Genomic DNA, 138,749 nt, shown 5'->3' on the forward strand with positions numbered 1-138,749 from the left:
GCAGAAAGAAGCATGAGATGTGCAGAAAGAAGAGTGAGATGCTGAAAGAGGCAAGAGAGATGCAGAAAGGTGCAAGAGAGGTACAGCAAGAGGCAAGAGAGGTGCCGAAAGAGGAAGAACGGTACAGAAAGAGGCAAGTGAAGTACAGAAACAGGCAAGAGGAGAGCAAAAGGAGGCAAGGAAGGTGCACACAGAGGTAAGAGAGGTACAGAAAGAGGCAAGAGGTGCAAAAATAGGATAGAGAGGTGCACAAAGAGGCAATAGAGGTGCAGAAAGAAGAAGAAAGATACAGAAAGAGGCAAGAGAGGTGCAGAAAGAGGCAAAACAGGTGCAGAAAGAAAAGTGAGTTGCAGAAAGAGGCAAGCGAGGTGCAGAAAGAGGCAAGTGAGGCACAGAAAGAGGCAAGAGAGGTGCAGAAAGAAGCAAGAGAGGTACAGAAAGAAGAGAGTGAGCTGCAGAAAGAAGCAAGAGGTGCAGAAAGTGTCAAGAGAGCTTCAGAAAAAGGCAAGAGTGGTACAGAAAGAAGAGAGTGAGCTGCAGAAAGAAGCAAGAGGTGCAGAAAGTGTCAAGAGAGCTTCAGAAAGAAGAGGGTGATCAGCAGAAAGGGGGAAGAGAGGTGCAGAAAGAGGCAAGAGATGTGCAGAAAGAGGCAAGAGAGTTGCAAATATAGGTAAGAGGTGTAGAACGAGGAAGAAAGGTGCAGAAAGAAGCAGGAGAAGCGCAGAAAGAAGCAAGAGAGGTATATAAAGAAGAGTGAGGTGCATAAAGAGGCAAGAGAGGTTCAGAATGAGGCAAGAGAATTGCAGAAAAAGGCTGAAAGGTGCAGAAAGAGGCAATGGCAAGAGAAATGCAGATAAAGGAAGAAAGGCACCGAAAGAAGCAAGAGAAGCGCAGAAAGAAGCAAGAGAGGTATAAAAAGAAGGAAGAGAGGTGCAGAAAGAAAAGAGTGAGGTCTAGAAAGAGGCAAGAGATGTTCAGAAATAGGTAAGAGAGGTGCAGAAAGAGGCAGGAGTTGAGTAGAAAGTCAAGAGAGGTACAGATAGGCAAGGGAGGTGCAGAAAGAGGCAAGAGAGGTGCAGAAAGAGGCAAGAGAGCTGCAGAAAGAAGCAAGAGAATTACAGACAGAGGCAAGAGGGGTGCAGAAAGAGGCAAGCAAGGTGAAGAAAGAGGCAAGAGAAGTGCAGAAAGAGGTAGGAAGGTGCAGAAAGAGGCAATAGCAAGAGAAATGCAGAAAAGGGAAGGAAGGCGCAGAACGGAGCTAGAGAAGCGCAGAAAGAAGCAAGAGAGGTGAAGAAAGAAGCAAAATAGGTGCAGAAAGAAAAGAGGTGCAGAAAGATGCAAGAGAGGTGTAGAAAGAGGCAATAGACATGCAGAAAGAGGCAAGAAAGGTGCAGAAATAGGCAAGAGCGGTGCAGAAAGAGGCAAGGAAGGTACAGAAAGAGGCAAGAGCAGTGCAGAAGGAGGCAAGAGAGGTACAGAAAGAAAGAGGCAATAGAGATGGAGAAAGAAGAGAGGTGCAGAAAGAGGCAAGAGAGGTACAGAAAGATGTAAGGGAGGTACAGAAAGGTGCAAGAGAGGTGCTGACAGAAGAGAGTGACCTGCAGAAAGAGGGAAGAGAGGTGCAGAAAGAGGCAAGAGAGGTGCAGAAAGAAGAGCGTGAGCTGCAGAAAGAGGCACGAGAGATGCAGAAAGAGGCAAGAGAGGTACAGAAAGGCAAGAGAGGTATAGAAAGAAGAGTGAGCTACAGAAAGAAGCAAGAGAGTTGCAGTAAGAGGCAAGAGAGGTACAGAAAGAAGAGTGAGCAGCTGAAAGAACCATTAGCAGTGCAGAAAGAGGCAAGAAAGGTACAGCAAGAGGCAAGCAAGGTGCAGAAAGAGGGAAGAGAGGTACAGAAAGAAGCAAGAGAGGTACAGAAAAAGGCAAGAGAGGTACAGAGAGAAGAGAGTGGTGCAGAAAGAGTCTAGAGAGGAGCAGCCGGATGCAAGAGAGTTGCAGAAAGAGGCAAGAAAGGTGCTGATACAAGAGAGTGAGCTGTAGAAAGTGGCAAGCGAGGTGCAGAAAGAGGCAAGAGAGGTGCATAAAGATGGAAGAGAGGTGCAGAAAGAAGAGTGAGCTGCAGTAAAGGAGAGGAGATGTGCAGAAAGAAGCATGAGATGTGCAGAAAGAAGAGTGAGATGCTGAAAGAGGCAAGAGAGATGCAGAAAGGTGCAAGAGAGGTGCAGCAAGAGGCAAGAGAGGTGCCGAAAGAGGAAGAACGGTACAGAAAGAGGCAAGTGAAGTACAGAAACAGGCAAGAGGAGAGCAAAAGGAGGCAAGGAAGGTGCACACAGAGGTAAGAGAGGTACAGAAAGAGGCAAGAGGTGCAGAAATTGGATAGTGAGGTGCACAAAGAGGCAAGAGAGGTGCAGAAAGAAGAAGAAAGATACAGAAAGAGGCAAGAGAGGTGCAGAAAGAGGCAAAACAGGTGCAGAAAGAAAAGTGAGTTGCAGAAAGAGGCAAGCGAGGTGCAGAAAGAGGCAAGTGAGGCACAGAAAGAGGCAAGAGAGGTGCAGAAAGAAGCAAGAGAGGTACAGAAAGAAGAGAGTGAGCTGCAGAAAGAAGCAAGAGTTGCAGAAAGTGTCAAGAGAGCTTCAGAAAAAGGCAAGAGTGGTACAGAAAGAAGAGAGTGAGCTGCAGAAAGAAGCAAGAGGTGCAGAAAGTGTCGAGAGAGCTTCAGAAAGAAGAGGGTGATCAGCAGAAAGGGGGAAGAGAGGTGCAGAAAGAGGCAAGAGATGTGCAGAAAGAGGCAAGAGAGATGCAAATAAAGGTAAGAGGTGTAGAACGAGGAATAAAGGTGCAGAAAGAAGCAAGAGAAGCGCAGAAAGAAGCAAGAGAGGTATATAAAGAAGAGTGAGGTGCATAAAGAGGCAAGAGAGGTTCAGAATGAGGCAAGAGAATTGCAGAAAATGGTTGAAAGGTGCAGAAAGAGGCAATGGCAAGAGAAATGCAGATAAAGGAAGAAAGGCACCGAAAGAAGCAAGAGAAGCGCAGAAAGAAGCAATAGAGGTATAAAAAGAAGGAAGAGAGGTGCAGAAAGAAAAGAGTGAGGTCTAGAAAGAGGCAAGAGAGGTGCAGAAAGAGCCAATAGATGTTCAGAAATAGGCAAGAGAGGTGCAGAAAGAGGCAAAAGAAGTGCAGAATGAGGCAAGAGAGGTGCAGAAAGAAGCAGGAGTTGAGTAGAAAGTCAAGAGAGGTACAGATAGGCAAGGGAGGTACAGAAAGAGGCAAGAGAGGTGCAGAAAGAGGCAAGAGAGCTGCAGAAAGAAGCAAGATAAGTACAGACAGAGGCGAGAGGGGTGCAGAAAGAGGCAAGCAAGGTGAAGAAAGAGGCAAGAGAAGTGCAGAAAGAGGTAGGAAGGTGCAGAAAGAGGCAATAGCAAGAGAAATGCAGAAAAAGGAAGGAAGGCGCAGAACGGAGCTAGAGAAGCGCAGAAAGAAGCAAGAGAGGTGTAGAAAGAAGCAAAGTAGGTGCAGAAAGAAAAGAGGTGCAGAAAGAGGCAAGAGAGGTGTAGAAAGAGGCAATAGACATGCAGAAAGAGGCAAGAAAGGTGCAGAAAGAGGCAAGAGCGGTGCAGAAAGAGGCAAGGAAGGTACAGAAAGAGGCAAGAGCAGTGCAGAAGGAGGCAAGAGAGGTACAGAAAGAGGCAATAGAGGTGGAGAAAGAAGAGAGTTGCAGAAAGAGGCAAGAGAGGTACAGAAAGATATAAGGGAGGTACAGAAAGGTGCAAGAGAGGTGCTGACAGAAGAGAGTGACCTGCAGAAAGAGGGAAGAGAGGTGCAGAAAGAGGCAAGAGAGGTGCAGAAAGAAGAGCGTGAGCTGCAGAAAGAGGCACGAGAGATGCAGAAAGAGGCAAGAGAGGTACAGAAAGGCAAGAGAGGTATGGAAAGAAGAGTGAGCTGCAGAAAGAAGCAAGAGAGTTGCAGTAAGAGGCAAGATAGGTACAGAAAGAAGAGAGTGAGCAGCTGAAAGAACCATTAATAGTGCAGAAAGGGGCAAGAAAGGTACAGAAAGAGGCAAGCAAGGTGCAGAAAGAGGGAAGAGAGGTACAGAAAGAAGCAAGAGAGGTGCATAAAAAGGCAAGAGAGGTACAGATAGAAGAGAGTGGTGCAGAAAGAGTCTAGAGAGGAGCAGAAAGATGCAAGAGAGTTGCAGAAAGAGGCAAGAGAGGTGCTGATACAAGAGAGTGAGCTGTAGAAAGTGGCAAGCGAGGTGCAGAAAGAGGCAAGAGAGGTGCATAAAGATGGAAGAGAGGTGCAGAAAGAAGAGTGAGCTGCAGTAAAGGAGAGGAGATGTGCAGAAAGAAGCATGAGATGTGCAGAAAGAAGAGTGAGATGCTGAAAGAGGCAAGAGAGATGCAGAAAGGTGCAAGAGAGGTGCAGCAAGAGGCAAGAGAGGTGCCGAAAGAGGAAGAACAGTACAGAAAGAGGCAAGTGAAGTACAGAAACAGGCAAGAGGAGAGCAAAAGGAGGCAAGGAAGGTGCAGACAGAGGTAAGAGAGGTACAGAAAGAGGCAAGAGGTGCAGAAATAGGATAGAGAGGTGCACAAAGAGGCAAGAGAGGTGCAGAAAGAAGAAGAAAGATACAGAAAGAGGCAAGAGAGGTACAGAAAGAGGCAAAACAGGTGCAGAAAGAAAAGTGAGTTGCAGAAAGAGGCAAGCGAGGTGCAGAAAGAGCCAAGTGAGGCACAGAAAGAGGCAAGAGAGGTGCAGAAAGAAGCAAGAGAGGTACAGAAAAATGAAAGAGAGGTACAGAAAGAAGAGAGTGAGCTGCAGAAAGAAGCAAGAGATGCAGAAAGTGTCAAGAGAGCTTCAGAAAAAGGCAAGAGTGGTACAGAAAGAAGAGCGTGAGCTGCAGAAAGAAGCAAGAGGTGCAGAAAGTGTCAAGAGAGCTTCAGAAAGAAGAGGGTGATCAGCAGAAAGGGGGAAGAGAGGTGCAGAAAGAGGCAAGAGCTGTGCAGAAAGAGGCAAGAGAGTTGCAAATATAGGTAAGAGGTGTAGAACGAGGAAGAAAGGTGCAGAAAGAAGCAAGAGAAGTGCAGAAAGAAGCAAGAGACGTATATAAAGAAGAGAGTGAGGTGCAGAAAAAGGCAAGAGAGGTGCATAATGAGGCAAGAGAAGTGCAGAAAGAGGTTGAAAGGTGCAGAAAGAGGCAATAGCAAGAGAAATGCAGAAAAAGGAGGAAAGGCACCGAAAGAAGCAAGAGAAGCATAGAAAGAAGCAAGAGAGGTGTAGAAAGAAGGAAGAGGGGTGCAGAAAGAAAAGAGTGAGGTCCAGAAAGAGGCAAGATAGGTGCAGGAAGAGGCAATAGACGTGCAGAAATAGGCAAGAGAGGTGCAAAAAGAGGCAAAAGAAGTGCAGAATGAGGCAAGAGAGGTGCAGAAAGAGGCAGGAGTTGAGAAGAAAGGCAAGAGAGGTGCAGATAGGCAAGAGAGGTGCAGACAGAGGCAAGAGAGGTACAGACAGAGGCAAAAGGTGCAGAAAGAGGCAAGAGTGGTGCAGAAAGAGTCTAGAGAGGTGCATAAATATACAAGAGAGTTGCAGAAAGAGGCAAGAGAGGTGCTGATACAAGAGAGTGAGCTGTAGAAAGTGGCAAGCAAGGTGCAGAAAGAGGCAAGAGAGGTGCATAAAGATGGAAGAGAGGTGCAGAAAGAAGAGTCAGCTGCAGTAAGGAAGAGGAGAGGTGCAGAAAAAAGCATGAGATGTGCAGAAAGAAGAGTGAGCTGCTGAAAGAGGAAGAGAGATGCAGAAAGGTGCAAGAGAGGTGCAGCAAGAGGCAAGAGAGGTGCCGAAAGAGGAAGAAAGGTACAGAAAGAGGCAAGTGAAGTGCAGAAACAGGCACAAGGAGAGCAGAAGGAGGCAAGAGAGGTGCAGAAAAAGGCAAGAGGTGCAGAAAGAATATATTTTCAGAAAGAGTCTAGAGAGATACAGAAAGAAGGGAGTGAGCTGCAGAAATAGGCAAGAGAGGTGCAGAACGAGGTAAGAGAGGTACAGAAAGAGGCAAGAGAGGTGCAGAAAGAGGCAAGAGAGGTGCAGAAATAGGCTAGAGAGCTGCAGGAAGAAGCAAGAGAAGCGCAGCCAGAGGCCAGAGAGGTGCAGAAAGAGGCAACAGAGGTGTAGAAAGAGGCAAGTGAGGTAGAGAAAGAGGCAAGAGAGGTACAGAAAGAAGAGAGTGAGCAGCTGAAAGATCCAAGAGAACTTCAGAAAGCGGCAAGAAAGGTGCAGAAAGAGGCAAGAAAGGTGCAGAAAGAAGAGAGTGAGCTGCAGAAAGAGGCACGAGAGATGCAGAAAGATGGAAGAGAGGTACATAAAAAGGCAAGAGAGGTGCAAAGAGAGGAAGAAAGGCAGAGAAGGAGGCAAGTGAACAAAAAGGCAAGAGGAGAGCCGAAAGAGGCAAGAGAGGTGTAGAAAGAGGCAAGACAGGTGCAGAAAGAAGAGAGTGAGCTGCAGAAAGAGGCAAGAGAGGTACAGAAAGAGGCAAGCGAGATACAGAAAGAGGCAAGAGAGGTGCAGAAAGAAGAGTGAGCTGCAGAAAGAAGCAAGGTGCAGAAAGAGGCAAGAGGTGCAGAAAGAGGCAAGAGGTGCAGAAAAAGTGAGATGCAGAAAGAGCAAGAGAAGTGCACAAAGAGACAAGAGAGCTATAGAAAGAAGCAAGAGAGGTGCAGAAAGAAGCAAGAGAGGTGCAGAAAGGGGCAAGAGAGCTTCAGAAAGAAGAGTGTGAGACGCAGAAAGAACCAAGAGAGGTGCAAAAAGAGGCAAGAGAGGTACAGAAAGAGGCAAGATAGGTGCTGACAGAAGAGCGTGAGCTGCATAAAGAGGGAAGAGAGGTGCAGAAAGAGGCAAGAGAGGTGCAGAAAGAAGAGAGTGAGCTGCAGAAAGAGGCAAGAGAGATGCAGAAAGAGGTAAGTGAGGTACAAAAAGGCAAGAGAGGTACAGAAAGAAGAGTGAGCTGCAGAAAGGAGTAAGAGAGGTACAGAAAGAGGCAAGAGAGGTACAGAAAGAAGAGAGTGAGCAGCTGAAAGAACCAGGAGAAGTGCAGAAAGAGGCAAGAAAGGTGCAGAAAGAGGCAAGTGAGCTGCAGAAAGAGGCAAGCGAGGTACAGAAAGAGGCAAGGGAGGTGTAGAAAGAAGTAAAAGAGGTACAGAAAAAGGTAAGAGAGGTACAGATAGAAGAGAGTGAGCCACCGAAAGAACCAAGAGAGGTGCAGAAAGAGACAAGAGAGGTGCAGAAAGAAGAGAGTGAGCAGTAGAAAGGGGGAAGAGAGGTGCAGAAAGAGGCAAGAGATGTGCAGAAAGAAGCAAGAGAGTTGCAGATAGAGGTAAGAGGTGTAGGAAGAGGAATAAAGGTGCAGAAAGAAGCAAGAGAAGCACAGAAAGAAGGAAGAGAGGTATATAAAGGAGAGTGAGGTGCAGAAAGAGGGAAGAGAGGTGCAGAATGAGGCAAGTGAAGTGGAGAAAGAGGTTGAAAGGTGCAGAAAGAGGCAATAGCAAGAGAAATGCAGAAAAAGGAAGAAAGGCACTGAAAGAAGCCAGAGAAGCGCAGAAAGAAGCAAGAGAGGTGTAGAAAGAAGGAAGAGAGGTGCAGAAAGAAAAGAGTGAGGTCCAGAAAGAGGCAAGAGAGGTGCAGAAAGAGGCAATAGACATCGGAAATAGGCAAGATAGGTGCAGAAAGAGGCAAGAGAAGTGCAGAATGAGGCAAGTGAGGTGCAGAAAGAGGCAGGAGTTGAGTAGAAAGGCAAGAGAGGTGCAGATATGAGGAAATATGAATTTTTATGATCAATTGTGTCCCCTATCTAGACCCCAACGGCTCCATGTACATGCTACAAGTACATGTATGTTCCCTCCACTTCAAGCTATGAAGACGCAAATACAATTGTGTCCAACGTTAATATGTCCTCTTTCAGATTTGCCATGAATGGGTCAGATATTCCGTTCCTAAGTATGCCTTGCCACCGTCTTTATATGGTATACTTTTCACGTTTTCCAGCTCTGGCAAGGTAGGCCCTGAATTCTGCCATCGAGCTTTTCCTGCTTCTGCCTCTGAATGCTCCAGCCTGGACCTGTATCTGTATCCATGAACTTTGTCTTACTTCCTGCGCGGCTAACGGTGCCTAGCCCAGCCTGTTGCCTGCCAAAACTATATTCAGCCTTCAAGTTATCTGCTCCGCTTCTCGAGAAATACATTCCTGTCTAGTAGCTTAGGTAAACATCCCTCCAGCTGCAGAGCAAAGGGCCCGGCCTTACTGTCTCCGTGCAAGTAATTCATGACTTTCGTTACCATGGTAGGCCCATGCCCCCTCGCATCTCATGTAGACACCTAGACGCAGTCAGTATAGAATAGACTTTGTCCGAAAAGACCTTTCCTTCTAGATAATATAGTTCCTTAAACACAAGATATTAGATATGATTTGGGATTAGGTTGACCTGACATCCCAGACTTCTGTCTCCTCATGTAGGGCTAAATGTCAAGTTCCCTTCACCCTCTAGTTACACGTCAATCACACGTCATGCGGCTGCGCGCGCATCTCTGCCATGTATTTTTGCTGACTTTGCAGGATTCTTTTATGGATCCACCCACTTGTGTCATCATCATAATGACATTTCTAGTATACGCCTTTTTGCACGCCTATTGTAACGCCTTTTTCATTACGTATGTGTATTCTTATCTTTCTTCTCAGCTGTAACGCCTTCTGCATATGTCTTTACTGTAATACATTTTGCTATAAATATGATAACCTGTCAATAATGTATTGCTGATCCCTTCCTGAACCTTCGTGGTGACGGAACTCGATTGCCTGGTTCGAACCATAATTCCTTCGTAAGGAATAAATTCCCTTTTATAACCTCAAATACCACGGATTCTGCCTCTTATTTTTACTGAGTTATTCTTATTGAATTTTACCGCATAAATTAAGTCTAGGTAATTTAAACTTACCACATAATTGGCGCCCGAACAGGGACACCTCTCACACCCCACGCGCCGGAGGTGCGTTGCAGACCCGGTCTCCTGCCACAGCCGGACGGACAATTACGCGTACCCACAGGATTTCCTGTATCTCCCTCAGGCCAACGGGGGCGACTGAGGCTGCGATCAACACCCAGACGAGGCGGTGAGGAGTGCGGAGAATCCCGACCAGAGCCTAGCTGAGAGAGCAAGATCCGAGGTATACAGAGGCCCACCAGATTCCGAAGTTCCGAAGTATCTATGTCACGAGTCGAGTCCAGTCCGATCCAGTCCAGTCCAGTTTCCGAGGCCTTCCGTTCCGTGCTTCCCGGTGAGTACCGTTGCTGGGGACGCATCTAGACGTGCACATTAGTTTGTGCCGGTCAAGACGGGTTTGGGTACACAGACCTGGTCTGCACTGTTTTAGCAGTGTATCTGTACTGTTTAGCAGTACATCCAGTATATTTATTATTATACAGTTAACTAGTTTTATTTTAATTATTATTGAACGTTCTAAAATATTTTTGATATGTTTTAAATGTCGTGGTATGAGTGATTGTTCAATTTTCATTACTGTGTTTATTGTATTAATTGTGTTCAAGTCCAAGTGTTAAAATTCAAATAAGAATCAAGTAGCAAGGTTCAAGATGCCGTTCTTCTCAAAATTAAGACAGATAAAAACTAGAAAAGGAATACTCGAGGAAGCTGTTCCCATTCCACCTAGGGACACTCCAGGGTACTTTATGTACCATAAACATGGCCTAGATGCCGTATTATATCTTGATCTATGGGTGGACTACACCAAGGATTTAGCAGAGAGTCAGAGATGGCCCGTTGCTGGAACATGGGATGCAGATTGCATCATGAGAGTAGAAGAAGTATTATGGAAAAAGAAAGCCAGACAGTCACAGAAAGATGCCATTGAACTATGGCGTAAAGAATCGCATAGGCGCACAGAGAAAGCGCTCCGAAAAGAAGAGAAAAGTAGGGAAGATTCAGAAAGAGCCCGAGAAAACATATTAATTGACGAAGGTATCCGAGTAAAAACAGAACAAGTAGACAGACAACGAAACACTCTTATGAATGGTATGTATCCTTTTCTGGCCGAGGGTTTGCCTAAGGCCACCCTGGAGGTACCAAAAGATCTGCCACTTCCATTACTCCCGATTAAAGTACATCCCAAGACCGCAAAGGACATTTTCCTTTCTTCCTATTTAGATGATGCAGCCCCCGAATATGCTAATGGTGCGCAGCAACGCACACCACCTGTTAACGACGCTCAACCCCAAGAACAGCTGCACCCACCTCCGCAGCAACAAACTCCTCCTCACGTTCGAAACGTTCCACCTGTTTCTACAGTCCGTCCTGCATCTACACTCTCTACCCTACACCCAACAAATCCTTTTGGACTTGGCACCTCAGGAGGTGCGACAGGAGGTTTTTCCACGCCACCGCCAGCAACTAGATTGAATTATAGGGATTTAGCACACCAACGTACACCTCAAAGAGCTAATGACAATATATTAAATGAGCCTCTTACAGATTGTAGATATGACCCAGTGCCAGGTAAACACGACAGAATGTTGCTATCTTCAGTACGTTTACGACGAGTCGCAAACTATTTAATGACATTACCAGGAATGGTTGAACATCTAGACAAAATATATCGCTTTGTCCAAACAGGGCAAGGTCCTGAAAGTATTGGCGAGGCCATGGAATACCAGAAGGTGGACATGCAAAAATTATTGTTACGCTTTTTCATAAACTGCTTAATCAGAAACAGAGATAGGCCTGAGGTAGATCAGGAGGAAATGCAAGTACTTACCAGATGGGGTCAGAATATAGCAGACGGAAAACATGATAAACAGAAGAATATAGAAGTCATGCACCGAAAGATCAGAAAAGAAGTAGAACGAATACATGAAAGAAGATTAGAAGCAGATAAAACTGAATCAGAGGAAGAGGAGGAGGAACAGTCAGAAATAAACACAGGACAATTAGAATTACCAGCTAGACAAACGATAGCTTATGTAGGAAAAGGAAGATCTTTTAATAAAACAATACGTCCGATACGTCCAGAATGTAACAGAATTTTTCAAACAGTTATCTCAAATCCAAGGACTCCTGAACACTTATTCCAGGCTACTGATAAATTACTTCAAGAACGAAGGGGGTACCATGTGCTCGATTCTATGGATGAACAAGAATTAGCCAGGTCAGCAATACAATGGGCTGACAGTTCTGAAAAATACAGTGATGATGCGCTAGCACACACGTTTCTGAATCTCACACCAGACGAACAGCGTTTAGCTGGTATATACATGATACAACACCTCCTTATATTGTATAAAAACGAACACTCCGATCCTGGTCCCCTACCTGATATACTGATAGAACTACTCCTGAATAAATGGAGAGGTCTAGGTACCGATCTAATTAAAGTAATTCTAGAATACCGACATAGATATAGTGCCTTTTTGTGTCCAGAACATGATCCAGCTCCTCCCATGGAAAGAAAAACGTATTACATAGACAGACAGAATCCCTTACGCGAAGTACACCCAGTTAGAAATGATGATAATACGTTTAGACGCGTGTTTGTGTACACGCCCATAACTAAAATAGAACTATTGGAGATGAAAAAATTAGTGCCCAGCCATGACAAAGATCCAGCAGGTTTTCACCGTGAACTAAAGGACATGTTACTCATGGGTGATTATACCTATCCTGACATTATGAAAATATTGAAAGTATTATTGCCTGCCGGTATTTACGAGAAACTCAAAGAAAAAGAGTGGGAAGTGGGAGACCAAAAGATTGATTGGACAGTATTAGAAAACGAAGAAAATGCCCGAACTGCAGGCGTAGGGCTTGGGGACAAAACTAAAGCATTACCAGGATTATTAGTACAAGTATTGCCACGTTTATTAACTACGAAAAAGGAAGACTGGGGAGCAATCTCAGCTTGTAAACAGAAACCCGATGAAGACACTAGTGATTTTTATTCCCGATTTGAAAAATGTTTTGGTATTAATAGCGGCCTGAAAGCAAGTAGCGATTCATATCCACATCTTTTTGTAACAAAACTAGTCGAGAATTCCCTGCCACAGGTTAAAAACAGAGTATTGAAAGTTGAGAGCACTTGCCAAGCTAACACTCCTTCACAAATGTTACAAATGTTACAGTATCACCAGAATAGAATTAGAGAAGAACAAGAACACGAACAAAGACGTATGAAAGACACGAAAATGAAAATGCTCGTCGCTCAGTCAGTTCCAGCTGACGGTCATAAAAAGGGTGCGACACAGTCCAGTAATTCAGCGGTTCCCGTTAAAGGGACATGCAACTATTGTAAACAGCCAGGTCATATAAACGATTGTGCAGTTCTGAAACATAATATCTCTACGGGTAAAACCAAGGAGAGACCACGTCCGCCTAGACAGGACCAGATCCAACAACAAGCACCTCAACATGTACAGTCTATGCCGGTTCCACAACAGACCGTAGTGGTACCACAGCCACAGCCCATTGCCGCAACGCAAAACACGACACAACAGATGTACCAGTATGCACAAAATGACTATCCAGAATATCAGCGATACACATGAAATAGCCTAGAGAGGGAAGTTGGCTTACCCCTTATTGAGGTTCCTGTAGATCAAGAGGGTCCTTATGTACAGAGTCAAGTATTAGGGAAAGACAGAAAGTTTCTACTTGATACAGGGGCAAGCAGAACAACTATAAGTCACGACGAAGTCCCAGGGGCACCCCTCTCAGGCTCACAAAATATTTCCCTTGGTTTCTCAGGAAAGCCTACTATTAACGAAGTATCGCAACCGCTTGCATTTACAGTTGGTCCATTGACACGGACTACAGATCTATTGCTTACAAAATCTTGCCCAGAAAACTTGTTAGGTATAAAAACATTGAAAGCTCTAGGAGCTATAATATGTTGTTCTCCGGACGGAGTACGACTATTTTTGCGTGACTTTAAAGGTCACTACGTGTCGAGAGACATGGATCACTGGTTACAGAATCTACCTGCACATTTATGGGCACAAGGCCCCACTGATGTAGGGTGTATGCACATTACACCATATCGAGTCACACTCAAAACAGGAGTGGTATTACCACGAATGCGACAATACAAGTTACCTCCAGATGCTGTAGTGGCTTTACTGCAAATCATTGACGAGCTCATTGCACAAGGAGTGGTTGTAGAAACCGACTCCAATATTTGTAATTCTCCGATCATTCCAATTCTTAAATGAACTGATCCAAAAGCACCGCCAGTATATCGATTAGTTATTGATCTGCGCGAATTGAATAAATGCATTGTACCACAATATCCCGTGGTCCCAGATATCTCTTCATTACTGACAGCTATTGATTCAGAAGCAACGTTCTTTACTGTGATTGACCTCAAGAACGCCTTCTTTAGCGTCCCAATCGATCCGGAAAGCCAATATTTGTTCGGATTTAGTTTAAATGGACGAAGTTTTAAATTCGCACGCGCACCTCAAGGATTTACAGAAAGTCCTAGCATCTACAGCCAAGCACTGAAAAGACAACTTGACAGTATCCACATGCCAGTTAACACTGCACTGCTTCAGTATGTCGATGATCTGCTGATCACCGCCCGAAGCGAACCCGAATGTGAAAAAGCATCACTGACGGTTTTACATTTTTTGGCCGACAAGGGGCACAAGGTGTCCCCTTCGAAGCTGCAATTCTGTGCCCAGCAAGTTGTGTACCTAGGGCACTTGCTGTCCAAGGGGGGGAGACAGCTCACACCTGACCGCATCCAGTTAATTGTAAACATGTCAACACCCAAGACACAAAAGGAGGTACGGGCCTTCATAGGCCTCACTTCGTACTGTAGGCAGTGGATTCCCCAGTACGCATTTCTAGCAAAACCACTCATTCAGTTGACAACGCAGGAGGCAGCGACATCGACTGTCCTCCCTTGGACTCCAGAACATACACAAGCTTTTGAAGACTTAAAGAAAGCTTTATGCCAAGCACCTGTTTTAGCGACACCATGTTACAGTAAGCCTTTTACACTCTTTGTTACAGAACGTGAAGGTACTGCCTTGTCAGTACTCACTCAGGAACAAGCAGGATCACACAAGCCATGTGCTTACTTTTCTAGCATGTTAGATCCCGTAGCTCAAGCTCTTCCTGCGTGCCTGAAATCAGTCGCAGCGACAGCTCTAGCGATCAGACAAAGCGATTCCATAGTATTAGGACATCAATTGACAGTACAAGTACCACACGCAGTAGAGGTTCTCTTGAACCGGACACAAACACAACACTTGACTATAGCACGACTGACAGGTTACGAACTAACATTGTTTCAACCACACATAGAAATCAGACGTTGTAGTACATTAAATCCTGCCACACTTTTGCCATTAAGTGGAACAGACCCATTGGCACATGATTGTATTGAAGTCATTACTATTACAACGAAACCCAGACAAGACTTGACAGATGTCCCATTACCAGACCCAGACCTGACACTTTATGTGGATGGTTCATGTATGAGAACAAGTACAGGAGAGTTAGTGGCCGCTTATGCAGTCACGACAGACACCGAAGTCATTGAAACAAATTGTATTGACACATTATCAGCTCAAGCAGCAGAGCTCATTGCTCTGACACAAGCCTGTATTCAAGCCAAGAATAGAAAAGTTAACATATACACAGATTCACGTTATGCATTCGGAGTTGTACACGACTTCGGAGTCCTTTGGCGAGAGAGAGGTTATTTGACTTCTCACGGTGCCAACATTCAACACGGTCCCCTCATTCAAGCTCTGTTAGATGCAATACATCTACCTACTTCAATATCTATCTTGAAGTGCAAAGCCCATACAAAAGTTACCGATATTATTTCCCAGGATAACGACCTAGCAGACCGAACAGCTAAGCAAACAGCACAGAATAGGAATCACGCAACTGACTTGACACAGACAATAGTTCCGACGCCGACACACTGCATGACAGTTAGGGATCCCGCCCTTGATGTAATTGACATACAGACACATGCTACACCAGAGGAAATAAAGAAATGGACTGAATTAGGAGGGATCCAAACAGATCAGGGATGGATGACGAAGGGAAAATCTATATGGTTTCTCCCCGACTCAATGGTTCAAGTTATCATTAACACAATACATAGTCCAGCACATCTAGGAGAAAAAGCTATGTTAGACAGTATTCAACACATTTGGTTCAACAAACACTTACGAGCTGCAGCCAAACAGAAAGTCCGAACTTGTATGATTTGTTGTCAGTTCAATCCAGGTAAAGGCGTACCTGTAGAGCAGGGTGGATTTCAACCTCCCGATCACCCTTTTGAAGTCCTCCAGATGGATTATATCCAGATGGAACGATGTCGAGGATTCAAATATGTCCTCGTAGTTGTATGCGCTCTTTCCCGTTGGACAGAGGCATATCCCGTCTCAGATTACACTGCCCCGACTACTGCCAAGCAGTTAGTTTGTGAATTCTTCCCACGGTATGGTTTGCCCCGTATCGTGTACTCAGATAATGGCCAGCCGTTCTCATCCGAGCTAATGAAACACATTTCACTCTTGTTAGGCTATCAATGGAAATTTCACTGTGTCCGACATCCCGAGGCAGCGGGTCTCGTGGAACGTCATAATCAGACCCTGAAAATACGACTTTCTAAAATCTGTAGAGAGAAAGGTGTCGACTGGATAGTAGCCTTACCAGTTGCACTCTTTTACATGAGAATGGTAGCACATTCTCGCACAGGGCTATCCCCATACGAGGTGGTCTTCGGTAGGCCACCAAATATGTGGGGGACGCCTATACCTCATAAAATAACTGATGTTGATTGTAATATGCTGACAGATTACCTTGCTTCCTTGATGTCTGCACTACAATCTTGCCGTTCACAGGTAGCTGCAGCCTTTCCCGACAACACCGAGGTAAAGCCCCATGAAGTGGTTCCTGGAGACCTTGTCGTCATAAGAAACTTCGACAGGAGGAGCCCGTTGGAGCCTCGTTGGCAAACACCAAAGCTGGTACTTCTAACCACGAGGACAGCAGTGAAGGTCGAGGGTCGCAAGGGTTGGTTACACTCGAGCCATATCAAGAAATTTCATGGACTACCATCTGATTTGAACTCTCAGCCCTGCCCCCTTCCACAGACTGATTCAAAACTCCCCCTGGTTGAAAAGACCGAATCACAGGAATACAAACTGAAACTAAGGTCTAGCAAGTCAGACAATTCGATTGTTTAAGTCCTCTCCAAGGTGAATCGGTTGAATAAGTCTCTGACATGTATCCTCTAGACCGAATTAGAGAGAGAAATAGATAGAAACAGCTCGAGAAACCTGCATATTGTAAATCACTTCATAGTCACTGTATAGTGACATTGTTGATTATGTTTTTTCTAAGTCTTATTATTATTGCTGCAAGTATACTGTTGCACATGTACTATCCTATTTTCAAGCGTGCTCATTCTGCTTACAATGTTACTGCCGAACATTCTTTTAGTGAACTACCTCCACATGAGTTGTCCTATAGATTTGCGCTGCGCAACAACACATTCATTAGTATGTTACATCATTCTCATCAGACCAGCAATGCTACAAATTGTTGGATATGTGGCCGACTCCCTCCCTATCAGAAATACAAAGGAGTTCTGCCTCTCTTCCCGTACCCGTTCACACACAATGGTTCCTGTGGAGCATGGTTTAGTTTGATTAACTCTTTAGATTCAAACACTGTAGTTTACCAGAGCAACTGGGTATGGGGAAACCTGAACTTAGTTTTGCTTAAAGCCTGTTATCCTAACAAGGAGGGACTTCCCAAAAGAACAGGAACTGACCTAGAAAATGAAGTATATGGATTAGGTAATTTTACACTTAACCTCATGATTCTGAATGTTGAATCTGAAGCTACACTAGTCTTGCCTGCTATGTCAGTATTACCAGTCAAAGGTGAATTATGTGTAAGAAAGAATGGTTCAGTACACCTGGGTCATAGTAAATGTACTACTGTGATCGAATTCAGTGATAAAGGCAAGTCTACATTTAGAGCTTCCCGTCATTCCTACTTCATATGTGGTCATACCGCATATATACGTTTACCTCTAGATTGGGATGGTACCTGTTACATTGCATTCCTTCTGCCACCTGTTTTTCTAGCCCCTCCTGATTATCATAGAAATACCAATCTAGTACACCATAGACCCCAGAGAGATATCCCGATTGTTGACTACACTGAAACAGCATGGGAACAATATAAAGACTTCAATAAAGGTCTCTTTCCTTACATAGGTGTTGCCTCAAATAGTAAACTGATACGTAGATTAACCAGAACCCTTGAAGCAGTAGTGAATGAAATTACCTCCACCCTAGGCAACTTAACAGAGGAGCAGTCTGCGATGCGGATTGTTGTTCTCCAAAATCGTCTTGTCCTTGACGTCATCCTAGCCGATAGGGGCGGAGCCTGTAGGGTCATCGGATCAAGTTGCTGTGTTTTCATTCCAGAAAACGCGCCATCCGTATATAAGGCCATAACTCGTCTTCACAAGATTGCAAACCAGATACATCAGAATCCAGGCACCTGGACATGGTCCGGTTGGTTCTGGAGCGTGTTGTCAGCCTGGGGATGGAAAGTCCTATCCTTCCTAGGTATTGGCCTTCTAATAGTATTCAGTTGTTGCCTGTGTCTACAATGTGGACCAGCGATTTGCGGCCTGTGTGCCACATCATGTATTCCACGTTCAAGTTCTCATTCAAAATTCCGGAAGAAGAAAGAAGAGCAAATGATGTTACATGAACAGATTGATGGATTCCTGAAGATCGATATTTCATGAAGGGTCCGTAGGGGACAAGGAGGGAATGAGGAAATATGAATTTTTATGATCAATTGTGTCCCCTATCTAGACCCCAACGGCTCCATGTACATGCTACAAGTACATGTATGTTCCCTCCACTTCAAGCTATGAAGACGCAAATACAATTGTGTCCAACGTTAATATGTCCTCTTTCAGATCTGCCATGAATGGGTCAGATATTCCGTTCCTAAGTATGCCTTGCCACCGTCTTTATATGGTATACTTTTCACGTTTTCCAGCTCTGGCAAGGTAGGCCCTGAATTCTGCCATCGAGCTTTTCCTGCTTCTGCCTCTGAATGCTCCAGCCTGGACCTGTATCTGTATCCATGAACTTTGTCTTACTTCCTGCGCGGCTAACGGTGCCTAGCCCAGCCTGTTGCCTGCCAAAACTATATTCAGCCTTCAAGTTATCTGCTCCGCTTCTCGAGAAATACATTCCTGTCTAGTAGCTTAGGTAAACATCCCTCCAGCTGCAGAGCAAAGAGCCCGGCCTTACTGTCTCCGTGCAAGTAATTCATGACTTTCGTTACCATGGTAGGCCCATGCCCCCTCGCATCTCATGTAGACACCTAGACGCTTGTACACGCACTAGCAGTCAGTATAGAATAGACTTTGTCCGAAAAGACCTTTCCTTCTAGATAATATAGTTCCTTAAACACAAGATATTAGATATGATTTGGGATTAGGTTGACCTGACATCCCAGACTTCTGTCTCCTCATGTAGGGCTAAATGTCAAGTTCCCTTCACCCTCTAGTTACACGTCAATCACACGTCATGCGGCTGCGCGCGCATCTCTGCCATGTATTTTTGCTGACTTTGCAGGATTCTTTTATGGATCCACCCACTTGTGTCATCATCATAATGACGTTTCTAGTATACGCCTTTTTGCACGCCTATTGTAACGCCTTTTTCATTACGTATGTGTATTCTTATCTTTCTTCTCAGCTGTAACGCCTTCTGCATATGTCTTTACTGTAATACATTTTGCTATAAATATGATAACCTGTCAATAATGTATTGCTGATCCCTTCCTGAACCTTCGTGGTGACGGAACTCGATTGCCTGGTTCGAACCATAATTCCTTCGTAAGGAATAAATTCCCTTTTATAACCTCAAATACCACGGATTCTGCCTCTTATTTTTACTGAGTTATTCTTATTGAATTTTACCGCATAAATTAAGTCTAGGTAATTTAAATTTACCACAGATAGGCAAGGGAGGCGCAGACAGAGGCAAGAGAGATACAGAAAAAGGCAAGAGAGGTACAGATAGAAGAGAGTGAGTCATAGAAAGAACCAAGAGAGGTGCAGAAAGAGGCAAGAGAGGTGCAGAAAGAGGGTAGAGAGGTGCGGAAAGAGGCAAGAGATTTGCAAATAGAGGTAAGAGGTGTAGAAAGAGGATGAAAGGTGCAGAAAGAAGCATGAGAAGTGCAGAAAGAAGGAAGAGAGGTATATAAAGTAGAGTGAGGTGCAGAAAGAGGCAAGAGAGGTGCAGAATGAGGCAAGAGAAGTGCAGAAAAGGTTGAAAGGTGCAGAAAGAGGCAATAGCAAGAGAAATGCAGAAAAAGGAAGAAAGGCAGTGAAAGAAGCAAGAGAAGCACAGAAAGAAGCAGGAGAGGTGTAGAAAGAAAGAAGAGAGGTGCAGAAAGAAAAGAGTGAGGTCCAGAAAGAGGCAACAGAGGTGCAAAAAGAGGCAATAGAAGTGCAGAAAAAGGCAAGAGAGGTACAGAAAGAGGCAAAATAAGTGCAGAATGAGACAAGAGAGGTGCAGAAAGAGGCAGGAGTTGAGTAGAAAGGCAAGAGAGGTACAGGTAGGCAAGGGAGGTGCAGAAAGAGGCAAGAGAGGTGCAGAAAGAGGCACGAGAGCTACAGAAAGAAGCAAGAGAAGTGCAGACAGAGGCAAGAGAAATGAAGAAAGAGGCAATAGAGGCGCAGAAAGAAGAGTGAGCAGTAGAAAGGGGGAAGAGAGGTGCAGAAAGAGGCAAGAGAGGTGCAGAAAGAAGAGTGAGCAGTAGAAAGGGGGAAGAGAGGTGCAGAAAGAGGCAAGAGAGTTGCAAATAGAGGTAAGAGGTGTAGAAAGAGGAAGAAAGGTGCAGAAAGAAGCAAGAGAAGCGCAGAAAGAAGCAAGAGAGGTATATAAAGAAGAGTGAGGTGCAGAAAGAGGCAAGAGAGGTGCAGAATGAGGTTGAAAGGTGCAGAAAGCGGCAATAGCAAGAGAAATGCAGATAAAGGAAGAAAGGCACCGAAAGAAGCAAGAGAAGCGCAGAAAGAAGCAAGAGAGGTGTAGAAAGAAGGAAGAGAGGTGCAGAAATAGGCAAGAGAGGTGCAGAAAGAGGCAAAAGAAGTGCAGAATGAGGCAAGAGAGGTGCAGAAAGAGGCAACAGAGGTGTAGAAAGAGGCAAGTGAGGTAGAGAAAGAGGCAAGAGAGGTACATAAAGAAGAGAGTGAGCAGCTGAAAGAACCAACAGAACTTCAGAAAGCGGCAAGAAAGGTGCAGAAAGAGGCAAGAAAGGTGCAGAAAGAAGAGAGTGAGCTGCAGAAAGAGGCACGAGATATGCAGAAAGATGGAAGAGAGGTACATACAAAGGCAAGAGAGGTGCAAAGAGAGGAAGAAAGGCAGAGAAGGAGGCAAGTGAAAAAAGAGGCAAGAGGAGAGCCGAAAGAGGTAAGAGAGGTGTAGAAAGAGGCAAGACAGGTGCAGAAAGAAGAGAGTGAGCTGCAGAAAGAGGCAAGAGAGGTGCAGAAAGAGGCAAGTGAGATACAGAAAGAGGCAAGAGAGGTGCAGAAAGATGAGTGAGCTGCAGAAAGAAGCAAGGTGCAGAAAGAGGCAAGAGGTGCAGAAAGAGGCAAGAGGTACAGAAAAAGTGAGCTGCAGAAAGAGCAAGATAAGTGCACAAAGAGACAAGAGAGCTATAGAAAGAAGCAAGAGAGGTGCAGAAAGAAGCAAGAGAGGTGCAGAAAGGGGCAAGAGAGCTTCAGAAAGAAGAGTGTGAGACGCAGAAAGAACCAAGAGAGGTGCAAAAAGAGGCAAGAGAGGTACAGAAAGAGGCAAGATAGGTGCTGACAGAAGAGCGTGAGCTGCATAAGGAGTGAAGAGAGGTGCAGAAAGAGGCAAGAGAGGTGCAGAAAGAAGAGAGTGAGCTGCAGAAAGAGGCAAGAGAGATGCAGAAAGAGGTAAGTGAGGTACAAAAAGGCAAGAGAGGTACAGAAAGAAGAGTGAGCTGCAGAAAGGAGTAAGAGAGGTACAGAAAGAGGCAAGAGAGGTACAGAAAGAAGAGAGTGAGCAGCTGAAAGAACCAGGAGAAGTGCAGAAAGAGGCAAGAAAGGTGCAGAAAGAGGCAAGTGAGCTGCAGAAAGAGGCAAGCGAGGTACAGAAAGAGGCAAGAGAGGTGTAGAAAGAAGTAAGAGAGGTACAGAAAAAGGTAAGAGAGGTACAGATAGAAGAGAGTGAGCCACCGAAAGAACCAAGAGAGGTGCAGAAAGAGACAAGAGAGGTGCAGAAAGAAGAGAGTGAGCAGCAGAAAGGGGGAAGAGAGGTACAGAAAGAGGCAAGAGATGTTCAGAAAGAGGCAAGAGAGTTGCAGATAGAGGTAAGAGGTGTAGGGAGGGGAATAAAGGTGCAGAAAGAAGCAAGAGAAGCACAAAAAGAAGGAAGAGAGGTATATAAAGGAGAGTGAGGTGCAGAAAGAGGGAAGAGAGGTGCAGAATGAGGCAAGTGAAGTGGAGAAAGAGGTTGAAAGGTGCAGAAAGAGGCAATAGCAAGAGAAATGCAGAAAAAGGAAGAAAGGCACTGAAAGAAGCAAGAGAAGCGCAGAAAGAAGCCAGAGAGGTGTAGAAAGAAGGAAGAGAGGTGCAGAAAGAAAAGAGTGAGGTCCAGAAAGAGGCAAGAGAGGTGCAGAAAGAGGCAATAGACGTGCAGAAATAGGCAAGAGAGGTACAGAAAGAGGCAAAAGAAGTGCAGAATGAGGCAAGAGAGTTGCAGAAAGAGCCAGGAGTTGGGTAGAAAGGCAAGAGAGGTGCAGATAGGCAAGGGAGGTGCAGACAGAGGCAAGAGAGATACAGAAAAAGGCAAGAGAGGTACAGATAGAAGAGAGTGAGTCATAGAAAGAACCAAGAGAGGTGCAGAAAGAGGCAAGAGAGGTGCAGAAAGAGGGTAGAGAGGTGCGGAAAGAGGCAAGAGATTTGCAAATAGAGGTAAGAGGTGTAGAAAGAGGATGAAAGGTGCAGAAAGAAGCATGAGAAGTGCAGAAAGAAGGAAGAGAGGTATATAAAGAAGAGTGAGGTGCAGAAGGAGGCAAGAGAGGTGCAGAATGAGGCAAGAGAAGTGCAGAAAGAGGTTGAAAGGTGCAGAAAGAGGCAATAGCAAGAGAAATGCAGAAAAAGGAAGAAAGGCAGTGAAAGAAGCAAGAGAAGCACAGAAAGAAGCAGGAGAGGTGTAGAAAGAAAGAAGAGAGGTGCAGAAAGAAAAGAGTGAGGTCCAGAAAGAGGCAACAGAGGTGCAAAAAGAGGTAATAGAAGTGCAGAAAAAGGCAAGAGAGGTACAGAAAGAGGCAAAATAAGTGCAGAATGAGGCAAGAGAGGTGCAGAAAGAGGCAGGAGTTGAGTAGAAAGGCAAGAGAGGTACAGGTAGGCAAGGGAGGTGCAGAAAGAGGCAAGAGAGGTGCAGAAAGAGGCACGAGAGCTACAGAAAGAAGCAAGAGAAGTGCAGACAGAGGCAAGAGAAGTGAAGGAAGAGGCAATAGAGATACAGAAAGAGGGAAGAGAGGTGCAGAAAGAGGCAAGAGAGGTGCAGAAAGAAGAGTGAGCAGTAGAAAGGGGGAAGAGAGGTGCAGAAAGAGGCAAGAGAGTTGCAAATAGAGGTAAGAGGTGTAGAAAGAGGAAGAAAGGTGCAGAAAGAAGCAAGAGAAGCACAGAAAGAAGCAAGAGAGGTATATAAAGAAGAGTGAGGTGCAGAAAGAGGCAAGAGAGGTGCAGAATGAGGTTGAAAGGTGCAGAAAGAGGCCATAGCAAGAGAAATGCAGATAAAGGAAGAAAGGCACCGAAAGAAGCAAGAGAAGCGCAGAAAAAAGCAAGAGAGGTGTAGAAATAAGGAAGAGAGGTGCAGAAAGAAAAGAGTGAGGTCTACAAAGAGGCAAGAGAGGTGCAGAAAGAGGCAATAGATGTGCAGAAATAGGCAAGAGAGGTGCAGAAAGAGGCACAAGAAGTGCAGAATGATGCAAGAGAGGTGCAAAAAGAGGCAGGAGTTGAGTAGAAAGGCAAGAGTGGTGCAGATAGGCAAGGGAGGTGCAGACAGAGGCAAAAGAGGTACAGAAAGACACAAGAGGTGCAGAAAGAGGCAAGAGAGGTGCAGAAAGAGGCACAAGAGCTACAGAAAGAAGCAAGAGAAGTGCAGACAGAGGCAAGAGAAGTGAAGAACGAGGCAATAGAGGTACAGAAAGAGGGAAGAGAGGTGCAGAAAGAGGCAAGAGAGGTGCAGAAAGAAGAGTGAGCAGTAGAAAGGGGGAAGAGAGGTGCAGAAAGAGGCAAGAGAGTTGCAAATAGAGGTGTTTTGACTCCTGTTCCTACGCTCCACGCCTGTTTGTGACCTGCACACTGAGGAGGGCGGGACTGCGAGGACCAGCTTCCCCACCGCCCGGAGCCCAATCGGCGCAGCTGGGTCCTCTTCCCAGCCACTCCCCTTGACCAGCGCAGCTAAGCAGCGACTCGCGCCCCCCGCTTCGCGGGTGCCGCTCGATGATATAAATTGCTGCTGACATTTGGATCTTGTGTGTTTTGACTCCTGTTCCTACGCTCCATGCCTGTTTGTGACCTGCACACTGAGGAGGGCAGGACTGCGAGGACCAGCTTCCCCAGCGCCCTGAGCACCATCGGCGCAGCTGGGTCCTCTTCCCAGCCACTCCCCTTGACCAGCGCAGCTAAGCAGCGACTCGCGGCCCCCGCTTCGCGGGAGCCGCTCGATGATATAAATTGCTGCTGACATTTGGATCTTGTGTGTTTTGACTCCTGTTCCTACGCTCCACGCCTGTTTGTGACCTGCACACTGAGGAGGGCGGGACTGCGAGGACCAGCTTCCCCAGCGCCCGGAGCACCATCGGCGCAGCTGGGTCCTCTTCCCAGCCACTCCCCTTAGTTACCTTGTTTTACGTATACCGCAGCAACATTCGCGCTAGCGGAACGCGCGCGGAACGAAGAGCGGAGCGAAGACCGGGCAAAGAGCGGGCCGTTTGAGGCCGTTCGAGGACACCCGAGGTAAGGCCAAGGTCTTACTTTATCACAAATTCCAGTACTCAGTATCAGAAGATTTATTTGAGAATGTCGGCCAGAGAAACTAGAAGCAGATCCACCCGGGCTGCAGGAGCGGCTAAAGGTACTCTAGACACTTACTTTGCTAAAACTGGTTCACTAATAATTGATGAAATATCCATTCTTGAAAGGCGAATATCTCAAGAGATTGACTGGGTTAGAAGATCTTCATTGGGTCCCCTTGCACTTGCTATCACGCCCGAACAAATTGGTGCCCCTAAAATGGTAGATTCTGGGGGGATAAACGTTACTCCTGAATTAGCCGACCTGCGCAGTCCTACTTCAAATACTATTGACTGCGAGATGTCCGCTATTACGGAGCTAAGCATTTTACCTCTCCCCTGCACCAGGCCGCCATCACTTCCCTCGAATGCTACTCAAACCCTCCCTATTGGTGCTGCAATTACCGAGTGCCCCATTTTTAATCTAGATCCATCACGGAGGACGAGGGAAGGAGCAATTCCCAAAAGGAAAATTACAAAAAAAGCTGGCTCAATTGGAGGACGCAAGGTGAATGCTCTCATACGCAATTCTCAGAATGAGTTGACTCACAAGTCTTCCAAAACCAAGACACCGAGCCAATCCGGGAAAAATAGGTTACCTCCCGCTCCAAATACGTCTGAGCTACCCCCCAGCCCTAACTGTCCAGCAGGGAACAAGCCACCCACTCTCTTGGACATTCGAGTCCTTCTAAGGGAAGTTCTTAATCCCTTGAAGGATCGCATTTCCAAGATAGAAGCACTCTTATTGAAAATTCACACGGGTCTTTTATGCACAGTGGAGAGGAAGGAGATATCTAGTGCTAAGACTAGCAAGGAGAGGGAGAATAAATCCGAGCCCCCCTCCAAAAAAGGCCCATTTCCATCTCAGCCCATTCTAATACAAGAATCCTCTGTACGTGCATCAGAGAATCCATCATTATCTAATCCAACCTGTGTAAACATAATTCCCGAAGAAGCCTCGGTTGCACCGCCTGCAGAGGCGCCAATGATGGATCCTCAGCACAAGATAGTTAACCTTCCACCCCAGGCCAACCCTTATGTGGTGATTCTGGCAGGTATTCCTGAATTAATCCCTCCAGCCAGAGAACCAGTGGGTGCACTAAAAAACAAGATTATTCACTGGCTGTCCATTAATAGACCCCTGCCCGAGGGCACACTTAGTGAGGTCCTTATGGTGAGAAGAGTCCCCTGGGTAGGCACCACTAGGAAGTCTATCCAGGGTGACTGTGTTGTGATCAAATTCAGGGACCCTGCCACTGTCAAGTATATCTGTAGCTGGCCCCGGAATATGCACGGTTCGCCCATTCAGACCCTCCCTCTGTCTTTTTTTATCCCTTGGTGGGGCACGAGGGGGAGGGAGAGGGATGGGAACTCGTGCCTAGTAGTAGGGATCGGAGATGGAGACCCAATGTAAATAAAATTTACCCTAACCCTAGAATTATGGCGGATAATTATTTTCCCACATACAACAGGTTCAGTAACCTAGATAGGGTGGACTGACTGGGTAGGCAAAGCCTAGGTGAGGCTCTGGACCGTAAAAGGCCCTCATTATATGATGTACAGTTAGATACTTCTATACAGAACAACGGACCCCACCAGACACTAACCAACTTGGAATCCTGTGTGGTGGCTCCCACTCTATCTAAAGGTGCAGCATTGGGGAGCCTAGCACAGGATGAACCGTCCGCTAATTTGAAGGTCCATCCTATGGCCACTGTACAGACATTTCCTAACCCTGTGAGGACCTTAGCACCCCTTCTAAATATTTTATCTTGGAATGTGGCGGGCTTGTCCAACAAACTAAACTGCCCGGATTGGAACATTTTCATAGAAAACAAGAATATATGTCTGTTCCAAGAAACCTGGATGAGGGAAGATCTTACCCGCACTGGCTTCGCCGTTTTCTGTAAGAATGCTAAATGGAGTGGCAAAGGCCGCCCTTCTGGCGGTCTTGCAATCTGGATAGCCTCAGAATTAGGCTGTAGGGCTGCTCCCTTGTTAGTAAATTCAGAGGATATTTTGGCTGTATTATTGGAGTGGCCAGGTTCGTACCGCCTTTTGGTAATAAATGTCTACTCGAGGCCAGTTAGTATGTCGAAAGACTCTTGTACTATTGATGAGCTCGATCTTGCCCTTAACACAATTCCTGAGGGCACCCCTTATATAATAGGTGGAGATCTGAATTGTCATTTCGAGCCACTCATGGGGCCATTGGATGGCTTGACCAAGGAGGAGGATCTTGCCTGGTCCATACCACCCTCCCAGCTACCGGCCCCAAGAGTGTGGTCCCCTCTGGCGGTGCAAATCACATCTCTTACTCTTAAACACGGACTCAGGGCCTGTAATGGAAGGTTACCATCAGATATTCCTCCAAAATGTACCTTCCATAGAGAGGGCAAAACATCAAGTCTTGATTATATTTTGGTCCCACTGGCCCAGTGGTCACAATTAAGTGATTTTCGCATACTGCCAAGAGAAGATAGTGACCATCATGCTTTGGAGCTTGAGCTATACTGTTCCGGTCTGGAACCTAGGGAAAAGAATAGGGAGCCTCCTGATGTGGGGCTATCTCTCTCAAATAATAGACGCAAAATAAAATGGGAGAACTTAGTAGTTAAACAAGGGTTGTTACCTAAGCTATATGCTCTACTTACTCCCTTGTTAGAGAAGGCCCAAGTCCTAAATACCCAACCCAACATGCTGGGATTATTTACTAAGTTGGGCCAGCTGCATGCAGATCTTATTACATCTATATCAGGAATTTTAACTAGCAAATCCAAAAAGGACTGTGGGTTTACTCCTGGTCCCTCCTGGTATAATTCTGCATGTAGGAAGGCTAAAAGCGATCTTCTCTCTGCAATTAAGACAGGACAAGGCCGGATAGAAATTAGCGAGCGAAGACTGGCATACAAATCCCTAACCAGGAATGCAAAACTTGAATGGGAACACGAAAAATGGGAGAAACTAACAAAATTCTTGGCATGCAAATTCTGGCGTTGTGTAAACACAGGCTCAGATGAGTTGGTCTCCGCGGTCGAACCTAATATCTCAGCCAAGACCTGGCAGGACCATTTCCAGTCCCTATATATGTCACCTGACGGGACTGGAGTGGATCCTGTCCAGGTAGAAATAGACATACCATCGGGGTTGTCTCTCTCTTTTTCACTCAAAGAAGTTAAAATAGCTATCATGGGTCTGGCATCAGGAAAGGCACCGGGTTTGGATGGCCTGCCGGGAGACCTATTCAAACAGGAATCCGAAGCCTGGGCACCCTATCTTATGCTTTTATTTAATTCTATCCTAAAGGGAATGGAGCTGTCTGACACTTGGCTGGGCACAGAGATTGTCCCAATTTTCAAAAAGGGATCGCCTCTGCTACCAGCCAATTACAGACCAATCAGTCTTATTGATGTCTCCCAAAAATTATTTGGCAGACTCATTCTTAACCACTTACAAGACTGGATCGAGGAATCAAACATTATGAGCACATACCAGGCTGGCTTTAGAAGGAAAGTCTCTACCATTGACCAGATTTTATGTTTAAACTGCATTCACTGGAAGACCGTTTTAATAGAGGGCGGCACTCTATGTACGATTTTTGTTGATCTACGCGCCGCGTTTGATTTAGTGCCCAGGGATAAATTGTGGGTCGTCTTGGACGATCTTGGTGTCCCAAATGATATATTAGGTATTTTAAGAAGATTGCATTTGGGGAATTTCGCAAGGGTGAGGTTCGGAAGGGGGGGCACCCTTACTGATCGTTTCCCCGTTGACAGGGGGGTTAGACAGGGTTGTGTGCTGGCACCGACCCTTTTCTGCCTTTTTGTCAACGGGGTGATCAGCCATTTGAATGCACTGGAAAACATTGATGCTCCCAGGCTTGGAGGCACGGGGGTACCTGCTATTCTTTTTGCAGATGATACCCTGTTGCTCTCCAAGTCCCCGATGGGCATCCAATGGATCCTTGATGGATTCGCAAATTTCTGCGCGATCCGGGGGCTGGAGATCAATGCTTCCGAAACCAAGTATATGATCTTCAACCCCCCCCCCGAAAATACGCGCCAATCCTACTCTTGGGCCCTCTAGGCTGGAGAGGGTCTTTACATTTGAGTACCTAGGGATAACATTAAATGAGTCTATGACCTGGGATTCGCATCGCACCAGGGCAAGACTTAAATTAACTCAAATGACAGGAGGACTGGCAAGGATGTCCCGTGGACTGTCTTACCAGCCGTTTTCCCCTCGCTTACAAATGTATAGAATGCAGGCAAAAGGGGCAGTGACCTATGGAGCTGAATTATGGGGGCATTCTGCCACCCAGACCATGCAGGTCACTGAGAATAATTTTATTAGGCAATTAACAGGCCTTCCGTCTAGTACCCCACTCTTACCACTGAGGTTGGATTTAGGCCTTAGACCAATTACAGAAGAATTGGGCCTTAAACCCCTATTGTATTGGCGAAAATTGTGGTCGGTACCAGAACTGTCTAATTATAGATCTGAGCTCCAGGAAATCATGAGACTATGTAATCCTGCATGGTTCCCCTGGCTCAGATATATTAAACAAACATGTGAGGCGATAGGCAGACAGAATCTATGGTCTGATCCAGAAAATACCTGCCCTAGAACTTCACGACAGTCCCTATCAAAATCCTACTATGAATATCATTTGTGCACTCACATCAATAACACAGAGGAGAGGTCCCTAACGGGCAAATTCTTGGGGACAAAAGACTCATATCTCCAGGAGACTGTATACGACAACATTGGCCCCCCGCTTACTAGGAAGCTTTTTATGCAATGGCGGTATGGCACCCTTCCTCTCAAAGTGCACACTGCTCGCTGGACAAGTTCTGAGACTTCATTACAATGTCCAGCTTGCGCCTACTCGAGGGAGTGTGATTTGCACATAATATTCTTCTGCCCAGCATACTGGCTGGTTCCAATACTCCAAAACCTGGGTTTTAGGCGCTATCTTCCCGCTTATAGGATTCTGAAAAGAGATTTATCGGCCCCAATTGTATTTGCAGTTGCAAAATTTTTAACATCAATGTGGCACAGCCGTAATCAATGCATTAAGTCATCATCAAACGAATGATTGTTTTATATTCTGGTCAATTGATTGTAAATTACAAATGTATTTTATTTTCATGAGTTGTTTTATGTTGCAACCCTTTTATGGTCCGTGAGACCGAAATAAAGAATAAATGAATAGAGGTAAGAGGTGTAGAAAGAGGAAGAAAGGTGCAGAAAGAAGCAAGAGAAGCGCAGAAAGAAGCAAGAGAGGTATATAAAGAAGAGTGAGGTGCAGAAAGAGGCAAGAGAGGTGCAGAAAGAGGCAATAGCAAGAGAAATGCAGATAAAGGAAGAAAGGCACCGAAAGAAGCAAGAGAAGCGCAGAAAGAAGCAAGAGAGGTGTAGAAAGAAGGAAGAGAGGTGCAGAAAGAAAAGAGTGAGGTCTACAAATAGGCAAGAGAGGTGCAGAAAGAGGCAATAGATGTGCAGAAATAGGCAAGAGAGGTGCAGGAAGAGGCAAAAGAAGTGCAGAATGAGGCAAGAGAGGTGCAAAAAGAGGCAGGAGTTGAGTAGAAAGGCAAGAGAGGTGCAGATAGGCAAGGGAGGTGCAGACAGAGGCCAGAGAGGTACAGAAAGACACAAGAGGTGCAGAAAGAGGCAAGAGAGGTACAGAAAGAAGAGTGAGCAGCAGAAAGGGGGTAGAGAGGTGCGGAAAGAGGCAAGAGATTTGCAAATAGAGGTAAGAGGTGTAGAAAGAGGATGAAAGGTGCAGAAAGAAGCATGAGAAGTGCAGAAAGAAGAAAGAGAGGTATATAAAGAAGAGGGAGGTGCAGAAGGAGGCAAGAGAGGTGCAGAATGAGGCAAGAGAAGTGCAGAAAGAGGTTGAAAGGTGCAGAAAGAGGCAATAGCAAGAGAAATGCAGAAAAGGAAAAAAGGCACCGAAAGAAGCAAGAGAAGCGTAGAAAGAAGCAAGAGAGGTGTAGAAAGAAGGAAGAGAAGTTCAGAAAGAAAAGAGTGCGGTCCAGAAAGAGGCACGAGAAGTGCACAAAGAGACACGAGAGCTATAGAAAGAAGCAAGAGAGGTGCAGAAAGAAGCAAGAGAGGTGCAGAAAGGGGCAAGAGAGCTTCAGAAAGAAGAGTGTGAGACGCAGAAAGAACCAAGAGAGGTGCAAAAAGAGGCAAGAGAGGTACAGAAAGAGGCAAGATAGGTGCTGACAGAAGAGCGTGAGCTGCATAAAGAGGGAAGAGAGGTGCAGAAAGAGGCAAGAGAGGTACAGAAAGAAGAGAGTGAGCTGCAGAAAGAGGCAAGAGAGATGCAGAAAGAGGTAAGGGAGGTACAAAAAGGCAAGAGAGGTACAGAAAGAAGAGTGAGCTGCAGAAAGGAGCAAGAGAGGTACAGAAAGAGGCAAGAGAGGTACAGAAAGAAGACAGTGAGCAGCTGAAAGAACCAGGAGAAGTGCAGAAAGAGGCAAGAAAGGTGCAGAAAGAGGCAAGTGAGCTGCAGAAAGAGGCAAGCGAGGTACAGAAAGAGGCAAGAGAGGTGTAGAAAGAAGTAAGAGAGGTACACAAAAAGGTAAGAGAGGTACAGATAGAAGAGAGTGAGCCACAGAAAGAACCAAGAGAGGTGCAGAAAGAGGCAAGAGATGTGCAGAAAGAGGCAAGAGAGTTGCAGATAGAGGTAAGAGGTGTAGAAAGGGGAATAAAGGTGCAGAAAGAAGCAAGAGAAGCACAGAAAGAAGGAAGAGAGGTATATAAAGGAGAGTGAGGTGCAGAAAGAGGCAAGAGAGGTACAGAATGAGGCAAGTGAAGTGGAGAAAGAGGTTGAAAGGTGCAGAAAGAGGCAATAGCAAGAGAAATGCAGAAAAAGGAAGAAAGGCACCGAAAGAAGCAAGAGAAGCGCAGAAAGAAGCAAGAGAGGTGTAGAAAGAAGGAAGAGAGGTGCAGAAAGAAAAGAGTGAGGTCCAGAAAGAGGCAAGAGAGGTGCAGAAAGAGGCAATAGATGTGCAGAAATAGGCAAGAGAGGTGCAGAAAGAGGCAAAAGAAGTGCAGAATGAGGCAAGAGAGGTGCAGAAAGAGGCAGGAGTTGAGTAGAAAGGCAAGAGGGGTGCAGATAGGCAAGGGAGGTGCAGACAGAGGCAAGAGAGATACAGAAAAAGGCAAGAGAGGTACAGATAGAAGAGAGTGAGCTATAGAAAGAACCAAGAGAGGTGCAGAAAGAGGCAATAGAGGTGCAGAAAGAGGGTAGAGAGGTGCGGAAAGAGGCAAGAGATTTGCAAATAGAGGTAAGAGGTGTAGAAAGAGGATGAAAGGTGCAGAAAGAAGCATGAGAAGTGCAGAAAGAAGGAAGAGAGGTATATAAAGAAGAGTGAGGTGCAGAAAGCGGCAAGAGAGGTGCAGAATGAGGCAAGAGAGGTGCAGAAAGAGGCACAAGAGCTACAGAAAGAAGCAAGAGAAGTGCAGACAGAGGCAAGAGAAGTGAAGAAAGAGGCAATAGAGGTACAGAAAGAGGGAAGAGAGGTGCAGAAAGAGGCAATAGACGTGCAGAAATAGGCAAGAGAGGTGCAGAAAGAGGCAAAAGAAGTGCAGAATGAGGCAAGAGAGGTGCAGAAAGAGGCAGGAGTTGAGTAGAAAGGCAAGAGAGGTGCAGATAGGCAAGGGAGGTGCAGACAGAGGCAAGAGAGATACATAAAAAGGCAAGAGAGGTACAGATAGAAGAGAGTGAGCCATAGAAAGAAACAAGAGAGGTGCAGAAAGAGGCAAGAGAAGTGCAGAAAGAGGGTAGAGAGGTGCGGAAAGAGGCAAGAGATTTGCAAATAGAGGTAAGAGGTGTAGAAAGAGGATGAAAGGTGCAGAAAGAAGCATGAGAAGTGCAGAAAGAAGGAAGAGAGGTATTTAAAGAAGAGTGAGGTGCAGAAAGAATCAAGAGAGGTGCAGAATGAGGCAAGAGAAGTGCAGAAAGAGGTTGAAGGGTGCAGAAAGAGGCAATAGCAAGAGAAATGCAGAAAAAGGAAGAAAGGCAGTGAAAGAAGCAAGAGAAGCACAGAAAGAAGCAGGAGAGGTGTAGAAAGAAGGAAGAGAGGTGCAGACAGAAAAGAGTGAAGTCCAGAAAGAGGCAACAGAGGTGCAAAAAGAGGCAATAGAAGTGCAGAAAAAGGCAAGAGAGGTACAGAAAGAGGCAAAATAAGTGCAGAATGTGGCAAGAGAGGTGCAGAAAGAGGCAGGAGTTGAGTAGAAAGGCAAGAGAGGTACAGGTAGGCAAGGGAGGTGCAGAAAGAGGCAAGAGAGGTGCAGAAAGAGGCACGAGAGCTACAGAAAGAAGCAAGAGAACTGCAGACAGAGGCAAGAGAAGTGAAGAAAGAGGCAATAGAGGTACAGAAAGAGGGAAGAGAGGTGCAGAAAGAGGCAAGAGAGGTGTAGAAAGAAGAGTGAGCAGTAGAAAGGGGTAAGAGAGGTGCAGAAAGAGGCAAGAGAGTTGCAAATAGAGGTAAGAGGTGTAGAAAGAGGAAGAAAGGTGCAGAAAGAAGCAAGAGAAGCGCAGAAAGAAGCAAGAGAGGTATATAAAGAAGAGTGAGGTGCAGAAAGAGGCAAGAGAGGTGCAGAATGAGGTTGAAAGGTGCAGAAAGAGGCAATAGCAAGAGAAATGCAGATAAAGGAAGAAAGGCACCGAAAGAAGCAAGAGAAGCACAGAAAGAAGCAAGAGAGGTGTAGAAAGAAGGAAGAGAGGTGCAGAAAGAAAAGAGTGAGGTCTACAAATAGGCAAGAGAGGTGCAGAAAGAGGCAAAAGAAGTGCAGAATGAGGCAAGAGAGGTGCAGAAAGAAGAGTGAGCAGCAGAAAGGGGGTAGAGAGGTGCGGGAAGAGGCAAGAGATTTGCAAATAGAGGTAAGAGGTGTAGAAAGACAATGAAAGGTACAGAAAGAAGCATGAGAAGCGCAGAAAGAAGGAAGAGAGGTATATAAAGAAGAGTGAGGTGCAGAAAGAGGCAAGAGAGGTGCAAAATGAGGCAAGAGAAGTACAGAAAGAGGTTGAAAGGTGCAGAAAGAGGCAATAGCAAGAGAAATTCAGAAAAGGAAGAAAGGCACCGAAAGAAGCAAGAGAAGCGTAGAAAGAAGCAAGAGAGGTGTAGAAAGAAGGAAGAGAGGTTCAGAAAGAAAAGAGTGAGGTCCAGAAAGAGGCAAGAGAAGTGCACAAAGAGACAAGAGAGCTATAGAAAAAAGCAAGAGAGGTGCAGAAAGAAGCAAGAGAGGTGCAGAAAGGGGCAAGAGAGCTTCAGAAAGAAGAGTGTGAGACGCAGAAAGAACCAAGAGAGGTGCAAAAAGAGGCAAGAGAGGTACAGAAAGAGGCAAGAAAGGTGCTGACAGAAGAGCGTGAGCTGCATAAAGAGGGAAGAGAGGTGCAGAAAGAGGCAAGAGAGATGCAGAAAGAGGTAAGGGAGGTACAAAAAGGCAAGAGAGGTACAGAAAGAAGAGTGAGCTGCAGAAAGGAGCAAGAGAGGTACAGAAAGAGGCAAGAGAGGTACAGAAAGAAGAGAGTGAGCAGCTGAAAGAACCAGGAGAAGTGCAGAAAGAGGCAAGAAAGGTGCAGAAAGAGGCAAGTGAGCTGCAGAAAGAGGCAAGCGAGGTACAGAAAGAGGCAAGAGAGGTGTAGAAAGAAGTAAGAGAGGTACAGAAAAGGGTAAGAGAGGTACAGATAGAAGAGAGTGAGCCACAGAAAGAACCAAGAGAGGTGCAGAAAGAGACAAGAGAGGTGCAGAAAGAAGAGAGTGAGCAGCAGAAAGGGGGAAGAGAGGTGCAGAAAGAGGCAAGAGATGTGCAGAAAGAGGCAAGAGAGTGGCAGATAGAAGTAAGAGGTGTAGAAAGAGGAATAAAGGTGCAGAAAGAACAAAGAGAAGCACAGAAAGAAGGAAGAGAGGTATATAAAGGAGAGTGAGGTGCAGAAAGAGGCAAGAGAGGTGCAGAATGAGGAAAGTGAAGTGAGGAAAGAGGTTGAAAGGTGCAGAAAGAGGCAATAGCAAGAGAAATGCAGAAAAAGGAAGAAAGGCACCGAAAGAAGCAAGAGAAGCACAGAAAGAAGCAAGAGAGGTGTAGAAAGAAGGAAGAGAGGTGCAGAAAGAAAAGAGTGAGGTCCAGAAAGAGGCAAGAGAGGTGCAGAAAGAGGCAATAGACATGCAGAAATAGGCAAGAGAGGTGCAGAAAGAGGCAAAAGAAGTGCAGAATGAGGCAAGAGAGGTGCAGAAAGAGGCAGGAGTTGAGTAGAAAGGCAAGAGAGGTGCAGATAGTCAAGGGAGGTGCAGACAGAGGCAAGAGAGATACAGAAAAAGGCAAGAGAGGTACAGATAGAAGAGAGTGAGCCATAGAAAGAACCAAGAGAGGTGCAGAAAGAGGCAAGAGAGGTGCAGAAAGAGGGTAGAGAGGTGCGGAAAGAGGCAAGAGATTTGCAAATAGAGGTAAGAGGTGTAGAAAGAGGATGAAAGGTGCAGAAAGAAGCATGAGAAGTGCAGAAAGAAGGAAGAGAGGTATATAAAGAAGAGTGAGGTGCAGAAAGAGGCAAGAGAAGTGCAGAAAGAGGTTGAAAGGTGCAGAAAGAGGCAATAGCAAGAGAAATGCAGAAAAAGGAAGAAAGGCAGTGAAAGAAGCAAGAGAAGCACAGAAAGAAGCAGGAGAGGTGTAGAAAGAAGGAAGAGAGGTGCAGAAAGAAAAGAGTGAGGTCCAGAAAGAGGCAACAGAGGTGCAAAAAGAGGCAATAGAAGTGCAGAAAAAGGCAAGAGAGGTACAGAAAGAGGCAAAAGAAGTGCAGAATGAGGCAAGAGAGGTGCAGAATGAGGCAGGAGTTGAGTAGAAAGGCAAGAGAGGTACAGGTAGGCAAGGGAGGTGCAGAAAGAGGCAAGAGAGGTGCAGAAAGAGACACGAGAGCTACAGAAAGAAGCAAGAGAAGTGCAGACAGAGGCAAGAGAAGTGAAGAAAGAGGCAATAGAGGTACAGAAAGAGGGAAGAGAGGTGCAGAAAGAGGCAAGAGAGGTGCAGAAAGAAGAGTGAGCAGTAGAAAGGGGGAAGAGAGGTGCAGAAAGAGGCAAGAGAGTTGCAAATAGAGGTAAGAGGTGTAGAAAGAGGAAGAAAGGTGCAGAAAGAAGCAAGAGAAGCACAGAAAGAATCAAGAGAGGTATATAAAGAAGAGTGAGGTGCAGAAAGAGGCAAGAGAGGTGCAGAAAGAGGTTGAAAGGTACAGAAAGAGGCAATCGCAAGAGAAATGCAGATAAAGGAAGAAAGGCACCGAAAGAAGCAAGAGAGGTGCAGAAAGAGGCAATAGATGTGCAGAAATAGGCAAGAGAGGTGCAGAAAGAGGCAAAAGAAGTGCAGAATGAGGCAAGAGAGGTGCAAAAAGAGGCAGGAGTTGAGTAGAAAGGCAAGAGAGGTGCAGATAGGCAAGGGAGGTGAAGACAGAGGCAAGAGAGGTACAGAAAGACACAAGAGGTGCAGAAAGAGGCAAGAGAGGTGCAGAAAGAAGAGTGAGCAGCAGAAAGGGGGTAGAGAGGTGCGGAAAGAGGCAAGAGATTTGCAAATAGAGGTAAGAGGTGTAGAAAGACGATGAAAGGTACAGAAAGAAGCATGAGAAGTGCAGAAAGAAGGAAGAGCGGTATATAAAGAAGAGTGAGGTGCAGAAAGAGGCAAGAGAGGTGCAAAATGAGGCAAGAGAAGTACAGAAAGAGGTTGAAAGGTGCAGAAAGAGGCAATAGCAAGAGAAATGCAGAAAAGGAAGAAAGGCACCGAAAGAAGCAAGAGAAGCGTAGAAAGAAGCAAGAGAGGTGTAGAAAGAAGGAAGAGAGGTTCAGAAAGAAAAGAGTGAGGTCCAGAAAGAGGCAAGAGAGGTGCAGAAAGAGGCAATAGACGTGCAGAAAGAGGCAAGAGAGGTGCAGAAAGAGGCAAAAGAAGTGCAGAATGAGGCAAGAGAGGTGCAAAAAGAGGCAGGAGTTGAGTAGAAAGGCAAGAGAGGTGCAGATAGGTAAGGGAGGTGCAGACAGAGGCAAGAGAGGTACAGAAAGAGGCAAGAGGTGCAGAAAGAGGCAAGAGTGGTACAGAAAGTGTTTAGAGAGATACATAAAGATACAAGAGAGATGCAGAAAGCGGCAAGAGAGGTGCTGATAGAAGAGAGTAAGCTGTAGAAAGTGGCAAGCGATGTGCAGAAAGAGGCAAGAGAGGTGCATAAAGATGTAAGAGAGGTGCAGAAAGAAGAGTGATCTGCAGAAAGGGAGAGGAGAGGTACAGAAAGAAGCATGAGATGTGTAGAAAGAAGAGTGAGCTGCTGAAAGAGGCAAGAGAGATGAAGAAATGTGCAATAGAGAGGTGCAGCAAGATGCAAGAGAGGTGCAGAGAGAGGAACAAAGGTACAGAATGAGGCAAGTGAAGTGCAGAAACAGGCAAGAGGAGAGCAGAAGGAGGCAAGAGAGGTGCAGAAAGAGGTAAGAGGTGCAGAAAGAAGATATTTTCAGAAAAAGGCAAGAGTGGTACAGAAAGAAGAGAGTGAGCTGCAGAAAGAAGAGAGAGGTGCAGAAAGAGGCAAGAGAAGTACAGAAAGAGGCAAGAGATCTGCATAAATAGGCAACAGAGGTGCGGAAAGAGGCAAGAGAGGTGCAGAAAGAAGAGAGGTGCAGAAAGAGGCAAGTGAGGAAGAGAAAGAGGCAAGAGAGGTATAGAAAGAGACAAGAGAGGTACAGAAAGAAGATAGTGAGCAGCTGAAAGAACCAAGAGAAGTTCAGAAAGCAGCAAGAAAGGTGCAGAAAGAGGCAAGAAAGTTGCAGAAAGAAGAGAGTGAGCTGCAGAAAGATGCAGAAAGTTGGAAGAGATGTACAGAAAGAGGCAAGAGAGGTGCAAAGAGAGGAAGAAAGGCACAGAAAGAGGCAAGTGAAGAAAGAGGCAAGTGGAGAGCAGAAAGAGTCAAGAGAGGTGCAGAAAGAGGCAAGACAGGTGCAGAAAAAAGAGAGTGAGCTGCAGAAAGAGACAAGAGAGGTGCAGAAAGAAGCAAGAGAGATACAGAAAGAGGCAAGAGAGGTGCAGAAAGAAGAGTGAGCTACAGAAAGAAGCAAGGTGCAGAAAGAGGCAAGAGGTGCAGAAAGAGGCAAGAGGTGCAGATAGAGTGATCTGCAGAAAGAGGCAAGAGAGATGCAGAAAGGTGCAAGAAAGTTGCAGCAAGAGGCAAGTGAAGTGCAGAAACAGGCAAGAGATGAGCAGAAGGAGGCAAGAGAGGTGCAGAAAGAAGAGAGGTGCAGAAAGAGGCTAGAGAGATACAGAAAGAAGCAAGAGAAGTGCAGACAGAGGCAACAGAGGTACAGAAAGAGGGAAGAGAGGTGCAGAAAGAGGCAAGAGAGGTGCAGAAATAGGCACGAGAGCTACAGAAAGAAGCAAGAGAAGTGCAGACAGAGGCAACAGAGGTACAGAAAGAGGGAAGAGAGGTGCAGAAAGAGGCAAGAGAGGTGCAGAAAGAAGTGTGAGCAGTAGAAAGGGGGAAGAGAGGTGCAGAAAGAGGCAAGAGAGTTGCAAATAGAGGTAAGAGGTTTAGAAAGAGGAAGAAAGGTGCAGAAAGAAGCAAGAGAAGTGCAGAAAGAAGCAAGAGAGGTATATAAAGAAGAGTGGGGTGCAGAAAGAGGCAAGAGAGGTGCAGAATGAGGTTGAAAGGCGCAGAAAGAGGCAATAGCAAGAGAAATGCAGATAAAGGAAGAAAGGCATGGAAAGAAGCAAGAGAAGTACAGGAAGAAGCAAGAGAGGTGTAGAAAGAAGGAAGAGATGTGCAGAAATAGGAAGAAAGGTAGAGAAAGAGGCAAGTGAAGTGCAGAAACAGGCAAGAGATGAGCAGAAGGAGGCACAAGAGCTGCAGAAAGAAGCAAGAGAAGTGCATACAGAGGTTAGAAAGGTGCAGAAAGAGGCAAGAGAGGTGCAGAAAGAGGCAAGAGAGGTGAAGAAAGAAGAGAGGTGTAGAAAGAGGCAATTGAGGTAGAGAAAGAGGCAAGAGAGGTATAGAAAGAAGAGAGTGAGCAGCTGAAAGAACTAAGAGAAGTTCAGAAAATGGCAAGAAAGGTGCAGAAAGAGGCAAGAGAGGTGCATAAAGAAGAGAGTGAGCTACAGAAAGAGGCAAGAGAGATGCAGAAAGATGGAAGAGAGGTACAGAAAGAGGCAAGTGAAGAAAGAGGCACAAGGAGAGCAGAAAGAGGCAAGACAGGTGCGGAAAGAGGCAAGAGAGATACAGAAAGAGGCACAAGAGGTGCAGAAACAAGAGTGAGCTGCAGAAAGAAGCAAGGTGCAGAAAGAGGCAAGAGGTGCAGAAAGAGGCAAGAGGTGCAGAACAAGTGAGCTGCAGAAAGAGGCAAGATAAGTGCAGAAAGAGACAAGAGCGCTATAGAAAGAAGCAAGAGAGGTGCAGAAAGAAGCAAGAGAGGTGCAGAAAGAGGCAAGAGAGGTGCAGAAAGAACCAAGAGAGGTGCAGAAAGAGGCAAGAGATTTTCAGAATGAGGCAAGAGAGGTACAGAAAGAGGCAAGTGAGGTGCTGACAGAAAGAGGCAAATGAGGTATAGAAAGTGGCAAGAGAGTTACAGAAAGAAGAGAGTGAGCAGCTGAAAGAATCAAGACACGTTCAATAAGAGGCAAGAGAGATACAGAAAAATGGAAGAGAGGTACAGAAAGAGGCAAGAGAGGTGCAAAGAGAGTGTGGTAAATAAAATTCCTTTACCGGGACTTAATTTGATATATAAACATAATAAAATAGCTCAGTAAAATGAGAGGCAGAATCCGTGGTATTAGAGGTTCGGAATGGGCTTTATTCCAGTGATCGATTATAATTGGTTGCTCCAAGTTCCATCACCACGGGGGTTCAGGAAGTGAAGTACATACTTTATTGACAAGAAATGACTTTTATAGATCATACATTACAATGAGGCGAATGCAGTAGGCGTAACAATTGATAAGGAAAATGACGATTTATCTGCGTAACCAAAATGGGTGTAATAAGGAGTAAAAAGGAACGTAATTGGTTATGATGTCACATATAGGTGGATCCATAAGATAATACTTGGCATAGATGCGCGCGCAGCAACATGACGTGTAATTGACGTGTAACTAGGGGGTGAAGGGGACTTGACATTTAGCTCTACATGTGGAGACAAGAAGTCTGGGGGGTCAAGTCAACCTAATCCCAAATCATATCTAACATCCTATGTTTAAAGAACTATGTTATCCACGAAAGAAGGACTCTCGGACAGAATCTATTCTATACTGACTGTGCGTGCGTGTACAAGCGTCTAAGTGTCTACACTAAATGCGAGGGGGTAGAAATATTCCATGGTAACAGGACTATGAATTACTTGCATGAGGACAGAGAAGCCGGGCCTTTTGCTCGGTAACTGGAAGAATGTTTACTTAAACTACTAGGCAGGAATGCATCGGCTGAGGGGGAAGCAGATAATTCGAAGGTGAAATACAGTTCTTGGCAGAGAATAGGCTGATGTCAGGCTTCGTGAGCCGCGCAGAGAATGAGACAAAGTTCATGGTCACAGATGCAGGCTCAGACTGGAGCTTTCAGAGGCAGAAAGCAAGAAGAGTTTGATGACAGAATCAGGGCCTACTTGCCTGGACTGCAAAATGGAGTAACTGAGCCATATAAAGCCGGTGGCCTTTCATATTTAGGAATGGAATATCCGGCCTATTCATGGCGGATCTGACAGAGGACATGTTGACGGTGGACGCACATGTATTTGCGTCTTCATAACTGGAACTGGAGGGAACATACATGTACTTGTAACATGCACATAGAACCGTTGGGGTCCAAGATAGGGGACATAACTGACCAGAAAAATCCATATTTCCACATTCCCTCCTTGTCCCCTACTTGCCCGTCAAGAGATATCAATCTTCATTAATCCATTGATCTGTTCATATAGCATCATTTGTTCTTCTTTCTTCTTCCGTGACGAATGAAATCTTGGTGGTGGAATACACGATGTGGCACACAGACCACAAATCGCTGGTCCACATTGTAGACATAGACAGCAACTGAATAGTATGAGAAGGCCAATACCTAGGAAAGATAGGACCTTCCATCCAAAGGTAGATAATACACTCCAAAACCAACCGGACCAAGTCCAAGTGCCTGGGTTCTGGTGTATCTGGCTTACAATCTTATGAAGGCGAGTTATAGCTTTATATACAGATGGCGAATTTTCTGGTATGAATACGCAGCAGCTTGATCCGATGACCCTACAAGCTCCGCCCCTATCAGCCAGGATGACGTCAAGGACAAGACGATTTTGAAGCACAACAATCCGCATAGCAGACTGCTCTTCTGTTAAATTGCCTAGGGCGGAAATAGTTTCATTCACTACCGCTTCAAGGGTTCTAGTTAATCTACGTATCAGCTTACTATTAGTAACAGTACCTATATAGGGAAAGATGCCTTTATTGAAATCTGTGTATTTTTCCCATGCTGTTTCAGTGTAATCGACAATTGGGAGATCTCTCCGCTCTCTGTTGTGTACTAAATGAATATTTCTATAATAATCAGGAGGAGCTAGGAAAACAGGTGGCAAAAGAAATGCAATGTAGCAGGTACCATCCCAGTCTAGAGGTAGACGCATATATGCGGTCTGACCACATATAAAGTAGGAGTGGCGAGAAGCTCTAAATGAAGATTTGCCTTGATCACTGAATTCTACTATAGTAGTGCATTTACTATGGCCCATATGTATGGAACCAACCTTTCTTACACACAATTCACCCTTCGCTGGGAATACTGACATGGTGGGTAAGACTAGTTCAACTTCGGATACGACATTTAGAATCATGAGATTAGGTGTAAAATTACCTAATCCATATACTTCATTTTCTAGATCAGTTCCTGTTCTTTTGGGGCGACCCTCCTTGTCAGGGTAGCAGACCTTGAGTAAAACTAGGTTCAGGTTTCCCCATACCCACTGATCTTGGTAAACTGCTGTGTCTGAGTCTATGGAATTGATTAAACTAAACCATGCTCCACAGGAGCCATTATGTGTAAACGGATGTGGAAAGAAAGGCAGGACTCCTTCATAATTCTGATAGGGAGGGAGCCGGCCACACACCCAACAATTGGTGGCATTACTAGTCTGATGGGAATGATGTAACATACTAATGAAAGTGTTATTGCGCAGCGCAAGTCTATAAGACAATTCATGCGGAGGTAAGTCACTAAAAGAATGTTCTGCGGTAACATTGTAAACGTTTCTGGCAATAGGGTAATATATGTGCAACAATATACTTGCAGTAATTATTAAAAGACTTAAGGAAAACAAGATTATTAATGTCACTATGCAATGGCTACGCAGTGATTTACAATACGCCTGTCGTTTCAACATTTTCCGCGACTGTCCATGATTCAGGTCTAGAGGATACATGTCAGAGACAAATTCAACCGCTTCACCTTGGAGAGGACTTAAACAATCAAATTGTCTGACGTTCTAGGCCTCAATTTTACTTTATAGAGTTCGGTTTTAGTCTTTTCAACCAAAGGAAGTTTTGAATCAGTCTGTGAGGGAGTGCAGGGCACAATGTCTATATCCGAGGATAGTCCATGAAATTTCTTGATATGACTTGAATGAATCCAGCCCTTGCGGCCCTCGATCTTCACGGCTGTCCTTGTAGTGAGCAGAACCAACTTGGGTGTCTTCCACCTGGGCTCCAGCTGAGTCTTTCGGTCGAAATTTCTCACAAATACGAGATCACCCGGAACTACGTCATGGGGTTTCACCTCCGTGTTGTCGGGAAAGGCTGCAGCTACCTGTGAACGACAAGATTGTAGTGCAGACATCAAGGAAGCCAAGTAATCTGTCAGCATATTACAGTCAACATCAGTTATTTTGCGTGGTACAGGCGTCCCCCACATATTTGGTGGTCTGCCGAAGATCACCTCATACGGGGATAGCCCTGTTCGAGAGTGTGCTACCATTCTCATGTAAAAGAGTGCAACTGGTAACGCTACTATCCAGTCGACACCTTTTTCTCGGCATATTTTGGACAATCTAATTTTCAGGATCTGGTTATGTCTTTCTACGAGACCTGCTGCCTCGGGGTGTCGGACACAGTGGAATTTCCACTGATATCCTAACAGAAGTGAAACATGTTTCATTAATTCGGATGAGAACGGCTGGCCGTTATCTGAGTAGACAACACGTGGTAAACCGTATCGTGGGAAGAATTCTCGAACCAACTGTTTGGCAGTAGTCGGGGCAGTGTAATCTGAAACCGGGTATGCCTCTGTCCAACGGGACAGAGCGCAGACAACTACGAGAACATATTTGAATCCTCGACATCGTTCCATCTGGATATAGTCCATCTGGAGCACTTCAAAAGGGTGATCAGGAGGATGAAATCCACCCTGTTCTACGGGAACGCTTTTTCCTGGGTTAAACTGACAACAGATCATACAGGTACGGACCTTTTGTTTGGCTGCTGCTCGCAAATGTTTATTGAACCAAATGTGTTGAATGCTGTCTAGCATAGCTTTTTCTCCGAGATGTGCTGGACTATGTGTAGTGTTAATTATAACTTGGACCATTGAATCAGGAAGGAACCACACAGACTTTTCCTTCATCATCCATCCTTGGTCCGTTTGGATCCCTCCTAATTCAGTCCATTTCTTTATTTCGTCTGGTGTAGCATGTGTCTGTATGTCAATTACGTCAAGAGTAGGATCTTTAACTGTCATACAATGTGTCGGCATCGGGACTATTGTCTTTGTCATGTCGGGGGTTTGAGTTTGAGCAGTCTGTTTAGCTGTTCTGTCGGCTAGATCATTGCCTTGGGAAATGATATCAGTAACCTTCGTATGAGCCTTACATTTCATAATTGATATTGCAGTGGGTCGATGTATTGCATCTAATAAGGCATGAATGAGGGGTCCGTGCTGAATGTGGGCACCGTGGGAAGTTAAATAACCTCTCTCTCGCCACAGCACGCCGAAGTCATGTACAACTCCGAATGCATAACGTGAATCAGTGTATATGTTGACTTTTTTATTTGTGGCTTGAATACAGGCTTGTGTCAGAGCAATAAGCTCTGCGGCTTGAGCTGACAAAATATTTATACGATTAGTTTCAATGACTTCAGTATCTGTTGTGACTGCGTAAGCAGCCACCAACTCTCCTGTATTTGTTCTCATACATGAACCATCTACATACAATGTCAGGTCTGGATCTGACAATGGGACATCGGTTAAGTCTTGTCTGGGTTTTGTCGTTATTGTAATAACTTCAATACAGTCATGAGCTAGTGGGTCTGTTCCGGTTACTGGCAAAAGTGTGGCAGGATTCAATGTGTTACAGCGTCTGATTTCTATATGTGGCTGAAACAATGTAAGTTCGTACCCTGTAAGTCGCGCTATAGTCAAGTGTTGTGTTTGCGTTCTATTTACAAGAACCTCTACTGCGTGTGGTACTTGAACTGTCAATGGATGTCCTAACACTATGGCATCGCTTTGTCTGATTGCTAAAGCTGTCGCTGCTACTGATTTCAGGCACGCAGGCAAAGCCTGAGCTACGGGATCTAATGTACTAGAAAAGTAAGCACATGGTTTGTGTGCTCCTGCTTGTTCCTGTGTGAGTACTGACAAGGCAGTACCTTCGCGTTCTGTAACAAAGAGTGTAAACTGTTTTCTGTAACATGGGGTTGCTAAAACAGGTGCTTGACATAAAGCTTTCTTTAAGCTTTCAAAAGCTTGTGTATGTTCCTGAGTCCAAGGGAGAACAGTCGATGTGGCTGCCTCCTGTGTTGTCAACTGAATGAGTGGTTTTGCTAGAAATGCATACTGAGGGATCCACTGCCTACAATATGAAGTGAGGCCTATGAAAGCCCGCACCTCCTTTTGTGTCTTGGGTATTGGCATGTTAGCTATTAACTGAATGCGGTCGGGTGTAAGCTGCCTTCCCTCCTTGGACAGCGAGTGTCCAAGATAAACAACTCGCTGGACACAGAATTGCAGCTTAGAAGGGGACACCTTGTGCCCCTTTTCGGCTAGAAATTTTAAAACTGTCAGTGATGCTTTTTCACATTCCGGTTCGCTTCTTGCGGTGATCAGCAGATCATCGACGTATTGGAGCAGAGCAGTGTTAACTGGCATGTGGATACTATCTAGTTCTCGTTTCAGTGCTTGGCTATAGATGCTGGGGCTTTCTGTAAATCCTTGAGGTGCGCGTGAGAATTTAAAGCTACGTCCATTTAAACTAAATCCGAACAAATATTGGCTCTCCGGATCTATTGGGACGCTGAAAAAGGCATTCTTGAGATCAATTACAGTAAAGAATGTTGCTTCGGAATCAATAGCTGTCAGTAATGACGAGATATCTGGGACCACAGGGAATTGTGGCACAATGCATTTGTTTAACTCGCGCAGATCAATAACCAATCGATAGACTGGCGGGGCCTTTGGATCTGTTCGTTTAAGAATCGGAATTATCGGTGAATTACATACATTGGAGTCGGTTTCCACAACCACTCCTTGGGTAATAAGTTCGTCAATGATTTGTAGTAAAGCCACTACAGCATCTGGTGGTAACTTGTATTGTCGCATTCGTGGTAGCACCACTCCTGCCTTTAATGTGACTCGATATGGTGTAATATTCATGCAACCAACATCAGTAGGGCCTTGTGCCCATAGATGTGTAGGTAAAGTCTGCAGTCGGGGATCCATGTCTCTAGACACATAGTGACCTTTAAAATCACGTAAAAACAACCTTACTCCTTCCGGAGAACAACATATTATGGCTCCTAGAGCTTTCAATGTTTTTATTCCTAGCAAGTTTTCTGGACATGATTTAGTAAGCAATAAATCTGTAGTTCGGGTCAGAGGTCCTATCGTAAGTGGAAGAGGCTGTGATACTTCATTAACAATAGGTTTTCCTGAAAAACCAAGGGAAATATTCTGTGAGCCTGAGAGGGGTGCCCCTGGAACTTCACTACGTTTTATAGTTGTTCGACTTGCCCCTGTATCGAGTAAAAATTTTCTATCTTGGCCTAATAATTCACTATGTACATAAGGTCCTTCTTGATCTACAGGTATTTCGATAAGGGGTAAGTCAACTTCCCTCTCTAGGCTTTTTCATGCGTAACGCTGGTACTCAGGATATTCATACTGTGCGGTCTGATACATTTGTCGTGTTGTTGTCTGTGTGGCAGCAACAGGCAGCGGTGGTGCAGCTGGCACAAACTGTATTGGCTGTTGTGCGGCTGGCATGGCCTGGGCATGCTGCGGAGCTCCTTGTTCATTCTGCTCTTGTCTAAATGGCCGTGGTCTTTCTTGTGTTTTACCTATGGCGATATTATGTTTTAAAACTGGACAATCGTGTACGTAATGACCTGGCTTTTTACAATAATTACATGTCCCTTTTACAGGTCCTGCTGAATCGGAATGTGTCATACCCTTTTTATGTCCTTCAGCTGGAACTGTCTGGGAAACTAGCATTTTCATTTTCGTGTCTTTCATGCGTCTGTGTTCATGTTCTTGTTCCTCTCTAATTCTATTGTGATGGTACTGTAACATTTGTAACATTTGTGATGGAGTGTTACCTTGCCAGGTACTCTCGAATTTTAATACTCTATTCTTTACTTGGGGCAGGGCATTTTCTACTAATTTTGTTACAAACAGATGTGGGTATGATTCGCTACTTGCTTTTATGCCACTATTTATACCAAAACATTTTTCAAATCGGGCATAGTAATCGCTAGTGTCTTCATCTTGCTTCTGTTTACAGGCTGAAATTGTACCCCAATCTTCCTTTTTCGTAGTTAATAAACGTGGCAGTACCTGTACTAATAAACCTGGTAGTGCTTTAGTTTTATCCCCAAGTCCTGCTCCTGCAGTTCGGGCCTTTTCTTCCGCTTCTAACACTGACCATTCTATCTTTTGGTCTCCTACCTCCCACTCTTTTTCCTTGAGTTTCTCATAAATACCAGCAGGCATCAATACCTTTAATATTGTCATAATGTCGGGATAGGTATACTCTCCCATGAGTAACATGTCTTTAATTTCTCGGTGAAAACCCGCTGGGTCTTTGTCATGACTGGGTACCACTTTCTTCATTTGTAACAATTCTATTTTTGATATGGGCGTATATACAAATACGCGCTTAAACTCATTGTCCTCGCCTTTTATTGGGTGCACTTCTCGTAAGGGATTCTGTCTATCCATGTGATACGTGGTTCTTTCCTTGACGGGCAATGAGACATGCTCTGCGCATACAAAAAGAATATACTGCTTTCTTGATTCTAGAATTTCTTTAATTAATTTAGTACCTGCACCTCTCCATTTATTCATAAGCAATTCAGTCAATATGTCAGGTAAGGGACCAGGGTCCGAACGCTGACTCCGATATAGTATAATGAGTTGTTGAATCATATAAATCCCAACTAACCTCTGTTCATCTGGGGTGAGATTCAAAAATGTGCGTACTACTGTATCATCACTATATTTTCCGGGACTGTCCACCCAATGGACAGCTGCCCTGGCTAAATCTTGTTCATCCATAGAATCGAGAAAATGATAACCCCTTCGTTCTCGGAGTAGTTTGTCGGCGGTTTGGAATGAATGCTCGTTAGACCTTATATTAATTATAGGTATTTGGAAATTCCTGTTATTATCTGGACATATCGGACGTATCGAGTCAGTAAGACGTCTATTATTATTACAAGATCTTCCTCTACCTACATAGGCTATGGTGTCTGACTGTCCTGTGGGCAGTCCTGACCCTTCTTCCTCGCTTTGTTCGAACTCGTCTACCTCTAATCTCTCTTCGTGTAGGCGTTCTATTTCTTTACGGATCTTTCGGCACATGGCTATTATACAATTTTGCTTATCATGTCTCCCTTCTGATATATTCTGGCTCCATCTGGTAAGAATTTGCATTGCTTCCGGGTTTACCCCCGGTCGGTCTTGATTTCTGATCACACAATTTATGAGGAAACGTAACAGTTCCCCCTGTATCTCTACTTTCTGGTATTCCATAGCTCTGTTAATACATTCTGGATCTCGCCCAGTTTGGACAAAATGATATATTTTATCTAGATGCGCAGTCATTCCTGGTAACTTCCCTAAATACACTGCGGCTCGTCTGATACGCAATGATGCCAGGGTCATTTCGTCCTCTTTACCGGGCACAGGGTCATATCTGCAATCTATAAGAAGTTCCTTCAGCGTACGGGCACTTATGAGTTTGGGTGTACGTGAATGTGCTGGCTCTTGAAAAGTAAGTTTATTCATTCTGGGTGGCGTAGAAAAAATATTGGTAGCACCTCCCGTGGCCCCATCTGGGGTGTCGGGTGTGAAAGGATTCGTCGAACGTGACACAGCAACTACAGGTGTGGACACAGCTATAGAAGTAGCTGTAGGAGCGGATGCAGAAACAGATGTGCTTGCCGGAACTTGTGACTCGATTTGTTGCTGTAGGGATACGGGTACTGGATCTTGGCGTTGGATCTCCCTGGTATGCGGTCTATGTGGGGCGGAATTAGCATACTCGGGAGCTGCGTCATCTAAATATGAGGAAAGAAAAACATCTTCTGCGGTTCTAGGATGCCCCTTAGGATGTACCTTTATTGGGAACAATGGGGGTGGCAAGTCTTTCGGTTTTTCTGGAGTAGCCTTAGGTAATCCTTCGGCCAGGAGGGGATACATACCATTCATAAGGGCATTTCTTTGCCTATCTACTTGTTCTGATTTCACTCGGATACCTTCCTCAATTAATGGATTCTCTCGAACTTTATTTGAACTCTCTTTATTCTTTTCTTCCTGTCTACGTGCTTTTTCTGTGCGTCTATGAGATTCTTTACGCCATAACTCAACGGCGTCTTTCTGTGACTGTCTGACCTTCCTTTTCCATAACTCTTCCTCGACTTTCATGATGCACTCCGCATCCCAGGTTCCCGCTGCGGGCCACCTCCGACTTTCTGGTAATCCCTTGGTGTAGTCTACCCATAAATCAAGAAATAATATAGCGTCTAAGCCATGTTTATGATACATGAAGTGCCCTGGAGTATCCCTAGGAGGAATAGGGACGGCTTCTTCGAGAACCCCTTTTCTAGTAGTGATCTGTCTTAATTTCGAAAAGAGCGGCATATTGGCAACTGATCCGATACTTAATCTTGAACACATTTAATACAAAAGCACAATAATGAACAACCATTCATACCACAATATGCAGGACGTTTTTAAACACATTAAACATTAAACATTAAACCTTTAACTGAAACAACAATGATGATCGTCTGCATAACTAATCACCAAGCTTAATTCTTGACAATAACTAGATACTTCGGAATACTTGATATACTGCTAAACAGTACAGATACACTGCTAAAACAGTGCAGACCGGATTTGTGTACCCAAACCCGTCTTGACCGGCACAACCTATGTGCACGTCAGAAATGCCTCCCCAGTAATGGTACTCACCGGGTAGCTTCGGAAACGGAAGGCCTCGGTAACTTGAACTTGAACCGGACTGGACTCGACTCGACTATTCGGAAACTGGGCTTGACTTCGAACTGGTGGGTCTCTGTATACCTCGGATCTTGCTCTCTCAGCTAGGCTCTGGTCGGGATACTTCGCACTTCTCACCGCCTCGTCTGGGTGTTGATCGCAGTCTCAGTCGCCCCCGCTTGACCGGAGGGAGCTACAGGAAATCCTGCTGGTACGCGTTATTGTCCGTCCAGCTGTGGCAGGAGACCGGGCCTGCAACTCACCGCCGGCGCGTGAGATGAGAAAGTGTCCCTGTTCGGGCGCCATTCATGTGGTAAATAAAATTCCTTTACCGGGACTTAATTTGATATATAAACATAATAAAATAGCTCAGTAAAATGAGAGGCAGAATCCGTGGTATTAGAGGTTCGGAATGGGCTTTATTCCAGTGATCGATTATAATCGGTTGCTCCAAGTTCCATCACCACGGGGGTTCAGGAAGTGAAGTACATACTTTATTGACAAGAAATGACTTTTATAGATCATACATTACAATGAGGCGAATGCAGTAGGCGTAACAATTGATAAGGAAAATGACGATTTATCTGCGTAACCAAAATGGGTGTAATAAGGAGTAAAAAGGAACGTAATTGGTTATGATGTCACATATAGGTGGATCCATAAGATAATACTTGGCATAGATGCGCGCGCAGCAACATGACGTGTAATTGACGTGTAACTAGGGGGTGAAGGGGACTTGACATTTAGCTCTACATGTGGAGACAAGAAGTCTGGGGGGTCAAGTCAACCTAATCCCAAATCATATCTAACATCCTATGTTTAAAGAACTATGTTATCCACGAAAGAAGGACTCTCGGACAGAATCTATTCTATACTGACTGTGCGTGCGTGTACAAGCGTCTAAGTGTCTACACTAAATGCGAGGGGGTAGAAATATTCCATGGTAACAGGACTATGAATTACTTGCATGAGGACAGAGAAGCCGGGCCTTTTGCTCGGTAACTGGAAGAATGTTTACTTAAACTACTAGGCAGGAATGCATCGGCTGAGGGGGAAGCAGATAATTCGAAGGTGAAATACAGTTCTTGGCAGAGAATAGGCTGATGTCAGGCTTCGTGAGCCGCGCAGAGAATGAGACAAAGTTCATGGTCACAGATGCATGCTCAGACTGGAGCTTTCAGAGGCAGAAAGCAAGAAGAGTTTGATGACAGAATCAGGGCCTACTTGCCTGGACTGCAAAATGGAGTAACTGAGCCATATAAAGCCGGTGGCCTTTCATATTTAGGAATGGAATATCCGGCCTATTCATGGCGGATCTGACAGAGGACATGTTGACGGTGGACGCACATGTATTTGCGTCTTCATAACTGGAACTGGAGGGAACATACATGTACTTGTAACATGCACATAGAACCGTTGGGGTCCAAGATAGGGGACATAACTGACCAGAAAAATCCATATTTCCACAAGAGGATGAAAGGCACAGAAAGAGGCAAGTGAAGAAAGCGGCAAGTGAAGAAAGAGGCAAGAGGAGAGCAGTAATAGGCAAGAGAGGTGCAGAAAGAGGCAACACAGGTGCAGAAAGAAGAGAGTGAGCTACAGAAAGAGGCAAGAGAGGTACAAAAAGAGGCAAGAGAGATACATAAAGAGGCAAGAGAGGTGCAGAAAGAAGAGTGAGCTGCAGAAAGATGCAAGGCGCAGAAGGAGGCAAGAGGTGCAGAAAGAGGCAATAGGTGCAGAAAGAGTAAGCTGCAGAAAGAGGTAAGAGAAGTGCAGAAATAGACAAGAGAGCTATAGAAAGAAGCAAGAGAGGTGCAGAAAGAAGCAAGAGAGGTGCAGAAAGAGGCATGAGAGCGTCAGAAAGAAGAGAGTGATCCACAGAATGAACCAAGAGAGGTGCAGAAAGAGGCAAGAGAGGTGCAGAAAGAGGGAGGAGAGGTGCCGAAGGAGGCAAGAGAGGTGCAGAAATAAGAGTGAGCAGCAGAAAGGGGGTAGAGAGGTGCGGAAAGAGGCAAGCGATTTGCAAATAGAGGTAAGAGGTGTAGAAAGAGGATGAAAGGTGCAGAAAGAAGCATGAGAAGTGCAGAAAGAAGGAAGAGAGGTATATAAAGAAGAGTGAGGTGCAGAAAGAGGCAAGAGAGGTGCAGAAAAAGGCAAGAGAGGTACAGAAAGAGGCATAAGAAGTGCAGAATGAGGCAAGAGAGGTGCAGAAAGAGGCAGGAGTTGAGTAGAAAGGCAAGAGAGGTACAGATAGGCAAGGGAGTTGCAGAAAGAAGCAAGAGAGGTGCAGAAAGAGGCAAGAGAGCTGCAGAAAGAAGCACGAGAAGTGCAGACAGAGGCAAGAGAAGTGCAGAAAGAGGCAACAGAGGTACAGAAAGAGGGAAGAGAGGTGCAGAAAGAGGCACGAGAGGTGCAGAATGAGGCAAGAGAATTGCAGAAAGATGTTGAAAGGTGCAGAAAGAGGCAATAGCAAGAGAAATGCAGATAAAGGAAGAAAGGCACGGAAAGAAGCAAGAGAAGCTCAGAAAGAAGCAAGAGAGGTGTAGAAAGAAGGAAGAGAGGTGCAGAAAGAAAAGAGTGATGTTGGACTTGGCCCTTTTTGCAGGGTCATCCCTAAACTTTTTGCCTTCCTCCTGCATTTTTTCTGACCTGTTGTTGGCTGTTCTATAGCTCTGGGCACTTTACCACTGCTGGTCAGTGCTAAAGTGCATATGTTCTCCCTATTTAAAATGTATATGTTGGTTGGATTCCATGATTGGCTTATTTGGTTTACTGTCAGACCCCAGTAAAGTGCACCAGGAGTGCCCATGGCTTGTAAATACAAATGCTGCTGGTGGGCTTGCAGCACTGGTTGTGCCACCCACAGAAGCGGCCTAGTAAAATGTGTCTAAGGTCTGCCATTGCAGAACCTGCGTGCAGTCTGGTACTGTCATGCTGACTGGACAAGTGCACCCACTTCCCAGTCCCTAAACCTTCCCTTAACTTCATATTAGTCACCCCTATGGTAGGCCGAAGGGCAGGGCGCACTGTAAGCATAAGTAGGACAAACCCTGATATGTGTGGCATGTCCTAATAGTTAATTACAGCCATTTTCGTTTTTCACTATTGTAAGGCTACCTGTTCTCATAGGCCTGAATAGGCTGTTAAGATTGTTACATCCTATGATCCTAACATGTCCAGGGAACATGGTAGAAAATTGAGTTTAGTATGCCTGAACTCAGAATAATAAAATACATCTTTTAGTAAAGTTTATTTTAATATTTTGTTTTTACAAATACCACTTTTAGAAAGTTGGTATTTGCTTGCCTAACCATTGCAGCCCGCCTCTGCTATGATGTGTATCTGCCTGTCTGGTTTGTGTGAGTGTCAGGGCTGGGGAAACCCCGAGGGGCAGGGCTAGGTAGCCTGGTGTTGAATAGAGAGATTGACATCCAGATGGGTGGGAGGAGTGCACCTGGACTCTGAATAGGGCTTTGCTCTGCCACCACAATGCTGGCTCCACCTCCTGTGGAGCGGCTGATGTCTCTGCCCTGCACCCTGAATAGAAAGGCAGAGTCATGTCAACAAAGTTCTCAAGAACTGGTTTGGACTGGGCAAAGGCCCCTCTACCCCAGAGGAACAAAGGAATTAGGGGTATAAGTATTGGGACCCTGCTCCCAAGAAATTAGATCCTGCTTGACAAGAAGAACCTCTGCCTGAGGAGAAGGAACTGGGAAAGCTGTAAGGAGGAGTACTGTCCCTGACCTGGGGGATTGGCCTGCAGTGTTTGCCTTGCTGCTGGAAGGAGAGGAGAAAAGACTACAAAGACTTTAATTCAACTTGTGCTTAAAAGATCTCCAAGGGTTTGTGCTGAGCTTGCCCCCTGAACGAAGTCCCAGGACCAGTGGACTTCACCCCCCAGCTCCCCAGAGTCTTTTGGAAGTGCCTGCTGCTGTTGTTGGGCCTTCTGAGGGACTGCGTGTCGCAAGGATCTGGAAGTGCGACTCAAGAAGGAGAAGCGTGCCGCCGTCGGAACTGCGGTCGTCGCATCTCGCAAAGGGTGTCGCCGCTGCAGCATCGCATCAAGCGGAAGCATCTCGCATCATTCCGGAAGTGTCTCGCAACGCCGAAGAATAGTGTCGCCATCGCAGCCATCGTAGCTGACGCATTGCACCGCATCAAGAGAAGAGTCTTGCAACGAAAAAGAAGCGTGTCGCCATCGTAGTTGTCGCATTGCACCGCATCAAGAAAAGCGCCTTACATCCACGGAGAAGCATGCCACCGTCGGAGCTACTGTCGTCACATCGCGTAAAGGGGGGATGCCGCTGCAGTATCGCATCGAGCTGAAGCGTCTCGCAAACGTCGGAGAAGAGTGCCGCTGCCAAGGCCGCTGTCTTCGCATCGCGTAAAGTGGTGACGCCGCTGCAGCCGACGCATCGAGACGAGTCTTCTCGCAACTTCGGAGAAGCGTAAAGCATCTGGAAGATCTTCACGTCTTTATTTCTTTGCACCAAAAACTTCATTGCATCAGCATCGTTGCAACACTTAAGAACTAAAGAGAACTAAGCAAACTTCTACCATCTAAAGTAACAGTATTGTGTATTTTTGTCGTTTAATGGTCTTGTGGTAACTGTATATAAAGAATCCTTATTTAATATAAAAACCTGTGTGGTGTCCATCTGAAGTGTTGTCACTTGGTTACTGTATGTGTTCACAAATGCTTAACCTATAGCGCTCTGAGATAAGCCTTGTCTGCTCGCGCCAAGCTACCTAGAGGGTGAGCAGGGGTTATTTTAGGAGTGTAACCCCTTACCCTGACTAGAAGGAAGGTTCCCTGCTTGTCACAAGTACCTACCTGTGCCAACCAGAGAACCCAGATTCTAACAAGTGAGGTCTACAAAGAGGCAAGAGAGGTGCAGAAAGAGGCAATAGATGTGTAGCAATAGGCAAGAGAGGTACAGAAAGAGGCAAAAGAAGTGCAGAATGAGGTAAGAGAGGTGCAGAAAGAGGCAGGAGTTGAGTAGAAAGGCAAGAGAGGTACAGATAGGCAAGGGAGGTGCAGAAAGAGGTAAGAGAAGTACAGAAAGAGGCAAGAGAGCTGCAGAAAGAGGCAAGAGAGGTGCAGAAAGAAGAGAGGTGCAGAAAGAGGCAAGTGAGGTAGAGAAAGAGGCAAATGAGGTATAGAAAGAGGAAAGAGAGGTACAAAAAGAAGTGAGTGAGCAGCTGAAAGAACCAAGAGAAGTTCAGAAAGCGGCAAGAAAGGTGCAGAAAGAAGAGAGTGAGCTACAGAAAGAGGCAAGAGGGATGCAGAAAGATGGAAGAGAGGTACAGAAAGAGGCACGAGAGGTGCAAAGAGAGGAAGAAAGGCACAGAAAGAGGCAAGTGAAGAAAGAGGCAAGAGGAGAGCAGAAAGAGGCAAGAGAGGTGCAGAAAGAGGCAAGACAGGTGCAGAAAGAGGCAAGAGAGATAAAGAAAGAGGCACGAGAGGTGCAGAAACAAGAGTGAGCTGCAGAAAGAAGCAAGGTGCAGAAAGAGGCAAGAGGTGCAGAAAGAGGCAAGAGGTGCAGAAAAAGTGAGCTGCAGAAAGAGGCATGAGAAGTGCAGAAAGAGACAAGAGAGCTATAGAAAGAAGCAAGAGAGGTGCAGAAAGAAGCAAGAGAGGTGAAGAAAGAGGCAATAGAGGTGCAGAAAGAACCAAGAGAGGTGCAGAAAGAGGCAACAGATTTGCAGAAAGAGGCTGGAGAGATGCTGACAGAAGAGAGTGATCTGCAGAAAGAGGGAAGAGAGGTGCAGAAAGAGACAAGAAAGGTGCAGAAAGAAGAGAGTGAGCTGCAGAAAGAGGCAAGAGAGATGCAGAAAGAGGCAAGAGAGGTACAGAAAGGCAAGAGAGATACAGAAAGAAGAGTGAGCTGCAGAAAGAAGCAAGAGAGGTACAGAAAGAGGCAAGAGAGGTACAGAAAGAGGAGAGTGAGCAACTGAAAGAACCAGGAGAAGCGCAGAAAGAGGCAAGAATGGTGCAGAAAGAGGCAAGCGAGGTGCAGAAAGAGGCAAGAGAGGTGCAGAAAGAAGCAAGAGAGTTACAGAAAAAGGTAAGAGAGGTACAGATAGAAGAGAGTGAGCCACAGAAAGAACCAAGAGAGGTGCAGAAAGAGGCAAGAGAGCTTCAGAAAGAAGAGCGTGAGCAGCAGAAAGGGGGAAGAGAGGTTCAGCAAGAGTCAAGAGATATGCAGAAAGAGGCAAGAGAGTTGCAAATAGAGTTAAGAGGTTTAGAAAGAGGAAAAAAGGTGCAGAAAGAAGCAAGAGATGGAGAAAGAAGCAAGAGAGGTATATAAAGAAGAGAGTGAGGTGCAGAAGGAGGCAAGATAGGTACAGAATGAGGCATGATAAGTGCAGAAAGAGGTTGAAAGGTGCAGAAAGAGGCAATAGCAAGAGAAATGCAGAAAAAGGAAGAAAGGCACTGAAAGAAGCAAGAGAAGTGCAGAAAGAAGCAAGAGAGGTGTAGAAAGAAGGAAGAGAGGTGCAGAAAGAAAAGAGTGAGGTCCAGAAAGAGGCAAGTGAGTTACAGATAGAGGCAATAGAAGTGCAGAAATAGGCAAGAGAGGTGCAGAAAGAGGGAAAAGAAGTGCAGAATGAAGCAAGAGAGGTGCAGAAAGAGGCAGGAGTTGAGTGGAAAGGCAAGAGAGGTGCATATAGGCAAGGGAGGTGCACAAAGAGGCAAGAGGTGCAGAAAGAGGCAAGAGTGGTGCAGAATGAAGCAAGAGAGGTGCAGAAAGAGGCAGGAGTTGAGTAGAAAGGCAAGAGAGGTGCATATAGGCAAGGGAGGTGCAGAGAGAGGCAAGGGAGGTACAGAGAGAGGCAAGAGAGGTACAGAAAGAGGCAAGAGGTGCAGAAAGAGGCAAGAGTGGTGCAGAAAGAGTTTAGAGAGGTGCAGAACGATGCAAGAGAGTTGCAGAAAGAGGCAAGAGACTTGCTGATAGAAGAGAGTGAGCTGTAGAAAGTGGCAAGAGAGGTGCATAAAGATGTAAGAGAGGTGCAGAAAGAAGAGTGAGCTGCAGAAAGGGAAAGGAGAGGTGCAGAAAGCAGCATGAGATGTGCAGAAAGAAGATTGAGTTGCTGAAAGAGGCAAGAGAGATGCAGAAAGGTACAAGAGAGGTGCAGCAAGAGGCAAGAGAGGTGCAGAAAGAGTAACAAAGGTACAGAAAGAGGTAAGTGAAGTGCAGAAACAGGCAGGAGGAGAGCAGAAGGAGGCAAGAGAGGTGCATAAAGATGCAAGAGAGGTGCAGAAAGAAAAGTGACCTGCAGAAAGGGAGAGGAGAGGTGCAGAAAGAAGCATGAGATGTGCAGAATGAAGAGTGAGCTGCATAAAGAGGCAACAGAGGTGCAGAGAGAGGCAAGAGAGGTGCAGAAAGAAGCAAGAGAGGTGCAGAAAGAGGCAAGAGAGCTTCTGAAAGAAGAGAGTGATCCACAGAATGAAGCAAGAGAGGTGCAGAAAGAGGCAAGAGAGGTGCAGAAAGAGGGAAGAGAGGTAGAGAAAGAGGCAAGAGAGATGCAGAAAGAAGAGTGAGCAGCAGAAAGGTGGAAGAGAGGTGCAGAAAGAGGCAAGAGAGTTGCAAATAGAGGTAAGATGTGTAGAAAGAGGTGCAGAAAGAAGCAAGAGAAGCCCAGAAAGAAGCAAGAGAGGTATATAAAGAAGAGTGAGGTGCAGAAAGAGGCAAGAGAGGTGCAGAATGAGGCAAGAGAAGTGCAGTAAGAGGTTGAAAGGTGCAGAAAGAGGCAATAGCAAGAGAAATGCAGAAAAAGAAAAAAGGCACCGAAAGAAGCAAGAGAAGCACCGAAAGAAGCTAGAGAGGTGTAGAAAGAAGAAAGAGAGGTGCAGAAAGAAAAGAGTGAGCTCTAGAAAGAGGCAATAGAGGTGCAGAAAGAGACAATAGAAGTGCAGACATAGGCAAGAAAGGTGCAGAAAGAGACAGGAGTTGAGTAGAAAGGCAAGAGAGGTACACATAGGCAAGGGAGGTGCAGACAGAGGCAAGAGAGGTACAGAAAGAGTCTAGAGAGGAGCAGAAAGATACAAGAGGGTTACAGAAAGAGGCAAGAGAGGTGCTGATAGAAGAGAGTGAGCTGTAGAAAGTGGTAAGCGAGGTGCAGAAAGAGGCAAGAGAGGTGCATAAAGAGGGAAGAGAGGTGCAGAAAGAAGAGTGAGCTGCAGAAAGGGAGAGGAGAGGTGCAGAAAGAAGCATGAGATGTGCAGAAAGAAGAGTGAGCTTCTGAAAGAGGCAAGAGAGATGCAGAAAGGTGCAAGTGAGGTGCAGCAAGAGGCAAGAGACGTGCAGAAAGAGGCAATAGAGGTGCAGAAAGAGGCAAGTGAAGTGCATAAATAGGCAAGAGGAGAGCAGAAGGAAGCAAGAGAGGTGCAGAAAGAGGCAAGATGTGCAGAAAGAAGAGAGGTGCAGAAAGAGGCAAGTGAGGCAAAAAAAGAGGCAAGAGAGGTATAGAAAGAAGAGAGTGAGCAGCTGAAAGAACCAAGGGAAGTTCACAAAGCGGCAAGAAATGCACAAAGAGAGGAAGAAAGGCACAGAAAGAAGCATGGTGCAGAAAGAGGCAAGAGGTGCTGAAAGAGGCAAGAGGTGCAGAATGAGTGAGCTGCAGAAAGAGGCAAGAGAAGTGCAGAAAGAGACAAGAGAGCTATAGAAAGAAGCAAGAGAGGTGCAGAAAGAAGCAAGAGAGGTGCAGAAAGAGGCAAGAGAGCTTCTGAAAGAAGAGAGTGATCCACAGAATGAACCAAGAGAGGTGCAGAAAGAGGCAAGAAAGGTGCAGAAAGAAGAGTGAGCAGCAGAAAGAGGGAAAAGAGGTGCAGAAAGAGGCAAGAGAGCTTCTGAAAGAAGAGAGTGATCCACAGAATGAACCAATAGAGGTGCAGAAAGAGGCAAGAGAGGTGCAGAAAGAGGGAAGAGAGGTACAGAAAGAGGCAAGAGAGGTGCAGAAAGAAGAGTGAGCAGCAGAAAGGGGGAAAAGAGGTGCAGAAAGAGGCAAGAGAGTTGCAAATAGAGGTAAGAGGTGTAGTAAGAGGAAGAAAGGTGCAGAAAGAAACAAGAGAAGTGCAGAAAGAAGCAAGAGAGGTATATAAAGAAGAGTGAGGTGCAGAAAGAGGCAAGAGAGGTGCAGAAAGAGTGAGCTGCAGAAAGAGGCAAGAGAGATGCAGAAAGAGGCAAGACAGGTACAGAAAGAAGAGTGAGCTGCAGAAAGAAGCAAGAGAGGTACAGAAAGAGGCAAGAGAGGTACAGAAAGAAGAGAGTGAGCAACTGAAAGAACCAGGAGACGCACAGAAAGAGGAAAGAATGGTGCAGAAAGAGGCAAGCGAGGTGCAGAAAGAGGCAAGAGAGGTACACAAAGAAGCAAGAGAGGTACAGAAAAATGTAAGAGAGGTACAGATAGTAGAGAGTGAGCCACAGAAAGAACAAAGAGAGGTGCAGAAAGAGACAAGAGAGGTGCAGAAAGAAGAGAGTGAGCTGCAGAAAGAGGCAAGAGGTGCAGAAAGAAGCAAGAGAGGTGCAGAAAGAGGCAAAAGAGCTTCAGAAAGAAGAGCGTGAGCAGCAGAAAGGGGGAAGAGAGGTGCAGCAAGAGTCAAGAGATGTGCAGAAAGAGGCAACAGAGTTGCAAATAGAGTTAAGAGGTTTAGAAAGAGGAAAAAAGGTACAGAAAGAAGCAAGAGATGGAGAAAGAAGCAAGAGAGGTATATAAAGAAGAGAGTGAGGTGCAGAAGGAGGCAAGATAGGTACAGAATGAGGCATGATCAGTGCAGAAAGAGGTTGAAAGGTGCAGAAAGCGGCAATAGTAAGAGAAATGCAGAAAAAGGAAGAAAGGCAGCGAAAGAAGCAAGAGAAGTGCAGAAAGAAGCAAGAGAGGTGTAGAAAGAAGGAAGAGAGGTGCAGAAAGAAAAGAGTGAGGTCCAGAAAGAGGCAAGTGAGCTACAGAAAGAGGCAATAGAAGTGCAGAAATAGGCAAGAGAGGTGCAGAAAGAGGCAAAAGAAATGCAGAATGAAGCAAGAGAGGTTCAGAAAGAGGCAGGAGTTGAGTAGAAAGGCAAGAGAGGTGCATATAGGCAAGGGAGGTGCAGAGAGAGGCAAGAGAGGTACAGAAAGAGGCTAGAGGTGCAGAAAGAGGGAAGAGTGGTGCAGAAAGAGTTTAGAGAGGTGCAGAAAGATGCAAGAGAGTTGCAGAAAGAGGCAAGAGACTTGCTGATAGAAGAGAGTGAGCTGTAGAAAGTGGCAAGTGAGGTGCAGAAAGATGCAAGAGAGGTGCAGAAAGAAGAGTGAGCTGCAGAAAGGGAGAGGAGAGGTGCCGAAAGAAGCATGAGATGTGCAGAAAGAAGAGTGAACTTCATAAAGAGGCAACAGAGGTGCAGAAAGAGGCAAGAGAGGTGCAGAAAGAAGAAAGGTGCAGAAAGAGGCAAGTGAGGCAGAGAAAGAGGCAAGAGAGGTAAAGAAAGAGGCAAGAGAGGTACAGAAAGAAGAGAGTGAGCAGCTGAAAGAACCAGGAGAAGATCAGAAAGCGGCAAGAAAGGTGCAAAGAGAGGAAGAAAGGCACAAAAAAAGGCAAGTGAAGAAAGAGGCAAGAGGAGAGCAGAAAGAGGCAAGAGAGATGCAGAAAGAGGCAAGACAGGTGCAGAAAGAAGAGAGTGAGCTGCAGAAAGAGGCAAGAGAGGTGCAGAAAGAGGCAAGAGAGATAGAGAAAGAGGCAAGAGAGGTGCAGAAAGAAGAGTGATCTGCAGAAAGAAGCAAGGTGCAGAAAGAGGCAAGAGGTGCAGAAAGAGGCAAGAGGTGCAGAAGGAGTGAGCTGCAGAATGAGGCAAGAGAAGTGCAGAAAGAGACAAGAGAGCTATAGAAAGAAGCAAGAGAGGTGCAGAAAGAAGCAAGAGAGGTGCAGAAAGAGGCAAGAGAGCTTCTGAAAGAAAAGAGTGATCCACTGAATGAACCAATAGAGGTGCGAAAGAGGAAAGAGAGGGGCAGAAAGAGGGAACTGAGGTACAGAAAGAGGCAAGAGAGGTGCAGAAAGAAGAGTGAGCAGCAGAAAGGGGGAAGAGAGGTGCAGAAAGAGGCAAGAGAGTTGCAAATAGAGGTAAGAGGTGTTGAACGAGGAAGAAAGGTACAGAAAGAAGCAAGAGAAGCCCTGAAAGAAGCAAGAGAGGTACATAAAGAAGAGTGAGGTGCAGAAAGAGGCAAGAGAGGTACAGATTGAGGCAAGAGAAGTGCAGAAAGAGGTTGAAAGGTGCAGAAAGAGGTAATAGCAAGAGAAATGCAGAAAAGGAAAAAGGCACCGAAAGAAGCAAGAGAAGTGCAGAAAGAAGCAAGAGAGGTGTAGAAAGAAGGAAGAGAGGTGCAGAAAGAAAAGAGTGAGGTCTACAAAGAGGCAAGAGAGGTGCAGAAAGATGCAATAGATGTGCAGAAATAGGCAAAAGATGTGCAGAAAGAGGCAAAAGAAGTTCAGAATGAGGCAAGAGAGGTGCAGTAAAAGGCAGGAGTTGAGTTGAAAGGCAAGAGAGGTACAGATAGGCAAGGGAGGTGCAGAAAGAGGCAAGAGAAGTGCAGAAAGAGGCACGAGAGCTGCAGAAACAAGAGTGAGCTGCAGAAAGAAGCAAGGTGCAGAAAGAGGCAAGAGGTGCAGAAAGAGGCAAGAGGTGCAGAAAAAGTGAGCTGCAGAAAGAGGCATGAGAAGTGCAGAAAGAGACAAGAGAGCTATAGAAAGAAGCAAGAGAGGTGCAGAAAGAAGCAAGAGAGGTGCAGGAAGAGGCAATAGAGGTGCAGAAAGAACCAAGAGAGGTGCAGAAAGAGGCAAGAGATTTGCAGAAAGAGGCTGGAGAGATGCTGACAGAAGAGAGTGATCTGCAGAAAGAGGGAAGAGAGGTGCAGAAAGAGACAAGAGAGGTGCAGAAAGAAGAGAGTGAGCTGCAGAAAGAGGCAAGAGAGATTCAGAAAGAGGCAAGAGAGGTACAGAAAGGCAAGAGAGATACAGAAAGAAGAGTGAGCTGCAGAAAGAAGCAAGAGAGGTACAGAAAGAGGCAAGAGAGGTACAGAAAGATGAGAGTGAGCAACTGAAAGAACCAGGAGAAGCGCAGAAAGAGGCAAGAATGGTGCAGAAAGAGGCAAGTGAGGTGCAGAAAGACGCAAGAGAGGTGCAGAAAGAAGCAAGAGAGGAACAGAAAAAGGTAAGAGAGGTACAGATAGAAGAGAGTGAGCCACAGAAAGAACCAAGAGAGGTGCAGAAAGAGGCAAGAGAGCTTCAGAAAGAAGAGCGTGAGCAGCAGAAAGGAGGAAAAGAAGGTTCAGCAAGAGTCAAGAGATATGCAGAAAGAGGCAAGAGAGTTGCAAATAGAGTTAAGAGGTTTAGAAAGAGGAAAAAAGGTGCAGAAAGAAGCAAGAGATGGAGAAAGAAGCAAGAGAGGTATATAAAGAAGAGAGTGAGGTGCAGAAGGAGGCAAGAGAGGTGCAGAAAGAAGAGAGGTGCAGAAAGAGGCAAGAGAGGCAGAGAAAGAGGCAAGAGAGGTAAAGAAAGAGGCAAGAGAGGTACAGAAAGAATAGAGTGAGCAGCTGAAAGAACCAAGAGAAGATCAGAAAGCGGCAAAAAAGGTGCAAAGAGGGGAAGAAAGGCACAGAAAAAGGCAAGTGAAGAAAGAGGCAAGAGGAGAGCAGAAAGAAGCAAGAGAGATGCAGAAAGAGGCAAGACAGGTGCAGAAAGAAGAGAGTGAGCTGCAGAAAGAGGCAAGAGAGGTGCAGAAAGAGGCAAGAGAGATAGAGAAAGAGGCAAGAGAGGTGCAGAAAGAAGAGTGATCTGCAGAAAGAAGCAAGGTGCAGAAAGAGGCAAGAGGTGCAGAAAGAGGCAAGAGGTGCAGAAAGAGTGAGCTGCAGAATGAGGCAAGAGAAGTGCAGAAAGAGACAAGAGAGCTATAGAAAGAAGCAAGAGAGGTGCAGAAAGAAGCAAGAGAGGTGCAGAAAGAGGCAAGAGAGCTTCTGAAAGAAGAGAGTGATCCACTGAATGAACCAAGAGAGGTGCGAAAGAGGAAAGAGAGGGGCAGAAAGAGGGAAGTGAGGTACAGAAAGAGGCAAGAGAGGTGCAGAAAGAAGAGTGAGCAGCAGAAAGGGGGAAGAGAGGTGCAGAAAGAGGCAAGAGAGTTGCAAATAGAGGTAAGAGGTGTTGAACGAGGAAGAAAGGTGCAGAAAGAAGCAAGAGAAGCCCAGAAAGAAGCAAGAGAGGTACATAAAGAAGAGTGAGGTGCAGAAAGAGGCAAGAGAGGTGCAGATTGAGGCAAGAGAAGTGCAGAAAGAGGTTGAAAGGTGCAGAAAGAGGTAATAGCAAGAGAAATGCAGAAAAAGCAAAAAGGCACCGAAAGAAGCAAGTGAAATGCAGAAAGAAGCAAGAGAGGTGTAGAAAGAAGGAAGAGAGGTGCAGAAAGAAAAGAGTGAGGTCTACAAAGAGGCAAGAGAGGTGCAGAAAGAGGCAATAGATGTGCAGAAATAGGCAAAAGAGGTGCAGAAAGAGGCAAAAGAAGTGCAGAATGAGGCAAGAGAGGTGCAGAAAGAGGCAGGAGTTGAGTTGAAAGGCAAGAGAGGTACAGATAGGCAAGGGAGGTGCAGAAAGAGGCAAGAGAAGTGCAGAAAGAGGCACGAGAGCTGCAGAAACAAGAGTGAGCTGCAGAAAGAAGCAAGGTGCAGAAAGAGGCAAGAGGTGCAGAAAGAGGCAAGAGGTGCAGAAAAAGTGAGCTGCAGAAAGAGGCATGAGAATGCAGAAAGAGACAAGAGAGCTATAGAAAGAAGCAAGAGAGGTGCAGAAAGAAGCAAGAGAGGTGCAGAAAGAGGCAATAGAGGTGCAGAAAGAACCAAGAGAGGTGCAGAAAGAGGCAAGAGATTTGCAGAAAGAGGCTGGAGAGATGCTGACAGAAGAGAGTGATCTGCAGAAAGAGGGAAGAGAGGTGCAGAAAGAGACAAGAGAGGTGCAGAAAGAAGAGAGTGAGCTGCAGAAAGAGGCAAGAGAGATTCAGAAAGAGGCAAGAGAGGTACAGAAAGGCAAGAGAGATACAGAAAGAAGAGTGAGCTGCAGAAAGAAGCAAGAGAGGTACAGAAAGAGGCAAGAGAGGTACAGAAAGACGAGAGTGAGCAACTGAAAGAACCAGGAGAAGCGCAGAAAGAGGCAAGAATGGTGCAGAAAGAGGCAAGCGAGGTGCAGAAAGAGGCAAGAGAGGTGCAGAAAGAAGCAAGAGAGGTACAGAAAAAGGTAAGAGAGGTACAGATAGAAGAGAGTGAGCCACAGAAAGAACCAAGAGAGGTGCAGAAAGAGGCAATAGATGTGCAGAAATAGGCAAAAGAGGTGCAGAAAGAGGCAAAAGAAGTGCAGAATGAGGCAAGAGAGGTGCAGAAAGAGGCAGGAGTTGAGTTGAAAGGCAAGAGAGGTACAGATAGGCAAGGGAGGTGCAGAAAGAGGCAAGAGAAGTGCAGAAAGAGACACGAGAGCTGCAGAAACAAGAGTGAGCTGCAGAAAGAAGCAAGGTGCAGAAAGAGGCAAGAGGTACAGAAAGAGGCAAGAGGTGCAGAAAAAGTGAGCTGCAGAAAGAGCAAGAGAAGTGCAGAAAGAGACAAGAACGCTATAGAAAGAAGCAAGAGAGGTGCAGAAAGAAGCAAGAGAGGTACAGAAAGGGGCAAGAGAGCTTCAGAAAGAAGAGTGTGAGCCACAGAAAGAACCAAGAGAGGTGCAGAAAGAGGCAGGAGTGGTGCAGAAAGAGGCAAGAGAGGTACAGAAAGAGGCAAGAGAGGTGCAGAAAGAAGAGAGTGAGCTGCAGAAAGAGGCAAGAGAGATGCAGATAGATGCAAGAGAGGTACAAAAAGAGGCAAGAGAGGTACAGAAAGAAGCAAGAGAGGTGCAAAGAGAGGCAAGAGAGGAACAAAGAGAGGTAAGAGGTGTAGAAAGAGGCAAGAGAGATGCACAAAGAGGAAGAAAGGCACAGAAATAGGGAAGTGAAGTGAAGAAAGAGGCAAGAGAAGAGCAGAAAGAGACAAGAGGTGTATAGAGAAGAGAGTGAGGTGTAGAAAGAGGCAAAAGAGGTGTAGAAAGAGGCAAGAGAGGTGTAGAAAGTAGCAAGAGAGGTACAGAAAGAGGCAAGAGAGGTGCAGAAAGAGGCGAGAGGTGGAGAAAGAAGAAAGGTACAGAAAGAGGCAAGAGGTGCAGAAAGAAGAGTGAGCTGCAGAAAGAAGCAAGAGAAGTGCCAAAAGAGACAAGAGAGCTGCAGAAAGAAGCACAAGAAGTGCAGACAAGGCAAGAGAGGTGCATAAAGAGGCAATAGCAAGAGAAATGCAAAAAAGGAATAAAGGTGCAGAAAGGAGCAAGAGAAGTGCAAAAAGAAGCAAGAGAGGTGTAGAAAGAAGCAAAAGATGTGCAGAAAGAAAAGACTGAGGTGCAGAAAGAGGCATGAGGTGCAGAAAGAGGCAAGAGGTGCAGAAAGAGGCAATAAAAGTGCAGAAAGAGGCAAGAGAGGTGCAGAAAGAGGCAAGAGAGGTACAGGATGAGGCAAGAGGAGTGCAGAAAGAGTGAGCTGCAGAAAGTGGCAAGAGATGCAGAAAAATGCAAGAGAGGTGCAGAAAGAGGTAAGACATGTAGAAAGAGGCAAGAGAGGTACAGAAAGAGGAAGAAAGGCACAGAAAGAGGCAAGAGAGGTGCAGAAAGAGGCAAGGGATGTGCAGAAAGAGGCAAGAGATGTGGATATAGAAGAGAGTGAGCTGCAGAAAGAGGCAAGAGGTGCAGAAAGAGGCAAGAGAGGTACAAAAAGAGGCAGAAAGGTGCAGAAAGAGGAAGAAAGGTGCAGACAAAAGCAAGAGAAGTACAGAAAGAAGTGAGAGGTGTATAGAGAAGAGAGTGAGGTATAGAAAGAGGCAAGAGAGGTGTAGAACGAAGCAAGAGAGATGCAGAAAGAGGCAATAAATGTGCAGAAAGGGAAGAGAACTTCAGAAAGAGGCAAGAGAGGTGCAGAAAGAGATAAGAGTTGAGTAGAAAGGCAAGAGAGGTACATATAGAGCCAAAATAGGTTCAGAAAGAGGCATGAGGTACAGAAAGAGGCATGAGAGGTACAGAAAGAAGAGGTGCAGAAAGATGCAATAGAGTTGCAGAAAGAGGTAAGAGAGGTGCTGATAGAAGAGAGTGAGCTATAGAAAGTGGCAAGAGAGGTGCAGAAAGAGGCAAGAGGTGCATAAAGAGGCAAAAGAGGTGCAGAAAGAGGCAAGAGGTACAGAAGTAGGCACGAGAGGTACAGAAAGAAGAGAGCGAGCTGCATAAAGAGGCAAGAGAGATGCAGATAGATGCAAGAGAGGTACAGAAATAGGCAAGAGAGGTACAGAAAGAAGCAAGAGAGGTGCAAAGAGAGGAAGAAAGGCACAGAAATAGGGAAGTGAAGTGAAGAAAGATGCAAGAGAGGAGCAGAAAGAGGCAAGAGGTGTATAGAGAAGAGAGTGAGGTGTAGAAAGAAGAAAAAGAGGTATAGAAAGAGGCAAGAGAGGTGTAGAAAGAAGCAAGAGAGGTACAGAAAGAGGCAAAAGAGGTGCAGAAAGAGGCGAGAGGTGGAGAAAGAAGAAATGTACAGAAAGAGGCAAGAGGTGCAGAAAGAGGCAAGACAGGTGCAGAAAGAAGAGTGAGGTACAGAAAGAGGCAAGAGAGGTCCAGAAAGAGACAAGTGGTGCAGAAAGAAGAGTGAGCTGCAGAAAGAAGCAAGAGATGTGCAGAAAGAGGCAAGAGAGGTGCAAAAACAGACAAGAGAGGTGCAGAGAGACGCAAGAGTGGTGTAGAACGAGGCAAGAGATGTGCAGAAAGAGTCAAGAGATGTGCAGAAAGAAGCAAACGTGGTGCAGAAAGAGGCAAGAGTGGTAGAGAAAGAGGAAGAGTTTTACAGAAAGAGGCAAGAGAGGTGCAGAACGAAGAGAGTGAGCTGTAGAAAGAAGCAAGAAATGTGCAAAAAGATGCAAGAGAGGTGCAGAAAGAGGCAAGAGATGTGCAGAAAGAGGCAAGAGATGTGCAGAAAGAGGCAAGAGTGTTGAGGGAAGAGAGGTGCAGAAAGAAGCAAGAGAGCTACAGAAAGAAGCAAGAGAAGTGCAGACAGGCAAGAGGCGCATAAAGAGGCAACAGAGGTGTAGAAAGAGGCAAGAGAGGTGCAAAAAGAATAGAGGTGCAGAAAGAGGCAATAGAGGTGCAGAAAGATGGAAGAGAGGTGCAGAAAGAAGAGTGAGCTGCAGTGAAGGAGAGGAGAGGTGGAGAAAGAAGCATGGGATGTGCAGAAAGAAGAGTGAGCTGCTGAAAGAGGCAAGAGAGATGCAGAAAGGTGCAAGAAAGGTGCAGCAAGAGGCAAGAGAGGTGCCGAAATAGGAAGAAAGGTACAGAAAGAGGCAAGTGAAGTGAAGAAACAGGCAAGAGGAGAGCAGAAGGAGGCAAGAGAGGTGCAGAAAGAAGATATTTTCAGAAAGAGGCTAGAGAGATACAGAAAGAAGCGAGTGAGCTGCAGAAAGAGGCAAGAGAGGTGCAGAACAAGGTAAGAGAGGTACAGAAAGAGGCAAGAGAGATGCAGAAAGAGGCAAGAGAGGTGCAGAAAGAGGCAAGAAAACTGCAGAAAGAAGCAAGAGAAGCACAGACAGAGGGAAGAGAGGTGCAGAAAGAGACAACAGAGGTGCAGAAAGAGGCAAGAGAGGTGCAGAAAGAAGAGAGGTGTAGAAAGGCAAGTGAGGTAGAGAAAGAGGCAAGAGAGGTATAGAAAGAGGCAAGAGAGGTACAGAAAGAAGAGAGTGAGCAGCTGAAACAAGCAAGAGAACTTCAGAAAGCGGCAAGAAAGGTGCATAAAGAGGCAAGAGAGGTGCAAAAAGAAGAGAGTGAGCTGCAGAAAGAGGCAAGAGAGATGCAGAAAGATGGAAGAGAGGTACAGAAAGAGGCAAGAGAGGTGCAGAGAGAGGAAGAAAGGCACAGAAAGAGGCAAGTGAAGAAAGAGGCAAGAGGAGAGCAGAAAGAGGCAAGAGAGGTGCAGAAAGAGGCAAGACAGGTGCAGAAAGAAGAGAGTGAGCTGCAGAGAGGCACGAGAGGTGCAGAAAGAGGCAAGAGAGATACAGAAAGAGGCAAGAGAGGTGCAGAAAGAAGAGTGAGCTGCAGAAAGAAGCAAGGTGCAGAAAGAGGCAAGAGGTACAGAAAGAGGCAAGAGGTGCAGAAAAAGTGAGCTGCAGAAAGAGCAAGAGAAGTGCAGAAAGAGACAAGAACGCTATAGAAAGAAGCAAGAGAGGTGCAGAAAGAAGCAAGAGAGGTACAGAAAGGGGCAAGAGAGCTTCAGAAAGAAGAGAGTGAGCCACAGAAAGAACCAAGAGAGGTGCAGAAAGAGGCAGGAGTGGTGCAGAAAGAGGCAAGAGAGGTACAGAAAGAGGCAAGAGAGGTGCTGACAGAAGAGAGTGAGCTGCAGAAAGAGGGAAGAGAGGTGCAGAAAGAGGCAAGAGAGGTGCAGAAAGAAGAGAGTGAGCTGCAGAAAGAGGCAAGAGAGATGCAGAAAGAGGCAAGCGAGGTACAGAAAGGCAAGAGAGGTACAGAAAGAAGAGTGAGCTGCAGAAAGGAGCAAGAGAGGTACAGAAAGAGGCAAGAGAGGTGCAGAAAGAAAAGAGTGAGGTCCAGAAAGAGACAAGAGAGCTACTAAAAGAGGCAATAGAAGTGCAGAAATAGGCAAGAGAGGTGCAGAAAGAGGCAAATGAAGTGCAGAATGAGGCAAGAGAGATGGAAAAAGAGGCAGGAGTTGAGTAGAAAGGCAAGAGAGGTGCAGATAGGCAAGGGAGGTGGAGACAGAGGCAAGAGAGGTACAGAAAGAGGCAAGAGGTGCAGAAAGAGGCAAGAGTGGTGCAGAAAGAGTTTAGAGAGGTGCAGAAATATACAAGAGAGTTGCAGAAAAAGGCAAGAGACGTGCTGATAGAAGAGAGAGAGCTGTAGAAAGAGCTGTAGAAATTGACAAGCAAGGTGCAGAAAGAGGCAAGAGAAGTGCATAAAGATGCAAGAGATGTGCAGAAAGAGGCAAGAGATGTGCAGAAAGAGGCAAGAGTGGTGAGGGAAGAGAGGTGCAGAAAGAAGCAAGAGAGCTACAGAAAGAAGCAAGAGAAGTGCAGACAGGCAAGAGGCGCATAAAGAGGCAACAGAGGTGTAGAAAGAGGCAAGAGAGGTGCAAAAAGAATAGAGGTGCAGAAAGAGGCAATAGAGGTGCAGAAAGATGGAAGAGAGGTGCAGAAAGAAGAGTGAGCTGCAGTGAAGGAGAGGAGAGGTGGAGAAAGAAGCATGGGGTGTGCAGAAAGAAGAGTGAGCTGCTGAAAGAGGCAAGAGAGATGCAGAAAGGTGCAAGAAAGGTGCAGCAAGAGGCAAGAGAGGTGCCGAAATAGGAAGAAAGGTACAGAAAGAGGCAAGTGAAGTGAAGAAACAGGCATGAGGAGAGCAGAAGGAGGCAAGAGAGGTGCAGAAAGAAGATATTTTCAGAAAGAGGCTAGAGAGATACAGAAAGAAGCGAGTGAGCTGCAGAAAGAGGCAAGAGAGGTGCAGAACAAGGTAAGAGAGGTACAGAAAGAGGCAAGAGAGGTGCAGAAAGAGGCAAGAAAACTGCAGAAAGAAGCAAGAGAAGCTCAGACAGAGGGAAGAGAGGTGCAGAAAGAGACAACAGAGGTGCAGAAAGAGGCAAGAGAGGTGCAGAAAGAAGAGAGGTGTAGAAATGCAAGTGAGGTAGAGAAAGAGGCAAGAGAGGTATAGAAAGAGGCAAGAGAGGTACAGAAAGAAGAGAGTGAGCAGCTGAAACAACCAAGAGAACTTCAGAAAGCGGCAAGAAAGGTGCATAAAGAGGCAAGAGAGGTGCAGAAAGAAGAGAGTGAGCTACAGAAAGAGGCAAGAGAGATGCAGAAAGATGGAAGAGAGGTACAGAAAGAGGCAAGAGAGGTGCAGAGAGAGGAAGAAAGGCACAGAAAGAGGCAAGTGAAGAAAGAGGCAGGAGGAGAGCAGAAAGAGGCAAGAGAGGTGCAGAAAGAGGCAAGACAGGTGCAGAAAGAAGAGAGTGAGCTGCAGAAAGAGGCACGAGAGGTGCAGAAAGAGGCAAGAGAGATACAGAAAGATGCAAGAGAGGTGCAGAAAGAAGAGTGAGCTGCAGAAAGAAGCAAGGTGCAGAAAGAGGCAAGAGGTACAGAAAGAGGCAAGAGGTGCAGAAAAAGTGAGCTGCAGAAAGAGCAAGAGAAGTGCAGAAAGAGACAAGAACGCTATAGAAAGAAGCAAGAGAGGTGCAGAAAGAAGCAAGAGAGGTACACAAAGGGGCAAGAGAGGTGCAGAAAGAGGCGAGAGGTGGAGAAAGAAGAAAGGTACAGAAAGAGGCAAGAGGTGCAGAAAGAAGAGTGAGCTGCAGAAAGAAGCAAGAGAAGTGCCAAAAGAGACAAGAGAGCTGCAGAAAGAAGCATGAGAAGTGCAGACAAGGCAAGAGAGGTGCATAAAGAGGCAATAGCAAGAGAAATGCAAAAAAGGAATAAAGGTGCAGAAAGGAGCTAGAGAAGTGCAAAAAGAAGCAAGAGAGGTGTAGAAAGAAGCAAAAGATGTGCAGAAAGAAAAGACTGAGGTGCAGAAAGAGGCATGAGGTGCAGAAAGAGGCAAGAAGAGCAGAAAGAGGCAATAAAAGTGCAGAAAGAGGCAAGAGAGGTGCAGGATGAGGCAAGAGGAGTGCAGAAAGAGTGAGCTGCAGAAAGTGGCAAGAGATGCAGAAAAATGCAAGAGAGGTGCAGAAAGAGGTAAGACATGTAGAAAGAGGCAAGAGAGGTACAGAAAGAGGAAGAAAGGCACAGAAAGAGGCAAGAGAGGTGCAGAAAGAGGCAAGGGATGTGCAGAAAGAGGCAAGAGATGTGGATAAAGAAGAGAGTGAGCTGCAGAAAGAGGCAAGAGGTGCAGAAAGAGGCAAGAGAGGTACAAAAAGAGGCAGAAAGGTGCAGAAAGAGGAAGAAAGGTGCAGACAAAAGCAAGAGAAGTACAGAAAGAAGCGAGAGGTGTATAGAGAAGAGAGTGAGGTGTAGAAAGAGGCAACAGAGGTGTAGAACGAAGCAAGAGAGGTGCAGAAAGAGGCAATAAATGTGCAGAAAGGGAAGAGAACTTCAGACAGAGGCAAGAGAGGTGCAGAAAGAGATAAGAGTTGAGTAGAAAGGCAAGAGAGGTACATATAGAGCCAAAATAGGTTCAGAAAGAGGCATGAGGTACAGAAAGAGGCATGAGAGGTACAGAAAGAAGAGGTGCAGAAAGATGCAATAGAGTTGCAAAAAGAGGTAAGAGAGGTGCTGATAGAAGAGAGTGAGCTATAGAAAGTGGCAAGAGAAGTGCAGAAAGAGGCAAGAGGTGCATAAAGATGCAAAAGAGATGCAGAAAGAGGCAAAAGGTACAGAAGCAGGCAAGAGAGGTACAGAAAGAAGAGAGCGAGCTGCAGAAAGAGGCAAGAGAGATGCAGATAGATGCAAGAGGGGTACAGAAATAGGCAAGAGAGGTACAGAAAGAAGCAAGAGAGGTGCAAAGAGAGGCAAGAGAGGAGCAAAGAGAGGTAAGAGGTATAGAAAGAGGCAAGAGAGATGCACAAAGAGGAATAAAGGCACAGAAATAGGGAAGTGAAGTGAAGAAAGATGCAAGAGAGGAGCAGAAAGAGGCGAGAGGTGGAGAAAGAAGAAATGTACAGAAAGAGGCAAGAGGTGCAGAAAGAGGCAAGACAGGTGCAGAAAGAATAGGGTGAGCTGTAGAAAGATGCAAGACAGGTGCAGAAAGAAGAGTGAGGTGCAGAAAGAGGCAAGAGAGGTTCAGACAGAGGCAAGCGGTGCAGAAAGAAGAGTGAGCTGCAGAAAGAAGCAAGAGATGTGCAGAAAGAGGCAAGAGAGGTGCAGAAACAGACAAGAGAGGTGCAGAGAGACGCAAGAGTGGTGTAGAACGAGGCAAGAGATGTGCAGAAAGAGGCAAGAGAGGTACACAAAGGGGCAAGAGAGGTGCAGAAAGAGGCGAGAGGTGGAGAAAGAAGAAAGGTACAGAAAGAGGCAAGAGGTGCAGAAAGAAGAGTGAGCTGCAGAAAGAAGCAAGAGAAGTGCCAAAAGAGACAAGAGAGCTGCAGAAAGAAGCACGAGAAGTGCAGACAAGGCAAGAGAGGTGCATAAAGAGGCAATAGCAAGAGAAATGCAAAAAAGGAATAAAGGTGCAGAAAGGAGCTAGAGAAGTGCAAAAAGAAGCAAGAGAGGTGTAGAAAGAAGCAAAAGATGTGCAGAAAGAAAAGACTGAGGTGCAGAAAGAGGCATGAGGTGCAGAAAGAGGCAAGAGGTGCAGAAAGAGGCAATAAAAGTGCAGAAAGAGGCAAGAGAGGTGCAGGATGAGGCAAGAGGAGTGCAGAAAGAGTGAGCTGCAGAAAGTGGCAAGAGATGCAGAAAAATGCAAGAGAGGTGCAGAAAGAGGTAAGACATGTAGAAAGAGGCAAGAGAGGTACAGAAAGAGGAAGAAAGGCACAGAAAGAGGCAAGAGAGGTGCAGAAAGAGGCAAGGGATGTGCAGAAAGAGGCAAGAGATGTGGATAAAGAAGAGAGTGAGCTGCAGAAAGAGGCAAGAGGTGCAGAAAGAGGCAAGAGAGGTACAAAAAGAGGCAGAAAGGTGCAGAAAGAGGAAGAAAGGTGCAGACAAAAGCAAGAGAAGTACAGAAAGAAGCGAGAGGTGTATAGAGAAGAGAGTGAGGTGTAGAAAGAGGCAACAGAGGTGTAGAACGAAGCAAGAGAGGTGCAGAAAGAGGCAATAAATGTGCAGAAAGGGAAGAGAACTTCAGACAGAGGCAAGAGAGGTGCAGAAAGAGATAAGAGTTGAGTAGAAAGGCAAGAGAGGTACATATAGAGCCAAAATAGGTTCAGAAAGAGGCATGAGGTACAGAAAGAGGCATGAGAGGTACAGAAAGAAGAGGTGCAGAAAGATGCAATAGAGTTGCAAAAAGAGGTAAGAGAGGTGCTGATAGAAGAGAGTGAGCTATAGAAAGTGGCAAGAGAAGTGCAGAAAGAGGCAAGAGGTGCAGAAAGAGGCAAAAGGTACAGAAGCAGGCAAGAGAGGTACAGAAAGAAGAGAGCGAGCTGCAGAAAGAGGCAAGAGAGATGCAGATAGATGCAAGAGAGGTACAGAAATAGGCAAGAGAGGTACAGAAAGAAGCAAGAGAGGTGCAAAGAGAGGCAAGAGAGGAGCAAAGAGAGGTAAGAGGTATAGAAAGAGGCAAGAGAGATGCACAAAGAGGAATAAAGGCACAGAAATAGGGAAGTGAAGTGAAGAAAGATGCAAGAGAGGAGCAGAAAGAGGCGAGAGGTGGAGAAAGAAGAAATGTACAGAAAGAGGCAAGAGGTGCAGAAAGAGGCAAGACAGGTGCAGAAAGAATAGGGTGAGCTGTAGAAAGATGCAAGACAGGTGCAGAAAGAAGAGTGAGGTGCAGAAAGAGGCAAGAGAGGTTCAGACAGAGGCAAGCGGTGCAGAAAGAAGAGTGAGCTGCAGAAAGAAGCAAGAGATGTGCAGAAAGAGGCAAGAGAGGTGCAGAAACAGACAAGAGAGGTGCAGAGAGACGCAAGAGTGGTGTAGAACGAGGCAAGAGATGTGCAGAAAGAGGCAAGAGAGGTACACAAAGGGGCAAGAGAGGTGCAGAAAGAGGCGAGAGGTGGAGAAAGAAGAAAGGTACAGAAAGAGGCAAGAGGTGCAGAAAGAAGAGTGAGCTGCAGAAAGAAGCAAGAGAAGTGCCAAAAGAGACAAGAGAGCTGCAGAAAGAAGCACGAGAAGTGCAGACAAGGCAAGAGAGGTGCATAAAGAGGCAATAGCAAGAGAAATGCAAAAAAGGAATAAAGGTGCAGAAAGGAGCTAGAGAAGTGCAAAAAGAAGCAAGAGAGGTGTAGAAAGAAGCAAAAGATGTGCAGAAAGAAAAGACTGAGGTGCAGAAAGAGGCATGAGGTCAGAAAGAGGCAAGAGGTGCAGAAAGAGGCAATAAAAGTGCAGAAAGAGGCAAGAGAGGTGCAGGATGAGGCAAGAGGAGTGCAGAAAGAGTGAGCTGCAGAAAGTGGCAAGAGATGCAGAAAAATGCAAGAGAGGTGCAGAAAGAGGTAAGACATGTAGAAAGAGGCAAGAGAGGTACAGAAAGAGGAAGAAAGGCACAGAAAGAGGCAAGAGAGGTGCAGAAAGAGGCAAGGGATGTGCAGAAAGAGGCAAGAGATGTGGATAAAGAAGAGAGTGAGCTGCAGAAAGAGGCAAGAGGTGCAGAAAGAGGCAAGAGAGGTACAAAAAGAGGCAGAAAGGTGCAGAAAGAGGAAGAAAGGTGCAGACAAAAGCAAGAGAAGTACAGAAAGAAGCGAGAGGTGTATAGAGAAGAGAGTGAGGTGTAGAAAGAGGCAACAGAGGTGTAGAACGAAGCAAGAGAGGTGCAGAAAGAGGCAATAAATGTGCAGAAAGGGAAGAGAACTTCAGACAGAGGCAAGAGAGGTGCAGAAAGAGATAAGAGTTGAGTAGAAAGGCAAGAGAGGTACATATAGAGCCAAAATAGGTTCAGAAAGAGGCATGAGGTACAGAAAGAGGCATGAGAGGTACAGAAAGAAGAGGTGCAGAAAGATGCAATAGAGTTGCAAAAAGAGGTAAGAGAGGTGCTGATAGAAGAGAGTGAGCTATAGAAAGTGGCAAGAGAGGTGCAGAAAGAGGCAAGAGGTGCATAAAGATGCAAAAGAGATGCAGAAAGAGGCAAAAGGTACAGAAGCAGGCAAGAGAGGTACAGAAAGAAGAGAGCGAGCTGCAGAAAGAGGCAAGAGAGATGCAGATAGATGCAAGAGAGGTGCAAAGAGAGGCAAGAGAGGAGCAAAGAGAGGTAAGAGGTATAGAAAGAGGCAAGAGAGATGCACAAAGAGGAATAAAGGCACAGAAATAGGGAAGTGAAGTGAAGAAAGATGCAAGAGAGGAGCAGAAAGAGGCGAGAGGTGGAGAAAGAAGAAATGTACAGAAAGAGGCAAGAGGTGCAGAAAGAGGCAAGACAGGTGCAGAAAGAATAGGGTGAGCTGTAGAAAGATGCAAGACAGGTGCAGAAAGAAGAGTGAGGTGCAGAAAGAGGCAAGAGAGGTCCAGACAGAGGCAAGCGGTGCAGAACGAAGAGTGAGCTGCAGAAAGAAGCAAGAGATGTGCAGAAAGAGGCAAGAGAGGTGCAGAAACAGACAAGAGAGGTGCAGAGAGACGCAAGAGTGGTGTAGAACGAGGCAAGAGATGTGCAGAAAGAGGCAAGAGATGTGCAGAAAGAAGCAAACATGGTGCAGAAAGAGGCAAGAGTGGCACAGAAAGAGGAAGAGTTTTACAGAAAGAGGCAAGAGAGGTGCAGAACGAAAAGAGTGAGCTGCAGAAAGAAGCAAGAAATGTGCAGAAAGATGCAAGAGAGGTGCAGAAAGAGGCAAGAGATGTGCAGAAAGAGGCAAGAGATGTGCAGAAAGAGGCAAGAGAGGTGAGGGAAGAGAGGTGCAGAAAGAAGCAAGAGAGCTACAGAAATAAGCAAGAGAAGTGCAGACAGGCAAGAGGCGCATAAAGAGGCAACAGAGGTGTAGAAAGAGGCAAGAGAGGTGCAAAAAGAATAGAGGTGCAGAAAGAGGCAATAGAGGTGCAGAAAGATGGAAGAGAGGTGGAGAAAGAAGAGTGAGCTGCAGAGAAGGAGAGGAGAGGTGGAGAAAGAAGCATGGGATATGCAGAAAGAAGAGTGAGCTGCTGAAAGAGGCAAGAGAGATGCAGAAAGGTGCAAGAAAGGTTCAGCAAGAGGCAAGAGAGGTGCCAAAATAGAAAGAAAGGTACAGAAAGAGGAAAGTGAAGTGAAGAAACAGGCAAGAGGAGAGCAGAAGGAGGCAAGAGAGGTGCAGAAAGAAGATATTTTCAGAAAGAGGCTAGAGAGATACAGAAAGAAGCGAGTGAGCTGCAGAAAGAGGCAAGAGAGGTACAGAACAAGGTAAGAGAGGTACAGAAAGAGGCAAGAGAGGTGCAGAAAGAGGCAAGAGAGGTGCATAAAGAGGCAAGAAAACTGCAGAAAGAAGCAAGCGAAGCACAGAAAGAGGGAAGAGAGGTGCAGAAAGAGACAACAGAGGTGCATAAAGAGGCAAGAGAGGTGCAGAAAGAAGAGAGGTGTAGAAAGGCAAGTGAGGTAGAGAAAGAGGAAAGAGAGGTATATAAAGAGGCAAAAGAGGTACAGAAAGAAGAGAGTGAGCAGCTGAAACAACCAAGAGAACTTCAGAAAGCGGCAAGAAAGGTGCAGAAAGAGGCAAGAGAGGTGCAGAAAGAAGAGAGTGAGCTGCAGAAAGAGGCAAGAGAGATGCAGAAAGATGGAAGAGAGGTACAGAAAGAGGCAAGAGAGGTGCAGAGAGAGGAAGAAAGGCACAGAAAGAGGCAAGTGAAGAAAGAGGCAAGAGGAGAGCAGAAAGAGGCAAGAGAGGTGTAGAAAGAGGCAAGAGAGGTGCAAAAAGAATAGAGGTGCAGAAAGAGGCAATAGAGGTGCAGAAAGATGGAAGAGAGGTGCAGAAAGAAGAGTGAGCTGCAGTGAAGGAGAGGAGAGGTGGAGAAAGAAGCATGGGATGTGCAGAAAGAAGAGTGAGCTGCTGAAAGAGGCAAGAGAGATGCAGAAAGGTACAAGAAACGTGCAGCAAGAGGCAAGAGAGGTGCCGAAATAGGCAAGAAAACTGCAGAAAGAACCAAGAGAAGCTCAGACAGTGGGAAGAGAGGTGCAGAAAGAGACAACAGAGGTGCAGAAAGAGGCAAGAGAGGTGCAGAAAGAAGAGAGTTGTAGAAAGGCAAGTGAGGTAGAGAAAGAGGCACGAGAGGTATAGAAAGATGCAAGAGAGGTACAGAAAGAAGAGAGTGAGCAGCTGAAACAACCAAGAGAGCTTCAGAAAGCGGCAAGAAAGGTGCAGAAAGAGGCAATACAGGTGCAGAAAGAAGAGAGTGAGCTGCAGAAAGAGGCACGAGAGGTGCATAAAGAGGCAAGAGAGGTGCAGAAAGAAGAGAGTGAGCTACAGAAAGAGGAAAGAGAGATGCAGAAAGATGGAAGAGAGGTACAGAAAGAGGCAAGAGAGGTGCAGAGAGAGGAAGAAAGGCACAGAAAGAGGCAAGTGAAGAAAGAGGCAAGAGGAGAGCAGAAAGAGGCAAGAGAGGTGCAGAAAGAGGCAAGACAGGTGCAGAAAGAAGAGAGTGAGCTGCAGAAAGAGGCACGAGAGGTGCAGAAAGAGGCAAGAGAGATACAGAAAGAGGCAAGAGAGGTGCAGAAAGAAGAGTGAGCTGCAGAAAGAAGCAATGTGCAGAAAGAGGCAAGAGGTACAGAAAGAGGCAAGAGGTGCAGAAAAAGTGAGCTGCAGAAAGAGCAAGAGAAGTGCAGAAAGAGACAAGAACATTATAGAAAGAAGCAAGAGAGGTGCAGAAAGAAGCAAGAGAGGTACAGAAAGAGGCAAGAGAGGTGCAGAAAGAGGCGAGAGGTGGAGAAAGAAGAAAGGTACAGAAAGAGGCAACAGGTGCAGAAAGAAGAGTGAGCTGCAGAAAGAAGCAAGAGAAGTGCCAAAAGAGACAAGAGAGCTGCAGAAAGAAGCACAAGAAGTGCAGACAAGGCAAGAGAGGTGCATAAAGAGGCAATAGCAAGAGAAATGCAAAAAAGGAATAAAGGTGCAGAAAGGAGCGAGAGAAGTGCAAAAAGAAGCAAGAGAGGTGTAGAAAGAAGCAAAAGATGTGCAGAAAGAAAACACTGAGGTGCAGAAAGAGGCATGAGGTGCAGAAAGAGGCAAGAGGTGCAGAAAGAGGCAATGAAAGTGCAGAAAGAGGCAAGAGAGGTGCAGAAAGAGGCAAGAGAGGTGCAGGATGAGGCAAGAGGAGTGCAGAAAGAGTGAGCTGCAGAAAGTGGCAAGAGATGCAGAAAAATGCAAGAGAGGTGCAGAAAGAGGTAAGACATGTAGAAAGAGGCAAGAGAGGTACAGAAAGAGGAAGAAAGGCACAGAAAGAGGCAAGAGAGGTGCAGAAAGAGGCAAGGGATGTGCAGAAAGAGGCAAGAGATGTGGATATAGAAGTGAGTGAGCTGCAGAAAGAGGCAAGAGGTGCAGAAAGAGGCAAGAGAGGTACAAAAAGAGGCAGAAAGGTGCAGAAAGAGGAAGAAAGGTGCAGACAAAAGCAAGAGAAGTACAGAAAGAAGCGAGAGGTGTATAGAGAAGAGAGTGAGGTATAGAAAGAGGCAAGAGAGGTGTAGAACGAAGCAAGAGAGATGCAGAAAGAGGCAATAAATGTGCAGAAAGGGAAGAGAACTTCAGAAAGAGGCAAGAGAGGTGCAGAAAGAGATAAGAGTTGAGTAGAAAGGCAAGAGAGGTACATATAGAGCCAAAATAGGTTCAGAAAGAGGCATGAGGTACAGAAAGAGGCATGAGAGGTACAGAAAGAAGAGGTGCAGAAAGATGCAATAGAGTTGCAGAAAGAGGTAAGAGAGGTGCTGATAGAAGAGAGTGAGCTATAGAAAGTGGCAAGAGAGGTGCAGTAAGAGGCAAGACGTGCATAAAGAGGCAAAAGAGGTGCAGAAAGAGGCAAGAGGTACAGAAGCAGGCAAAAGAGGAAAAAAGAGAGGTAAGAGGTGTAGAAAGAGGCAAGAGAGATGCACAAAGAGGAAGAAAGGCACAGAAATAGGGAAGTGAAGTGAAGAAAGAGGCAAGAGAAGAGCAGAAAGAGACAAGAGGTGTATAGAGAAGAGAGTGAGGTGTAGAAAGAGGCAAAATAGGTGTAGAAAGAGGCAAGAGAGGTGTACAAAGTAGCAAGAGAGGTACAGAAAGAGGCAAGAGAGGTGCAGAAAGAGGCGAGAGGTGGAGAAAGAAGAAAGGTACAGAAAGAGGCAAGAGGTGCAGAAAGAAGAGTGAGCTGCAGAAAGAAGCAAGAGAAGTGCCAAAAGAGACAAGAGAGCTGCAGAAAGAAGCACAAGAAGTGCAGACAAGGCAAGAGAGGTGCATAAAGAGGCAATAGCAAGAGAAATGCAAAAAAGGAATAAAGGTGCAGAAAGGAGCAAGTGAAGTGCAAAAAGAAGCAAGAGAAGTGTAGAAAGAAGCAAAAGATGTGCAGAAAGAAAGGACTGAGGTGCAGAAAGAGGCATGAGGTGCAGAAAGAGGCAAGAGGTGCAGAAAGAGGCAATAAAAGTGCAGAAAGAGGCAAGAGAGGTGCAGAAAGAGGCAAGAGAGGTGCAGGATGAGGCAAGAGGAGTGCAGAAAGAGTGAGCTGCAGAAAGTGGCAAGAGATGCAGAAAAATGCAAGAGAGGTGCAGAAAGAGGTAAGACATGTAGAAAGAGGCAAGAGAGGTACAGAAAGAGGAAGAAAGGCACAGAAAGAGGCAAGAGAGGTGCAGAAAGAGGCAAGGGATGTGCAGAAAGAGGCAAGAGAGGTACAAAAAGAGGCAGAAAGGTGCAGAAAGAGGAAGAAAGGTGCAGACAAAAGCAAGAGAAGTACAGAAAGAAGCGAGAGGTGTATAGAGAAGAGAGTGAGGTATAGAAAGAGGCAAGAGAGGTGTAGAACGAAGCAAGAGAGATGCAGAAAGAGGCAATAAATGTGCAGAAAGGGAAGAGAACTTCAGAAAGAGGCAAGAGAGGTGCAGAAAGAGATAAGAGTTGAGTAGAAAGGCAAGAGAGGTACATATAGAGCCAAAATAGGTTCAGAAAGAGGCATGAGGTACAGAAAGAGGCATGAGATGTACAGAAAGAAGAGGTGCAGAAAGATGCAATAGAGTTGCAGAAAGAGGTAAGAGAGGTGCTGATAGAAGAGAGTCAGCTATAGAAAGTGGCAAGAGAGGTACAGAAAGAGGCAAGAGGTGCATAAAGAGGCAAAAGAGGTGCAGAAAGAGGCAAGAGGTACAGAAGCAGGCAAGAGAGGTACAGAAAGAAGAGAGCAAGCTGCAGAAAGAGGCAAGAGAGATGCAGATAGATGCAAGAGAGGTACAGAAATAGGCAAGAGAGGTACAGAAAGAAGCAAGAGAGGTGCAAAGAGAGGCAAGAGAGGAGCAAAGAGAGGTAAGAGGTGTATAAAGAGGCAAGAGAGATGCACAAAGAGGAAGAAAGACACAGACATATGGAAGTGAAGTGAAGAAAGATGCAAGAGAGGAGCAGAAAGAGGCAAGAGGTGTATAGAGAAGAGAGTGAGGTGTAGAAAGAAGAAAAAGAGGTGTAGAAAGAGGCAAGAGAGGTGTAGAAAGAAGCAAGAGAGGTACAGAAAGAGGCAAGAGAGGTGCAGAAAGAGGCGAGAGGTGGAGAAAGAAGAAATGTACAGAAAGAGGCAAGAGGTGCAGAAAGAGGCAAGACAGGTGCAGAAAGAATAGGGTGAGCTGTAGAAAGAGGCAAGACAGGTGCAGAAAGAAGAGTGAGGCGCAGAAAGAGGCAAGAGAGGTCCAGAAAGAGGCAAGTGGTGCAGAAAGAAGAGTGAGCTGCAGAAAGAAGCAAGAGATGTGCAGAAAGAGGCAAGAGAGATGCAGAAACAGACAAGAGAGGTGCAGAGAGACACAAGAGTGGTGTAGAATGAGGCAAGAGATGTGCAGAAAGAGGCAAGAGATGTGCAGAAAGAAGCAAACGTGGTGCAGAAAGAGGCAAGAGTGGTACAGAAAGAGGAAGAGTTTTACAGAAAGAGGCAAGAGAGGTGCAGAACGAAGAGAGTGAGCTGCAGAAAGAAGCAAGAAATGTGCAGAAAGATGCAAGAGAGGTGCAGAAAGAGGCAAGATATGTGCAGAAAGAGGCAAGAGATGTGCAGAAAGAGGCAAGAGTGGTGAGGGAAGAGAGGTGCAGAAAGAAGAAATGTACAGAAAGAGGCAAGAGGTGCAGAAAGAGGCAAGACAGGTGCAGAAAGAATAGGGTGAGCTGTAGAAAGAGGCAAGACAGGTGCAGAAAGAAGAGTGAGGCGCAGAAAGAGGCAAGAGAGGTCCAGAAAGAGGCAAGTGGTGCAGAAAGAAGAGTGAGCTGCAGAAAGAAGCAAGAGATGTGCAGAAAGAGGCAAGAGAGATGCAGAAACAGACAAGAGAGGTGCAGAGAGACACAAGAGTGGTGTAGAACGAGGCAAGAGATGTGCAGAAAGAGGCAAGAGATGTGCAGAAAGAAGCAAACGTGGTGCAGAAAGAGGCAAGAGTGGTACAGAAAGAGGAAGAGTTTTACAGAAAGGGGCAAGAGAGGTGCAGAACGAAAAGAGTGAGCTGCAGAAAGAAGCAAGAAATGTGCAGAAAGATGCAAGAGAGGTGCTGTTAGACGGACCGGGAGGGTCGGCCGAGGACAAGGGGAGAGGTCTCCGGGGAGAGCCGTCTCCAGCGATCGTACAGACGAGTAACTTCCCCCCCACAGATGTACACCACACAAAGATAAGGTTTTGACGTTCTTTATAAGCAATCTTTAGGTACGATAGAATGGTACAAGGAGGTCAGGACTCAGGGGTCCCCTCGATTCTAGTCTCTTGGTTGGGAAAGGGGGTAGCGGGACAGTCTTGTTACCAATCTGGTAGCTGAGATGGTATGATGGATAGCTCACAATCCTCGAGCTCGGCGTTCTAGATGGACGGGCCGCGGCGGCGCCAGCAGGTCCCGGTGAAGGTGGTAGTTACAACGGTCCACGGCAGCGCCAGCAGGTCCCAGTGAAGGCGGTAGTTACAACGGTCCGCGGCAGCGCCAGCAGGTCCCAGTGAAGGTGGTAGTTACAACGGTCCGCGGCAGCGCCAGCAGGTCCCAGTGAAGGTGGTAGCTACAACGGTCTGCGGCAGCGCCAGCAGGTCCCAACGAGGATGGAGGATGCAGAAGGCCGCGGCAGCGCCAGCAGGCAGGACGATAGTTCGCAAGGCAGGGCTACGGCAGCGCCAGTAGTCCGTCAGGGATGAGTTCTTCACTGTGTCTCTCGACTCCAGGATACAACTGCCTTCCTGCTCTGGAGCTGCCCCAGTTATAGGTCTGGCGCCCTTTGATGTCCGGACCCTCGCACTTGGAGGTCGGGAGGTCCGGGATGAGGGAGTCCAGACACCCAGCAGGGGGGTGGAGCCAGCCCCCGGGGGAGCTGGGGGGCGATCGGCACCTGGCGGGGGAGAGCCATTGACACTTCTTTCTCCCATCGACCTGCCAAGTGGTCCGTTCACCTCCTGGGTGGATGGTGGTGCCGGGATGTCGGGGCCTGGCCAGGCCCAGGGTTAGGGTCGAGCTGAGACCACGCGGCCTCGTGGTGCAGTGTCCAAGATGGCGGCCGGGCCGGGCGAGGGAGCCGGTAGTGGTTCGGCCCCATGATACAGAGAGGTCCGGGGGCAGGAGTCCCGTCTGGGGACGGGGTGCGGGTTGTTTCTGTGGGTAACACCTGGAGGGCCGGGGCTCGGGCCCTGTCATGCGGGGAGGGAGCAATCCCTTCACGTGGCCTGTCCAACATGCGTCTCCCCCATCTGAAGGTGGGGAGAGTCACCCATTCTCTTGGGGACTCTCCTCGTCGAGGCGGATAAAGCGTGACAGGCCATCTGCGTTGGCGTGGTCTTGGCCCGGTCGATGTTCCACAGTGAAGTCCATCCCCTGCAGGGAGATGGACCAACGCAATAGTTTGGGGTTTTCCCCCCGCATCTGCATTAGCCACTGCAGGGGTCGATGATCTGTTTGCACCCGGAAGTGGGTACCGAAGAGATAGGGCCGGAGTTTTTTGAGGGCCCACACCACTGCGAAGGCCTCCCTCTCGATGGTGCTCCAGCACTGTTCTCGGGCCAGGAGGCGTCTGCTGATGAAGGCCACCGGTTGGTCAAGTCCCTCGGAGTTCAGCTGGGAGAGGACCGCCCCGATGCCATGGTCGGAGGCATCTGTTTGTACGATGAATTCCCGACTGTAGTCGGGGGCCTGGAGCACAGGGGCAGTGCACATGGCGGCTTTCAGCTTCCCGAAGGCCGCTTGACAGTCTGGGGTCCAGTTGACCTTCTTCGGGTGGTTTTTGGATGTGAGTCCCGTGAGGGGCCCCACAATGCTGCCATAGTCCCTCACGAACCGCCGGTAGTAGCCGGTGAGCCCCAAGAAGGCTCGGACCTCGGTCTGCGTGACTGGAGGCTGCCAGGACTGGATGGCAGCGATTTTGAGTTGCAGAGGGGCCACCAGACCGCTTCCCATCTGGTGTCCGAGATAGGTCATGGACCCCTGACCAATTTGGCACTTGCTGGCCTTGATGGTGGAGGTGGTCGGACCAGTGGCGGCTGTACACAGCGATATCGTCCAGGTAGGTGGCGCTGAACTCCTCGAGCCCCGCCAAGACCTGGTTCACCAGTCGCTGAAAGGTAACTGGGGCATTCTTCATGCCGAAGGGCATGACTTTGAAGTGGTAGTGGCCATCGGGGGTAGAAAAGGCGGATCGTTCTTGGGCCCGGGGTGTGAGACCGATCTGCCAGTAGCCCGCTGTCAGGTCGAAGATGCTGAGGTAGCGGGCAGCCCCCATGCGGTCGATCAGTTCATCCGCTCGGGGGATGGGATGAGCGTCGGTTCTGGTGACAGCATTCAAGCCCCGATAGTCGACGCAGAATCGGAGCTCAGGAGTGGTGCCGGGGGCAGCAGCTTTGGGGACTAGCACGACCGGGTTGGCCCAGGGGCTGTCCGAGGGCTCGATGACCCCGAGCGTGAGCATCTTTGATACCTCCTCTTGGATGCCGGCCCGTACCCGATCTGGTACGCGGTACGCCCGGTGTCTGATAGGGGGACTGTCCCCAGTGTCCACGTCGTGCAAGCACCAGGGGGTGACCCCTGGGGTGAGGGAAAACAAGGTAGCAAACTGCAGCAGGAGGTCCCGGCAGCCTTGGCGCTGTTCCGGGGTAAGGGCATTGGAGAGCCGGACCCCGTCCACGGAACCATCTTTCTCACGAGTCTTCAGGAGATCAGGGAGAGGCTCGGAGTCTTCTTCCGCTCCACTGTCTGTAGCCATCAGGAGGCTGAGCTCCGAGCGCACAAAGTGGGGTTTGAGTCTGTTGGTGTGGAGGAACCGGAGGGGGTTCCGTGGAGATTCCATATCAATGAGATAGGTGACGGGGCTCTTGCGTTCGACCACTTTGAAGGGCCCCGTCCACTTGTCCTGCAAGGCACATGGTTCGGTGGGGGACATCACCCACACTTGTTGGCCAGGTTCGAATTCGATGGAGGAGGCATTTTGATCGTACCATTTTTTCATGTCCTCCTGACTGGCCTCAAGGTTCGCTTTCGCCATTTCTCTGAATCGCCTGGTCTGATTGCGTAGGGTCAGGAGGTACTTGAAGACGTCTGGAGGGGTCTTTAGGAGGGCCATCTCCCAACCTTCTTTGACTAGGCTGAGGGGCCCTCGCACAGGGTGCCCGTACAAGAGTTCGAAAGGGCTAAAGCCGAGGGACTTCTGGGGAACTTCTCGATAGGCGAAGAGGAGGCACGGAAGTAGTACATCCCACTGGCGACGGAGGGGCTCTTCCAATCCCCCAATCATTCCCTTGAGCGTGCGGTTGAACCGCTCGACTAGTCCGTTTCCTTGAGGGTGATAGGGGGTCATGAATCGGTAGGTGACCCCGCACTGTTGCCAGAGGGACTTCATATACTTCGAAATAAAGTTTGTGCCTCTGTCGCTGACGACTTCTCGGGGGAAGCCCACCCGGGAGAAGATCCCCATTAAGGCCCGGCCGACCACCGGGGCTGTTACAGTTCGCAGGGGCACAGCCTCGGGGTAGCGGGTGGCGTGGTCCACCAGTACCAGGATGAACCGATGTCCTTGTGCGGTACGGGGGTCCAGGGGCCCCACAATGTCTATTCCCACCCTCTCGAACGGGGTGGTGACAACTGGGAAGGGTTGCAGAGGTGCTTTGAGTTTGCGGCCGCTCTTCCCGCTGGCCTGGCACGTGGGGCAGGACCGGCAGTGGTTGAGGACGTCGTTTCTCATCTTTGGCCAGAAAAAGTGGGTCACCAGGCGACTGTAGGTTTTGTCCTGGCCCAGGTGTCCAGCCAGAGGGACATCGTGGGCCAAATTTAACAGGAAGTCTCTAAAACGGAGGGGCACCACCAGCACTCGACTGGCCCCTAACTCTGCGATTCTCTGTTCACTGTACAATAGGTCGTTGTCCCAATAGATCCAATGGGCTCCGGTGGTGTCCCCTGCGCTCTGGGTGAGGGCTTGCTGGCGGAGTCCCTCGAGGGAGGGACAGGTCTTCTGTTCTTGACGGAACTGTTCCTGGGTGGGCCCCCCTTCTTGACGCCACTGAGCCAGGTCGGGAAGGTCCTGGGGCTGAGCGAGCCCTTCGGGGGTTTGCTCTGGGGGGTCGGTATGGTCGGTGTCCTCTACTGGAGCGATCGGGGGAGGAGGTGCTGGCCATTCTGGTTCTTCTGATCGGGGGATGGCCCGGGCGGCCATGGACCGGGTGGTTACGCACGCCCAGTCCGGGAGGCCCAACATCCCCAGGTCCTCTCTTCTTTCTACGGCGGCCCACGGGGAACTCTCAAGATCATTCCCCAGGAGACAGTCCACGGGGGCATCATCTCGGACCGTCACCTTCAACATGCCGGAGACTCCTCCCCATTCGAAGGGGACGCAGGCCATCCGACATAGACTCACCGAATTGTCGGCTGAACGGACGGGGCAGAGAATGTTCGGCAGGATCTGCTCTGGTTTTACCAGGTGACAGCGGACGGCCGTCACACTGGCCCCCGTGTCACGTAGTGCTTCGGCCCGGCGTCCATTAATGTTCACCCACTGACTATATTTTCTGGTGTTGGCGGGTAGGGGAGCCCGCGGGACCATGTCTCTTCCCCCTAGGCACGCTAGAACCATGGCGGCCGGTTCCCACTCTTGTTGTTCCTGCTCGTATTCTTCCTGTTCTTCGGAGATTTGTTCTCCCCCCAGGGCGGCGGCAGCTACCTGGCGGGGTCTCGGAGTTTGGTTCTGTGGACAGTTCGGGTCATTGGCGTGGTGGCCGACTCGCTGGCATCGGTGACACGTGACATTGGCTCGGAACCCCGGGCGCATCGGGGGGTTGCCCCGGCTGGCCGGGGGCGGGGTGCTGGCAGCGGGAGCGGCCGGGACGGTGTCTCTTCCTCGTCCCTGGCCTCCTCCTCCTCCTCGGGGACGGTGCTGACCTTGGTTGTTCCGGTTCTGTTCGTGCGGCCCTCTCCGGCCCACTCGGGTGCTTTCCCACCGGTCAGCTTCGGCGGCGAGTTGCCGTGGGTCAGTCAATTTACTGTCGAGGAGGTGCTGCCTGAGCTCGACGAAGCAGTTGTTAGAGAGGTGCTCCCACACCATGAGATTAAAAAGTTGCTCGTAGGTCGTTACGTGGCTTCCCTTGATCCAACCCTCGAAGGCTCGGCTGAAATAGTTGACATATTCCACCCAAGTTGTACCCGGGATCCGGGTGCAGTCTTGGAACCTCTGGCGGTACATTTCGGGTGTGAGCCCATATCGGGTGAGGAGGGCAGCCTTCATGTGGTCATAGGATGACATCAGATGGTCTGGGAGCTGTAACAGGGCATCGCGGCCTTCATTGACGAACCTCCCCCATAGACCGGCTCCCCAGTCACTTCGATCGATCCGGTGAGAGGTCATGGCGATCTCGTAGGCCTTGAACCACTGTTGTATGTCGTCCTCTCAGACATACTCTCGAACGACATCCTTGGGGATGTGGACTTTCTTTTCTGTCGCTCCCGGGGTGCGCGGTCGCTCGGGCACCTCCAGTTCTTTGTTCTGCTTCCGTAGGTCTATTTCTGCCAGTTTGCGCTCGTGTTCGTACGCTAATCTCTTTTCTTCGAGCTCTCTCTGCCTCTGTTTTTCTTCCCGTTCTTCTCGGAGCCGCAGATGTTCTAGGTTCAGTTTTTGTTCGGCTAATTTTAGTTCACCGTCCATTTTGAGCCGTGCCATTTCTAGCTCATGTAGTCTGCTTTTTTTCTCTCTCTTGGATCTCTTCCTGCGAGAGACCCGTTCTTCGCTCCTCGGGAGCCGTGGTGTTCCTCTCTGATGCTGCAATGTTTTGGTCCGGGGATCTCGCGGCCCCGGTTTCTGCCCACGACTCAATGGCGTGCTTGAAATCGTCTTTGGTACTCAGGCCGGTGGTAGCAATGCCTAGTTCAATGCAGAATTGTTTCAATTCACGATGGCTGTACTCTTCCAATTTCTCCATCTGGAATTTCTCGGTGGATCCGCTCTCTTTGGTTGACATTGTGGTTTCGTCGTGGGGTGAGCTACTCTCTGTACGATTATGCGTTGATTCGGATCGCGCCGCTGGCCACCAATGTTAGACGGACCGGGAGGGTCGGCCGAGGACAAGGGGAGAGGTCTCCGGGGAGAGCCGTCTCCAGCGATCGTACAGACGAGTAACTTCCCCCCCACAGATGTACACCACACAAAGATAAGGTTTTGATGTTCTTTATAAGCAATCTTTAGGTACGATAGAATGGTACAAGGAGGTCAGGACTCAGGGGTCCCCTCGATTCTAGTCTCTTGGTTGGGAAAGGGGGTAGCGGGACAGTCTTGTTACCAATCTGGTAGCTGAGATGGTATGATGGATAGCTCACAATCCTCGAGCTCGGCGTTCTAGATGGACGGGCCGCGGCGGCGCCAGCAGGTCCCGGTGAAGGTGGTAGTTACAACGGTCTGCGGCAGCGCCAGCAGGTCCCAGTGAAGGCGGTAGTTACAATTGTCCGCGGCAGCGCCAGCAGGTCCCTGTGAAGGTGGTAGTTACAACGGTCCGCGGCAGCGCCAGCAGGTCCCAGTGAAGGTGGTAGCTACAACGGTCCGCGGCAGCGCCAGCAGGTCCCGACGAGGATGGAGGATGCAGAAGGCCGCGGCAGCACCAGCAGGCAGGACGATAGTTCGCAAGGCAGGGCTACGGCAGCGCCAGTAGTCCGTCAGGGATGAGTTCTTCACGGTGTCTCTCGACTCCAGGATACAACTGCCTTCCTGCTCTGGAGCTGCCCCAGTTATAGGTCTGGCGCCCTTTGATGTCCGGACCCTCGCACTTGGAGGTCGGGAGGTCCGGGATGAGGGAGTCCAGACACCCAGCAGGGGGGTGGATCCAGCGCCCGGGGGAGCTGGGGGGCGATCGGCACCTGGCGGGGGAGAGCCATCGACACTTCTTTCTCCCATCGACCTGCCAAGTGGTCCGTTCACCTCCTGGGTGGATGGTGGTGCCGGGATGTCGGGGCCTGGCCAGGCCCAGGGTTAGGGTCGAGCTGAGGCCACGCGGCCTCGTGGTGCAGTGTCCAAGATGGCGGCCGGGCCGGGCGAGGGAGCCGGTAGTGGTTCGGCCCCATGATACAGAGAGGTCCGGGGCAGGAGTCCCGTCTGGGGACGGGGTGCGGGTTGTTTCTGTGGGTAACACCTGGAGGGCCAGGGCTCGGGCCCTGTCATGCGGGGAGGGAGCAAGCCCTTCACGTGGCCTGTCCAACAGGTGCAGACGGAGGCAAGAGATGTGCAGAAAAAGGCAAGAGATGTGCAGAAAGAGGCAAGAGTGGTGAGGGAAGAGAGGTGCAAAAAGAAGCAAGAGAGCTACAGAAAGAAGCAAGAGAAGTGCAGACAGGCAAGAGGCGCATAAAGAGGCAACAGAGGTGTAGAAAGAGGCAAGAGAGGTGCAAAAAGAATAGAGGTGCAGAAAGAGGCAATAGAGGTGCAGAAAGATGGAAGAGAGGTGCAGAAAGAAGAGTGAGCTGCAGTGAAGGAGAGGAGAGGTGGAGAAAGAAGCATGGGATGTGCAGAAAGAAGAGTGAGCTGCTGAAAGAGGCAAGAGAGATGCAGAAAGGTGCAAGAAAGGTTCAGCAAGAGGCAAGAGAGGTGCCGCAATAGGAAGAAAGGTACAGAAAGAGGCAAGTGAAGTGAAGAAACAGGCAAGAGGAGAGCAGATGGAGGCAAGAGAGGTGCAGAAAGAAGATATTTTCAGAAAGAGGCTAGAGAGATACAGAAAGAAGCGAGTGAGCTGCAGAAAGAGGTAAGAGAGGTGCAGAACAAGGTAAGAGAGGTACAGAAAGAGGCAAGAGAGGTGCAGAAAGAGGCAAGAAAACTGCAGAAAGAAGCAAGAGAAGCTCAGACAGTGGGAAGAGAGGTGCAGAAAGAGACAACAGAGGTGCAGAAAGAGGCAAGAGAGGTGCAGAAAGAAGAGAGTTGTAGAAAGGCAAGTGAGGTAGAGAAAGAGGCAAGAGAGGTATAGAAAGAGGCAAGAGAGGTACAGAAAGAAGAGAGTGAGCAGCTGAAACAACCAAGAGAACTTCAGAAAGCGGCAAGAAAGGTGCAGAAAGAGGCAAGACAGGTACAGAAAGAGGCAAGAGATTTGCAGAAAGAAGAGAGTGAGCTACAGAAAGAGGCAAGAGAGATGCAGAAAGATGGAAGAGAGGTACAGAAAGAGGCAAGAGAGGTGCAGAGAGAGGAAGAAAGGCACAGAAAGAGGCAAGTGAAGAAAGAGGCAAGAGGAGAGCAGAAAGAGGCAAGAGAGGTGCAGAAAGAGGCAAGACAGGTGCAGAAAGAAGAGAGTGAGCTGCAGAAAGAGGCATGAGAGGTGCAGAAAGAGGCAAAAGAGATACAGAAAGAGGCAAGAGAGGTGCAGAAAGAAGAGTGAGCTTCAGAAAGAAGCAAGGTGCAGAAAGAGGCAAGAGGTACAGAAAGAGGCAAGAGGTGCAGAAAAAGTGAGCTGCAGAAAGAGCAAGAGAAGTGCAGAAAGAGACAAGAACGCTATAGAAAGAAGCAAGAGAGGTGCAGAAAGAAGCAAGAGAGGTACACAAAGGGGCAAGAGAGGTGCAGAAAGAGGCGAGAGGTGGAGAAAGAAGAAAGGTACAGAAAGAGGCAAGAGGTGCAGAAAGAAGAGTGAGCTGCAGAAAGAAGCAAGAGAAGTGCCAAAAGAGACAAGAGAGCTGCAGAAAGAAGCAGGAGAAGTGCAGACAAGGCAAGAGAGGTGCATAAAGAGGCAATAGCAAGAGAAATGCAAAAAAGGATGTTGGACAGGCCACATGAAGGGCTTGCTCCCTCCCCGCATGACAGGGCCCGAGCCCCGGCCCTCCAGGTGTTACCCACAGAAACAACCCCGCACCCCGTCTCCAGACGGGACTCCTGCCCCCGGACATCTCTGTATCATGGGGCCGAACCACTACCGGCTCCCTCGCCCGGCCCGGCCGCCATCTTGGACACTGCACCACGAGGCCGCGTGGCCTCAGCTCGACCCTAACCCTGGGCCTGGCCAGGCCCCGACATCCCGGCACCACCATCCACCCAGGAGGTGAACGGACCACTTGGCAGGTCGATGGGAGAAAGAAGTGTCGATGGCTCTCCCCCGCCAGGTGCCGATCGCCCCCCAGCTCCCCCGGGCGCTGGCTCCACCCCCCTGCTGGGTGTCTGGACTCCCTCATCCCGGACCTCCCGACCTCCAAGTGCGAGGGTCCGGACATCAAAGGGCGCCAGACCTATAACTGGGGCAGCTCCAGGGCAGGAAGGCAGTTGTATCCTGGAGTCGAGAGACACCGAGAAGAACTCATCCTTGACGGACTACCGGCGCTGCCGTAGCCCTGGCTTGTGAACTATCATCTTGCCTGCTGGCGCTGCCGCGGCCTTCTGCATCCTCCATCCTCGTCGGGACCTGCTGGCGCTGCCACGGACCGTTGTAACTACCACCTTCACTGGGACCTGCTGGCGCTGCCGCGGACCGTTGTAACTACCACCTTCATTGGGACCTGCTGGCGCTGCCGTGGACCGTTGTAACGACCACCTTCACCGGGACCTGCTGGCGCTGCCGCGGCCCGTCCAGCTAGAACACCGAGCTCGAGGATTGTGAGCTATCCATCATATCATCGCATCTACCAGATTGGTAACAAGACTGTCCCGCTACCCCCTTTTCCCAACCAAGAGACTAGAATCGAGGGGACCCCTGAGTCCTGACCTCCTTGTACCATTCTATCGTACCTAAAGATTGCTTATAAAGAACGTTAAACCTTATCTTTTTGTGGTGTACATCTGTGGGGGGGAAGTTACTCGTCTGTACGATCGCTGGAGACGGCTCTCCCCGAAGACCTCTCCCCTTGTCCTCGGCCGACCCTCCCGGTCCGTCTAACATTGGTGGCCGGCGGCGCGATCCGAATCAACGCGTAATCGTACAGAGAGTAGCTCACCCCACGACGAAACCACAATGTCAACCAAAGAGAGCGGATCCACCGAGAAATTCCAGATGGAGAAATTGGAAGAGTACAGCCATCGTGAATTGAAACAATTCTACATTGAACTAGGCATTGCTACCACCGGCCTGAGTACCAAAGACGATTTCAAGCACGCCATTGAGTCGTGGGCAGAAACCGGGGCCGCGAGATCCCCGGACCAAAACATTGCAGCATCAGAGAGGAACACCACGGCTCCCGAGGAGCGATGAACGGGTCTCTCGCAGGAAGAGATCCAAGAGAGAGAAAAAAGCAGACTACATGAGCTAGAAATGGCACGGCTCAAAATGGACGGTGAACTAAAATTAGCCGAACAAAAACTGAACCTAGAACATCTGCGGCTCCGAGAAGAACGGGAAGAAAAACAGAGGCAGAGAGAGCTCGAAGAAAAGAGATTAGCGTACGAACACGAGCGCAAACTGGCAGAAATAGACCTACGGAAGCAGAACAAAGAACTGGAGGTGCCCGAGCGACCGCGCACCCCGGGAGCGACAGAAAAGAAAGTCCACATCCCCAAGGATGTCGTTCGAGAGTATGTCCGAGAGGACGACATACAACAGTGGTTCAAGGCCTACGAGATCGCCATGACCTCCCACCGGATCGATCGAAGTGACTGGGGAGCCGGTCTATGGGGGAGGTTCGTCAATGAAGGCCGCGATGCCGTTACAGCTCCCAGACCATCTGATGTCATCCTATGACCACATGAAGGCTGCCCTCCTCACCCGATATGGGCTCACACCCGAAATGTACCGCCAGAGGTTCCGAGACTGCACCCGGATCCCGGGTACAACTTGGGTGGAATATGTCAACTATTTCAGCCGAGCCTTCGAGGGTTGGATCAAGGGAAGCCACGTAACGACCTACGAGCAACTTTTTAATCTTATGGTGTGGGAGCACCTCTCTAACAACTGCTTCGTCGAGCTCAGGCAGCACCTCCTCGACAGTAAATTGACTGACCCACGGCAACTCGCCGCCGAAGCTGACCGGTGGGAAAGCACCCGAGTGGGCCGGAGAGGGCCGCACGAACAGAACCGGAACAACCAAGGTCAGCACCGTCCCCGAGGAGGAGGCCAGGGACGAGGAAGAGACACCGTCCCGGCCGCTCCCGCTGCCAGCACCCCGCCCCCGGCCAGCCGGGGCAACCCCCCGATGCGGCCGGGGTTCCGAGCCAATGTCACGTGTCACCGATGCCAGCGAGTCGGCCACTACGCCAATGACCCGAACTGTCCACAGAACCAAACTCCGAGACCCCGCCAGGTAGCTGCCGCCGCCCTGGGGGGAGAACAAATCTCCAAAGAACAGGAAGAATACGAGCAGGAACAACAAGAGTGGGAACCGGCCGCCATGGTTCTAGCATGCCTAGGGGGAAGAGACATGGTCCCGCGGGCTCCCCTACCCGCCAACACCAGAAAATATAGTCAGTGGGTGAACATTAATGGACGCCGGGCCGAAGCACTACGTGACACGGGGGCCAGTGTGACGGCCGTCCGCTGTCACCTGGTAAAACCAGAGCAGATCCTGCCGAACATTCTCTGCCCCGTCCGTTCAGCCGACAATTCGGAGAGTCTATGTCGGATGGCCTGCGTCCCCTTCGAATGGGGAGGAGTCTCCGGCATGTTGAAGGTGATGGTCCGAGATGATGCCCCCGTGGACTGTCTCCTGGGGAATGATCTTGAGAGTTCCCCGTGGGCCGCCGTAAAAAGAAAAGAGCACCTGGGGATGTTGGGCCTCCCGGACTGGGCGTGCGTAACCACCCGGTCCATGGCTGCCCGTGCCATCCCCCGACCAGAAGAACCAGAATGGCCAGCACCTCCTCCCCCGATCGCTCCAGTAGAGGACACCGACCATACCGACCCCCCAGAGCAAACCCCCGAAGGGCTCGCTCAGCCCCAGGACCTTCCCAACCTGGCTCAGTGGTGTCAAGAAGGGGGGCCCACCCAGGAACAGTTCCGTCAAGAACAGAAGACCTGTCCATCCCTCGAGGGACTCCGCCAGCAAGCCCTCGCCCAGAGCGCAGGGGACACCACCGGAGCCCATTGGATCTATTGGGACAACGACCTATTGTACAGTGAACAGAGAATCGCGGAGTTAGGGGCCAGTCGAGTGCTGGTGGTGCCCCTCCGTTTTAGAGACTTCCTGTTAAATTTGGCCCACGATGTCCCTCTGGCTGGACACCTGGGCCAGGACAAAACCTACAGTCGCCTGGTGACCCACTTTTTCTGGCCGAAGATGAGAAACGACGTCCTCAACCACTGCCGGTCCTGCCCCACGTGCCAGACCAGCGGGAAGAGCGGCCGCAAACTCAAAGCACCTCTGCAACCCTTCCCAGTTGTCACCACCCCGTTCGAGAGGGTGGGAATAGACATTGTGGGGCCCCTGGACCCCCGTACAGCACAAGGACATCAGTTCATCCTGGTACTGGTGGACCACGCCACCCGCTACCCCGAGGCTGTGCCCCTGCGAACTGTAACAGCCCCGGTGGTCGGCCGGGCCTTAATGGGGATCTTCTCCCGGGTGGGCTTCCCCCGAGAAGTCGTCAGCGACAGAGGCACAAACTTTATTTCGAAGTATATGAAGTCCCTCTGGCAACAGTGCGGGGTCACCTACCGGTTCACGACCCCCTATCACCCTCAAGGAAACGGACTAGTCGAGCGGTTCAACCGCACGCTCAAGGGAATGATTGGGGGATTGGAAGAGCCCCTCCGTCGCCAGTGGGATGTACTACTTCCGTGCCTCCTCTTCGCCTATCGAGAAGTTCCCCAGAAGTCCCTCGGCTTTAGCCCTTTCGAACTCTTGTACGGGCACCCTGTGCGAGGGCCCCTCAGCCCAGTCAAAGAAGGTTGGGAGATGGCCCCCCTAAAGACCCCTCCAGACGTCTTCAAGTACCTCCTGACCCTACGCAATCAGACCAGGCGATTCAGAGAAATGGCGAAAGCGAACCTTGAGGCCAGTCAGGAGGACATGAAAAAATGGTATGATCAAAATGCCTCCTCCATCGAATTCGAACCTGGCCAACAAGTGTGGGTGATGTCCCCCACCGAACCATGTGCCTTGCAGGACAAGTGGACGGGGCCCTTCAAAGTGGTCGAACGCAAGAGCCCCGTCACCTATCTCATCGATATGGAATCTCCCCGGAACCCCCTCCGGGTCCTCCACACCAACAGACTCAAACCCCACTTTGTGCGCTCGGAGCTCAGCCTCCTGATGGCTACAGACAGTGGAGCGGAAGAAGACTCCGAGCCTCTCCCTGATCTCCAGAAGACTCGTGAGAAAGATGGTTCCGTGGACGGGGTCCGGCTCTCCGATGCCCTCACCCCGGAACAGCGCCACGGCTGCCGGGACCTCCTGCTGCAGTTTGCTACCTTGTTTTTCCTCACCCCAGGGGTCACCCCCTGGTGCTTGCACGACGTGGACACTGGGGACCGTCCCCCTATCAGACACCGGGCGTACCGCGTACCAGATCGGGTACGGGCCTGCATCCAAGAGGAGGTATCAAAGATGCTCACGCTCGGGGTCATCGAGCCCTCGGACAGCCCCTGGGCCAGCCCGGTCGTGCTGGTCCCCAAAGCTGCTGCCCCCGGCACCACTCCTGAGCTCCGATTCTGCGTCGACTATCGGGGCTTGAATGCTGTCACCAGAACCGACGCTCATCCCATCCCCCGAGCGGATGAACTGATCGACCGCATGGGGGCTGCCCGCTACCTCAGCATCTTCGACCTGACAGCGGGCTACTGGCAGATCGGTCTCACACCCCGGGCTCAAGAACGATCCGCCTTTTCTACCCCCGATGGCCACTGGTCCGACCACCTCCACCAACTCCGAGAGGTCCTGCAGGCCCTCCAACGGGCCGGCCTCACAATCAAGGCCAGCAAGTGCCAAATTGGTCAGGGGTCCGTGACCTATCTCGGACACCAGGTGGGAAGCGGTCTGGTGGCCCCTCTGCAACTCAAAATCGCTGCCATCCAGTCCTGGCAGCCTCCAGTCACGCAGACCGAGGTCCGAGCCTTCTTGGGGCTCACCGGCTACTACCGGCGGTTCGTGAGGGACTATGGCAGCATTGTGGGGCCCCTCACGGGACTCACATCCAAAAACCACCCGAAGAAGGTCAACTGGACCCCAGACTGTCAAGCGGCCTTCGAGAAGCTGAAAGCCGCCATGTGCACTGCCCCTGTGCTCCAGGCCCCCGACTACAGTCGGGAATTCATCGTACAAACAGATGCCTCCGACCATGGCATCGGGGCGGTCCTCTCCCAGCTGAACTCCGAGGGACTTGACCAACCGGTGGCCTTCATCAGCAGACGCCTCCTGGCCCGAGAACAGCGCTGGAGCACCATCGAGAGGGAGGCCTTCGCAGTGGTGTGGGCCCTCAAAAAGCTCCGGCCCTATCTCTTCGGTACCCACTTCCGGGTGCAAACAGATCATCGACCCCTGCAGTGGCTAATGCAGATGCGGGGGGAAAACCCCAAACTATTGCGTTGGTCCATCTCCCTGCAGGGGATGGACTTCACTGTGGAACATCGACCGGGCCAAGACCACGCCAACGCAGATGGCCTGTCACGCTTTTTCTGCCTCGACGAGGTGAGTCCCCAAGAGGATGGGTGACTCTCCCCGCCTTCAGCTGGGGGGGACGCATGTTGGACAGGCCACATGAAGGGCTTGCTCCCTCCCCGCATGACAGGGCCCGAGCCCCGGCCCGACAGGTGTTACCCACAGAAACAACCCGCACCCCGTCTCCAGACGGGACTCCTGCCCCCGGACATCTCTGTATCATGGGGCCGAACCACTACCGGCTCCCTCGCCCGGCCCGGCCGCCATCTTGGACACTGCACCACGAGGCCGCGTGGCCTCAGCTCGACCCTAACCCTGGGCCTGGCCAGGCCCCGACATCCCGGCACCACCATCCACCCAGGAGGTGAACGGACCACTTGGCAGGTCGATGGGAGAAAGAAGTGTCGATGGCTCTCCCCCGCCAGGTGCCGATCGCCCCCCAGCTCCCCCGGGCGCTGGCTCCACCCCCCTGCTGGGTGTCTGGACTCCCTCATCCCGGACCTCCCGACCTCCAAGTGCGAGGGTCCGGACATCAAAGGGCGCCAGACCTATAACTGGGGCAGCTCCAGAGCAGGAAGGCAGTTGTATCCTGGAGTCGAGAGACACCGAGAAGAACTCATCCTTGACGGACTACCGGCGCTGCCGTAGCCCTGCCTTGTGAACTATCATCCTGCCTGCTGGCGCTGCCGCGGCCTTCTGCATCCTCCATCCTCGTCGGGACCTGCTGGCGCTGCCGTGGACCGTTGTAACTACCACCTTCACTGGGACCTGCTGGCGCTGCCACGGACCGTTGTAACTACCACCTTCATTGGGACCTGCTGGCGCTGCCGCGGACCGTTGTAACGACCACCTTCACCGGGACCTGCTGGCGCTGCCGCGGCCCGTCCAGCTAGAACACCGAGCTCGAGGATTGTGAGCTATCCATCATATCATCGCATCCACCAGATTGGTAACAAGACTGTCCCGCTACCCCCTTTTCCCAACCAAGAGACTAGAATCGAGGGGACCCCTGAGTCCTGACCTCCTTGTACTATTCTATCGTACCTAAAGATTAATTATAAAGAACGTTAAACCTTATCTTTGTGTGGTGTACATCTGTGTGGGGGAAGTTACTCGTCTGTACGATCGCTGGAGACGGCTCTCCCCGGAGACCTCTCCCCTTGTCCTCGGCCGACCCTCCCGGTCCGTCTAACAAAGGAATAAAGGTGCAGAAAGGAGCAAGAGAAGTGCAAAAAGAAGCAAGAGAGGTGTAGAAAGAAGCAAAAGATGTGCAGAAAGAAAAGACTGAGGTGCAGAAAGAGGCATGAGGTGCAGAAAGAGGCAAGAGGTGCCGAAAGAGGCAATAAAAGTGCAGAAAGAGGCAAGAGAGGTGCAGAAAGAGGCAAGAGAGGTGCAGGATGAGGCAAGAGGAGTGCAGAAAGAGTGAGCTGCAGAAAGTGGCAAGAGATGCAGAAAAATGCAAGAGAGGTGCAGAAAGAGGTAAGACATGTAGAAAGAGGCAAGAGAGGTACAGAAAGAGGAAGAAAGGCACAGAAAGAGGCAAGAGAGGTGCAGAAAGAGGCAAGGGATGTGCAGAAAGAGGCAAGAGATGTGGATATAGAAGAGAGTGAGCTGCAGAAAGAGGCAAGAGGTGCAGAAAGAGGCAAGAGAGGTACAAAAAGAGGCAGAAAGGTGCAGAAAGAGGAAGAAAGGTGCAGACAAAAGCAAGAGAAGTACAGAAAGAAGCGAGAGGTGTATAGAGAAGAGAGTGAGGTGTAGAAAGAGGCAACAGAGGTGTAGAACGAAGCAAGAGAGGTGCAGAAAGAGACAATAAATGTGCAGAAAGGGAAGAGAACTTCAGAAAGAGGCAAGAGAGGTGCAGAAAGAGATAAGAGTTGAGTAGAAAGGCAAGAGAGGTACATATAGAGAAAAAAATAGGTTCAGAAAGAGGCATGAGGTACAGAAAGAGGCATGAGAGGTACAGAAAGAAGAGGTGCAGAAAGATGCAATAGAGTTGCAAAAAGAGGTAAGAGAGGTGCTGATAGAAGAAAGTGAGCTATAGAAAGTGGCAAGAGAGGTGCAGAAAGAGGCAAGAGGTGCATAAAGATGCAAAAGAGGTGCAGAAAGAGGCAAAAGGTACAGAAGCAGGCAAGAGAGGTACAGAAAGAAGAGAGCGAGCTGCAGAAAGAGGCAAGAGAGATGCAGATAGATGCAAGAGAGGTACAGAAATAGGCAAGAGAGGTACAGAAATAAGCAAGAGAGGTGCAAAGAGAGGCAAGAGAGGAGCAAAGAGAGGTAAGAGGTGTAGAAAGAGGCAAGAGAGATGCACAAAGAGGAATAAAGGCACAGAAATAGGGAAGTGAAGTGAAGAAAGATGCAAGAGAGGAGCAGAAAGAGGCGAGAGGTGGAGAAAGAAAACATGTACAGAAAGAGGAAAGAGGTGCAGAAAGAGGCAAGACAGGTGCAGAAAGAATAGGGTGAGCTGTAGAAAGAGGCAAGACAGGTGCAGAAAGAAGAGTGAGGTGCAGAAAGAGGCAAGAGAGGTCCAGACAGAGGCAAGCGGTGCAGAAAGAAGAGTGAGCTGCAGAAAGAAGCAAGAGATGTGCAGAAAGAGGCAAGAGAGGTGCAGAAACAGACAAGAGAGGTGCAGAGAGATGCAAGAGTGGTGTAGAACGAGGCAAGAGATGTGCAGAAAGAGGCAAGAGATGTGCAGAAAGAAGCAAACGTGGTGCAGAAAGAGGCAAGAGTGGTACAGAAAGAGGAAGAGTTTTACAGAAAGAGGCAAGAGAGGTGCAGAACGAAAAGAGTGAGCTGCAGAAAGAAGCAAGAAATGTGCAGAAAGATGCAAGAGAGGTGCAGAAAGAGGCAAGAGATGTGCAGAAAGAGGCAAGAGATGTGCAGAATGAGGCAAGAGTGGTGAGGGAAGAGAGGTGCAGAAAGAAGCAAGAGAGCTACAGAAAGAAGCAAGAGAAGTGCAGACAGGCAAGAGGCGCATAAAGAGGCAACAGAGGTGTAGAAAGAGGCAAGAGAGGTGCAAAAAGAATAGAGGTGCAGAAAGAGGCAATAGAGGTGCAGAAATATGGAAGAGAGGTGCAGAAAGAAGAGTGAGCTGCAGTGAAGGAGAGGAGAGGTGGAGAAAGAAGCATGGGATGTGCAGAAAGAAGAGTGAGCTGCTGAAAGAGGCAAGAGAGATGCAGAAAGGTGCAAGAAAGGTTCAGCAAGAGGCAAGAGAGGTGCCGAAATAGGAAGAAAGGTACAGAAAGAGGCAAGTGAAGTGAAGAAACAGGCAAGAGGAGAGCAGAAGGAGGCAAGAGAGGTGCAGAAAGAAGATATTTTCAGAAAGAGGCTAGAGAGATACAGAAAGAAGCGAGTGAGCTGCAGAAAGAGGCAAGAGAGGTACAGAACAAGGTAAGAGAGGTACAGAAAGAGGCAAGAGAGGTGCAGAAAGAGGCAAGAGAGGTGCAGAAAGAGGCAAGAAAACTGCAGAAAGAAGCAAGCGAAGCACAGAAAGAGGGAAGAGAGGTGCAGAAAGAGACAACAGAGGTGCATAAAGAGGCAAGAGAGGTGCAGAAAGAAGAGAGGTTTAGAAAGGCAAGTGAGGTAGAGAAAGAGGCAAGAGAGGTATAGAAAGAGGCAAAAGAGGTACAGAAAGAAAAGAGTGAGCAGCTGAAACAACCAAGAGAACTTCAGAAAGCGGCAAGAAAGGTGCAGAAAGAGGCAAGAGAGGTGCAGAAAGAAGAGAGTGAGCTGCAGAAAGAGGCAAGAGAGATGCAGAAAGATGGAAGAGAGGTACAGAAAGAGGCAAGAGAGGTGCAGAGAGAGGAAGAAAGGCACAGAAAGAGGCAAGTGAAGAAAGAGGCAAGAGGAGAGCAGAAAGAGGCAAGAGAGGTGTAGAAAGAGGCAAGAGAGGTGCAAAAAGAATAGAGGTGCAGAAAGAGGCAATAGAGGTGCAGAAAGATGGAAGAGAGGTGCGGAAAGAAGAGTGAGCTGCAGTGAAGGAGAGGAGAGGTGGAGAAAGAAGCATGGGATGTGCAGAAAGAAGAGTGAGCTGCTGAAAGAGGCAAGAGAGATGCAGAAAGGTGCAAGAAACGTGCAGCATGAGGCAAGAGAGGTGCCGAAATAGGAAGAAAGGTACAGAAAGAGGCAAGTGAAGTGAAGAAACAGGCAAGAGGAGAGCAGAAGGAGGCAAGAGAGGTGCAGAAAGAAGATATTTTCAGAAAGAGGCTAGAGAGATGCAGAAAGAAGCGAGTGAGCTGCAGAAAGAGGTAAGAGAGGTGTAGAACAAGGTAAGAGAGGTACAGAAAGAGGCAAGAGAGGTGCAGAAAGAGGCAAGAAAACTTCAGAAAGAAGCAAGAGAAGCTCAGACAGTGGGAAGAGAGGTGCAGAAAGAGACAACAGAGGTGCAGAAAGAGGCAAGAGAGGTGCAGAAAGAAGAGAGTTGTAGAAAGGCAAGTGAGGTAGAGAAAGAGACAGGAGAGGTATAGAAAGAGGCAAGAGAGGTACAGAAAGAAGAGAGTGAGCAGCTGAAACAACCAAGAGAACTTCAGAAAGCGGCAAGAAAGGTACAGAAAGAGGCAAGACAGGTGCAGAAAGAAGAGAGTGAGCTGCAGAAAGAGGCACGAGAGGTGCATAAAGAGGCAAGAGAGGTGCAGAAAGAAGAGAGTGAGCTACAGAAAGAGGCAAGAGAGATGCAGAAAGATGGAAGAGAGGTACAGAAAGAGGCAAGAGAGGTGCAGAGAGAGGAAGAAAGGCACAGAAAGAGGCAAGTGAAGAAATAGGCAAGAGGAGAGCAGAAAGAGGCAAGAGAGGTGCAGAAAGAGGCAAGACAGGTGCAGAAAGAAGAGAGTGAGCTGCAGAAAGAGGCACAAGAGGTGCAGAAAGAGGCAAGAGAGATACAGAAAGAGGCAAGAGAGGTGCAGAAAGAAGAGTGAGCTGCAGAAAGAAGCAAGGTGCAGAAAGAGGCAAGAGGTACAGAAAGAGGCAAGAGGTGCAGAAAAAGTGAGCTGCAGAAAGAGCAAGAGAAGTGCAGAAAGAGACAAGAACGCTATAGAAAGAAGCAAGAGAGGTGCAGAAAGAAGCAAGAGAGGTACACAAAGGGGCAAGAGAGGTGCAGAAAGAGGCGAGAGGTGGAGAAAGAAGAAAGGTACAGAAAGAGACAAGAGGTGCAGAAAGAAGAGTGAGCTGCAGAAAGAAGCAAGAGAAGTGCCAAAAGAGACAAGAGAGCTGCAGAAAGAAGCACGAGAAGTGCAGACAAGGCAAGAGAGGTGCATAAAGAGGCAATAGCAAGAGAAATGCAAAAAAGGAATAAAGGTGCAGAAAGGAGCAAGAGAAGTGCAAAAAGAAGCAAGAGAGGTGTAGAAAGGAGCAAAAGATGTGCAGAAAGAAAAGACTGAGGTGCAGAAAGAGGCATGAGGTGCAGAAAGAGGCAAGAGGTGCAGAAAGAGGCAATAAAAGTGCAGAAAGAGGCAAGAGAGGTGCAGAAAGAGGCAAGAGAGGTACAGGATGAGGCAAGAGGAGTGCAGAAAGAGTGAGCTGCAGAAAGTGGCAAGAGATGCAGAAAAATGCAAGAGAGGTGCATAAAGAGGTAAGACATGTAGAAAGAGGCAAGAGAGGTACAGAAAGAGGAAGAAAGGCACAGAAAGAGGCAAGAGAGGTACAGAAAGAGGCAAGGGATGTGCAGAAAGAGGCAAGAGATGTGGATATAGAAGTGAGTGAGCAGCCGAAAGAGGCAAAAGGTGCAGAAAGAGGCAAGAAAGGTACAAAAAGAGGCAGAAAGGTGCAGAAAGAGGAAGAAAGGTGCAGACAAAAGCAAGAGAAGTACAGAAAGAAGCGAGAGGTGTATAGAGAAGAGAGTGAGGTGTAGAAAGAGGCAAGAGAGGTATAGAACGAAGCAAGAGAGGTGCAGAAAGAGGCAATAAATGTGCAGAAAGGGAAGAGAACTTCAGAAAGAGGCAAGAGAGGTGCAGAAAGAGATAAGAGTTGAGTAGAAAGGCAAGAGAGGTACATATAGAGCCAAAATAGGTTCAGAAAGAGGCATGAGGTACAGAAAGAGGCATGAGAGGTACAGAAAGAAGAGGTGCAGAAAGATGCAATAGAGTTGCAAAAAGAGGTAAGAGAGGTGCTGATAGAAGAGAGTGAGGTATAGAAAGTGGCAAGAGAGGTGCAGAAAGAGGCAAGAGGTGCATAAAGAGGCAAAAGAGGGGCAGAAAGAGGCAAGAGGTACAGAAGCAGGCAAGAGAGGTACAGAAAGAAGAGAGCGAGCTGCAGAAAGAGGCAAGAGAGATGCAGATAGATGCAAGAGAGGTACAGAAATAGGCAAGAGAGGTACAGAAAGAAGCAAGAGAGGTGCAAAGAGAGGCAAGAGAGGAGTAAAGAGAGGTAAGAGGTGTAGAAAGAGGCAAGAGAGATGCACAAACAGGAAGAAAGGCACAGAAATAGGGAAGTGAAGTGAAGAAAGATGCAAGAGAGGAGCAGAAAGAGGCAAGAGCTCTATAGAGAAGAGAGTGAGGTGTAGAAAGAAGAAAAAGAGGTGTAGAAAGAGGCAAGAGAGGTGTAGAAAGAAGCAAGAGAGGTACAGAAAGAGGCAAGAGAGGTGCAGAAAGAGGCGAGAGGTGGAGAAAGAAGAAATGTACAGAAAGAGGCAAGAGGTGCAGAAAGAGGCAAGACAGGTGCAGAAAGAATAGGGTGAGCTGAAGAAAGAGGCAAGACAGGCGCAGAAAGAAGAGTGAGGTGCAGAAAGAGGCAAGAGAGGTCCAGACAGAGGCAAGAGGTGCAGAAAGAAGAGTGAGCTGCAGAAAGAAGCAAGAGATGTGCAGAAAGACGCAAGAGTGGTGTAGAACGAGGCAAGAGATGTGCAGAAAGAGGCAAGAGATGTGCAGAAAGAAGCAAACGTGGTGCAGAAAGAGGCAAGAGTGGTACAGAAAGAGGAAGAGTTTTACAGAAAGAGGCAAGAGAGGTGCAGAATGAAAAGAGTGAGCTGCAGAAAGAAGCAAGAAATGTGCAGAAAGATGCAAGAGAGGTGCAGAAAGAGGCAAGAGATGTGCAGAAAGAGGCAAGAGATGTGCAGAAAGAGGCAAGAGTGGTGAGGGAAGAGAGGTGCAGAAAGAAGCAAGAGAGCTACAGAAAGAAGCAAGAGAAGTGCAGACAGGCAAGAGGCGCATAAAGATGCAACAGAGGTGTAGAAAGAGGCAAGAGAGGTGCAAAAAGAATAGAGGTGCAGAAAGAGGCAATAGAGGTGCAGAAAGATGGAAGAGAGGTGCAGAAAGAAGAGTGAGCTGCAGTGAAGGAGAGGAGAGGTGGAGATAGAAGCATGGGATGTGCAGAAAGAAGAGTGAGCTGCTGAAAGAGGCAAGAGAGATGCAGAAAGGTGCAAGAAAGGTGCAGCAAGAGGCAAGAGAGGTGCCGAAATAGGAAGAAAGGTACAGAAAGAGGCAAGTGAAGTGAAGAAACAGGCAAGAGCAGAGCAGAAGGAGGCAAGAGAGGTGCAGAAAGAAGATATTTTCAGAAAGAGGCTAGAGATATACAGAAAGAAGCGAGTGAGCTGCAGAAAGAGGCAAGAGAGGTACAGAACAAGGTAAGAGAGGTACAGAAAGAGGCAAGAGAGGTGCAGAAAGAGGCAAGAGAGGTGCAAAAAGAGGAAAGAAAACTGCAGAAAGAAGCAAGCGAAGCACAGACAGAGGGAAGAGATGTGCAGAAAGAGACAACAGAGGTGCAGAAAGTGGCAAGAGAGGTGCAGAAAGAAGAGAGGTGTAGAAAGGCAAGTGAGGTAGAGAAAGAGGCAAGAGAGGTATAGAAAGAGGCAAAAGAGGTACAGAAAGAAGAGAGTGAGCAGCTGAAACAACCAAGAGAACTTCAGAAAGCGGCAAGAAAGGTGCAGAAAGAGGCAAGAGAGGTGCAGAAAGAAGAGAGTGAGCTGCAGAAAGAGGCAAGAGAGATGCAGAAAGATGGAAGAGAGGTACAGAAAGAGGCAAGAGAGGTGCAGAGAGAGGAAGAAAGGCACAGAAAGAGGCAAGTGAAGAAAGAGGCAAGAGGAGAGCAGAAAGAGGCAAGAGAGGTGCAGAAAGAGGCAAGACAGGTGCAGAAAGAAGAGAGTGAGCTGCAGAAAGAGGCACGAGAGGTGCAGAAAGAGGCAAGAGAGATACAGAAAGAGGCAAGAGAGGTGCAGAAAGAAGAGTAAGCTGCAGAAAGAAGCAAGGTGCAGAAAGAGGCAAGAGGTACAGAAAGAGGCAAGAGGTGCAGAAAAAGTGAGCTGCAGAAAGAGTGAGAGAGTTCCAGAAAGAGACAAGAATGCTATAGAAAGAAGCAAGAGAGGTGCAGAAAGAAGCAAGAGAGGTACAGAAAGGGGCAAGAGAGCTTCAGAAAGAAGAGAGTGAGCAACAGAAAGAACCAAGAGAGGTGCAGAGAGAGGCAGGAGTGGTGCAGAAAGAGGCAAGAGAGGTACAGAAAGAGGCAAGAGAGGTGCTGACAGAAGAGAGTGAGCTGCAGAAAGAGGGAAGAGAGGTGCAGAAAAAGGCAAAAGAGGTGCAGAAATAAGAGAGTGAGCTGCAGAAAGAGGCAAGAGAGATGCAGAAAGAGGTTAGAGATGTACAGAAAGGCAAGAGAGGTACAGAAAGAAGAGTGAGCTGCAGAAAGGAGCAAGAGAGGTACAGAAAGAGGCAAGAGAGGTGCAGAAAGAAAAGAGTGAGATCCAGAAAGAGGCAAGAGAGCTACTAAAAGAGGCAATAGAAGTGCAGAAATAGGCAAGAGAGGTGCAGAAAGAGGCAAAAGAAGTGCAGAATGAGGCAAGAGAGATGGAAAAAGAGGCAGGAGTTGAGTAGAAAGGAAAGAGAGGTGCAGATAGGCAAGGGAGGTGGAGACAGAGGCAAGAGAGGTACAGAAAGAGGCAAGAGGTGCAGAAAGAGGCAAGAGTGGTGCAGAAAGAGTTTAGAGAGGTGCAGAAAGATACAAGAGAGTTGCAGAAAAAGGCAAGAGACGTGCTGATAGAAGAGAGAGAGCTGTAGAAAGAGCTGTAGAAATTGACAAGCAAGGTGCAGAAAGAGGCAAGAGAAGTGCATAAAGATGCAAGAGATGTGCAGAAAGAGGCAAGAGATGTGCAGAAAGAAGCAAGAGTGGTGAGGGAAGAGAGGTGCAGAAAGAAGCAAGAGAGCTACAGAAAGAAGCAAGAGAAGTGCAGACAGGCAAGAGGCGCATAAAGAGGCAACAGAGGTGTAGAAAGAGGCAAGAGAGGTGCAAAAAGAATAGAGGTGCAGAAAGAGGCAATAGAGGTGCAGAAAGATGGAAGAGAGGTGCAGAAAGAAGAGAGTGAGCAGCTGAAACAACCAAGAGAACTTCAGAAAGCGGCAAGAAAGGTGCAGAAAGAGGCAAGAGAGGTGCAGAAAGAAGAGAGTGAGCTGCAGAAAGAGGCAAGAGAGATGCAGAAAGATGGAAGAGAGGTACAGAAAGAGGCAAGAGAGGTGCAGAGAGAGGAAGAAAGGCACAGAAAGAGGCAAGTGAAGAAAGAGGCAAGAGGAGAGCAGAAAGAGGCAAGAGAGGTGCAGAAAGAGGCAAGACAGGTGCAGAAAGAAGAGAGTGAGCTGCAGAAAGAGGCACGAGAGGTGCAGAAAGAGGCAAGAGAGATACAGAAAGAGGCAAGAGAGGTGCAGAAAGAAGAGTAAGCTGCAGAAAGAAGCAAGGTGCAGAAAGAGGCAAGAGGTACAGAAAGAGGCAAGAGGTGCAGAAAAAGTGAGCTGCAGAAAGAGCGAGAGAGTTCCAGAAAGAGACAAGAATGCTATAGAAAGAAGCAAGAGAGTTGCAGAAAGAAGCAAGAGAGGTACAGAAAGGGGCAAGAGAGCTTCAGAAAGAAGAGAGTGAGCAACAGAAAGAACCAAGAGAGGTGCAGAAAGAGGCAGGAGTGGTGCAGAAAGAGGCAAGAGAGGTACAGAAAGAGGCAAGAGAGGTGCTGACAGAAGAGAGTGAGCTGCAGAAAGAGGGAAGAGAGGTGCAGAAAAAGGCAAAAGAGGTGCAGAAATAAGAGAGTGAGCTGCAGAAAGAGGCAAGAGAGATGCAGAAAGAGGTTAGAGATGTACAGAAAGGCAAGAGAGGTACAGAAAGAAGAGTGAGCTGCAGAAAGGAGCAAGAGAGGTATAGAAAGAGGCAAGAGAGGTGCAGAAAGAAAAGAGTGAGATCCAGAAAGAGGCAAGAGAGCTACTAAAAGAGGCAATAGAAGTGCAGAAATAGGCAAGAGAGGTGCAGAAAGAGGCAAAAGAAGTGCAGAATGAGGCAAGAGAGATGGAAAAAGAGGCAGGAGTTGAGTAGAAAGGCAAGAGAGGTGCAGATAGGCAAGGGAGGTGGAGACAGAGGCAAGAGAGGTACAGAAAGAGGCAAGAGGTGCAGAAAGAGGCAAGAGTGGTGCAGAAAGAGTTTAGAGAGGTGCAGAAAGATACAAGAGAGTTGCAGAAAAAGGCAAGAGACGTGCTGATAGAAGAGAGAGAGCTGTAGAAAGAGCTGTAGAAATTGACAAGCAAGGTGCAGAAAGAGGCAAGAGAAGTGCATAAAGATGCAAGAGATGTGCAGAAAGAGGCAAGAGATGTGCAGAAAGAAGCAAGAGTGGTGAGGGAAGAGAGGTGCAGAAAGAAGCAAGAGAGCTACAGAAAGAAGCAAGAGAAGTGCAGACAGGCAAGAGGCGCATAAAGAGGCAACAGAGGTGTAGAAAGAGGCAAGAGAGGTGCAAAAAGAATAGAGGTGCAGAAAGAGGCAATAGAGGTGCAGAAAGATGGAAGAGAGGTGCAGAAAGAAGAGTGAGCTGCAGTGAAGGAGAGGAGAGGTGGAGAAAGAAGCATGGGATGTGCAGAAAGAAGAGTGCAGTGGAGGTGTATAAAACCCAAGCTAAAGCGGCAGCATCCTATGGTGGAAAACTATGGGGGTATAAAGCGGGGGTAGGAATTGTTAATGTAGAAAATAATTTTCTTAGGCGTCTTCTTGCCCTTCCCCGCGGTACACCCCTTTTCCCCCTAAGATTAGATTTGGGTTTACCCTCCATAGGAGACGACCTGGAACTAATGCCATTAAGATTCTGGCACAGGCTTTGGTCCACTGGTGAGCTTGTACATTACAGGCAAGAGCTCATGTATGTAATGAACTTGAACCAATGTGGCAAAATACCGTGGTTGGTCTCTATAAAGAAAGAACTCTATCGGTTGGGACTCCCTGAACTATGGGAATCCCCTAAACAAGGTTGCCATAGAGTTTCACGAAAATGTCTTGTGGGGATATATAAGGAGAAAACTCTTGCTTCCCAGTCTCTGCATCCAACAAAGGTATTTTGACTGATCGGTTTTTGGTTTTCAAGGACGCATATCAGTTTGAAGGGTTCATGGACATTATCTTTCCCATTATATCAAGGAAATTGTTCATTCAATGGAGGTTAGGGACTCTGCCCATCAAAACCTTTACATATAAATGGACAAAGAGGGATGATAAAATCTGCCCAGGATGTTGCTCCCATGATGAGGAAGAAATTCATCTTCTGTTTTTTTGCCCTGCCTATAAATTTGGGTATAAGGAGCCATCTGCACTCGTATAGAATACTGAAAACGAGTACAGCTCCCCACATAGTCTTTGCAATTGCCAAATTTTTAACGGCTATGTGGCGGATAAGGTCCAAAGTGTTAAAAGAATGATTCTTGTTGTAATGAATTGCAATCGTCCCCTGCGATTAGTAATGCTTGCATATTGATTTTATCTATTTTAGTAATGATTTTTATATGTAGTGGATGATTTATGTTGACATTGTACCATTGCATCTTTTATGGCCAAATCGGCCGAAATAAAGAAATAAACTTGAAAGAAGAGTGAGCTGCTGAAAAAGGCAAGAGAGATGCAGCAAGGTGCAAGAAAGGTGCAGCAAGAGGCAAGAGAGGTGCCGAAATAGGAAGAAAGGTACAGAAAGAGGCAAGTGAAGTGAAGAAACAGGCAAGAGGAGAGCAGAAGGAGGCAAGAGAGGTGCAGAAAGAAGATATTTTCAGAAAGAGGCTAGAGAGATACAGAAAGAAGCGAGTGAGCTGCAGAAAGAGGCAAGAGAGGTGCAGAACAAGGTAAGAGAGGTACAGAAAGAGGCAAGAGAGGTGCAGAAAGAGGCAAGAAAACTGCAGAAAGAAGCAAGAGAAGCTCAGACAGAGGGAAGAGAGGTGCAGAAAGAGACAACAGAGGTGCAGAAAGAGGCAAGAGAGGTGCAGAAAGAAGAGAGGTGTAGAAAGGCAAGTGAGGTAGAGAAAGAGGCAAGAGAGGTATAGAAAGAGGCAAGAGAGGTACAGAAAGAAGAGAGTGAGCAGCTGAAACAACCAATAGAACTTCAGAAAGCAGCAAGAAAGGTGCATAAAGAGGCAAGAGAGGTGCAGAAAGAAGAGAGTGAGCTGCAGAAAGAAGCAAGAGAGATGCAGAAAGATGGAAGAGAGGTACAGAAAGAGGCAAGAGAGGTGCAGAGAGAGGAAGAAAGGCACAGAGAGAGGCAAGTGAAGAAAGAGGCAAGAGGAGAGCAGAAAGAGGCAAGAGAGGTGCAGAAAGAGGCAAGACAGGTGCAGAAAGAAGAGAGTGAGCTGCAGAAAGAGGCACGAGAGGTGCAGAAAGAGGCAAGAGAGATACAGAAAGAGGCAAGAGAGGTGCAGAAAGAAGAGTGAGCTGCAGAAAGAAGCAAGGTGCAGAAATAGGCAAGAGGTACAGAAAGAGGCAAGAGGTGCAGAAAAAATTAGCTGCAGAAAGAGCAAGAGAAGTGCAGAAAGAGACAAGAAAGCTATAGAAAGAAGCAAGAGAGGTGCAGAAAGAAGCAAGAGAGGTACAGAAAGGGGCAAGAGAGCTTCAGAAAGAAGAGAGTGAGCCACAGAAAAAACCAGGAGAGGTGCAGAAAGAGGCAGGAGTGGTGCAGAAAGAGGCAAGAGAGGTACAGAAAGAGGCAAGGGAGGTGCTGTCAGAAGAGAGTGAGCTGCAGAAAGAGGGAAGAGAGGTGCAGAAAGAGGCAAGAGAGGTGCAGAAAGAAGAGAGTGAGCTGCAGAAAGAGGCAAGAGAGATGCAGAAAGAGGCAAGAGAGGTACAGAAAGGCAAGAGAGGTACAGAAAGAAGAGTGAGCTGCAGAAAGGAGCAAGAGAGGTACAGAAAGAGGCAAGAGAGGTGCAGAAAGAAAAGAGTAAGGTCCAGAAAGAGGCAAGAGAGCTACTAAGAGAGGCAATAGAAGTGCAGAAATAGGCAAGAGAGGTGCAGAAAGAGGCAAAAGAAGTGCAGAATGAGGCAAGAGAGATGGAAAAAGAGGCAGGAGTTGAGTAGAAAGGCAAGAGAGGTGCAGATAGGCAAGGGAGGTGGAGACAGTGGCAAGAGAGGTACAGAAAGAGGCAAGAGGTGCAGAAAGAGGCAAGAGTGGTGCAGAAAGAGTTTAGAGAGGTGCAGAAAGATACAAGAGAGTTGCAGAAAAAGGCAAGAGACGTGCTGATAGAAGAGAGAGCTATAGAAAGAGCTGCAGAAATTGACAAGCAAGGTGCAGAAAGAGGCAAGAGAAGTGCATAAAGATGCAAGAGAGGTGCAGAAAGAAGAGTGAGCTTCAGAAAGGGAGAGGAGAGGTGCAGAAAGAAGCATGAGATGTGCAGAAAGAAGAGTGATCTGCTGAAAGAGGCACGAGAGATGCAGAAAGGTGCAAGAGAGGTGCAGCAAGAGGCAAGAGAGGTACAGAAAGAGGAACAAAGGTACAGAAAGAGGCAAGAGAGGTACAGAAAGAGGAACAAAGGTACAGAAAGAGGCAAGTGAAGTGCAGAAACAGGAAAGAGGAGAGCAGAAGGAGGCAAGAGAGGTGCAGAAAGAGGCAATTGAAGTGCAGAAATAGGCAAGAGAGGTGCAGAAAGAGGCAAAAGAAGTGCAGAATGAGGCAAGAGAGGTTCAGAAAGAGGCAGGAGCTGAGTAGAAAGGCAAGAGAGGTACAGATAGGCAAGGGAGGTGCAGAAAGAGGCAAGAGAGCTGCAGAAAGAGGCAAGAGAGCTGCAGAAAGATGCAAGAGAAGTGCAGACAGAGGCAAGAGAGGTGCAGAAAGAGGCAACAGAGGTGCAGAAAGAGGCAAGAGAGGTGCATAAAGAGGCAAGAGAGCTTCAGAAAGAAGAGAGTTATCTGCAGAATGAACCAAGAGAGGTGCAGAAAGAGGCAAGAGAGGTGCAGAAAGAGGGAAGAGAGGTGCAGAATGAGGCAAGAGAGGTGCAGAAAGAAGAGTGAGCAGTAGAAAGGGGGAAGAGAGGTGCAGAAAGAGGCAAGAGAGGTGCAGAATGAGACAAGAGGAGTGCAGAAAGAGATTGAAAGGTGCAGAAAGAAGCAATAGCAAGAGAAATGCAGAAAAAGGAAGAAAGGCACCGAAAGAAGCAAGAGAAGCACAGAAAGAAGCAAGAGACATGTAGAAAAAAGGAAGAGAGGTGCAGAAAGAAAAGAGTGAGGTCTAGAAAGAGGCAAGAGAGGTGCAGGAATAGGCAAGAGAGGTGCAGAAAGATGGAAAAGAAGTGCAGAATGAGGCAAGAGAGGTGCAGAAATAGGCAGGAGTTGAGTAGAAAGGCAAGAGAGGTACAGATAGGCAAGGGAGGTGGAGAAAGAGGCAAGAGAGGTGCAGAAGGGGCAAGAGAGCTGCAGAAAGAAGCAAGAGAAGTGCAGACAGAGGCAAGAGAGGTGCATAAAGATGCAAGAGAGGTGCAGAAAGAAGAGTGAGCTGCAGAAAGAGGCAAGAGAGATGCAGAAAGGTGCCAAAGAGGTGCAGCAAGAGGCAAAAGAGTCGCAGAAAGAGGAACAAAGGTACAGAAAGAGGCAAGTGAAGTGCAGAAACAGGCACTAGGAGAGCAGAAGGGAGGTACAGACAGAGGCAAGAGAGGTACAGAAAGAGGCAAGAGGTGCAGAAAGAAGGAAGAGAGGTGCACAAAGAGGCAAAAGAGGTGCAGAAAGAAGAAGAAGGATACAGAAAGAGGCAAGAGAGGAGCAGAAAGAGGCAAAACAGGTACAGAAAGAAGAGTGAGCTGCAGAAAGAGGCAAGTGAGAAGCAGAAAGAGGCAAGCGAGGTGCAGAAAGAGGCAAGAGAGGTGCAGAAAGAAGAGTGAGCAGCAGAACGGGGGAAGAGAGGTGCAGAAAGAGGCAAGAGAGGTGCAGAAAGAAAAGTGAGCTGCAGAAAGAGAGAGGAGAGGTGCAGAAAGAGGCAAGAGAGATACAGAAAGAGGCAAGAGAGGGACAGAAAGAAGAGAGTGAGCAGCTGAAAGAACCAAGAGAAGTTCAGAAAGCTGCAAGAAAGGTGCAGAAAGAGGCACGAGAGGTGCAGAAAGAAGAGAGTGAGCTACTGAAAGAGGCAAGAGAAATGCAGAAAGATGGAAGAGAGGTACAGAAAGAGGCAAGAGAGGTGCAAAGAGAGCAAGAAAGGCACAGAAAAGAGGCAAGTGAAGAAAGAGGCAAGAGGAGAGAAGAAACAGGCAAGAGAGGTGCAGAAAGAGACAAGACAGGTGCAGAAAGAAGAGAGTGAGCTGCAGAAAGAGGCAAGAGAGGTGCAGAAAGAGGCAAGAGAGATACAGAAAGAGGCAAGAGAGGTGCAGAAAGAAGAGTGAGCTGCAGAAAAAACCAAGGTGCAGAAAGAGGCAGGAGGTGCAGAAAGAGGCAAGAGGTGCAGAAAGAGTGAGCTGCAGAAAGAGGCAAGAGAAGTGCAGAAAGAGACAAGAGAGCTTTAGAAAGAATCAAGAGAGGTGCAGAAAGAAGCAAGAGAGGTGCAGAAACGGGCAAGAGGGCAAGAGGGCTTATAAAAGAAGAGAGTGATCTGCAGAATGTACCAAGAGAGGTGCAGAAAGAGGCAAGAGAGGTGCAGAAAGAGGGAAGAGAGGTGTAGAAAGAGGCAAGAGAGATGCAGAAAGAAGAGCAATAGAGGTGCAGAAAGAAGCAAGAGAGGTGCAGAAAGGGGCAAGAGGGCTTATGAAAGAAGAGAGTGATCTGCAGAATGAACCAAGAGAGGTGCAGAAAGAGGGAAGAGAGGTGCAGAAAGAGGCAATAGAAGTGCAGAAATAGGCAAGAGAGGTGCAGAAAGAGGCAAAAGAAGTGCAGAATGAGGCAAGAAAGGTGCTGAAAGAGGCAGGAGTTGAGTAGAAAGGTAAGAGAGGTACAGATAGGCAAAGGAGGTGCAGACAGAGGCAAGAGGGGTACAGAAAGAGGCAAGAGAGGTGCTGATACAAGAGAGTAAGCTGTAGAAAGTGGCAAGCAAGGTGCAGAAAGAGGCAAGAGAGGTACATAATGAGGAAAGAGAGGTGCAGAAAGAAGAGTGAGCTGCAGAAAGGGAGAGGAGAGGTGCAGAAAGAAGCATGAGATGCGCAGAAAGAAGATTGAGCTGCTGAAAGAGGCAAGAGAGATGCAGAAAGAAGAGTGAGCAGCAGAAAGGGGGAAGAGAGGTACAGAAAGAGGCAAGAGAGTTGCAAATAGAGGCAAGAGGTGTAGAAATTGGAAGAAAGGTGCAGAAAGAAGCAAGAGAAGTGCAGAAAGAAGGCCAAGGGGTATATAAAGAAGATTGAGGTGCAGAAAGAGGCAAGAGAGGTGCAGAATGAGACAAGAGAAGTGCAGAAAGAGATTGAAAGGTGCAGAAAGAGGCAATAGCAGGAGAAATGCAGAAAAATGAAGAAAAGCACCGAAAGAAGCAAGAGCAGCACAGAAAGAAGCAAGAGAGGTGTAGAAAGAAGAAAGAGAGGTGCAGAAACAACAGAGTGAGGTCTAGAAAGAGGCAAGAGAGGTGCAGAAAGAGGCAATAGAAGTGCAGAAATAGGCAAGAGAGGTGCAGAAAGAGGAAAGAGGTGCAGAAACAGGCAAGAGGAGAGCAGAAGGAGGCAAGAGAGGTGCAGAAAGAGGCAAGAGGTGCAGAAAGAAGATATTTTCAGATAGAGGCTAGAGAGATACAGAAAGAAGAGGGTGAGATGCAGAAAGAGGCAAGAGAGGTGCATAAAGAGGCAAGAGAGGTGCAGAAAGAGGCAAGAGAGGTGCAGAAATAAGAGAGGTGCAGAATTAGGCAAGTGAGGTAGAGAAAGAGGCAAGAGAGGTACCGAAAGAGGCAAGAGAGGTGCAGGAAGAGGCCAGAGAGGTGCAGAAAGAAGAGCGAGCTGCAGAGAATGGCAAGAGTGGTGCAGAAAGCTACAAGAGGAGTGTAGAAAGAGTGAGCTGCAGAAAGTGGCAGGAGATGCAGAAAAATGCAAGAGAGGTGCAGAAAGAGGTAAGACATATAGAAAGAGGCAAGAGAGGTACAGAAAGAGGAAGAAAGGCGCAGAAAGAGGCAAGAGAGGTGCAGAAAGAGGCAAGGGATGTGCAGAAAGAGGCAAGAGATGTGGAGATAGAAGAGAGTGAGCTGCAGAAAGAGGCAAGAGGTGCAGAAAGAGGCAAGAGAGGTACAGAAAGAGGCAGAAATGTGCAGAAAGAGGAAGAAAGGTGCAGAAAAAAGCAAAAGAAGTACAGAAAGAAGCGAGAGGTGTATAGAGAAGAGAGTGAGGTGTAGAAAGAGGCAAGGGAGGTGTAGAAAGAAGCAAGAGAGGTGCAGAAAGAGGCAATACATGTGCAGAAAGGGAAGAGAACCGCAGAAAGAGGCAAGAGAGGTGCAGAAAGAGATAAGAGTTGAGTAGAAAGGCAAAAGAGGTACAGATAGAGCCAAAATAAGTACAGAAAGAGGCCTGAGGTACACAAAGAGGCATGAGAGGTACAGAAAGAAGAGGTGCAGAAAGATGCAATAGAGTTGCAGAAAGAGGTAAGAGAGGTGCTGATATAAGAGAGTGAGCTATAGAAAGTGGCAAGAGAGGTGCGGAAAGAGGCAAGAGGTGAATAAAGAGGCAAAAGAGGTGCAGAAAGAGGCAAGAGGTACAGAAGGAGGCAAGAGAGGTACAGAAAGAAGAGAGCGAGCTGCAGAAAGAGGCAAGAGAGATGCAGATAGATGCAAGAGAGGTACAGAAAGAGGCAAGAGAGGTACAGAAAGAAGCAAGAGAGGTGCAAAGAGAGGCAAGAGAGGAACAAAGAGAGGTAAGAGGTGTAGAAAGAGGCAAGAGAGATGCACAAAGAGGAAGAAAGGCACATAAATAGGGAAGTGAAGTGAAGAAAGAGGCAAGAGAAGAGCAGAAAGAGGCAAGAGGTGTATAGAGAAGAGAGTGAGGTGTAGAAAGAGGCAAAAGAGGTGTAGAAAGAGGCAAGAGAGGTGTTGAAAGAAGCAAGAGGGGTACAGAAAGAGTCAAGAGAGGTGCAGAAAGAGGTGAGAGATGGAGAAAGAAGAAAGGTACAGAAAGAGGCAAGAGGTGCAGAAAGAAGAGTGAGCTGCAGAAAGAAGCAAGAGAAGTGCCAAAAGAGACAAGAGAGCTGCAGAAAGAAGCACGAGAAGTGCAGACAAGGCAAGAGAGGTGCATAAAGAGGCAATAGCAAGAGAAATGCAAAAAAAGAATAAATGTGCAGAAAGGAGCAAGAGAGGTGCAAAAAGAAGCAAGAGAGGTGTAGAAAGAAGCAAAAGATGTGCAGAAAGAAAAGACTGAGGTGCAGAAAGAGGCATGAGGTGCAGACAGAGGCAAGAGGTGCAGAAACAGGCAATAAAAGTGCAGGAAGAGGCAAGAGAGGTGCAGAAAGAGGCCAGAGAGGTGCAGAAAGAAGAGAGTGAGCTGCAGAAAGAGGCAAGAGGTGCAGAAAGAGGCAAGAGAGGTACAGAAAGAGGCAGAAAGGTGCAGAAAGAGGAAGAAAGGTGCACACAAAAGCAAGAGAAGTACAGAAAGAAGCGAGAGGTGTATAGAGAAGAGAGTGAGGTGTAGAAAGAGGCAAGAGAGGTGTAGGAAGAAGCAAGAGAGGTGCAGAAAGAGGCAATAAATGTGCAGAAAGGGAAGAGAACTTCAGAAAGAGGCAAGAGAGGTGCAGAAAGAGATAAGAGTTGAGTAGAAAGGCAAGAGAGGTACATATAGAGCCAAAATAGGTTCAGAAAGAGGCATGAGGTACAGAAAGAGGCATGAGAGGTAAGAGAGGTGCTGATAGAAGAGAGTGAGCTATAGAAAGTGGCAAGAGAGGTGCAGAAAGAGGCAAGAGGTGCAGAAAGAGGCAAAAGAGGTGCAGAAAGAGGCAAGAGGTACAGAAGGAGGCAAGAGAGTTACAGAAAGAAGAGAGCGAGCTGCAGAAAGAGGCAAGAGAGATGCAGATAGATGCAAGAGAGGTACAGAATGAGGCAAGAGAGGTACAGAAAGAAGCAAGAGATGTGCAAAGAGAGGCAAGAGAGGAGCAAAGAGAGGTAAGAGGTGTAGAAAGAGGCAAGAGAGATGCACAGAGAGGAAGAAAGGCACAGAAATAGGGAAGTGAAGTAAAGAAAGAGGCAGGAGAAGAGCAGAAAGAGGCAAGAGGTGTATAGAGAAGAGAGTGAGGTGTAGAAAGAGGCAAAAGAGGTGTAGAAAGAGGCAAGAGAGGTGTAGAAGGAAGCAAGAGAGGTACAGAAAGAGGCAAGAGAGGTGCAGAAAGAGGCGAGAGGTGGAGAAAGAAGAAAGGTACAGAAAGAGGCAAGTGGTGCAGAAAGAAGAGTGAGCTGCAGAAAGAAGCAAGAGAAGTGCCAAAAGAGACAAGAGAGCTGCAGAAAGAAGCATGAGAAGTGCAGACAAGGCAAGAAAGGCACAGAAATAGGGAAGTGAAGTGAAGAAAGATGCAAGAGAAGAGCAGAAAGAGGCAAGAGGTGTATAGAGAAGAGAGTGAGGTGTAGAAAGAGGCAAGAGAGGTGTAGAAAGAAGCAATAGAGGTGCAGAAAGAGGCAATACATGTGCAGAAAGGGAAAAGAACTGCAGAAAGAGGCAAGAGAGGTGCAGAAAGAGATAAGAGTTGAGTAGAAAGGCAAGAGAGGTACAGATAGAGCCAAAATAAGTACAGAAAGAGGCATGAGGTACAGAAAGAGGCATGAGAGGTACAGAAAGAAGAGGTGCAGAAAGATGAAATAGAGTTGCAGAAAGAGGTAAGAGAGGTGCTGATAGAAGAGAGTGAGCTATAGAAAGTGGCAAGAGAGGTGCGGAAAGAGGCAAGAGGTGAATAAAGAGGCAAAAGAGGTGCAGAAGGAGGCAAGAGAGGTACAGAAAGAAGAGAGCGAGCTGCAGAAAGAGGCAAGAGAGATGCAGATAGATGCAAGAGAGATACAGAAAGAGGCAAGAGAGGTACAGAAAGAAGCAAGAGAGGTGCAAAGAGAGGCAAGAGAGGAACAAAGAGAGGTAAGAGGTGTAGAAAGAGGCAAGAGAGATGCACAAAGAGGAAAAAAGGCACAGAAATAGGGAAGTGAAGTGAAGAAAGAGGCAGGAGAAGAGCAGAAAGAGGCAAGAGGTGTATAGAGAAGAGAGTGAGGTGTAGAAAGAGGCAAAAGAGGTGTAGAAAGAGGCAAGAGAGGTGTAGAAAGAAGCAAGAGAGGTACAGAAAGAGGCAAGAGAGGTGCAGAAAGAGGCGAGAGGTGGAGAAAGAAGAAAGGTACAGAAAGAGGCAAGTGGTGCAGAAAGAAGAGTGAGCTGCAGAAAGAAGCAAGAGAAGTGCCAAAAGAGACAAGAGAGCTGCAGAAAGAAGCATGAGAAGTGCAGACAAGGCAAGAGAGGTGCATAAAGAGGCAATAGCAAGAGAAATGCAAAAAAGGAATAAAGGTGCAGAAAGGAGCAAGAGAAGTGCAAAAAGAAGCAAGAGAGGTGTAGAAAGAAGCAAAAGATGTGCAGAAAGAAAAGACTGAGGTGCAGAAAGAGGCATGAGGTGCAGAAAGAGGCAAGAGGTGCAGAAAGAGGCAATAAAAGTGCAGAAAGAGGCAAGAGAGGTGCAGAAAGAGGCAAGAGAGGTGCAGGAAGAGGCCAGAGAGGTGCAGAAATAAGAGTGTGCTGCAGAGAGTGGCAAGAGTGGTGCAGAAAGAGGCAAGAGGAGTGCAGAAAGAGTGAGCTGCAGAAAGTGGCAAGAGATGCAGAAAAATGCAAGAGAGGTGCAGAAAGAGGTAAGACATGTAGAAAGAGGCAAGAGAGGTACAGAAAGAGGAAGAAAGGCACAGAAAGAGGCAAGAGAGGTGCAGAAAGAGGCAAGGGATGTGCAGAAAGAGGCAAGAGATGTGGAAATAGAAGAGAGTGAGCTGCAGAAAGAGGCAAGAGGTGCAGAAAGAGGCAACAGAGGTACAGAAAGAGGCAGAAAGGTGCAGAAAGAGGAAGAAAGGTGCAGACAAAAGCAAGAGAAGTACAGAAAGAAGCGAGAGGTGTATAGAGAAGAGAGTGAGGAGTAGAAAGAGACAAGAGAGGTGTAGAAAGAAGAAAGAGAGGTGCAGAAAGAGGCAATAAATGTGCAGAAAGGGAAGATAACTTCAGAAAGAGGCAAGAGAGGTGCAGGAAGAGATAAGAGTTGAGTAGAAAGGCAAGAGAGGTACATATAGAGCCAAAATAGGTTCAGAAAGAGGCATGAGGTACAGAAAGAGGCATGAGAGGTACATAAAGAAGAGGTGCAGAAAGATGCAATAGAGTTGCTGTTAGAAAAGGTAGACGGACCGGGAGGGTCGGCCGGGGTCAGGAGGAGAGGTCTCCGGGGAGAGCCGTCTCCAGCGATCGTACAGACAAGTAACTTCCCCCCCCACAGACAGATATCACACACGGATAAGGTTCAGCGTTCTTTATAAGCACTTATTTAAGATACGGTTGAATGGTACAAGGAGGTCTGGACTCAGGGGTCCCCTCGATTAGAGTCTCGCAAGGTAGGGAAGGGGGTAGCGGGGCAGTCTATTTACCAATCAGGTAGTTCTGATGAGATGATGATGAGCTCACAATCCTCGAGCTTGGTGGTTAGGTGGTACGGGCCGCGGCAGCGCCAGCAGGTCCCGGTGTGGATGGTCGATACAACGGGCCGCGGCAGCGCCAGCAGGTCCCCGGAAGATATAAGGTCCGCGGCAGCGCCAGCAGGTCCCGGTGAGGATGGTCGTTACAACGGGCCGCGGCAGCGCCAGCAGGTCCCCGGGAGATATACGGTCCGCGGCAGCGCCAGCAGGTCCCGGTGAGGATGGTCGTTACAACGGGCCGCGGCAGCGCCAGCAGGTCCCAGGAAGATGACTGTTGCAGAAGGCCGCGGCAGCGCCAGCAGGCAGGACGATGGTTCACAAGAGCGGGCTACGGCAGCGCCAGTAGACCGTCAAGGTTGAGTTCACTCGGTGTCTCTCGACTCCAGGATACAACTGCCTTCCTGCTCCGGAGCTGCCTCAGTTATAGGGCTGGTGCCCTTTGATGTCCGGACCCTCGCACTTGGAGGTCGGAGGGTCCGGGATGAAGGTGTCCAGACACCCAGCAGGGGGTGGAGCCAGTGCCTGGGGGAGCTGGGGGCGATCGGCACCTGGCGGGGGAGAGCCCTTGACAGTTCGTTCTCCCATTGACTTGCCAAGTGGTCCGCTCACCTCCTGGGTGGATGGTGGTGCCGGGATGTCGGGGCCGGCCAGGCCCGGGGTTAGGGTCGAGGGGAGGCCATGCGGCCGCATGGTGCAGGGCCCCCGATGGCGGCTTGACCCGGCCGGGGAAGCCGGTGGGGCTGGACCCCGTGATGAGTAGGGGTCCGAGGGCAGAGGGTCCGTCGGGAGACGGAGTACAGGTGCTTGTCGTGGGGATATGCCAGGTGGGCCGGAGTTCGGGCCCTGTCGAGCGGGGAGGGAGCAAGCCGTCTGTGAGGCCTGTCCAACATGCGTCCCCCCCAGCTGAAGGCGGGGAGAGTCACCCATCTCCTTGGGGACTCTCTTCGTCGAGGCGGAAAAAGCGGGACAGGCCATCCGCGTTGGCGTGGTCTTGGCCTGGTCGGTGCTCCACGGTGAAGCCCATTTCCTGCAGGGAAATGGACCAGCGCAAGAGTTTTGGGTTTTCCCCCCGCATCTGCATCAGCCATTGCAGGGGTCGATGGTCGGTTTGTACCCGGAAGTGGGTACCGAAGAGATAGGGTCGGAGCTTTTTGAGGGCCCACACTACTGCAAATGCCTCCCTCTCGATGGTGCTCCAACGCTGTTCTCGGGCCAGGAGACGTCGACTGATGAAGGCCACCGGCTGGTCATGACCTTCGGGGTTCAACTGAGAGAGGACGGCTCCGATGCCGTGGTCGGAGGCGTCGGTCTGCACCACAAATTCCCGACTGTAATCGGGGGCCTGGAGCACCGGGGCGGTGCACAGGGCGGCCTTCAGCTCCTCGAAGGCCGCTTGACAATCAGGAGTCCAGTTGACCCGCTTCGGTTGGTTCTTGGATGTGAGACCCGTGAGGGGCCCCACGATGCTGCCGTAGTCCTTCACGAACCGCCGGTAGTAGCCGGTGAGCCCCAGGAAGGCTCGGACTTCGGTCTGGGTAACGGGGGGCTGCCAGGACTGGATGGCAGCAATCTTAAGTTGTAGTGGGGCCACCAGCCCGCTCCCCACTTGGTGCCCAAGGTAGGTCACAGACCCTTGGCCAATCTGGCACTTGCCGGCCTTAATGGTGAGGCCGGCCCGCTGGAGGGCGTGTAGGACCTCCTGGAGGTGACGGAGGGGGTCGGACCAGTGGCGGCTGTATACAGCGATATCGTCCAGGTAGGCAGCGCTGAATTCTTTAAGTCCCGCCAAGACCTGGTTCACAAGGCGTTGGAACGTGGCGGGGGCATTCTTCATGCCAAAGGGCATGACCTTAAATTGATAGTGGCCATCGGGGGTAGAGAAGGCTGACCGTTCCTGGGCCCTGGGTGTGAGGCCGATCTGCCAGTAGCCCGCCGTTAGGTCGAAGATACTAAGGTAGCGGGCGGCACCCAGCCGGTCGATCAGCTCGTCTGCTCGGGGGATGGGATGAGCGTCGGTCCGGGTGACAGCGTTCAAGCCCCGGTAGTCGACGCAGAATCTCAGTTCAGGGACGGAGCCGGGGGCAGCGGCCTTGGGAACTAATACGACCGGACTGGCCCAGGGACTGTCCGAGGGCTTGATGACCCCGATCGTGAGCATCTTGGCCACTTCCTCCTGTATGCAGGCCCGTACCCGATCTGGTACGCGGTAGGCCCGGTGCCGGACAGGGGGACTGTCCCCGGTGTCTACGTCGTGCAGACACCAGGGGGTGACCCCGGGGGTGAGGGAGAACAGGGCAGCGAACTGCAGCAGGAGGTCCCGGCAGTCCTGGCGTTGCTCCGAAGTGAGGGCGTCAGAGAGCCGGACCCCGTCCACGGAGCCGTCCTTCTCCTGAGTCTTCAGGAGATCCGGGAGGGGCTCGGAGTCTTCTTCCGTGCCACTGTCTGTAGCCATCAAGAGGCTTAGTTCGGATCGCACAAAGTGTGGTTTGAGCCGGTTGGTGTGGAGGACCCGAAGGGGGTTCCGGGAAGACCCCATGTCGATGAGGTAAGTGACGGGGCTTTTGCGCTCGACCACTTTGAAGGGCCCCGTCCACTTATCCTGCAAGGCACATGGTTCGGTGGGGGACATCACCCATACTTGCTGCCCAGGCTCGAATTCAACGGAGGAGGCATTGTGATCATACCACCTCTTCATGTCCTCCTGGCTGGCCTCGAGGTTCGCCTTGGCCATCTCCCTGAAGCGCCGGGTCTGGTTTCGTAAGGCCAGGATGTATTTGAAGACGTCTGGAGGGGTCGTGAGGGGGGCCATCTCCCAACCTTCCTTGACTAGGCTGAGGGGCCCTCGCACAGGGTGCCCGTAGAGGAGTTCAAAGGGGCTAAAACCGAGGGACTTCTGGGGAACTTCTCGGTAGGCGAAGAGGAGGCACGGGAGCAGTACATCCCACTGGCGACGGAGAGGCTCTTCCAATCCCCCAATCATCCCTTTGAGAGTGCGGTTAAAACGCTCCACTAGTCCGTTCCCTTGGGGGTGATAGGGGGTCGTGAATCTGTAGGTGACCCCGCATTGTTGCCAGAGGGACTTCATGTATTTGGATATGAAATTCGTACCTCGGTCGCTGACGACTTCTCGGGGGAAGCCTACCCGGGAGAAGATCCCCATCAGGGCCCGGCCAACCACCGGAGCGGTCACTGTCCGTAGGGGCACCGCCTCGGGGTAGCGGGTGGCATGGTCCACTAGTACCAAGATGAACCTGTGTCCTTGCGCCGTGCGGGGGTCCAGAGGTCCCACAATGTCTATCCCCACCCTCTCGAACGGGGTGGTGACCACAGGGAAGGGTTGCAGAGGGGCTTTCAGCTTCCGACCACTCTTCCCGCTGGCTTGGCACGTGGGGCAAGATCGGCAGTGGTTCAGGACGTCATTCCTCATTTTCGGCCAGAAAAAGTGGGTCACCAGGCGACTGTACGTTTTGTCCTGGCCCAGGTGTCCAGCCAGGGGGACGTCGTGGGCCAGGTTGAGCAGAAAGTCTCGGAAGCGGAGCGGTACCACCAGAACTCGACCGGCCCCCAGCTCGGCGATTCTTTGCTCGCTGTAGAGCAGGTCGTTATCCCAGTAGACCCAGTGGGTTCCGGTGGTGTCCCCGGCGTTTTGGGTGCTGGCTTGTTGGCGGAGTCCCTCGAGGGAGGGACAGGTCTTTTGTTCCTGGCGGAACTGTTCTTGGGTGGGCCCCCCTTCTTGCCGCCACTGAGCCAGATCCGGGAGGTCCTGGTGTTGCGCGTCTTCTTCGGTAGTCGGGTCCGGGAGGTCGGACTCGCCGTTGTCCTCTACGGGGGCAACCGGGGGCGGAGGTGCTGGCCATTCGGTTTCTTCTGATCGGGGGGCGGCACGGGCGGCCATGGATCGGGTGGTTACGCAGGCCCAGTCCGGGAGGCCCAGCATCCCCAAGTGCTCTCTTTTCTCGACGGTGGCCCACGGGGAACTCTCGAGGTCATTCCCCAGGAGGCAGTCCACGGGGGCATCGTCCCGGACCGTCACCTTCAGTAGGCCGGAGACCCCTCCCCATTCAAACGGGACGCAGGCCATCTTACACATGCTCTCAGAGTTATCCGCCGAGCGGACGGGGCAGAGAATGTTCGGCAGGATCTGCTCGGGCTTTACCAGGTGACAGCGGACGGCCGTCACGCTGGCGCCGGTGTCACGCAAGGCCTCGGCTCTCTGTCCATTAATGGTCACCCACTGACCGTATTTTCTGGTGTTGGCGGGTAGGGGAGCCCGCGGCACCATGTCTCTTCCCCCTAAGCATGCCAGGACCATGGCGGCCGGTTCCCACCCTTGCTGGGCCGGCTCATACTCTTCGGGTCCCTCCGATGATTGCTCTTCCCCGAGGGCAGCGGCAGCTACCTGGCGGGGCTTGGGTGTTTGGTTGTGCGGGCAGCTCGGGTCATTGGCGTAGTGGCCGACTCGCTGGCATCGGTGGCACGTGACGTTGGCCCGGAACCCAGGACGCAACGGGGGGTTGCTCCGGCCGACCGGAGGCGGGGTGCTGGCCACGGGGGTTGCCGGCAAGGCGTCTCTCCCTCGCCCCTGGCCTCCTCCTCCACCCCGAGGACGGTGCTGGCTTTGGTTGCTTCGATTCTGCTCGTGTGGCCCTCTCCGGCCCACTCGGGTGCTTTCCCATCGGTCAGCTTCGGCGGCGAGCTGCCGGGGGTCAGTCAGCTTACTGTCGAGTAGGTGCTGCCTGAGCTCGACGAAACAGTTGTTTGACAGGTGCTCCCATACCATAAGGTTGAAGAGTTGTTCGTAGGTGGTGACCTGACTTCCCTTGATCCAACCCTCGAAGGCCCGGCTGAAATAGTTCACGTATTCTACCCAAGTTGTACCTGGGATCCGGGTGCAGTCTCGGAACCTCTGGCGGTACATCTCGGGCGTGAGGCCGTAGCGGGCGAGGAGGGCAGCCTTCATGTGGTCGTAGGACGACATTTGGTGATCGGGGAGCTGTAGTAGGGCATCGCGACCCTCGTTGATAAATCTCCCCCAAAGTCCGGCTCCCCAATCACTCCGGTCGATCCGGTGGGAGGTCATTGCGATCTCATAGGCTTTAAACCACTGTTGTATGTCGTCTTCTCGGACATACTCGCGGACCACATCCTTGGGGATGTGAACTTTTTTCTCAATTGGCCCCGGGGTGTGTGGTCGCTCAGGCACCCCCAGTTCCTTATTCTGTTTGCGCAGTTCTATTTCCGCCAGTCGGCGCTCGTGCTCGAGCGTTATTTTTTTCTCTTCCAGCTCTCTCTGTCTCTGCTTTTCTTCTCGTTCCTCTCGAAGCCGCATATGCTCGAGGTTGAGTTTCTGTTCAGCTAACTTGAGTTCCCCATCCATCTTGAGTCGTGCCATCTCTAATTCGTGTAATCTGACTCTGTCTCTTTCTCGTATCTCCTCCTGCGAGAGGCCCGTTCCCCGTTCCTCGGGAGCCGTGGCGTTCCCCTCTGGTGTGATGCTGTTTTGGTCTGGTGTGACGCTGCTTTGGTCGGAGGGTCCTGCGACCCCAGTTTCTGTCCATGACTCAAGAGCGCGCTTTAGATCATCCTTGGTACTCAGGCCGGTGGTAGCAATGCCAAGTTCTATGCAAAATTGTCTCAGTTCGCGGTGGTTGTATTCTTCTAATTTCTCCATTTGGAACTTCTCGGTGGAGCTGCTATCTTTGGTCGACATCGTGTTTTGTCGTGGGGTGAGCTACTCTCTGTACGATTACGCGTTGATTCGGATCGCGCCGCTGGCCACCAATGTTAGAAAAGGTAGACGGACCGGGAGGGTCGGCCGGGGTCAGGAGGAGAGGTCTCCGGGGAGAGCCGTCTCCAGCGATCGTACAGACAAGTAACTTCCCCCCCCACAGACAGATATCACACACGGATAAGGTTCAGCGTTCTTTATAAGCACTTATTTAAGATACGGTTGAATGGTACAAGGAGGTCTGGACTCAGGGGTCCCCTCGATTAGAGTCTCGCAAGGTAGGGAAGGGGGTAGCGGGGCAGTCTATTTACCAATCAGGTAGTTCTGATGAGATGATGATGAGCTCACAATCCTCGAGCTTGGTGGTTAGGTGGTACGGGCCGCGGCAGCGCCAGCAGGTCCCGGTGTGGATGGTCGATACAACGGGCCGCGGCAGCGCCAGCAGGTCCCCGGAAGATATACGGTCCGCGGCAGTGCCAGCAGGTCCCGGTGAGGATGGTCGTTACAACGGGCCGCGGCAGCGCCAGCAGGTCCCCGGGAGATATACGGTCCGCGGCAGCGCCAGCAGGTCCCGGTGAGGATGGTCGTTACAACGGGCCGCGGCAGCGCCAGCAGGTCTCAGGAAGATGACTGTTGCAGAAGGCCGCGGCAGCGCCAGCAGGCAGGACGATGGTTCACAAGAGCGGGCTACGGCAGCGCCAGTAGACCGTCAAGGTTGAGTTCACTCGGTGTCTCTCGACTCCAGGATACAACTGCCTTCCTGCTCCGGAGCTGCCTCAGTTATAGGGCTGGTGCCCTTTGATGTCCGGACCCTCACACTTGGAGGTCGGAGGGTCCGGGATGAAGGTGTCCAGACACCCAGCAGGGGGTGGAGCCAGTGCCTGGGGGAGCTGGGGGCGATCGGCACCTGGCGGGGGAGAGCCCTTGACAGTTCGTTCTCCCATTGACTTGCCAAGTGGTCCGCTCACCTCCTGGGTGGATGGTGGTGCCGGGATGTCGGGGCCGGCCAGGCCCGGGGTTAGGGTCGAGGGGAGGCCATGCGGCCGCGTGGTGCAGGGCCCCCGATGGCGGCTTGACCCGGCCGGGGAAGCCGGTGGGGCTGGACCCCGTGATGAGTAGGGGTCCGAGGGCAGAGGGTCCGTCGGGAGACGGAGTACAGGTGCTTGTCGTGGGGATATGCCAGGTGGGCCGGAGTTCCGGCCCTGTCGAGCGGGGAGGGAGCAAGCCGTCTGTGAGGCCTGTCCAACAGTTGCAGAAAGAGGTAAGAGAGGTGCTGATAGAAGAGAGTGAGCTATAGAAAGTGGCAAGAGAGGTGCATAAAGAGGCAAGAGGTGCATAAAGAGGCAAAAGAGGTGCAGAAAGAGGCTAGAGGTACAGAAGGAGGCAAGAGAGGTACAGAAAGAAGAGAGCGAGCTGCAGAAAGAGGCAAGAGAGATGCAGATAGATGCAAGATAGGTACAGAAAGAGGCAAGAGAGGTGCAGAAAGAAGCAAGAGAGGTGCAAAGAGAGGCAAGAGAGGAGCAAAGAGAGGTAAGAGGTGTAGAAAGAGGCAAGAGAGATGCACAAAGAGGAAGAAAGGCACAGAAATAGGGAAGTGAAGTGAAGAAAGATGCAAGAGAAGAGCAGAAAGAGGCAAGATGTGTATAGAGAAGAGAGTGAGGTGTAGAAAGAGGCAAAAGAGGTGTAGAAAGAAGCAAGAGAGGTACAGAAAGAGGCAAGAGAGGGGCAGAAAGAGGCGAGAGGTGGAGAACAAAGAAAGGTACAGAAAGAGGCAAGAGGTGCAGAAAGAGGCAAGACAGGTGCAGAAAGAATAGGGTGAGCTGTAGAAAGAGGCAAGACAGGTGCAGAAAGAAGAATGAGGTGCAGAAAGAGGCAAGAGAGGTCCAGAAAGAGGCAAGCAGTGCAGAAAGAAGAGTGAGCTGCAGAAAGAAGCAAGAGGTGTGCAGAAAGAGGCAAGAGAGGTGCAGAAACAGACAAGAGAGGTGCAGAGAGACGCAAGAGTGGTGTAGAACAAGGCAAGAGATGTGCAGAAAGAGGCAAGTGATGTGCAGAAAGAAGCAAATGTGGTGCAGAAAGAGGCAAGAGTGGTACAGAAAGAGGAATAGTTTTACAGAAAGAGGCAAGAGAGGTACAGAACGAAGAGAGTGAGCTGCAGAAACAAGCAAGAAATGTGCAGAAAGATGCAAGAGAGGTGCAGAAAGAGGCAAGAGATGTGCAGAAAGAGGCAAGAGATGTGCAGAAAGAGGCAAGAGTGGTGAGGGAAGAGAGGTGCAGAAAGAAGCAAGAGAGCTACAGAAAGAAGCATGAGAAGTGCAGACAGGCAAGAGGCGCATAAAGAGGCAACCGAGGTGTAGAAAGAGGCAAGAGAGGTGCAAAAAGAATAGAGGTGCAGAAAGAGGCAATAGAGGTGCAGAAAGATGGAAGAGAGGTGCAGAAAGAAGAGTGAGCTGCACAAAAGGAGAGGAGAGGTGGAGAAAGAAGCATGGGATGTGCAGAAAGAAGAGTGAGCTGCTGAAAGAGGCAAGAGAGATGCAGAAAGGTGCAAGAAAGGTGCAGCAAGAGGCAAGAGAGGTGCCGAAATAGGAAGAAAGGTACAGAAAGAGGCAAGTGTAGTGAAGAAACAGGCAAGAGGAGAGCAGAAGGAGGCAAGAGAGGTGCAGAAAGAAGATATTTTCAGAAAGAGGCTAGAGAGATACAGAAAGAAGAGATTGAGCTGCAGAAAGAGGCAAGAGAGGTGCAGAACAAGGTAAGAGAGGTACAGAAAGAGGCAAGAGAGGTGCAGAAAGAGGCAAGAGAGGTGCAGAAAGAGGCAAGAAAACTGCAGAAAGAAGCAAGAGAAGCGCAGACAGAGACAAGAGAGGTGCAGAAAGAGGCAACAGAGGTGCAGAAAGAGGCAAGAGAGGTGCAGAAAGAAGAGAGGTGTAGAAAGGCAAGTGAGGTAGAGAAAGAGGCAAGAGAGGTATAGAAAGAGGCAAGAGGTACAGAAAGAAGAGAGTGAGCAGCTGAAACAACCAAGAGAACTTCAGAAAGCGGCAAGAAAGGTGCATAAAGAGGCAAGAGAGGTGCAGAAAGAAGAGAGTGAGCTGCAGAAAGAGGCAAGAGAGAGGCAGAAAGATGGAAGAGAGGTACAGAAAGAGGCAAGAGGGGTGCAGAGAGAGGAAGAAAGGCACAGAAAGAGGCAAGACAGGTGCAGAAAGAAGAGAGTGAGCTACAGAAAGAGGCACGAGAGGTGCAGAAAGAGGCAAGAGAGATACAGAAAGAGGCAAGAGAGGTGCAGAAAGAAGAGTGAGCTGCAGAAAGAAGCAAGGTGCAGAAAGAGGCAAGAGGTGCAGAAAGAGGCAAGAGGTGCAGAAAAAGTGAGCTGCAGAAAGAGCAAGAGAAGTGCAGAAAGAGACAAGAACGCTATAGAAAGAAGCAAGAGAGGTGCAGAAAGAAGAAAGAGAGGTACAGAAAGGGGCAAGAGAGCTTCAGAAAGTAGAGAGTGAGCCACAGAAAGAACCAAGAGAGGTGCAGAAAGAGGCAGGAGTGGTGCAGAAAGAGGCAAGAGAGGTACAGAAAGAGGCAAGAGAGGTGCTGACAGAAGAGAGTGAGCTGCAGAAAGAGGGAAGAGAGGTGCAGAAAGAGGCAAGAGAGGTGCAGAAAGAAGAGAGTGAGCTGCAGAAAGAGGCAAGAGAGATGCAGAAAGAGGCAAGGAGGTACAGAAAGGCAAGAGAGGTACAGAAAGAAGAGTGAGCTGCAGAAAGGAGCAAGAGAGGTACAGAAAGAGGCAAGAAAGGTGCAGAAAGAGTCAAGTGAGCTGCTGAAAGAGGCAAGCAAGGTATAGAAAGAGGCAAGAGAGGTGCAGAAAGAAGAGAGTGAGCTGCAGAAAGAGGTAAGAGAGGTACAGAAAGAGGCAAGAGAGGCAGAGAAAAAGGCAAGAGTGGTACAGAAAGAAGAGAGTGAGCTGCAGAAATAAGCAAGAAGTGCAGAAAGAAGCAAGAGAGGTGCAGAAAGAGGCAAGAGAGCTTCAGAAAGAAGAGAGTTAGCAGCAGAAAGAGGGACGAGAGGTGCAGCAAGAGTCAAGAGATGTGCAGAAAAAGGCAAGAGAGTTGCAAATAGAAGTAAGAGGTTTAGAAAGAGGAAGAAAGTTTCAGAAAGAAGCAAGAGACACAGAAAGAAGCAAGAGAGGTATATGAAGAAGAGAGTGAGGTGCAGAAAGAGGCAAGAAAGGTGTAGAATGAGGCAAAAGAAGTGCAGAAAGAGGTTGAAAGGTGCAGAAAGAGGCAATAGCAAGAGAAATGCAAGAGGCAAGAGTGGTGCAGAAAGAGGCAAGAGGTGAAGAAAGACGCAAGAGGTGCAGAAAAAGTGAGCTGCAGAAAGAGGCAAGACAAGTGCAGAAAGAGACAAGAGAGCTATAGAAAGAAGCAAGAGAGGTGCAGAAAGAAGCAAGAGAGGTACAGAAAGGGGCAAAAGAGCTTCAGAAAGAAGAGAGTGAGCCGCAGAAAGAACCAAGAGAGGTGCAGAAAGAGGCAAGAGAGGTACAGAAAGAGGCAAGAGAGGTACCGAAAGAGGCAAGAGAGGTGCTGACAGAAGAGAGTTAGCCTCAGAAAGAGGGAAGAGAGGTGCAGAAAGAGGCAAGAGAGGTGAAGAAAGAAGAGAGTGAGCTGCAGAAAGAGGCAAGAGAGATGCAGAAAGAGGAAAGAAAGGTGCAGAAAGAGGCAAGTGAGATGCAGAAAGAAGAGAGTGAGTAGCAAAAAGGGGGAAGAGAGGTGCAGAAAGAAGCAAGAGAAGTACAGAAAAAGGTAAGAGAGGTACAGATAGAAGAGAGTGAGCCACAGAAAGAACCAAGAGATGTGCAGAAAGAGACAAGAGAGGTGCAGAAAGAAGAGAGTGAGCTGCAGAAAGAGGCAAGAGATGTGCAGAAAGAAGCAAGAGAGGTGCAGAAAGAGGCAAGAGAGCTTCAGAAAGAAGAGAGTGAGTAGCAAAAAGGGGGAAGAGAGGTGCAGAAACAGTCAAGAGAAGTGCAGAAAGAGGCAAGAGAGTTGAAAATAGATGTAAGAGGTTTAGGAAGAGGAAGAAAGGTGCAGAAAGAAGCAAGAGACGCAGAAAGAAGCAAAAGAGGTATATAAAGAAGAGAGTGAGGTGCAGAAAGAGGCAAGAGAGTGCAGAATGAGGGAAGAGAAGTGCAGAAAGAGGTTGAAAGGTGCAGAAAGTGTCAATAGCAAGAGAATTGCAGAAAATTGAAGAAATGCACCGAAAGTAGCAATAGAAGTGCAGAAAGAAGCAAGAGAGGTATAGAAAGAAGGAAGAGAGGTGAAGAAAGAAAAGAGTGAGGTCCAGCAAGAGGCAAGAGAGCTACAGAAAGAGGCAAAAGAAGTGCAGAATGAGGCAAGAGGTGCAGAAAGAGGCAAGAGTGGTACAGAAAGAATCTAGAGAGGTGCTGAAAGATACAAGAGAGTTGCAGAAAGAGGCAAGAGAGGTGCTGATACAAGAGAGTGCGCTGTAGAAAGTGGCAAGCGAGGTGCAGAAAGAGGCAAGAGAGGTGCATAAAGATGGAATAGAGGTGCAGAAAGAAGACTGAGCTGCAGTAAAGGAGAGGAGAGGTACAGAAAGAAGCATGAGATGTGCAGAAAATAGAGTGAGCTGCTTAAAGAGGCAAGAGAGATGCAGTAAGGTGCAAGAGAGGTGCAGCAAGACAAAGAAAGGTACAGAAAGAGGCAAGTGAAGTGCAGAAACAGGCAAGAGGAAAGCAGAAGGAGGTAAGAGAGGTGCAGAAAGAGGCAAGAGGTGCAGAAAGAAAATATTTTCAGAAAGAGAATAGAGAGAAACAGAAAGAAGAGAGTGAGCTGCAGAAAGAGGCAAGAGAGGTGCAGAACGAGGCAAGAGAGGTGCAGAAAGAGGCAAGAGAGGTGCAGAACGAGGCAAGAGAGGTGCAGAAAGAGGCAACTGAGGTGCAGAAAGAGGCAAGAGAGGTGCAGAAAGAAGAGAGGTGTAGAAAGAGGCAAGTGAGGTAGAGAAAGAGAGGTGTAGAAAGAGGCAAGAGAGGTACAGAAAGAAGAGAGTGAGTGTTAGACGGACCGGGAGGGTCGGCCGAGGACAAGGGGAGAGGTCTCCGGGGAGAGCCGTCTCCAGCGATCGTACAGACGAGTAACTTCCCCCCCACAGATGTACACCACACAAAGATAAGGTTTAACGTTCTTTATAAGCAATCTTTAGGTACGATAGAGTGGTACAAGGAGGTCAGGACTCAGGGGTCCCCTCGATTCTAGTCTCTTGGTTGGGAAAGGGGGTAGCGGGACAGTCTTGTTACCAATCTGGTAGATGCGATGATATGATGGATAGCTCACAATCCTCGAGCTCGGAGTTCTAGCTGGACGGGCCGCGGCAGCGCCAGCAGGTCCCGGTGAAGGTGGTCGTTACACGGTCCGCGGCAGCGCCAGCAGGTCCCGATGAAGGTGGTGGTTACAACGGTCCGCGGCAGCGCCAGCAGGTCCCAACGAAGGTGGTAGTTACAACGGTCCGTGGCAGCGCCAGCAGGTCCCAATGAAGGTGGTAGTTACAACGGTCCGCGGCAGCGCCAGCAGGTCCCGATGAAGGTGGTAGTTACAACGGTCCGCGGCAGCGCCAGCAGGTCCCGACGAGGATGGAGGATGCAGAAGGCCGCGGCAGCGCCAGCAGGCAGGATGATAGTTCACAAGGCAGGGCTACGGCAGCGCCGGTAGTCCGTCAAGGATGAGTTCTTCTCGGTGTCTCTCGACTCCAGGATACAACTGCCTTCCTGCTCTGGAGCTGCCCCAGTTATAAGTCTGGCGCCCTTTGATGTCCGGACCCTCGCACTTGGAGGTCGGGAGGTCCGGGATGAGGGAGTCCAGACACCCAGCAGGGGGGTGGAGCCAGCGCCCGGGGGAGCTGGGGGGCGATCGGCACCTGGCGGGGGAGAGCCATCGACACTTCTTTCTCCCATCGACCTGCCAAGTGGTCCGTTCACCTCCTGGGTGGATGGTGGTGCCGGGATGTCGGGGCCTGGCCAGGCCCAGGGTTAGGGTCGATCTGAGGCCACGCGGCCTCGTGGTGCAGTGTCCAAGATGGCGGCCGGGCCGGGCGAGGGAGCCGGTAGTGGTTCGGCCCCATGATACAGAGATGTCCGGGGGCAGGAGTCCCGTCTGGAGACGGGGTGCGGGTTGTTTCTGTGGGTAACACCTGGAGGGCTGGGGCTCGGGCCCTGTCATGCGGGGAGGGAGCAAGCCCTTCATGTGGCCTGTCCAACATGCGTCCCCCCCAGCTGAAGGCGGAGAGAGTCACCCATCCTCTTGGGGACTCTCCTCGTCGAGGCGGAAAAAGCGTGACAGGCCATCTGCGTTGGCGTGGTCTTGGCCCGGTCGATGTTCCACAGTGAAGTCCATCCCCTGCAGGGAGATGGACCAACGCAATAGTTTGGGGTTTTCCCCCCGCATCTGCATTAGCCACTGCAGGGGTCGATGATCTGTTTGCACCCGGAAGTGGGTACCGAAGAGATAGGGCCGGAGCTTTTTGAGGGCCCACACCACTGCGAAGGCCTCCCTCTCGATGGTGCTCCAGCGCTGTTCTCGGGCCAGGAGGCGTCTGCTGATGAAGGCCACCGGTTGGTAAAGTCCCTCGGAGTTCAGCTGGGAGAGGACCGCCCCGATGCCATGGTCGGAGGCATCTGTTTGTACGATGAATTCCCGACTGTAGTCGGGGGCCTGGAGCACAGGGGCAGTGCACATGGCGGCTTTCAGCTTCTCGAAGGCCGCTTGACAGTCTGGGGTCCAGTTGACCTTCTTCGGGTGGTTTTTGGATGTGAGTCCCGTGAGGGGCCCCACAATGCTGCAATAGTCCCTCACGAACCGCCGGTAGTAGCCAGTGAGCCCCAAGAAGGCTCGGACCTCGGTCTGCGTGACTGGAGGCTGCCAGGACTGGATGGCAGCGATTTTGAGTTGCAGAGGGGCCACCAGACCGCTTCCCACCTGGTGTCCGAGATAGGTCACGGACCCCTGACCAATTTGGCACTTGCTGGCCTTGATTGTGAAGCCGGCCTGTTGGAGGGCCTGCAGGACCTCTCGGAGGTGGTGGAGGTGGTCGGACCAGTGGCGGCTGTACACAGCGATATCGTCCAGGTAGGCGGCGCTGAACTCCTCGAGCCCCGCCAAGACCTGGTTCACCAGTCGCTGAAAGGTAGCTGGGGCATTCTTCATGCCGAAGGGCATGACTTTGAAGTGGTAGTGGCCATCGGGGGTAGAAAAGGCGGATCGTTCTTGAGCCCGGGGTGTGAGACCGATCTGCCAGTAGCCCGCTGTCAGGTCGAAGATGCTGAGGTAGCAGGCAGCCCCCATGCGGTCGATCAGTTCATCCGCTCGGGGGATGGGATGAGCGTCGGTTCTGGTGACAGCATTCAAGCCCCGATAGTCGACGCAGAATCGGAGCTCAGGAGTGGTGCCGGGGGCAGCAGCTTTGGGGACCAGCATGACCGGGCTGGCCCAGGGGCTGTCCGAGGGCTCGATGACCCCGAGCGTGAGCATCTTTGATACCTCCTCTTGGATGCAGGCCCGTACCCGATCTGGTACGCGGTATGCCGGGTGTCTGATAGGGTGTCCACGTTGTGCAAGCACCAGGGGGTGACCCCTGGGGTGAGGGAAAACAAGGTAGCAAACTGCAGCAGGAGGTCCCGGCAGCCGTGGCGCTGTTCCGGGGTGAGGGCATCGGAGAGCCGGACCCCGTCCACGGAACCATCTTTCTCACGAGTCTTCAGGAGATCAGGGAGAGGCTCGGAGTCTTCTTCCGCTCCACTGTCTGTAGCCATCAGGAGGCTGAGCTCCGAGCGCACAAAGTGGGGTTTGAGTCTGTTGGTGTGGAGGACCCGGAGGGGGTTCCGGGGAGATTCCATATCGATGAGATAGGTGACGGGGCTCTTGCGTTCGACCACTTTGAAGGGCCCCGTCCACTTATCCTGCAAGGCACATGGTTCGGTGGGGGACATCACCCACACTTGTTGGCCAGGTTCGAATTCGACGGAGGAGGCATTTTGATCGTACCATTTTTTCATGTCCTCCTGACTGGCCTCAAGGTTCGCTTTCGCCATTTCTCTGAATCGCCTGGTCTGATTGCGTAGGGTCAGGAGGTACTTGAAGACGTCTGGAGGGGTCTTTAGGGGGGCCATCTCCCAACCTTCTTTGACTAGGCTGAGGGGCCCTCGCACAGGGTGCCCATACAAGAGTTCGAAAGGGCTAAAGCCGAGGGACTTCTGGGGAACTTCTCGATAGGCGAAGAGGAGGCACGGAAGTAGCACATCCCACTGGCAACGGAGGGGCTCTTCCAATCCCCCAATCATTCCCTTGAGCGTGCGGTTGAACCGCTCGACTAGTCCGTTTCCTTGAGGGTGATAGGGGGTCGTGAACCGGTAGGTGACCCCGCACTGTTGCCAGAGGGACTTCATATACTTCGAAATAAAGTTTGTGCCTCTGTCACTGACGACTTCTCGGGGGAAGCCCACCCGGGAGAAGATCCCCATTAAGGCCCGGCCGACCACCGGGGCTGTTACAGTTCGCAGGGGCACAGCCTCGGGGTAGCGGGTGGCGTGGTCCACCAGTACCAGGATGAACCGATGTCCTTGTGCTGTACGGGGGTCCAGGGGCCCCACAATGTCTATTCCCACCCTCTCGAACGGGGTGGTGACAACTGGGAAGGGTTGCAGAGGTGCTTTGAGTTTGCGGCCGCTCTTCCCGCTGGCCTGGCATGTGGGGCAGGACCGGCAGTGGTTGAGGACGTCGTTTCTCATCTTCGGCCAGAAAAAGTGGGTCACCAGGCGACTGTAGGTTTTGTCCTAGCCCAGGTGTCCAGCCAGAGGGACGTCGTGGGCCAAATTTAACAGGAAGTCTCTAAAACGGAGGGGCACCACCAGCACTCGACTGGCCCCTAACTCCGCGATTCTCTGTTCACTGTACAATAGGTCGTTGTCCCAATAGATCCAATGGGCTCTGGTGGTGTCCCCTGCGCTCTGGGCGAGGGCTTGCTGGCGGAGTCCCTCGAGGGAGGGACAGGTCTTCTGTTCTTGACGGAACTGTTCCTGGGTGGGCCCCCCTTCTTGACGCCACTGAGCCAGGTTGGGAAGGTCCTGGGGCTGAGCGAGCCCTTCGGGGGTTTGCTCTGGGGGGTCGGTATGGTCGGTGTCCTCTACTGGAGCGATCGGGGGAGGAGGTGCTGGCCATTCTGGTTCTTCTGGTCGGGGGATGGCACGGGCGGCCAGGGACCGGGTGGTTACGCACGCCCAGTCCGGGAGGCCCAACATCCCCAGGTGCTCTTTTCTTTCTACGGCGGCCCACGGGGAACTCTCAAGATCATTCCCCAGGAGACAGTCCACGGGGGCATCATCTCGGACCGTCACCTTCAACATGCCGGAGACTCCTCCCCATTCGAAGGGGACGCAGGCCATCCGACATAGACTCTCCGAATTGTCGGCTGAACGGACGGGGCAGAGAATGTTCGGCAGGATCTGCTCTGGTTTTACCAGGTGACAGCGGACGGCCGTCACACTGGCCCCCGTGTCACGTAGTGCTTCGGCCCGGCGTCCATTAATGTTCACCCACTGACTATATTTTCTGGTGTTGGCGGGTAGGGGAGCCCGCGGGACCATGTCTCTTCCCCCTAGGCACGCTAGAACCATGGCGGCCGGTTCCCACTCTTGTTGTTCCTGCTCGTATTCTTCCTGTTCTTCGGAGATTTGTTCTCCCCCCAGGGCGGCGGCAGCTACCTGGCGGGGTCTCGGAGTTTGGTTCTGTGGACAGTTCGGGTCATTGGCGTAGTGGCCGACTCGCTGGCATCGGTGACACGTGACATTGGCTCGGAACCCCGGCCGCATCGGGGGGTTGCCCCGGCTGGCCGGGGGCGGGGTGCTGGCAGCGGGAGCGGCCGGGACGGTGTCTCTTCCTCGTCCCTGGCCTCCTCCTCCTCCTCGGAGACGGTGCTGACCTTGGTTGTTCCGGTTCTGTTCATGCGGCCCTCTCCGGCCCACTCGGGTGCTTTCCCACCGGTCAGCTTCGGCGGCGAGTTGCCGTGGGTCAGTCAATTTACTGTCGAGGAGGTGCTGCCTGAGCTCGACGAAGCAGTTGTTAGAGAGGTGCTCCCACACCATGAGATTAAAAAGTTGCTCGTAGGTCGTTACGTGGCTTCCCTTGATCCAACCCTCGAAGGCTCGGCTGAAATAGTTGACATATTCCACCCAAGTTGTACCCGGGATCCGGGTGCAGTCTCGGAACCTCTGGCGGTACATTTCAGGTGTGAGCCCATATCGGGTGAGGAGGGCAGCCTTCATGTGGTCATAGGATGACATCAGATTGTCTGGGAGCTGTAACAGGGCATCGCGGCCTTCATTGACGAACCTCCCCCATAGACCGGCTCCCCAGTCACTTCGATCGATCCGGTGGGAGGTCATGGCGATCTCGTAGGCCTTGAACCACTGTTGTATGTCGTCCTCTCGGACATACTCTCGAACGACATCCTTGGGGATGTGGACTTTCTTTTCTGTCGCTCCCGGGGTGCGCGGTCGCTCGGGCACCTCCAGTTCTTTGTTCTGCTTCCGTAGGTCTATTTCTGCCAGTTTGCGCTCGTGTTCGTACGCTAATCTCTTTTCTTCGAGCTCTCTCTGCCTCTGTTTTTCTTCCCGTTCTTCTCGGAGCCGCAGATGTTCTAGGTTCAGTTTTTGTTCGGCTAATTTTAGTTCACCGTCCATTTTGAGCCGTGCCATTTCTAGCTCATGTAGTCTGCTTTTTTCTCTCTCTTGGATCTCTTCCTGCGAGAGACCCGTTCTTCGCTCCTCGGGAGCCGTGGTGTTCCTCTCTGATGCTGCAATGTTTTGGTCCGGGGATCTCGCGGCCCCGGTTTCTGCCCACGACTCAATGGCGTGCTTGAAATCGTCTTTGGTACTCAGGCCGGTGGTAGCAATGCCTAGTTCAATGCAGAATTGTTTCAATTCACGATGGCTGTACTCTTCCAATTTCTCCATCTGGAATTTCTCGGTGGATCCGCTCTCTTTGGTTGACATTGTGGTTTCGTCGTGGGGTGAGCTACTCTCTGTACGATTACGCGTTGATTCGGATCGCGCCGCTGGCCACCAATGTTAGACGGACCGGGAGGGTCGGCCGAGGACAAGGGGAGAGGTCTCCGGGGAGAGCCGTCTCCAGCGATCGTACAGACGAGTAACTTCCCCCCCACAGATGTACACCACACAAAGATAAGGTTTAACGTTCTTTATAAGCAATCTTTAGGTACGATAGAGTGGTACAAGGAGGTCAGGACTCAGGGGTCCCCTCGATTCTAGTCTCTTGGTTGGGAAAGGGGGAAGCGGGACAGTCTTGTTACCAATCTGGTAGATGCGATGATATGATGGATAGCTCACAATCCTCGAGCTCGGAGTTCTAGCTGGACGGGCCGCGGCAGCGCCAGCAGGTCCCGGTGAAGGTGGTCGTTACACGGTCCGCGGCAGCGCCAGCAGGTCCCAATGAAGGTGGTGGTTACAACGGTCCGCGGCAGCGCCAGCAGGTCCCAACGAAGGTGGTAGTTACAACGGTCCGCGGCAGCGCCAGCAGGTCCCAATGAAGGTGGTAGTTACAACGGTCCGCGGCAGCGCCAGCAGGTCCCGATGAAGGTGGTAGTTACAACGGTCCGCGGCAGCGCCAGCAGGTCCCGACGAGGATGGAGGATGCAGAAGGCCACGGCAGCGCCAGCAGGCAGGATGATAGTTCACAAGGCAGGGCTACGGCAGCGCCGGTAGTCCGTCAAGGATGAGTTCTTCTCGGTGTCTCTCGACTCCAGGATACAACTGCCTTCCTGCTCTGGAGCTGCCCCAGTTATAGGTCTGGCGCCCTTTGATGTCCGGACCCTCGCACTTGGAGGTCGGGAGGTCCGGGATGAGGGAGTCCAGACACCCAGCAGGGGGGTGGAGCCAGCGCCCGGGGGAGCTGGGGGGCGATCGGCACCTGGCGGGGGAGAGCCATCGACACTTCTTTCTCCCATCGACCTGCCAAGTGGTCCGTTCACCTCCTGGGTGGATGGTGGTGCCGGGATGTCGGGGCCTGGCCAGGCCCAGGGTTAGGGTCGAGCTGAGGCCATGCGGCCTCGTGGTGCAGTGTCCAAGATGGCGGCCGGGCCGGGCGAGGGAGCCGGTAGTGGTTCGGCCCCATGATACAGAGATGTCCGGGGGCAGGAGTCCCGTCTGGAGACGGGGTGCGGGTTGTTTCTGTGGGTAACACCTGGAGGGCCGGGGCTCGGGCCCTGTCATGCGGGGAGGGAGCAAGCCCTTCATGTGGCCTGTCCAACAGTGAGCAGCTGAAAGAACCTAGGGAAGTTCAGAAAGTGTCAAGAAAGGTGGAGAAAGAGGCAAGAGAGGAGCAGAAAGAGGAGAGTGAGTTGCAGAAAGAGGCAAGAGAGATGCAGTAAGATGGAAGAGAGGTACAGAAAGAGGCAAGTGAAGAAAAAGGCAAGAGGAGAGCAGAAAGAGGCAAGAGAGGTGCAGAAACAGGCAAGACAGGTGCAGAAAGAAGAGTGAGCTGCAGAAAGAACCGAGAGAGATGCAGTAAGATGGAAGAGAGGTACAGAAAGAGGCAAGAGAGGTGCAAAGAGAGGAAGAAAGGCACAGAAAGAGGCAAGTGATGAAAGAGGCAAGAGAAGAGCAGAAAGAGGCAAGACAGGTGCAGAAAGAGGCACGAGAGGTGCTGACAGAAGAGAGTGAGCTGTAGAAAGAGGGAAGAGAGGTGCAGAAAGAGGCAAGAGAGGTGCAGAAAGAAGAGCGTGAGCTGCAGAAAGAGGCAAAAGAGCTTCAGAAAGAGGCAAGAGAGGTATAGAAAGGCAAGCGAGGTACAGAAAGAAGAGTGAGCTTCAGAAAGGAGCAAAAGAGGTACAGAAAGAGGCAAGGGAGGTACAGAAAGAAGAGAGTGAGCAGCAGAAAGAACCAGGAGAAGTACAGAAAGAGGCAAGAAAGGTGCAGAAAGAGGCAAGTGCGATGCAGAAAGAGGCAAGTGAGATGCAGAAAGAGGCAAGAGAAGTGCAGAAAGAAGCAATAGAGGTACAGAAAAATGTTAGAGAGGTACAGATAGAAGAGAGTGAGCCACAGAAAGAAACAAGAGTGGTACAGAAAGAAGAGAGAGAGCTGCAGAAAGAATCAAGAGGTGCTGAAAGAAGCAAGAGAGGTGCAGAAAGAGGCAAGAGAGCTTCAGAAAGAAGAGAGTGAGCAGCAGAAAGGGGGAAGAGAGGTGCAGAAAGAGTCAAGAGATGTGCAGAAAGAGGCAAGAGAGCTGCAAATAGAAGTAAGAGGTTTAGAAAGAGGAAGAAAGGTGCAGAAAGAAGCAAGAGACGCAGAAAGAAGCAAGAGAGATATATAAAGAAGAGAGTGAGGTGCAGAAAGAGGCAAGAGAGGTGCAGAATGAGGCAAGTGAAGTGCAGAAAGAGGTTGAAAGGTGCAGAAAGAGGCAATAGCAAGAGAAATGCAGAAAAAGCAAGAAAGGCACCGAAAGAAGAAAGAGAAGCATAGAAAGAAGCAAGAGAGGTGTAGAAAAAAGGAAGAGAGGTACAGAAAGAAAAGAGTGAGGTCCAGAAAGAGGCAAGAGAGGTGTAGAAAGAGGTAATCGACGTGCAGAAATAGGCAAGAGAGGTGCAGAAAGAGGCAAGAGAGGTGCAGAAAGAGGCAAGAGAGGTGCAGAAAGAGGCAATAGACGTGCAGAAATAGGCAATAGACGTGTAGAAATAGGCAAGAGAGGTGCAGAAAGAGGCAAAAGAAGTGCAGAATGAGGCAAGAGAGGTGCAGAAAGAGACAGGAATTGAGTAGAAAGGGAAGAGAGGTGCAGATAGGCAAGGGAGGTACAAACAGAGGCAAGAGAGGTACAGAAAGAGTCAAGAGGTGCAGAAAGAGGCAAGAGTGGTGCAGAAAGAGACTAGAGAGGTACAGAAAGATACAAGAGAGTTGCAGAAAGAGGCAAGAGAGGTGCTGATTCAAGATAATGAGCTGTAGAAAGTGGCAAGCGAGGTGCAGAAAGAGGCTAGAGAGGTGCATAAAGATGGAAGAGAGGTGCCGAAAGAAGAGTGAGCTGCAGTAAAGGAGACGCGAGGTGCTGAAAGAACCATGAGATGTGCAGAAAGTAGAGTGAGCTACTGAAAGAGGCAAGAGAGATGCAGAAAGGTGCAAGAGAGGTGTAGCAATAGGCAAGAGTGGTACCGAAAGAGGAAGAAAGGTACAGGAAGTGGCAAGTGATGTGCAGAAACAGGCAAGAGGAGAGCAGAAGGAGGCTGTCAAGAATTCCTGTCATGCGAGGGGAGGAAAACGGTAACCAGCGAAAACGGACTACATCTCCCAGGATGCTTAGCGGTTGAGAGGTTATGTAAACAGGAGAGCTGTTACATAACTCAAGGAAAACACGCCCTTATGTAAACAGGAGAGCTGTTACATAACTCAAGGAAAACACGCCCTTATGTAAACAGGAGAGCTGTTACATAACTCAAGGAAAACACGCCCTATAAAGGGAGGAACCGGGAGGTACAACGCTGTCGGATATTGTGTTTACACCGACGTACCTGCTTAGTGAAGAGCAGTGTTCCGGAGTGGTGCTCCAGTAAGGCAAGAACGGAGGTAGGTCGAGTCGTTACTCCCTGGGCCGTGTCTTGCCCCATCGTCACCTGTGAAGGACCCGGAAGCTCTACCGGATAACCATTGAGCTTCGCTTTTTGACTCGGCTGAGTCAAAGCGCAGTGGCGCTTTTGCTGGTTGGAGTCGTAACTCCCAGCCCGACCAGAGATACAGGGACTGCCAGCTGTAACGCACACCAGGAGGTGTTTGCCGCGTTACAGACTCGGAAGTCCACAGGATCGATCGAGCGGCTGCTCTCGGTTCAGTCTTCTTTGCTTGTGATTGGGGTATCGGTGACGCATCACCAGGAGGTGACTCCGCGTCCCGGTGCAGTCTGAGGAAGAGGTTGAGCGGCTGCTCCCTTCAGGTAGAGACCCCGGCTGGGTGTTTCCCTGACTCCTCGATTCTCCCCAACACTCTTCGTGCCCCTCACAGCCTACCGATTGGCATTGTCGGCCATTTCATTTCTGCCCTCTGTTGGCATACGCCGGGATCGGCGTATATGAAGAGGACGGTTAGGACCATCCGTGCTGTGGGCTGGTAACGTACTTAGCCTGGAGGATTCCAGTGACTATAACCTTTGTTTATTCCTTGTATTGTTTTTGCCTTCATTAAAATAACTAAACCTTCACAAGTGGTTGCGTTCTCATTATCGTGTCTGTTAAACGATCCTGAGACGTTCAGGGCGTTACAGAGGCAAGAGGTGCAGAAAGAAGATATTTTCAGAAAGAGGCTAGAGAGATACAGAAAGAAGAGAGCGAGCTGCAGAAAGAGGTAAGAGAGGTGCAAAACGAGGCAAGAGAGGTGCAGAAAGAGGCAAGAGAGGTACAGAAAGAGGCAAGAGAGGTGCAGAAAGTGGCAAGAGAAATGGAGACAGAGGCAAGTGCGGTGCAGAAAGAGGCAACAGAGGTGCAGAAAGAAGCAAGAGAGGTTCAGAAAGAGTCAAGAGAGCTTCAGAAAGAAGAGAGTGATCAGCATAAAGGGGGAAGAGAGTTGCAAATAGAGGTAAGAGGTGTAGAAAGAGGAAGAAAGGAGAAGAAAGAAGCAAGAGAAGCGCAGAAAGAAGCAAGAGGGGTATATAAAGAAGAGAGTGAGGTGCAGAAAGAGGCAAGAGAGGTGCATAATGAGGCAAGAGAAGTGCAGAAAGAGGTTGAAAGGTGCAGAAAGAGGCAATAGCAAGAGAAATGCAGAAAAAGGAAGAAAGGCACCGAAAGAAGCAAGAGAAGCATAGAAAGAAGCAAGAGAGATGTAGAAAGAAGGAAGAGAGGTACAGAAAGAAAAGAGTGAGGTCCAGAAAGAGGCAGGAGAG

This window comes from Triturus cristatus, chromosome 1_1 (assembly GCF_964204655.1).
Source record: "Triturus cristatus chromosome 1_1, aTriCri1.1, whole genome shotgun sequence".
Lineage (NCBI taxonomy): Eukaryota > Metazoa > Chordata > Amphibia > Caudata > Salamandridae > Triturus > Triturus cristatus.